This window comes from Doryrhamphus excisus, linkage group LG1, assembly GCF_037039965.1.
Source record: "Doryrhamphus excisus strain RoL-2023G ecotype Guam linkage group LG1, RoL_Dexc_Guam_v1.1, whole genome shotgun sequence".
Taxonomy (NCBI): domain Eukaryota; kingdom Metazoa; phylum Chordata; class Actinopteri; order Syngnathiformes; family Syngnathidae; genus Doryrhamphus; species Doryrhamphus excisus.
This window is the reverse complement of record NC_136357.1, coordinates 3538556-3660451: the sequence shown is the minus strand read 5'-3', so window position 1 is coordinate 3660451 and position 121896 is coordinate 3538556. Positions and strand designations below refer to the sequence as shown.

General features: G+C 38.5%; 3 protein-coding genes across 4 annotated transcripts; 2 read left to right on the top strand and 1 right to left on the bottom strand.

The window, feature by feature from the left end:
• Positions 1 to 1531: 1531 nt before the first annotated feature.
• On the bottom strand, positions 1532 to 89582 carry furinb (furin (paired basic amino acid cleaving enzyme) b). 2 transcript variants are annotated; one of them, XM_058074692.2, is made up of 16 exons: positions 88923 to 88968; positions 80098 to 80370; positions 56668 to 56766; positions 49066 to 49161; positions 47702 to 47830; positions 47526 to 47602; positions 32739 to 32827; positions 28175 to 28347; positions 22743 to 22955; positions 20339 to 20439; positions 14669 to 14772; positions 11429 to 11546; positions 11151 to 11330; positions 9315 to 9442; positions 5637 to 5765; positions 1532 to 3436 (listed from the first exon to the last, which is right to left on the bottom strand). In XM_058074692.2, the coding sequence occupies exons 2-16, from the start codon at positions 80269 to 80271 to the stop codon at positions 2736 to 2738; spliced, it is 2511 nt and encodes an 836-aa protein (XP_057930675.2). In that variant the 5' UTR covers positions 80272 to 80370; positions 88923 to 88968; the 3' UTR covers positions 1532 to 2735. The 2 variants fall into 2 exon arrangements, with proteins under 2 accessions (XP_057930675.2, XP_057930676.2); XM_058074693.2 differs by lacking the exon at positions 80098 to 80370 and having other exon boundaries at positions 88923 to 89582.
• Positions 89583 to 92585: 3003 nt separating this feature from the next.
• Positions 92586 to 104009, top strand: accs (1-aminocyclopropane-1-carboxylate synthase homolog (Arabidopsis)(non-functional)). The gene is made up of 15 exons (XM_058074690.2): positions 92586 to 93228; positions 94210 to 94949; positions 95039 to 95098; positions 95177 to 95247; positions 95902 to 95971; positions 96328 to 96394; positions 96769 to 96866; positions 97091 to 97162; positions 97309 to 97409; positions 100174 to 100263; positions 100371 to 100416; positions 100566 to 100707; positions 100999 to 101141; positions 101274 to 101427; positions 102724 to 104009. The coding sequence occupies exons 1-15, from the start codon at positions 92586 to 92588 to the stop codon at positions 103140 to 103142; spliced, it is 2916 nt and encodes a 971-aa protein (XP_057930673.2). The 3' UTR covers positions 103143 to 104009.
• A 1688-nt stretch (positions 104010 to 105697) lies between these two features.
• LOC131131168 (uncharacterized) lies at positions 105698 to 112317 on the top strand. Its single transcript, XM_078793840.1, has 3 exons — positions 105698 to 105985; positions 107369 to 107560; positions 109058 to 112317. Exons 1-3 carry the CDS (start codon positions 105799 to 105801, stop codon positions 109366 to 109368), a joined length of 690 nt encoding a protein of 229 aa, XP_078649966.1. The 5' UTR covers positions 105698 to 105798; the 3' UTR covers positions 109369 to 112317.
• The last annotated feature ends 9579 nt before the right edge of the window (positions 112318 to 121896 follow it).

Sequence of the window (121896 nt, the reverse complement as noted above, 5' to 3'; positions counted from 1 at the left end):
ACTTTATTTTGCAAAATATTTTGACTTTATTTTCATAATATAGTAACTTTTTTCCAACATAATTTTACAAAAATCCCCAAATTTGACAAAAATAATATTCCAACTTTATTCTTAAATTTATTTTTTTCCCCCATAAGACTATCACTTTTTCTGTCATGACTTAAATGTCTTAAGCTCAATTTTAAATTTTTGCTATTTTAAATTCTCAAAATTTTATTTTCCGCTCCTTTCCTCATCATCATTTTTATACATCTCATGTTCATATATTTTTTCCCCAACTATTTTGACTTTGTTCTTGTAATATTACGACTTTATTTTGCAAAATATTTTGACTTTATTCTCATCATATAGTAACTTTTTTCCAACATAATTTTCCAAAGATCCCCAAATTAAAAAAAAATTCTGACTTTATTATTAAATTAAATTATTTTTTTTCCTCATAAGATTAGAATTTTTTCTGTCATGACGTTAATGTCTTCAGCTCAATTTTAAATTTTTGCTGTTTTAAATTCTCAAAATTTTATTTTCTTCTCCTTTCCTCATCATCATTTTTATATATCTCATGTTCATATATTTTCCCCCACTATTTTGACTTTGTTCTTGTAATATTATGATTTTATTTTGCAAAATATTTTGACTTTATTCTCATAATATAGTAACTTTTTTCCCAAAATAATTTTCCAAAAATCCCCAAATTTCAAAAAATAATATTCCGACTTTATTCTTAAATTAAATAATTTTTTTCCTCATAAGGTTAGAACTTTTTCTGTCATGACTTTAATGTCTTGAGCTCGATTTTCTATTTTTACTGTTTTAAATTCTCAAAATTTAATTTTCCGCTCCTTTCCTCATCATCATTCTTATATATCTCATGTTCATATATTTTTTCCCCTACTCAATTTTCCCAAAAATTTGACAAAACACATATTTTTTCTTTAGTATTGAAACTACATGCTTCTAAAATGCTTTTAAAAATATATTTATTAAAATTACTTTTCTGTTATTATGACTGTAATTTTCCATCCATCCATTTTCTATGCCGCTTATTCTTATGAGAGTCACAAATATGCTGGAGCCTATCACAGCTGTCTTCGGGCAAATAAAATGTATTTTCCCACCATCCAAATATTTCAACCTTATTAATATTTTAGCTTAATATGTCAAAAAATATATTTTTTTACCCTGAAAATACAACAATTTTTCAATTAGACTTTTTTGTCATGCAACTTTTCTCATAATATTATGAAGTTAATTTCAATCCCGTCAAATTTCTGCACATTGTTTTCCATTTTCATATTGTACTTTTACATTCAATAATGAGTCACTGCCTCTCGCTTCACCAACGGTGCAGATGAGAGCTGCTGATTCCAACCAAACCTTCCCCATCTTGACATTCAAGGAGGAAATGTTGCGTTAGGAAAACGTGAAATCACAGCACAGTAACTCGTCAGCAGGTGACAGAAGTGCTCCCATTTTGTGATTCAACTCCACGTCTGCAGTGGAATTAGTGGTGGAACACGGCCATGGACAAGTTAAGAACCATCTGCTTACTTGGAGAGCATGCGTGTTGGAGAGGCTACATTATGAAGGCTCGTGTGTCTACACAAACAACAAAATCTTTTTATTCTGGCATGGAACTCCACAATAAAAACAAAAAATTCAAAGTTAAATAAAATGCAACATTTTGGCATATTTTTTTTTTTTTATATCAGGGCAACCTTTTCCACACCAAAAGGTTAAAAAATGTGCATTTTGCTGGATGGAGCTTCAGTTTAACAGAGATACAAGATGTCTGAGGACAAATCGATATCATCTCAGGCTGCAAGATAAAGCAAACATATTGATCATAATTAACTTCATCGACATGTGCGCCGCACCTTTGGAGTTAAAGAACATTTTTATTTGTAGAATGGATATCTTTTCACTGGAAAATAGTTCTATTGTGGCAAAAATGATTCATACTCTCTTAATACAAGTATAATGTATCAAATATGATAACCTGAACACATCCAAGGAATGGTTGGACGTTGCATTCAATCATTTTTTTTTACTTCATAAATTGTTTATAAAATATTTAGTACTATTATTAAATGTATTTTTGAAGCAGTTTAGTGCACTGGTAGTGTTGTACTACACAATATTTGTTGCCTTTTGCGCAGATGACACACATTCAATTGGGTGTCCCAGCACCCAGGCATAGGAGCTGTCCAGTGCTGATCCTTAAGCTCCATTCAAAGCCAGCCAAAATATGCTTATTCAACAATTAACTTTAACTCAAACTTTGGTGAGAATTAATTTCGGACTTGTGACTTAGTGGTTACAATGTCGGCCACACATTCAGCAGAGTCTGGGTTCGAATCCCTGTTTGAGTTTGCATGTTTTGTCGTTTAATTGCCGATTCTAAATGGTCCATAAGTGTGAATATTTGTTGTTACGATGTGGTCAAAATCAGCTGGGATAGGCTCCAGCATATCAGCAGTATAGAAAACGAATGTGGAACTTAACTGACAGCATGTTTTATTGCAGAATCCTCGTATGTGCTGTCAACATCAATAAGCTGCCGTTGTACATCCTGACTTAAATAGATGATCAGTAAGTTAAGAATAAATTACCACATTTTAATAAATATACAGTAAAAAAAAAATGATGGAACAATAAGGCCTTTTTCCATGAAATGTGTCATCTCAGTCGAGTCACGTTTATTGGACATCCCGGTACCAGACAGCAGGCGTCAGCTAGATGGCGCTCTGCGTTTTGATAAAAGCCGTCCTTTCGCCGTGACCGTCCACTTCCTCGCCGTCTGATTCAGACTCGTAGGCGGTCACGTCCTCGTCCCCCCACACGGTGGGGATCCCCTTGTAGCAAATACGAGCCTTCGGCTTCTGACCTCGACCCAAGCCGAAACTGAATCCCACTTGCACACCCCTCATGTGGGAGTACACAGACGGCAGTTTGGTCCTCCAGCGAGAAGACGAAGCGCCACCTGAGCGTAGCTGCAAGAAGAGAAAAACTCCCACAAAGGCCGCCAGAATAAAGGCACAGCTGAGCACCGCCACAACGGCAGCAAGATGAGTAGGCGAGGACGCGCTGAGGTCAGGCGGTTCCTTGCTTCCTTTTCTTTTACTGTCATCTGCTTCTGCTGCTGGAACATCTCCTCCGGGCTCACCTCCAGCTAAAGGGGATTTACGTTGGACCTGGTTCAAATGGAGGCAGGAGTTGAGGACCAGATGGCTGTGAGGTGGACAGGAAAGGCAGTCCGTTGGACCCACTCCGGAGCAGGTGAGACAGGTGGAGTGACAGGGCAGGCAAGCTTGGACGGAAGACAGGTCCACCCAGTTCTCCAGGGAGAGGTTGAGGAGCTGGGGCCCTGATGTGAAACCGGGAGGGCAAAACTTCACACAGCCTTGGAGGAAGAGGGAGAATCCACGACTGCATTCTGTACGTTGGTGCAGACAAGACCGTACTTTAGTATGCGGCATCCTCACCTCCACTGCTGCTCCAGTCTCAAAACTCAAAATCCTGCATTGCCAAAACAAACCCGAGCAGAATGAAGATTTCTCTTCTCAGGTTCTTTCTATGTTCCACCAATGTTCTTGTCTTAGGTAACTGAAATACGAATCGCTTTAATACTAGCACATTGGAATAAAGTATATTATGAGCAATGAGGGCTTGAGTCCAAAGACAATAAACATAAACATTCATTCATTCATTTTCTACTAATCACAGGGCACATATAGACAAACAACCATTCACACTCACATTCATACCTATGGACAATTTGGAGTCGACAAATTAACCTAGCATGTTTTTGGAATGTGAGAGGAAACCGAAAAAAAACCACGGGGAGAACATGCAAACTCCACACAGAGATGGCCGAAGGTGGAATTGAACCCTGGTTTCCTAGCTGTGAGGTCTGCGCGCTAACCACTCGCCCTAACATAAACATACCATAAGGAATTATAGACCGTTTCTGGACGTGTTTTTAGTCTTATATACTAGTTTGATGAAGTCAAAGCCAGCTGGGATAGGCTATGAACAGGATATGCCAGGGGTGGGCAAACTACGGCCCCGGGGGCCAAATTCGGTCCACCAAGCGTTTGAATCCGGCCCGTCAATTTCAACTTTTAACATACAAACTGGCAACATGACTTGCAAGTCGGATGTCTTATTTAGTAAAATAAATAAATAAAAAATAACAAAAGTGTAAAATTAAATGACATAGTTTGATGTGGTCTGATGTTTAAAGTGCTCCTTAGGTATAGTATAACACTCCTAGTATAACACTTTTACTGATAAAATTAGACAAATAATTCAAGAGAAATGATAAGCATAAAATAGTGTGTGTGTGTGTTAAATATACCGTATTTTCCGGACTATAAGTCACACTTTTTTCATAGGTTGGCTGTCCCTGCCACTTATACTCCAGAGCGACTTATAAATGAAAAAACTGTTTATGTTACATAAACACTGGACACCTTTTCTGTTCATGTTTATTTCATGAGAAAAAAACATTTCTCCTACTTTTTTTTTTGGGTCTTCAGTAATCAGCAGTAGAACACACCTAAGTTTCAGGAAAATATCAGCTCCCAACAAAAAAAAAGAGATATTTTTTTTCGTGTGAAAGTTCAAATATCTAAACAACACAACTATAAACAACACAAAAATGGTTGTTTCATATGAAAATAATTACAAAGATAACCCCATGAACTATTTACAATTGTCAGATTTGGAACTAAACTGGGCGTGTGCAAAATAGGTACAAATACATAATTGGTATTGATTGAACTAAGATTGGTATTTCGTATGGGAAAAAAAAATTGCTTCAGTTTCCATTTCTTTACGACCTTTTGAAAGAGATTAATGACCAAAACCGAGAAAAAAATTGTTAAGAATATTTTGTGTATATACGAATCGTACGATGGTTAGCGCAGAGACCTCACAGTTGGGAGACCCGAGTTCAATCCCACCCTCGGCCATCTCTGTGAGTTTGCATGTTCTCCCCGTGCATGCGTGGGTTTTCTCCGGGTACTCCGGTTTCCTCCCACATTCCAAAAACATGCTAGGTTAATCGGCGACTCCAAATTGTCCATAGGTATGAATGTGAGTGTGAATGGTTGTTTGTCTATATGTGCCCTGTGATTGGCTGGCCACCAGTCTAGGGTGTACCCCGCGGATAAGCGGTAGAAAATGAATGAATGAAAATGTTTTTCTTCTACTTTTTTGGTCTTTCCAAAAAGCAATCAGCAGTAGAACATACATAAGTTTCAGGAAAATATCAGCTCCCAACAAAAAAAAAAAAGGAGAATTTTTTTTTGGTTTGTTTTTGTGACAGTTCAAATATCTAATCAAAACAACTAAAAACAACACAAAAAATAGTTTCATATGAAAATAATTTACTTACAAATATAACCCCCATTAACTATTTACAACACATATTTGGCATTGAATTAACTAAAATTGGTATTTCGTATGGGAAAAAAAATATTTCCATTTCTTTCCGACCTTTTGAAAGAGACTTATGACCAAAATATTAATATATTAAGAATATTTTGCATATATATGAATTGTAGGATTTCTACAGGAAGAGCAATTACAACACAATATATCATTAGCTTATCTTAACGTAAACATCTCACCTATGCAGATTTGCTGGGCATCAAACGTCTTGCAGCTATTGTTGGAAGGCCGAGGAAAGTCAGACGAAAGGGGGCTGGTCACACTGGGTCCCGTCCCCCACAGGATGAGATTAAATTGACTCAACACACCTGAAACAGACAAGACACGCGTGATCATGAGCGAAGACAGGAAGCCGGAGACATGTCATTCATTTGCTGTTGCACCTCGCCGCTCTGAGACCGTGTGTGTGTGTGTGTTTGGGCGGTAACGGTGCCAAGCGGATGTGAGTGTAAATCAGCTCATTTTCAACGACTGACACACATCACGCACCACAACCCAGCATAATTTCACACGCTAGGATGGAGTATTGCCACTGTTGATGTTTCCTGTGTAAACAAACAAGACGGGTAGCAATGCTGATGGGCTCGCCTTTAAATCACAGCCATTTTTGGATCAGATAAACTGAGAAATGTGTGCTTAAGGAGACTCTTCGGGAGCACCTACATGTCATATACTCTTATTTCCCACCCACATGCGTCACACAAACACAATCTTTGCAATAAGAACTGAATTGCAAAGTTTGTTTTTTCACTGACACCAGTAGTAACCAGCTAGTAGTTTCTCTGGCGACCAGTCCAGGGAGCCCCTCGCTCAAGGATACCTGCAGGATGGATGGTTAGCTATAAACAGAAAAATATACAAACTTTTTCAGTGCTTTGGTTCCGATTTTCTACAATAAAAGCTCTGATAAAACATTCCACTGTTCTCAAATATCTTAATTTTTATTTTTCTGCACAAAATAAGATGAAAAATAAATAAACAAATCAAGAATAAAAAAAATCAATCAGTAATAAATAAATTTAATAATAATAATAAAACAGCAAATAATAAAAACTTAAGAAACCACATATAGTTGGTGGGTAGACAAATTATTTTTTTCACATTAAAATGAACAAAGCATTATTAGAGCCCTGTAGACATGACAAAACACGACTGTAGTCACATTTATACTCTTTTTATTTACAACATATTGCGCAACTGCAGGGTCTTGAGACACATGCTAACTCGCAAACTAGAGAGCTAGCGACCTAAACGGTAGCCTTCAAGTTATTTCCTTTCAACTTAAATAGCCAAAAACTTACCACTTCCACACAAATAGGGAGGATAACTATTAACAGTTATTTAACCTTTAACATGAACATTAATCAAATGTAATATTTTTTCTGGGTACATGATACCATACAGCATCCATATCAAACTTGCACGGGCCGCACTAACATTAAACTTTCATACGAAGGCGGGGGCCTCAAACTAGTGTCCTGCGGGCCACATTTGGCCCGCGGGCCGCGTGTTTGAGACACCTGAGATAACATGCATGAGTTAGAGTAATACATTCATTAACTAATTCATTCATTTTCTACCGCTTATCCTCACAAGGGTTATGGGGGTGCTGGAGCCTATCCCAGCTGTCTTCAGGCAAGAGGCGGGGTACACCCTGGACTGGTGGCCAGCCAATCACAGGGCACATATAGACAAACAACCATTCACACTCACATTCATACCTATGGACAATTTGGAGTCGCCAATGAACCTGTAGGGAGAACATGCAAACTCCACACAGAGATGGCCAAGGGTGGAATTGAACCCGGGTCTCCTAGCTGTGAGGTCTGCACGCTAACCACTCAAAATGTTTTTTAGAATAAAAAAAAAAATTGTATGTGCTTTATGTAAAACTGGATTTTTTTTCCATTTGTGCGGGTAATAAAGTCTGATTGTATTCTACTATAAATATTGAAAATGGCCTGCGGTATGACACCATGCAGTCCTCCACCACTGCAAACTATCATAATAATAATAATAAATGAAGCAAAATCGATTTTTGGATGCAGCTCATGTATTGCTTCATTGGTTTTCAACCAAGGTTGATTTTTACTTTTTAACATTTAATGAGTGTGAAACCTGGATTTTTATATTTATTTTGCTCTTTGTCATGAAATCAGATATTAAAAAAAGTTTTTGAGGGTAATGGAAAAGGGTTGGAAAGTCGCGGAGTCGCTAATAAGTCATATCCGGCCTTTAATAGACAATTTCCTACCTGGTAAAAATAATATGTTTTTATAATCAAAACAGTTGTTGTGGTTCAGATTGATTTGTCTCCCCACATACAAAAAAAAAAGGACAGGATGGGTCCGGGAAGGAAATGATATACCTTCCATTTTACGAGCCAGCAAAGGTCAGTCAGCGGGTGTGTTTCAATGCAATCAATAGAAGCCAAAACAGTCTTAACCCCAACAGAGACGGTCTTACTTTATCTTTCAAGTGTTTTTCCCCGCGTTGCATCTTCTTCTGTCCTCGTGCGACAACCCAATGAATTACAAAGACACTTTTTACTGCCGCCGACAAGCACAAAAGCGCAAGGTTGGGTGCTATTGTTGTTAATTGCCTCTCGTTGAGTCGCTTTTTTTTTTAGTTATAGCGACACTCAGAATCAATCAAAGCCATTGTGAATTGGAAGGTTTGTAGTTTGCAGAAACCTAACAGAGAAATAACTAAGATTAATTCGAATCTGTAATTAATCGATCTATTTAATTTGGTCATAAAAGTTAACATGGTGGGCTGCACGGCGGTCGTGTGGTTAGCGCACAGACCTCACAGCTAGGAGACCCGGGTTCAATTCCACCCTCCACGCACCATCTCTGTGTGGAGTTTGCATGTTCTCCCCGTGCATGCGTGGGTTTTCTCCGGGTACTCCGGTTTCCTTCCAACATTCCAAAAACATATTACCAAAAGAAAATTTTAAGGAAAACTGTCAGCCTTGAACACACAATCTATCTTCTGTGCATTCTAAAGATATACAAACAGATAAAAAGAGCCAGCTAAGAATCTAAGTACTCCGGTTTCCTCCCACATTCCAAAAACATGCTAGGTTAATTAGCGACTCCAAATTGTCCATAGGTATGAATGTGAGTGTGAATGGTTGTTTGTCTATATGTGTCCTGTGATTGGCTGGCGACCAGTCCAGAGTGTACCCTGGATATACCCACTAAGGAAGTTCTGGTAATGCTTAAAATGATCAAAATACTGTACCTGTTGTTAGAGGTGTTTTAATAGCTAGTTTTGTAGGCAGAATAGGCGAGTCCCATTACTTGTATAAATTAGCTGTTTTATATCTCGGTTGCACGGTGATTGAGTGGTTAGCGCGCAGGTCTCACAGCTTCCATTTTTCTCCAGAGAACATGCAAACTTGCAAATTCCACACAGGGTGGAATTGAACCCTGGTCTGCGCGCTAACCACTCAACCGCCGTGCCGCCCCCCCAACTGTTTCCAAACATGCCAAAACACAATGACTGCCCACCCTTGTTTTCCACCCTCAACAACTCAAGCACAAGAATCCCAAAGCAAAAAAAAACTCGATTTAAACTGGATTTTCAAAAACAGCACCCCTAGTTATGATGTTGCATAAAAACGAGTGCATGCTTTAATCTAAACTCATTAAATAAATGCAAATACACACTAACACAACAACAAATCGACAACCTTTTCTACCATTTTGTCCATGTAATACTGTAGTGGGATAATGAGTCAAATTTCAATGCAGCAAGCAAATTATTGTTATGTATTATTATTATGCATCAGTATGATAAGAATGTGCATAAGAATTCCCACATCACTTATGGATGAATGGAAGTTGGGTTACCATAGTCACGGCCATTTGGTGCAACATTTTCTATTTCCAAGGTCCATTCCCCTTGAGGATCCTCATCCCACGAGTGAGTGGTCATAAAGGCCCAGTCATTGAATCCCTCGGTAGAGAAGTCATTTGGTCTGCAAGAATAGGGATTGTGTCATTTTCTTTGTATTTTGGAATGCAAAACACGTTTTGGAGAGTGATAAAAAGGATGGATATATTTGAGCACCCTCACAAGAATATCACACATCATTTTGGAAAAAAGAAAGAGAAAACTTTGCTTTAGCAACCCTAATTAAACATGAATGTTTAATCTTTATTTTTTAACAAAACATCATAAAAAAAGTTAGACAACTTGAGCATCCGCTACCTAAAAAGTCGAGTAGCAACTCATTAGAAAAAAAACTGCAACCACGCAGCACTGAAGTTTGCACTTTCAACATTCATTTTAAAGAAGCACTTTGCAGTTGTGATGTGTGCTTGCTAGAAATAGTTAATTGAGACACATCACATAGAAACATATTAGATCATGCTACGTATAAATAAACCATATTTTGTTTTGGTATGGCAGCAAAAGAGAAACGCTGACATGTTTATGCAGATATTGATAGAATTGTAAAAACAAACGATTCACTCGGGTGTCTATTTGTTTCAAGCATCAGAGAGTCACATAGCATTTCAGTATGTGGAATCAAACTATGGAATGGATTGAGTAAGGACCTCAAACAATGCACAACGATGAGCCAATTCAAGAAACAATACAAGCAGTTGATGTTTGCTAAATACAAGGATGAAGAGTCTTGAACCAGTCATGATGTGCTATATATATCACTATATTGACACTTACTATGGTACCCATTATGTCATTGGATGCGCATATACCTCCTACTTCGGTACGTGAAAAAACTAAAATTAATAAAATTAATAAAATTAATAAAATTAATACAATTAATAAAATTAATAAAATTAATAAAATAAAAATTTATAAAATTAATAAAATCAATTATTTTAATTATTAATAATCTATTAATATTATTAATAATTTATTTGTAGTTTTATTAATTAATAAAAGTAATAAAATAATTTTATTAATTTACTAATAAAATTAATTAATTTTATTAAAAAATAAAAATAAAATAAAAATAAAAATAAAAATAAAAATAAAAATAAAAATAAAAATAAAAATAAAAATAAAAATAAAAATAAAAATAAAAATAAAAATAAAAATAAAAATAAAAATAAAAATAAAAATAAAAATAAAAAATTATAAAAAATAACGTAACATAAAAAAACTTAAAATATATTAGGAAAGCAGGAAGTGAACAAATGTAACAGTTACTGATTAAAAATTTGTAAAAAATAAAAAAAATGTAACTATATTAGGAAAGCAGGAAGTGAACAAATGTAACAGTTCCTGATTAAAAAATTTAAAAAAATAAAAAAAATGTAACTATATTAGGAAAGCAGGAAGTGAACAAATGTAACAAAAAAATTAAAAATGAAAAAAAAAAACTGTATTATGGAAAGCAGGAAGTGAACAAATGTAACAGTTACTGATTGTAAAAGTACCAGATGGAGGGGTAGGATTTAATAAGCTTTGCTTCTTCCTACTCCTTTTGGACATGTGGAACTGGGAACTGATTATGTGATGCATTCAATTGCAATCTGATGCATGTTCAAATGAAATAAAACCATTATCATTACAATGTCAATGTCTTATAAATGTCTTGATCATGCGACACCGTAATTTGCCAAGCACTAGTGGGTACCTCGCTTCCCTAGTGTGGGGATATTTCAGTGTATGTGTGAAAAATGGTGTGTAGAGCTGTGTGGGGGATTGTGTACCTGGCAAACAAGAGGGTGGATCGTGTGCCCAGTGGACTGATGAGATGAATGGCCAGCTTGCCTCTCTGGTTGTGAAGGAGAGTGAGCCGAGCCTGAACATGCTCCAGAGAGCTGACGTAGTCTGGCCGTCCCCAGCAGGCGTCGATGGTCTTCCTAAACACCAGCTTGCTTCCGATGTCTCTGCGGATTCCAGGAGAGAGTTTAATGTTGTGTGTCTCGGCAAATAAACACAGGGCACTCCTTCGGGGGGTGTGTGGGGGGGGGGGGGGGACACTCACCTTGGTTCTGTGAGCATGGTGTGAATACACTGGTGCTGCAACCCCACTCTGGTCCAGTTCTGTGCTAAAGCCACCATTGCACCAGCGTCCAGGAGGCCATAACCAAAGGAATGGCTCACTGTGGGAGGAGAAAAATGTGCTGTCAATCTCACATCCCATTTTTCTTCATCAGAAATGGATTGATTGATTTACAGAGACTACAACCACACTGCATTACTGGAGGAAAATATAAGCAATACTTATTTTTCTTATGCAACAGTGATGCAAAAGATTACTTTTACCTCTATTGTTTATTATCACCAACAAAGTTTCACCAATATACAAGACATGTACAACCTTGGTACAAGGTTCAATTCTCCTACCCGACAATGGCAACGGCAGCCAGAATGCCCACATTTCGTTTTGCAGGCGCATTTTCAAGCATACAAAGGACTAAAGTATCTAAAATACAAATATAAGTCATTCAAAAGACGCATTCAAAATAACAGTATATAAAGATACTGTAACATTTGGTGAGGCGAGATATTACGTATGCCTTAGAGTACATTTTGTTTATGCCAACTATATTGGGTAATACAAGTGTAAATGTGACTATAGGGGTGTTATTTCATGTCTAGAGGGCTCTCATAATGTTAAAAACTGTATTTAAAAGGTTGTAAACATGCTTTCTATTTAAATACTAAAATATTTGAGTCCAAATAGCCTAGAACTAAATGAGTGATTACTGTTGTTCATTCAAGATTCATCCAAAATATGAACAAAAAATACATTACATTAAGAATATTTTTACATACAGAAAACAATATGAAATTATTATAAACTATGAACGTATAGAACCTTTAGTGGACCCTGTTGCGATTACGTACAATAGTGTTTCTCATCGTCGTTATCAAATTGCTTTCTTTGGCCCCATGACAGGTTATTTAGCAGTTCAATCAGAAATGTGATGACAGTGAATGAGCAGCTCATAATGTTGCAAATGGACTAGTTGGTTATGGGAATTATTGTACAAAAACCCACAGGCAAAAAATCAATAAATTCTGCAAGAAATGAATCAAAACAAAATCTGGGCACACAAAAATGCTAATGGTAATGCTTTTATTTTATTTGAACATGCATCAGATTACAATTGAATGCATCACATAATCAGTTCACAGTTCCACATGTCCAAAAGGAGTAGGAAGAAGCAAAGCTTATTAAATCCTACCCCTCCATCTGGTACTTTTACAATCAGTAACGGTTACATTTGTTCACTTCCTGCTTTCCATAATACAGTTTAAGGTTTTTTTTGTTTTTTTTTAAATAATGTACCTCGTACCGAAGTAGGAGGTGATATGAGCATCCAATGACATAATGGGTACCATAGTAAGTGTCAATATAGTGATATATATAGCACATCATGACTGGTTCAAAGGGACTCCATAGGGAAATTACTCATAATCTTAATTGTAGTCTAAAATAAATATGATATTTTTATTTTTACAAGGCAGCTGAATGTGTGTAATCCATCGTGCAAAACATTGTGGGATAATTTCTTACTGCAATTTGTGTCACTTCGCTAATTCGTCATTGGAGGACAAAAACATATCCCATTAAGCTGGACACTTCAAATGTCTGATTCCATGTGTTGCTGCTCGCTGACTGAGGGTGTGAGGTATTGTCCATCCCCTGTCAGTCACAGCGCTGACATCCTGTAAAGAAATGATTCTAAACTGGTTGGTCGCGGTGGTGTTTTTAGTGGTTCGCCAATATTGCCCAAATATTGTGTACTGACCCCATGTCCCTGAATGCACCTCACGTCAGTGCTATGTGCCATGCAATTTAACATGCCGTCCTTTCGACATATTACTAGATCTGCTTTATATATGCTGGAAAAGAGCATGTTATAAAGAGAGCGTCTCACTGCTCACTTTGTGTTGGGTGGGGAATTCCGCCCACATTGAAGACTCACAGGCACAGTTTCATGCCCAGTTCCATCTATTCATATCCAGTTAGATCTATTGAACCAGGCAGAGGTGTGAACCTCAAAAGAATCATATTAATAAATTGGTCACCTCGTACTTCAGTACGGGACAAAACATTTTAAAATTAAAAATAAAAACAAAACAAAACAAAAATAAAAAATAAAAATAAAAAAATCTAAAAAATAAAATAACATAAAAAACTTAAAACATACTAGGAAAGCAGGAAGTGAACAAATGTAACAGTTACTGATTAAAAATTTAAAAAAAATTTAACTATATTAGGAAAGCAGGAAGTGAACAAATGTAACAGTTACTGATTAGAAAAATTAAAAAAATTAAAAAAATGTAACTATATTAGGAAAGCAGGAAGTGAACAAATGTAACAGTTACTGATTAAAAAATTAAAAATATATATATATATTTTTAAAACTATATTAGGAAAACAGGAAGTGAACAAATGTAACAAAAAAAATAAAAAATAAAAACAAAACACTTACTATGGTACCCATTATGTCATTGGATGCTTATATCACCTTGTACTCCGGTACGAGGTGCATTATTAAAAAACAAACAAACCCTAAACTGTATTATGGAAAGCAGGAAGTGAACAAATGTAACAGTTACTGATTGTAAAAGTACCAGATGGAGGGGTAGGATTTAATAATCTTTGCTTCTTCCTACTCCTTTTGGACATGTGGAACTGTGAACTGATTATGTGATGCATTCAATTGCAATCTGATGCATGTTCAAATTAAATAAAACCATTATCATTACTGTATATATTTAGAAGGTCATAAAAAGGTCACCATAACAAGATCACAATGTATAATTGAGTTACTTTTGAATGAAATGAAACAAATAACTTGAAAGACAGTCTTTTTTTGTCTGTTTGTGATCAAGTGTAGCATTAGCTTGTTAGCTTCAATGCTAGATGCCATTCAATGTAATGCATTGAATGCATTCAATTGTAATCTGATGCATGTTCAAATGAAATAAAACCATTACCATTACATTCGAAAGCAAGTAACCTCTGCAAACTTGTTGCAAACAGGCACTTTAAATATAAGATATACAAAATTTTAGCTGTAGTACGATTTGCATCATCGCTTGTCATTGAAAGCCGCTGAGGGTCTCGCAGCCAAACCAGTTAAGAAAAGCTCCTGTAAAAAGACAGCCACAGTCCCATTCACGGCAAGTTTTTGGACTGTGGGAGGGACCTGGAGTACCTGCAGCGAACCCATTCAACACAGATAGAACATCCTAACAGTGCTTTTACCTCTGCGTCCCACACCGTTGGTCCTCCAGTCCCCAGCGCTGAGATTTCTTGGGCGGGCCGTTCTCACCACCAAGTGCTGCATGTCCCTCCAGGTGAGGTTCATACTGGAAAAGAAGAAGAAAAAAAGAGCTAATCTGTCTTTGTGCCACCAAGCCGTAGACACTGTAACTCAGTCCACATTACACACATTATGAGAGCTGTCATGTTGCGTTGACCTCTTGACTACACAGTAAAAAAAATGTAAGAATGTGAGATATGAAAAAGGTTAAAAGTCTGTCGCCATCATTGAAATATGATCCACAAGAGCAGTACATTTCAAGAAAGGCACAGCAGAGGCCCTGAGGACTATGTCAGTTAACTATGACAAAGCTCCAGGTTCACATTAAGGTTTTAACACCAGCATTAAAGTTCAGTGACCACAGTAAAATATTTGATACCAAGAAGGAATGTGTCTAGACCTCTTTGTAATGACAGTGGTAGGATAAAGTTGGATTCCACATTGTCAAAAACTCTATTTAATGTTTGCTTTTTTAAAACAAAGTAGATTCAAAAAATAGAATTGTGCCGTACGATGCGACATCAGCGTTCACATCTTTACATCCCCAAGATTTCCCATCATTTCAATATCACCTCAGTGTGTGGTAAAAAAAGGAAAATGATAAAAGTAATGGAACAGCAGGAAGCCAAAACGCTATTGCTCTTAACCGAATCCATCTGTCATGTAGTGCAAATTTATAGATAAGATTACACAGTGATGAACTAGTGAACTGTCACAGATGACAAGTGTGAAGTCCTAGCCAAAGAGATCAGAGTTTGAAAAATGACTTTCTGGAAAAGTACTGACAAAAACAAAATCACAAACCTTTAATCAAAGCTTCTAGACATGATGTGTATCTTGGGCATTAATGGCCCTCGCTTGGACGGAAAGAAACGTGTATTCCCATCTGACTTTTCATGTTGTCATGGAAATAAAAAATCATTTACTGGTATAACTTATGTATTCTCATGCTCTTATACAGTGGTATGAAAAATTATCTGATCTTTGTCAAAATCACACAGATGAAAAAACAGTGTCTGCTTTAACTAAAACCACCCAAACATTTATAGGGTTTCATATTTTAATATTTTTTTATCTGTCACTTTTCATGTTGTCATGGAAATAAAAAGTCATTGACTGGTATAACTTATGTATGCTCATGCTCCTACACAGTGGTATGAAAAAGTATCCAAATCTTGTGGAATTTCTCACATTTCTGCATAAAACCACGATCAAATGTGATCTGATCTTTGTCAAAATCACACAGATGAAAAAAACAGTGTCTGCTTTAACTAAAACCACCCAAACATTTATAGGGTTTCATATTTTAATATTTTTTTATCTGTCACTTTTCATGTTGTCATGGAAATAAAAAGTAATTGACTGGTATAACTTATGTATGCTCATGCTCCTACACAGTGGTATGAAAAAGTATCCGAATCTTGTGGAATTTCGCACATTTCTGCATAAAATCACCATTAAATGTGATCTGATCTTTGTCAGAATCACACAGACAAAAAAATATTAAAATATGAAACCCTATAAATGTTTGGGTGGTTTTAGTTAAAGCAGACACTGTTTTTTCAGTTTTTTACATTTCTGCATAAAATCACCATCAAATGTGATTTTATCTTCGTCAAAATCACACAGATGAAAAAATATTAAAATATGAAAACCTATAAATGTTTGGGTGGTTTTAGTTAAAGCAGACACTGTTTTTTTTCAGTTTTTTACATTTCTGCATAAAATCACCATCAAATGTGATTTTATCTTTGTCAAAATCACACAGATGAAAAAATATTAAAATATGAAAACCTATAAATGTTTGGGTGGTTTTAGTTAAAGCAGACACTGTTTTTTCATCTGTGTGATTTTGACAAAGATCAGATCACATTTGATGATGATGATTTTATGCAGAAATGTGGGAAATTCCAATAGCTTTTTCCTACCACTGTAAGCTATATGCGTTATTTTTAGAACTGTTGTAGGTTTTCAACACATTGTGTTTTACATGTAACATAATTAACTTTCAAGCAGCAAGTTGTACCATAAATGTGAAAAGCACTTGGAAAGTGCCAGCAAATTATGGTGGTTTGAGCAGGCTTCCTCTTTCGATGCTACCCCCTGCCAAGAACCAGTAGGGGTCCTGAAAATAGTGTTGGAACCCGAGCATATAAGGAGGTATATTCTTTTGGTGTAACAAAGAAGTTGGCTTCTGAAGTGATGTAATTCATTTGCACATATTGAGGCATAAGAGTTTCAGTCAGAAATCCATTCTTGGTGAACTCTGTGTTATCTGATCCGTTTGCAAAGGTAATAAACTGCTCAGGTTCTATGTCTTTATGTCAGACAATATCTTAGGATAGAACGACATCAAAAACACAAGACAGCCATCATTTAAAATTAGGGCTCTCAAATGATTACAATTTGTCATAGTTAATTAATCATGATTAATCACCAATTCAACTATGTGTGAAATATGTCAATTTTAACTGTATTTTGTGAGTGTGTTCATTTTCTATCGCTTATTCTCACAAGGGCCGCGGTGGTGCTGGAGCCTATCCCAGCTGTCTTTGCCATATAGACAAACAACCATTCACACTCACATTCATACCTATGGACAATTTGGAGTCGCCAATTAACCTAGCATGTTTTTGGAATGTGGGAGGAAACCGGAGTACCCGGAGAAAACCCACGCATGCACGGGGAGAACATGGAAACTCCACACAGAGATGGCCGAGGGTGGAATTGAACTCGAGTGTCTTAGCTGTGAGGCCTGCGTGCTAACCCCCCTCCACCGTGCAGCTCACTGTATTTTGTAAACAGAAATAAAAATTGAACATTTCAATCACACATTAACAGCGTTATTGTGAGCAATGTGAAGTTGTGTTCAAAGACACTGCGTCATTTAAGTTGAATTCACATGTTTGGATGGTACGTGTATTTTCTGGGATTTTTGAGCATGCTTAAATGCAGCAAACTGTATCTCCACTTAAAGTGATAAGAATAACCACTGGACTGGAATGGTGTTGGAATTGGACTGCTGTTGATGTGTTCAGGTCAGAATAAAGTCATAAAAGAGCGTCAGACTCCTCCTCCGCCTCCTCCGTCTACCAACATGACACAAAGGTGTGCCTTCCCATTATGAGCATGTGTTAATTGCACTAAAAATGTGTATCTAATTAATTAAATTAATTAGTTACTGCCTACCGTGCTATTTTTGACACTCCTATTTAAAATCTATGTTTGTCTAACACAAAACAAAATAACATCTTTGAGTGTAAATAACATAAAAAACTGGTATTGATTATCTTTGAACTAAGCTACCCATGCCTTCTTACGTCTACATTTTCATATCAGTCATTTACTTAACACTAAAGGCATGATAATGGTAATGGTTTTATTTCATTTGAACATGCATCAGATTACAATTGAATGCATCACATAATCAGTTCACAGTTCCACATGTCCAAAAGGAGTAGGAAGAAGCAAAGCTTATTAAATCCTACCCCTCCATCTGGTACTTTTACAATCGGTAACTGTTACATTTGTTCACTTCCTGCTTTCTTCATATGGTTTAAGGTTTAAAAAAAAATCAGTAACTGTTACATTTGTTCACTTCCTGCTTTCCTAATATATTTTAAGTTTTTTATATTTTTTTATTTTTTTGTCACGTACCGAAGTACAAGGTGATATGACCATACAATGACATAATGGGTACCATAGTAAGTGTCAATATAGTGATATATATAGTACATCATGACTGGTTCAAGACTCTTCATCCTTGTATTTAGCAAACATCAACTGCTTGTATTGTTTCTTGAATTGGCTCATCGTTGTGCATCGTGAATATTGCAAAAAAGTGAATATGTGGCTTTCAGGTACGAATTAATCTAACTATCATCAGATCAATTCACACGATCCCATTTAGTCTTACTCAAGAAGATAGTAACCCTTTAAGTGATAATATCAGTTTTGTTTTTTACCTTGTTGAGTGCTGATAAGGTACCTGTGCAGCAACAAGCACCAGACACTTAACACTTTGTCCATCGCTCTGCTTGCTGAGATAAAGTGAGCCTGTATGCGTGCACTAAAACTGTGAGATTATAAGAGATTTAAGACAAAATCCTGTAAATGAATTACTGCTCTGGGAAGTAGTAGCATTATGTAGATTACGGGAACTTAATATGCATAAGATATGACAAAAGATAATCCCATAATGGAACTGCTGAGTAATGTGAATTGGTGAGATTTAATGCGAAACATTCTCTGGTTTGAGCTATCACCTTAGAGATATTCTGTGAGTGGAGGCTGAAGTTTGGTCTGCTTTGTCTGGGAAATTAACTGATTATAAGATCACTTTGCTAAGGGAAGAACGTCTTGGGCTGGGATTTAGGCCAGTGCCGTCTCTCAAGAGTTCGTAGACTTTTTCACATTTACCTCAGACCCTACAGTGCTGCATACAAAATGAGACTATAGATAAAATACTAGAAAATTTTGATGGACTTGCCACCTGCGCTGTGAATCTCGGGCCCGGTGTGCCAATGGCTACCATGCTAGCACCTAGCAAGAAAGCCTCAAGTCCAAAAAGTGTCCAGGCAGTCCGATAGTGTCCCCACATCATACCATGTGTCTATTTGCATTTAGACATGAGTAAATTAGCTTAAATGCTAACATGCTAACGGCTATCATGCTAGCACCTTGCAAGACAGCCTCAGGTCCCGAAAAGTTTGGGGCAGTCTCACAGTGTCCCCACATCATGCCATGTGTGTATTTGCCTTTAGACATGAGTAAATTAGCTAAAATGCTAACATGCTAACAATCACCATGCTAACACCTAGCAAGACAGCCTCAAGTCCAAAAAGTCTCCAGGCAGTCCGATAGTGTCCCCACATCATACCGTGTGTGTATTTGCCTTTATATATGAGTAAATTAGCTAAAATGCTAACATGCTAACAGTCATCATGCTAGCACCTAGCAAGAGGGCCTCAAGTTTAGAAAGTGCCAAGGTTGTCCTATAATCTCCCTACATCATGCCATGTGTGTATTTGCCTTTAGACATGAGTAAATTAGCTTAAATGCTAACATGCTAGCAATTAGCATTTAGCCACAGAGAGAGTTGAGAAGTCTGTAAATTCACATTTTTCCTGGATTGTGGCTGTTCGAAAAATAGAACAGGTGTACCTAATCTAGTGGCCCATTTTTGAACGTGTTGGTGAATAGCGTCGGCATGGTTACACAAAACGTTCCAAAAAATAAATACCGCTGTAGTCCTGAGCGTCAGGATTCCCGGCGGTGTAACATGTGTGGGGGGGTCCTTCTTGCGGTTTTGGCCGCATTACGCGCGCAAAAATGGGAAGATTAAGATATAATAATAGCTAAACATCACAAGGAATAACAATATGGGCTTGCTCAGTAACGCAAGCCCCAGCTGCTATGTAATGCAAGTCTATGGGGCTTGCATTACTGAGCAAGCCCATATTGTTATGGGCTTGCTCAGTAATGCAAGCCCCATAGACAGCTGCTAAGCAGCAGTCTATGGGGCTTGCATTACTGAGCAAGCCCATAATAAGACTATTAGAATGACCACAAGGCCTCATACATGGCGGTAAAAAGAGAATGATTCAACTCACTTGGCCTCCAGTGCCAGGGCAATAATCCCAGCAGCCAGTGGTGCTGAAGCTGACGTTCCCGTGTGAGTGTCTGTGCACTTTTGCCTGAGGTCTGTTGTCACCTTGGGAGATGGGATTGGAGATGGAGAGACACATTTAATTTGACACATTCAGTATTCCACTTCCCTGTGATGGGAGTTTCACAGTGAACGATGAGTGTTAGAAAGACGAGGTCCCGGGAACTTAAAGGGCATCTTTTCTTTTGTAAGCAGCAATAGTAAATAAGAGGGCAGACTGAGCAGGTACTGGAGGTGCGGGCTTGTGTTTCTATTGTGCAATACAGGACAAAGAAACCATAAAAAGGCCAAGGTAGTCAAAGCATGTTGACAGTTTTACCTAATTCACCTACTGACGACTGCATCAGGAGTACTAGGCACCATGTTTGCAATGTTCAATGTTCAATGTTCAGTTTTAGCCCAAAGGTTTCTAGGTTCCTTGGTTTTATTGCCTTAATTGCTTCCTGATTCTGAGATTTTGCGGCTTCAATTATCAAAGCTTTCAATGCTCTTCGGCTCTTATTGCTTTATGGGCTTGGAACCATTTGAACCAACCATTATTTGATCCTCCCAGCCTTGATGGCCACATTGCTATGCAGTCCAGAGGGAAATGAAAGCCTAGGAACCATAGGAACGATGAAGCAAAAGCACTGAGCAATCATGGAGAAATGGAGACATACAACCTAACAATTACGGCACAATGAAGCCATACTACCTTGGAACCATCGAGATTAGAGACCATTGAGCGTTGTAGTCATAAGACCTTGTCATTATTAACCTTCCTCTTGTGTTAGATTTATGGTATCATCTCTTATTAACGGGTCAGTTTTTACCCATGTATTAAATCAGATATAAAATACACTAAAAACAATAAGTTACCATTAAATTTGCTTCTTATGTCTTGGTTACCTTCTTAGGCTTCCTCATTTAATGAAAAAGTTGGTTTTAATACTTTTGGTGTGGGCATGTAGGCCTTTTTTGTCACTATATTCCTTGATTTCAATTTCCAAAAATGGTAAAATGAACCTCAAAAGAATCATATTAATAAATTGGTCATATCACCTCGTACTTCGGTACGGGGCAAAAAATGTAAAAATTAAAAATAAAAACAAAACAAAAAAAATACCTTAAACTGTATTATGGAAAGCAGGAAGTGTACAAATGTTACTGATTGTAAAAGTACCAGATGGAGGGGTAGGATTTAATAAGCTTTGCTTCTTCCTACTCCTTTTGGACATGTGGAACTGTGAACTGATTATGTGATGCATTCAATTGTAATCTGATGCATGTTCAATTTAAATTTCCAAAAATGGTAAAATTAACCTCAAAAGAATCATATTAATAAAATGAATTCTTTTGTTACCTGGCTATTACTGAGGGATATAGAACATATCTCTTAAATCAATTAGTTTTAGTTATTTTCTCATTTTAGTATTAATCACTAAAGAAACATCTATGGTTTTCGGGTGAATTTTGACCCATATATATTAATGTCAAGAAAAGGTAGAAAAAGTTATTGTTTTCATCAACAGAACTTTAGTATAAAGTGAAATAAAAAAGCAGAACAGGTCCAGATCTTGGTTCACTGTACTTCTTGCCATTCTTTCCATGATCCAAATTGTAAATGTGAAATCAGCCAATCAAATGAGTGAATTCTCCTAATTGTATATTTATGATTTCAGTTGTGGCTCAAAATATTGCTTTATAGTCATATTATTATAACCGGGTCAAAACCGACCCTAACAATACAGTGGTCATAATTTCAACCAGACCATTTTAAAATGTAGTAGAAAAAATTTTTTTTTTGGTTTTATTTTGTTGAAATTGAGTTTTCTGACAAAGTCAAAAAGCCTTGATGCAATAAACAAATGTTATGTGATTCTTTTTATGCATTAAAAAAACACTGAAAAATTAAGCCATTGTCCCGTAGAGTCTACTAAGTCATTCATTAAGTCCTGTAAATCAAAATATTTGACATTGGAAATAAAACATTGGTTTAGAAAGAATAAACCTCGATCCCGATGACTGCTAAAGCACCATAACAAACAACCACAGAGGTATCTGTGTTTTGGTGGCCCACAGCCTGCCTTCTCTTTGAAGGGCATGTTACATTTAATGGTTATCTGTTCCTTGTCCCTGAGGCGAGCGTTTCTTGACAAGCAGATCGAAAAAAAAAAAAAAAAAAAAAAGCACGCGGCGTTTCTCAGTACTTGTCAGCTTGGCTTCCTGAATGTTACACATCAGTTGCTCTTATTTTGACAGCAGAGATATACCATTAATATATGTTTACACTAAATTTGAAAGGTGTGTACTTACGGAGAACTATCTTGTGTCTTTTCATTCCAACACAAAACCGTTTGTGCACTTACTATTTGTTTCTCCCCCGGGTTTCCCGAGCTGAAGGTGGACGCAAGAGTGGATGCGCAGGGCTCGCTGTACCACGGCACATTACCGGACTGCGTGGCGCTGCTGATGGATAATGTGTAAATGCTGTTGGTGTAGCCATCACAGTTGCAGTTGTCCTGCTCTCTGCCACCGTTTCCCGACGCCCAAATGAAAATGGAACCGAGTCCGCCACGGCCCTGAGGTTAAAAAAAAAACAAACCAAAGCAACATTATTGCAAATGACTGCACAACTGTATTACAGAGATAGTCCTCCTCTTAAATGCTTTATGAGGTACGTAGTGTCTTTCGAGCAGCTGTACATCTATTACCGTCTAATGTCAGGCGGCATATTGCAACAAAGATAACAAAGTAATTACAAAATCTTCTCGTGCAAACTGCAAACTCTACATCACCCGTTTAATCTCATTACATTTGCGCTGCTACAAACAGGCTGACAATTTTTATGTGATTTATATCTTGTGATTAAAAATGTAACACATTCATTTGGAAGCCTAACAACAAAAACATAGCTTCTTATTATCTTATTACAGTGAACATAATCAAGATTAGTGTGAGCCTTCTTGATTGCTGCATTGGTTATCTTTACCCTTTCAAAAATTCCAATTTTGTAAACGTCTTTCCTCACATAAGATGACCTTTCCCTCCATGTTTGCTCATATAACTGCAGTTCTGCAGATAAGTTCTGTCCTTTTTTGGCCACGATGGACTAAGACAGAGGTCACAGGGCCATCTGCTGTCAGGACTGCACCTTTCTAAAAATACATTTCTACTCATCTCTGGTTTATAAAGGACATTTACTCTCAATTAAAATGAACAGTAACAACTTAGTTCATCATGATATTTGTGAAAAAAAAATTGCTATATGACCACTTATAAATACCTGTACGCAATCATCATAAGTGTGTATTAAATAACCTCCTCAGTGGTTGACACAAGAGCTTCAATCTCTGAGCTAGACTTAATTAGTGCAGACATAATTAAACAACACTGCTGTCTCAAATACAACATTTCATTCTTCCAGTCGACACATATAATTATCATATAATTATATTTTTTCACATTACTTACAAATGGTCTCCGTGCCAGAAGAGTATATAAGAGTATTCCGTAACAAAATGTGCCCAGTGTGCTCTGTAACATTCAATTAGTGCGCCTAATTGAGTCACGACAACCTCAAGCCAATGAATTACTGGTCTCAATTAATAACTAACCACTTTAATTTCAAAGGAGTACATTAGGTTTAAATTTTTTTAATTATTATTATAGCCATTAATCCGTTCCAGAAGGTTTGACTTTAACCAAAATGTTAACGGAATCATTTGTTCGCATTAGAAATAATGTACAATGATGTGAAAAAGTGTTTGCTCCACTACGATTTATTATATTTTATATGTTTTTTGCAAAACTACCCCAACAGCACAGCCACGACTCATCCAAGGGGTCACAAAAGACCCCACAACAATATCCAAAAAACCTCAGCATATGTCTCCACCATAATAAAGACACTGGGCAAAAACAGTTTCAAGACGAAAAGCACTGGAAAACAGTTTTTGTGGTGTGACAAAGACAAAGTTCTACTTTTTGGAAATGTGTGTGTCCCATTACATCTGACGTAAAAGTAACATCAGTAAAATACAGTGGTGGTAGTGTGATGGTCTGTGGCTGTTTTGCTGCTTCAGGACCTGGAAGACTTGCTGTGACAAATGGAACCATAAATTTTGCTGTCCAATTTAGTTTAGTTTTAATTTAGTTATTTATTTAGCTGCTTATTTAGTTATTTAGGGGGCAATATTTCAGCGGAAACTTTTTCCACACAGGGCCATGTCGATTCAGATTTTTTTCTCCCTTCATAAAAAATGTGTTCAATTGTGTTGTCATTGACTAATATCTAAATAATCTGAAACATAATAATTTTAAATATAAATAGAAATAATTATAATTTAATAATCTGAAACATCTAAGTGTGGAATAAAAAATAAAAAATCAGGTCCGGGGCAGACACTTTTTCACACCACTGCATATGTCAAGCAAGGAATGAAGACAAAAAAAAAATGTATTTCTTTCTCTTCACACGTTAAGACTCAGATACACAAAACCACACAAAAGGTACAAACCTTCCTCCTGTTTTCAGTCAAGATGGAGAATATAGACTGATTTTTTTTTTCTTCTTTTATTTGTTTTTTTTTGTTGGTCTGCCTGAAGTTGGAAAGTTCTAATTTTTTAGAAATGTGTGTGTCCCATTACATCTGACGTAAAAGTAAAATCACAACAGTAAAATACAGTGGTGGTAGTGTGATGGTCTGTGGCTGTTTTACTGCTTCAGGACCTGGAAGACTTGCTGTGACAAATGGAACCATAAATTTTGCTGTCTAATTTGGTTTAGTTTTAATTAAGTTTATTATTACTGCTTATTTAGTTGACAATATTTAGGCGGCAACTTTTTCCACACAGAGCCATGTAGATTCAGATTTTTTTCTCCCTTCATAAAAAATGTGTTCAATTGTGTTGTCATTGACTAATATCTAAATAATCTGAAATTTTTAATATAAATATAAATAATTATAAGTTTAATAATGTGAAACATCTAAGTGTGGAAAAACATGCAAAAAAAAAATAAAAAATCAGGTCACGGGCAGACACTTTTTCACACCAATGCATATGTCAAGCAAGGAATGAAGACAAAAAAAAAATGTGTATCTCTTTCTCTTCACACGTTAAGACTCAGATACACAAAACCACACAAAAGGTACAAACCTTCCTCCTGTTTTCAGTCAAGATGGAGAATATAGTCTGATTTTTTTTTCTTATTTTGTTTTTTTTTTGTTGGTCTGCCTGAAGTTGCAAAGCCCTGAATGTTTATTTTTTGCTTTTTGGTATATCATCTGGATGAGCTGTCGAACCGTTGACAGACCAAAAGATTTCTTTTCAGTGCCGCTAGGAACAGCTAGTGGCAAATCGACCCTGAAAATGTGATTTTCAACAACAAATGACCACATCTTGGCCCGTAAACTAAAACAACCTTGTTTATACCGGAACGCGCTTTAAAAGGAATTATTTGCCTAATTAATGGAACCCTGAAGCTTTGATCTTTTCTAACACTGTCAGAAATACGCTTTATCCGATCATTTTAAGCCGCAGGTTATGCTGCTAAAGCCCGCAGCCCAATTTATGAGTCGACAATGCCCTTTGCCGCAGGTAACGGTTGCTAGATGAGGAAAGATGAGTGCCAGAGGTTATCTCGCTGACAGCAGCACACACGCAGAACCAGACAGGTCCTGTTGTTCGGCTGTCTGGAGATTTTTCCTCCATGACACAACAAGATTCGTTGAGCGGTGCACATTCGAAGACGTGACCCCCCCCCCCCCCATTCCCAGTATAGTCTCATTTATTTATACACCAATTACTGCAGTGCTCGGTTCCATCTATTGTTCTGCATCGATGGCTGCTGCTGTGTTTTGCTTCATTTCACAAGAATTAATTTTTCCTGCATCCTTCAACTATGTTCCATGAGAAATAATTAGCACTGGACAACATTACCTTTGTAATATTTGAGGGCTAAAGGGGGACAAAGGCACAAAGGACGACTACGTTTGGTTCCTATCCTTGTTAAATCACTGGTGGGTTACACTGTGGGCCGCTGGAGAAATGTCGCAATATTTACTAAGGTCAATTCTAAATCATGGGCTGCACAGCGGTTGAGTGGTTAGCAGCGGAGAACTCACAGCTAGGAGACACAAGTTCAATCCCACCCTCGGCTATCTCTGTGTGGAGTTTGCATGTTCTCACCGTGCATGCGTGGGTTTTCTCCGGTTTCCTCCCACATTCCATAAAATCTGACGTTCTTTTATGACTTTATTCTGACCTGAACACATCAACAGCAGTCCAATTCCAACACCATTCCACCAGCATGCTCAAAAATCCCAGAAAATACACGTACCATCCAAACATGTGAATTCAACTTAAATGACGCAGTGTCTTTGAACGCAACTTCACATTGATAATGTGTGATTGAAATGTTCTGCTACTATTAAAGTTCATTTGTTATCTGTTAATACATACAAATATATAGAATCATTTTTATTTCTGTTTACAAAACACAGTGAGCTGCACTGTGGATGAGTGGTTAGGGGTCAGGCCTCACAGCTAAGACACCCAAGTTCAATTCCAGCCTGGGCTATCTCTATGTGGAGTTTGCATGTTCTCCCCGTGCATGCGTGGGTTTTCTCCGGGTACTCCGGTTTCCTCCCACATTCCATAAATTCTGACGCTCTTTTATGACTTTATTCTGACCTGAACACATCAACAGCAGTCCAATTCCAACACCATTCCAGTCCAGTGGTTATTCTTATCAAGTCGAAATATAATTTGCTGCATTTAAGCATGCTCAAAAATCCCAGAAAATACACATACCATCCAAACATGTGAATTCAACTTAAATGACGCAGTGTCTTTGAACGCAACTTCACATTGCTAATGTGTGATTGAAATGTTCTGCTACTATTAAAGTTCATCTGGAGCTGTTAATACATACAAATATGGCGGACGAGAGGTTAGCGCACAGGCCTCACAGCTAAGACACCCGAGTTCAATTCCACCCTGGGCCATCTCTGTGTGGAGTTTCCATGTTCTCCCCGTGCATGCGTGGGTTTTCTCCGGATACTCCGGTTTCCTCCCACATTCCAAAAACATGCTAGGTTAATTGGCGACTCCAAATTGTCCATAGGTATGAATGGGAGTGTGAATGGTTGTTTGTCTATTTGTGCCCTGTGATTGGCTGGCCACCAGTCCAGGATGTACCCTGCCTCTCGCCCGAAGACAACTGGGATAGGCTCCATCAAAAAAATTAAAAACTATAAAAAAAAACAGAATAAGATATAAGAAAAAATAAGTGTAAAGAATAATATTTTTTTGTCATTAGAACCATGGGTTTCTTTTTCCTTGCCTGGATGGGGGTTCAGATCAGGGGATGTCGTTGTCGATTGTTGCCAGCTTGTAAAGAAAGCCCTTCGAGGCTCTTTAGTGATTAAGGGCTGTATAAATAAATCAGACTTGACTTTACCATCTGGCAGGACTGCCATTCAAATGACTATATTTTATAGTCATGTCCGTCCTACCGTGGGAGTGTGTTTCGATATCTCACAGCGCTTCCAGTTGCAGCGCTTCCTGTTTGTTTAAACTACAGGACACAAGTAGAAATTAGTGGCCTTAAACAGAATTTGCTAATGCATTATTAACTTTGGCAGCATTATTTACATACCTAGCCAAATCAGAGTCAAAATGCAGGTCGCATTTTGACTCAAAAAACAGACGGCATCATGTCACTGACTTACTTCGAGTTATTATTTTTAGCACTGATTAAAAATGCCAAAAGTCCAAGCTCGAAGGCATGACTGACCTTGGTGATTCCCTGCTGAAAAGCCTCCTTGGCCAGCTTAGCAGGGCCGTCCAGCGATTTTCCGTCATCTTCTGGGCCCCAGCTGGCACTGTAAATGTGGATGTGCTGTGGGTTGAGGCTAAGAGAGTGGGCCTCTACGACATCGGTCACCTCCCCATCCAACATACGGACTCCTGTTAAACACAACGTAAAAGCAGCGCAAATTCGGTGAGTGGTCTAATGATAATGAGAGCAGCATAAATAGTCAGGGATGTCCGAAAATATTGTCTGACTCATAATGGCATAAAAGTACAGAGAACCATGATTGCTACCTCAGTATGTCCGAGATCGGGAATTATTTCCAAGTATTGCCTTTGATTATAACTGCTATTTTGGAATGACTGTAACTTGAAACACTTGAATAGCAGCACTGATTACCATGAAACAAGTAGCGCTGCACACACAAAATACCGTAAAAGGCGTGAAAACGACAGAAAACAAAAACAAGAGTCAAGTGAAACAGAACACTAAAGGCTGGTTTTATATGGAGGGAAAATGGTGTCTTCCTTTAATACTTCTAATATCACAGAATCACTTTCTATAACTTGCTTTTCATTTTATATTGTATTATATTTTGACTTATTGGTAATGGTAATGTTTTTATTTCATTTGAACATGCATCAGATTACAATTGAATGCATCACATAATCAGTTCACAGTTCCACATGTCCAAATGGAGTAGGAAGAAGCAAAGCTTATTAAATCCTACCCCTCAATCTGGTACTTTTACAATCAGTAACTGTTACATTTGTTCACTTCCTGCTTTCCATAATACAGTTTTTTTTTTAAATTTTTTTTATTTTTATATTTTGTAATTTTTTGTCCCGTACTGAAGTACGAGGTAATATGACCATACAATTACATTCTTTTATATTACATTACTACATATTATATAGTTATTATAGTAACTGTTGGAGTAGTAAATCCTACCCCTCGATCTGGTACTTTTACAATCAGTAACTGTTACATTTGTTCACTTCCTGCTTTCCATAATACAGTTTAAGGTTTTTTTATTTTTATTTTTTTAATAATGCACCCCGTATCGAAGTAGGAGGTGATATGAGCATCCAATGACATAATGGGTACCATAGTAAGTGTCAATATAGTGATATATATAGCACATCATGACTGGTTCAAGACTCTTCATCCTTGTATTTAGCAAACATCAACTGCTTGTATTGTTTCTTGAATTGGCTCATCGTTGTGCATTGTTTGAGGTCCTTACTCAATCCATTCAATAGTTTGATTCCACATACTGAATCAATCATACTGATGGCTTTTTAACGTAGTCCTAGCATAGAAGTGTTTCAAATTTAGTTCTTTAGTTCTTATTGGATGGTTATTTTTAGCCTTATGCATTACTTTAGCTGTTTGAAAATTAACTATATCAGCAAGTTGAAGTATTTGTGATTTTAGAAATAAAGAGTTAGTATGTTCTCTGTAGGCGGTATTATGAATTATCCTTACTGACCTTTTTTTGCAGTACATTTAGCGAGTGAAGATTGCTTTTATAGTTATTACCCCATATTTCCACACAATAAGTAAGATATTGTAGAACCAGAGAGCAATATTGTGCACAAAAAGTGTTAATTTTTTTAAATAAACCCAAAAGAAACACCATAATCCATTACACAAGTGTTGGCATGGTACTGGTAAGAAAGCCAATCAAGAGCATCTCTAAGAACTGTATATGTAAGACGAGGAAGTGGGGGAAAAAGCCTCTGTGAGGTGACAAGCAGGGGAAGCTTCTCATCAGTTGAATTCCAAACACCAATTTTACTGCCTGGAGCAAAAAGAAAAAAAACATTTTAGCTGCAAACATAAAAAATGTCTAGCTTTAACGAGGACAAAACTTTGCTCTTACATTCTACTTCGATGGACATCCAATGAGTTAATAAAAAAAAATAAAAATACACACACGCAGGAAGGACTAGCAAAAAAAAAGGGGGCTGAGAGGTTACCGAGCCTGCAACAGACGGATATGTCCACAGGGTAGAAGCAAAATGACACCTTTAATCATTCCTAAACACGCCGCTGCCTGGCCGTTTGATGTGAGCAGCCTTAGATCAGCCCTGCGAACATTAATGGCGGTCGAAAGGTGTGAAATGAACCACCATCAAATGAGGTCTATTACCGGGACCAGATCCCCGGACCTTTTCCGGCAAGACCCGACGTCCGCATTAAGACTTCAATAATCTATTCCAGACAAGCTGCCAGACCCTGCGGGCATTCACACACCTGCCAACAGGGTGGATGCACACAAAGCTGTAGTCTCGCTGCGGGCGGCGTTTTGCCTTGATTATCCAGTACCCTAAAATGTGACACACAGCAAAAAAGTTTACTTGGTGCTTATTTTGCACAGGCTCTACTGCAGTTGTAATTATCATTACTGTTGTTACAGTTGTCTTTATTGTCTTGCAGCTCGGTGACACAAAGCTGTGATTGCCCAGGAGCATCAGAGGATGCTGCGGATGAGTGTGTGTGTGTGTGTGTGTGTGTCAACATAGTGAAAACACAACAACATTAATTGAGCCGCGTAAGGTCAACTGCTGTGTTTAAACAATAATTACTTATCATTACGCAATAAGGGTACGCCCAATTTTAAAAGTCCCCCTCTTGTACTCGTGAACATGCTTTTAGAATACAGAAGCGTTCGACAGATGCTCATTAGCAATCTCCTATGACGTGAAAAGATTCACCGAGGATTCATTCTTGACAAGCGGGGCCAATATGCTGCTCCATTGGGAGACGAATGGTAATGAAGACAAAGAAGGAGAGCTGTGAGGAACATCTGGATGGGGCTGACTAAAGTTCCTCAGGGGTTGCAAGCTGTCTCGTGACAGCTTCCATCATCACGCTATTAACAGATCATTTGATGTCAAAACGTGGTACAAATTTTGAAATGAAGTAAAGGACTTTTCAGGAGACTATGATAATAATTAGCCATTTGATTTGTTCTAGTACTAAATGTTTATGGGTTTATGAGTTATTTGAATAGCAGCGAATCGTTACACTCGTAGTACTTATATTTGTGAAACAAGGGTGGCATAGCGTTCTTTTTTGTCCCAGTGTGACAAGATATTGCTCAAACTCATTGTTTCCCCGAAGATTGGGAAACAAACTTGCATGTACTATAGAGTTAGGACTTGCCACTTTGGAGCCTAGCATTGAAGCTAACAAGCTTCCAGCATGTCCGCCTATGCGGTAATGCTGCACTTGATCACAAACAAACAAAAAAAGACTGTCTTTCAAGTTATTTGTTTCATTTAATTCAAAAGTAATTCAATTATATATGGTGATCTTGTTATGGTGACCTTTTTATGACCTTCTAAATGTATATGGTTTTATTTCATTTCAACATGCATCAGATTACAATTGAATGCATCACATAATCAGTTCACAGTTCCACATGTCCGAAAGGAGTAGGAAGAAGCAAAGCTTATTAAATCCTACCCCTCCATCTGGTACTTTTACAATCGGTAACTGTTACATTTGTTCACTTCCTGCTTTCTTAATATGGTTTAAGGTTTAAAAAAAAATCAGTAACTGTTACATTTGTTCACTTCCTGCTTTCCTAATATAGTTTAGTTTAGTTTTTTAATTTAATTTAATTTAATTTAATTTAATTTAATTTAATTTAATTTAATTTAATTTAATTTAATTTAATTTAATTTAATTTAATTTAATTTAATTTAATTTAATTTAATTTAGGGGCTGCACGTTTGTTTGTCTATATGTGTCCTGTGATTGGCTGGCAACCAGTCCAGGGTGTACCCCGCCTCTTGCCCAAAGACAGCTGGGATAGGCTCCAGCACCCGGAAAAGCAGTATAAAATGAATGAATGAATGAATGAATAATTTAATTTAATTTAATTTAATTTAATTTAATTTAATTTAATTTAATTTAATTTAATTTAATTTAATTTAATTTAATTTAATTTAATTTAATTTAATTTAATTTAATTTAATTTAATTTAATTTAATTTAAGCCCTGTGATTGGCTGGCGACCAGTCCAGCTGGGATAGGCTCCAGCACCCCCGCGACCCTCGGGAGGAAAAGCGGTAGAAAATGAATGAATGAATTAATAATTTAATTTAATTTAATTTAATTTAATTTAATTTAATTTAATTTAATTTAATTTAATTTAATTTAATTTAATTTAATTTAATTTAATTTTTTAAAAATTATATCATTATTAGAGCCCTATTTAATAACACCCTGATAATCACCTTTATACCAGTATTACCCAATAAAGTACACATAATAACAGAAAATAAGCCATCGTAGACATAAATAATATAATATTCACACTCAGGGTGACTGACACCTAGAAACCAGTGTAAAATATTACCGTATTACCGCTGTGGAGAGACTCACAACGCACTTCAATCACTTTATTAACAAGCAGAGAACACATGCAGTGAGCATTCATACTGGAACTTTTTCTACACTGCAAACCTGCTGCTAACACTCCCAGACACTATATATATATATATAAAAATGATATGTATGAATATGCACTCACCTCCAATTTTAGCATTATAGGCCACACCCACTCCACAAACACCATTGTTAACTGCAGCTGCAACCTCCCCAGCACATCGAGTCCCGTGTCTGAGAAGAGAGCAAAAATGAAGCTTTATGAATGCAATTCCAGAGAAACCATTTGCGATTCAATACGGAGCAATCCCAATGAATCCTTTTTGTTACCCATATGTTTTCTTGAAGGTTAACTAACTTCCCAGAAGGCCTGAAATAAATCCAATTTATAGTTTTTTTTTTTATGTCAGTACTTACAAGGGAAGACGTCTCATCCTGAGTATACAGCATCCTTTGCATTAAAGCGTTTCCAATTAGAGGACACGTTCAAGAGGTTCTTAATGAGCAAATTGAGGCAGAAAACCTTCAGCACTATGTTGTATGCTCCATCACACTGTAATGGCTTTTAGAGGGCAAGCCACATTCAAGTGAAAATGGAACACAGTCATTCAGTACTTACTCAGGTATTTTTCAATGTGCTGCAAACTACATCAATGAGGAATTTCTGTATGAATCTGAAAGTCAAATGAGAAATGAAATAATAATTTTCCTTTCCTTGTGGAGCCTTGGCTGGTAGCATTACTCCGTTCCAGAAGGTTTGATTCCAACCTAAATGGACTCTAACCACTTAATTGTGTCACATAGGAATGTAAATCCGGTTGCATGGCGCCCGAGTGGTTAGCGCACAGGCCTCACAGCTAGGAGACCCGAGTTCAATTCCATCTCTGTGTGGAATTTGCATGTTTTCTCCGGGTACTCCGGTTTCCTCCCACATTCCAAAAACATGCTAGGTTAATTAGCGACTAAATTGTCCATAGGTATGAATGCGAGTGTGAATGGTTGTTTGTCTATATGTGCCCTGTGATTAACTGGCGACCAGTCCAGGGTGTAGTAAATACAATCATAGACAGATAGAACAGAACACCTTTAGATTGCTCTAATACACCACAAGGAGGAAGAACACAATGATACGTCCTTACACTGTTAAAAAACAAAACAAAACGGTGAATCCGCGAAAGGTCAACCGTGATATAGCGAGGAAACACAGTACAGCATAAACAATGACTCAACAGCTAAACAGTACACAGCTAAACTCGACATGCTAGTTACAACTACAATCAGTGCGCTAGTTGCAATGGAAAAAAACTGACCTGAAAACCAAGATGTCACGCGGAACGTGACACATAGCCTCACATCTTCATTTTTTACGTGGTTAGCATACAGGCCTCACAGCTAGGATACCCGAGTTCAATTCCACCCTCGGGCCATTTCGTGTAGAGTTTGCATGTTGCATGCGTGGGTTTTCTTTGGGTACTCCGGTTTTCCTCCCACATTCCAAAAACATGCTAGGTTAATTAGCGACTCCAAATTGTCCATAGGTATGAATGTGAGTGTGAATGGTTGTTTGTCTATATGTGCCCTGTGATTGGCTGGCTGCCGACCAGTCCAGGGTGTACCCTGCCTCTCGCCTGAAGAGAGCTGCGATAGGCTGCGGCATACCCTCATGACCCTAATAAGCGGCATAGAAAATTGATAGATGGATTTGTAAAGAAGTTTGAAAGCCAGGAAGGAGTGTAGTTCAGACCCAAGGGCACGTCTGTATGATTATTTGACATGCGTCTTAAATTACAGGCTCCCAAGGTGTCCCCATTGTGTCTTACAAACCGGATCTGCAACATGTTTGTATGTATTTGACATTACATATAATATTCGGAAGGGAGCTCGTCCTCAAAGGTTCAACGCCATGTATTCATGAGAGATTTAGTGAATAATTCATCTCCATCGATCTGATGTCAGTGAATTCACTGTCAAGCGGCTGCCAAGGTTAAGTTTGATTTAGACAAGTGTGTGTACAGTGCCTTCGTCTTTTTTTTTACCTCAGACATGTTTGATTGGGAAACCTCTTATTCTGTGACCTTGTTTCATCAACCCGTTTTCTGTACCGCTTGTCCTCATCAGGGAGTCTATCCCACTTGACTGTGGGCGAGAGGTCTAGACTGGTCGCCAGGCAACCACATGACACACACAGTATTGACAACCATTCATACCCACATTCACACCGATGGGGCTCCAATATGCCGAACATGTGTGTTTTCAGAATGTGGGAAAAACACGCGAGCACAGAAAAAACATGCAAAGTTCACACTAGGGCTGTCTTTGACGAAAGATTTTTATACTCTAATCGGATTTGTTAGATTTTATCCATGGTTGATTCATATTTAATTCATATTAAATATGTGGTGATAACTATAAAAGCAATCTTCACTCGCTAAATGTACTGCAAAAAAGGTCAGTAAGGATAATTCATAATGCCGCCTACAGAGAACATACTAACTCCTTATTTATAAAAAAAATCACAAATACTTCAACTTGCTGATATAGTTCATCTTCAAACAGCTAAAATAATGCATAAGGCTAAAAATAACCAATTAGCTAAAAATGTCATCCAATACTTCTCTACAAGAGAGGAGAAATATGATCTCAGGGAAGAACTACATTTGAAACACTTATATGCTAGGACTACGTTAAAAAGCCATAGCATTTCAGTATGTGGAATCAAACTATGGAATGGATTGAGTAAGACCCTCAAACAATGCACAACGATGAGCCAATTCAAGAAACAATACAAGCAGTTGATGTTTGCTAAATACAAGGATGAAGAGTCTTGAAAAAAAAAACTTAAACTGTATTATAGAAAGCAGGAAGTGAACAAATGTAACAGTTACTGATTGTAAAAGTACCAGATGTAGGGGTAGGATTTAATAAGCTTTGCTTCTTCCTACTCCTTTTGGACATGTGGAACTGTGAACTGATTATGTGATGCATTCAATTGTAATCTGATGCATGTTCAAATGAAATAAAACCATTACCATATTTACATTTCTTGAGAGCAGAGCTTATGGCGACCCCCCACAAATAAAGAAATCTCATTTGTGACTTTTTCCCTCCTCAAAGAAACAGTATAAGACGAATAAATACAAACAAAACAGCAACACGGTTGCTGTCGGCACACATCGGAAAAAGTCCACCGTTGTGCTACTCAGCTCCAGGCAGAAGTCACGTTTGCTCAGATGATGTTTATTGTATCAGTCCAAAGTCGAAACAACTATTCACGAGAAATATCCAAAATACTTTCACATTGAAATAAAGAAAATAAAGGAGTCAGCCTCGGAGTTCTACCTTAAAAGAGCCACAGACCATGATATCGTCACTGAAACTGGTAGACTGCCTATCTGCCTGAAAAGGCTCTCCTTATAAATACTAAACCATTCCCAGTGGCCTTCAGTATTCCTCTTAATAGTCATTCAACCGAGAAAATAGGTATTCCTTCACATCAGACATAATGATATCATTATATCTGACATAAATTTAAGCCAAATCCACATTTTCTTTTAGTGCATAAGTTACATTACATAATGCATAGGTCACATGACCAACATGAGCATGCAAACAGGATGATATGTGCACCTTTGGGTGTATTTATAACAGTGGAAAAGAGGGATAAAGGTGTTGCTAGTGTTTTACTGAAACGAATGAGAGAGCGAGCAGTGCAAAAAAAAATAAGCGGGGGAGTGAGCATTGTGTGTACATACATATGTATGTAAGTAACAGCGCTGGCGGTAAACCGTGACAGACGCCATGGAACGTCATGGCTTGAAAAACAACTTACTTGCCAAAAACGCTCAGTTTGCATTTTAATGTTTGTCATTAAAATTCACTGACGGGATATAAAATGAAGTTGGCGTAACCATATCCGTTTGAAATTATACTCAGTGATGATACAATGTTTTTGGTGATTGGTATGAATTTTTTTTTTAGTACCTGTTATGAGTCATTAATTCATGGTGATGTTGACAAACTTTGTAGTGTTTAGTGTTCAATGCCAGCGGTCCCATCAGCTCCTTTGGATTGTGCTGTTGTCGAATCAGACTCTTCCAAATAGAATCATCATATAGTAGACTATTGTAAGCGACCCCTATTCACATATATATATATATATATATATATATATATATATATATATATACCCACATCAACCTGATTGTCCTGACTGAAAGGCACATAGGCTAAACCAGGGGTGGGCAAACTATTTGACTCGCGGGCCGCATTGATATGACAAAATTTACGGGGGGGGGGGGGGGGCGCAGACTATATATTTGTACACGTAACAGTCCACCTGGTATTATTGTATCTGTAAAATTGTCATGCAATCTGCTATTATTATTTATTATTTTATATTTATATTTAAATATTTAAAAAATAATAAAATATTATAATAATTACAATAAAATTAAAATAATAATTATTATATTATTATTATGTAAAATATGCAAATATAACAATATTATATATAATTAATATAATAATTAGCATTAATATAATAATTAGAATAATCATAATAGTTCTAATAATAATTACAATAATCTAATAATCTAATAATGATAATAATAATAATAATAATAATAATAATAATAATAATAATAATAATAATAATAATAATAATAATAATAATAATAATAATAATAATAATAATAATAATAATAATAATAATAATAATAATAATTATTATTATTATTATTATTATTATGTGCTTGTGTCCCTTTTTTCAGGAGCATTTTGTAAACAACAGACCATGTCAAAAAACGAAATTGATAAAACCATCAAAAGGTTGGCTCAGGCCATGATGTCAGGTTGTATGTTGAGTTTAAATGAAATACTTTGGAAAGATTGGGCGGGCCGTATTCAAACACTTGGTGGGCCGGATGTGGCCCCCGGGCCGTAGTTTGCCCACCCCTGGGCTAAACACTATACCACTGGCCTAACCTCTTTCCTATGGGGTAGAATTTTATTATTTTTCTAGTACATGATTTTCACCCGTGTCTTTTGGCCTCATTTTGTCCACCCATGGTTATAAGATGTTAGTTGAAGTGGCTGACAAAAATCAATACTAAAGTAGTCGGATTTCCCAACTTAGTTGTAAAACTAGTGACAGTCTTACATTTTGGGCAAAAAGGGGGAAAAAGCGTCTTTCTGATCTTTTCAGAGTTGCAAGTTATAATCTTTAAAATTTCCTCCCTGCTTGGTTTGATCAGTGGTGATAACTGCGGGTACGGTTTGAGGACACAGGAGTCACAATTCATGGAGCGGTTAAATGTCAGCCAATAATTGGACTATTTTATTCCCGAATGTCTTTGAACGACTGATGTGATTTAATGCTGCACATGACATGAGTGCACATCAGCAGAGCGCAGTGAAAGGGCTTTGTAGTGCAGCCTGTCACCCACGGTTGTTGGTCTGACAGCTTTTTCTGTTCCATTACTCCATGCAAGAGTTCGAACTGATCGGCACTTAAAAGGCACCCCAAAAAAAAAACTCGTACCAACCCTAAATAGCAAAACATTTTTTTCCCGCAAATCTCGCTGAGATTTGTCAAAAGTTTGAACATGCAGTAATCTCTCTTTTGTTGACTTTCATTCATTCATTTTCTACCGCTTATCCTCACAAGGGTTGCAGGGGTGCTGGAGCCTATCCCAGCTGTCTTCGGGTGAGAGGCGGGGTACACCCTGGACTGGTGGCCAGCCAATCACAGGGCACATATAGACAAACAACCATTCACACTCACATTCATACCTATGGACAATTTGGAGTCGCTAATTAACCTAGCATGTTTTTGGAATGTGGGAGGAAACCGGAATACCCGGAGAAAACCCGGGGAGAACATGCAAACTCCACACAGAGATGGCCGAAGGTGAGAATTGAACTCGGGTCTCTTAGCTGTAAGGCCTCCATGCTAACCACTCTTCACCGTGCAGCCCATTTACTGTCACAAAAAAAAAAATCTCCCTTTTTTGTTGGGAGCTGATATTTTCCTGAAACTTAGGTATGTTCTACTGCTGATTACTTTTTGGAAAGACCAAAAAAACATTTTAATTCATTCATTTTCTACCAATTATCCTCACGAAGGTCGCGGGGGTGCTGGAGCCTATCCCAGCTGTCTTTGGGCAAGAAACGGAGTACACCCTGGACTGGTGGCCAGCCAATCACAGGGCACATATAGACAAACAACCATTCACACTCACATTCATACCTATGGACAATTTGGAGTCGCTAATTAACCTAGCATGTTTTTGGAATGTGGAATGTGGGAGGAAATACATGGGAGTTAAATACATAAATGTTCAATTCTGAATAAATCTAACAATTTAACAGAAAAGAACGAATATATATTACAATTCATCGAGACGTAACTGAGTAAAGGCAGCTTTACATCTACCAGAGACGTTCTGTTTGAACATCATCAGGATCACGTAAAAAAAACAACAAAACTATTTTTTGCCAGATGACGAGTAAGAGGACAAAGTCACTTCACAGGGTCAAAGCACAGCCACGCCTCCAGCTGGGCTCCTGATTAAGCTCCGTGGCGTTATGATGCATCACCCACTTGCCAATTCTCCCGTTTTCAACATTTCCAACACGTAAAGGATTTACAATGTCAAATAACAAAACAAAAAGATTAGACGGAAAAACAATGTTGCTTCCTGATAAATCATTCATCACATTTATTACACATCAGCCTGCCACCAGATAGGAACTCAGAAGTGATCATTAAACTCGCAATCCGATGGTGACGGAGCTTATTTGTCACGGTGAGACTGATATGCCTTGCTTACACACCAGCGTCATGGCGCAACATATGGCAGGATGTAATACATCACTTGTGCAATTAAATGCTGCTACTGCTGTCCAGAGGTTTTACTGCTAACTGGTTTGTAGCAGTTAACGGTGACTTGACGGCCCCCTCATGAATGATATACATAATTGAGGATTAAATTGGGACTCATTATACAAGAAGGCATTTTTTTTCCATGAGCAATGTGAGACAATTATGCTATTTTAGCGTCAAACACCGTATCAGCCCATTAAGCATTAGAGAATTAGCTTAACTCATGTACACGAATCAATTCAATCGGAATTATTACAGCACTCGAGCTGTTGTCTTGTTTTGTTGTATCTCTCGCTCTCTTCCCAGGTGATCAACAGCTCATCCAACATGTTGAATGATGACAATTTGATATTATACGGCGCCTTGAATGTAATTTCAGGTCCACAATCAGAAACTGTGCTATCCTGGGAGTTGAATGATGACGATTTGACATGATATGGCGCCTCGAAGAATGGAAAAAAAAAATGGCTTCGCATTTAAATGCAGAGATACAGGAAGTTGGGGTGTTATTGTGTGTCCTGAAGGAGGACATAAAAGAGCGACAGCAGGAAACTACAGCACAAAAACGACAAGACTTAAGAAGCCTGAAAACACAAAACAAAAGCTTCAAAAAGAGCTTCTCGAAGATCTATGAAGAGGTCATAAACCTTAAGGCAGAAAATAGAGCATGCACAAGGATATGAAGGCACTATAGGAAGATATCAGTGTTATTTTGCGAATTGACAACAAAGTAAAAACAATGCCATTCAATGTATTTTGTTAAATTGCCGATGTGAGCGACAGCTTAAAAAGAGCTTCTCGAAGATCTATGAAGAGGTCATAAACCTTAAGGCATAAAATAGAGCATGCACAAGAATATGAAGGCACTATAGGAACATATCAGTGTTATTTTGCAAATTGACAACAAAGTAAAAACAATGCCATTCAATGTATTTTGTTAAATTGCCAATGTGAGCGACAGCTTAAAAAGAGCTTCTCGAAGATCTATGAAGAGGTCATAAACCTTAAGGCAGAAAATAGAGCATGCACAAGGATATGAAGGCACTACAGGAAGATATCAGTGTTATTTTGCAAATTGACAACAAAGTAAAAACAATGCCATTCAATGTATTTTGTTAAATTGCCGATGTGAGCGACAGCTTAAAAAGAGCTTCTCGAAGATCTATGAAGAGGTCATAAATCTTAAGGCAGAAAATAGAGCATGCACAAGGATATGAAGGCACTATAGGAAGATATCAGTGTTATTTTGCGAATTGACAACAAAGTAAAAACAATGCCATTCAATGTATTTTGTTAAATTGCCGATGTGAGCGACAGCTTAAAAAGAGCTTCTCGAAGATCTATGAAGAGGTCATAAACCTTAAGGAAGAAAATAGCGCATGCACAAGGATATAAAGGCACTATAGGAAGATATCAAGGTTATTTTGCGAATTGACAACAAAGTAAAAACAATGCCATTCAATGTATTTTATTAAATTGCCGATGTGAGCGACAGCTTAAAAAGAGCTTCTCGAAGATCTATGAAGAGGTCATAAACCTTAAGGAAGAAAATAGCGCATGCACAAGGATATAAAGGCACTATAGGAAGATATCAGTGTTATTTTGCAAATTGACAACAAAGTAAAAACAATGCCATTCAATGTATTTTATTAAATTGCCGATGTGAGCGACAGCTTAAAAAGAGCTTCTCGAAGATCTATGAAGAGGTCATAAACCTTAAGGAAGAAAATAGCGCATGCACAAGGATATAAAGGCACTATAGGAAGATATCAAGGTTATTTTGCGAATTGACAACAAAGTAAAAACAATGCCATTCAATGTATTTTATTAAATTGCCGATGTGAGCGACAGCTTAAAAAAGAGCTTCTCGAAGATCTATGAAGAGGTCATAAACCTTAAGGAAGAAAATAGCGCATGCACAAGGATATAAAGGCACTATAGGAAGATATCAGTGTTATTTTGCAAATTGACAACAAAGTAAAAACAATGCCATTCAATGTATTTTGTTAAATTGTCAATGTGAGGGTGCCATATAAGATCTCGCCTAGGGAAGCATATTGTATAGGGCTGACTATTATCAGGTATTCCACGGGGGACCCATTTTTTGTTTATATGTGTTATTTTTGGGGCAAATCCTATGTGGAGAATCAATTCTCCGCTGGGGGTAGGCTTGTTTAGCTTCTGTGTTTGATGCCTTTCAAGTCGCCCCAAGCCCAGCAAGCTCCAGAAGATAGACGGGCTCAAGTCAATGTTAGTCACACTTTTCTCCTAGACCAGCCAGTGGCAGATAACAGGACTGATGAATTGATCACAGAAATATAATACTTTGAGTGACAGTCCAATACGGAAACACTGAACTCTACAGTTGAACAGGACATTTTTTAATATCAATTGACTTTCATTTTAAATGACTCCTTAGTATGCTTATGATAACTTTATTCTGATACCACAGGACTCACCCGTTTTCCATATCATCCACCCGTCATATGCCGTCTGCCAGCAATAGATGCAGAATTGTTATTTGCTGATTTTCACTGATACTTGTACTCAAGTCTACAGCTTATTGCCTTATCGCTGTCCATGGTACTGACCATAGGCAAGACTAGGTTTGGTTTGGAATACGGAACAAATGCTTTGCAGCTGATGTAAAATTAAATAAGCTTTCTTCCTGTTCCTTTTTGGACATGTGGAAATGTGAATTTTGTTATGTGATCCAGTGTAATTTAATTTGTGTGCATGTTCAAGATGAATTAAACCATTACTTGTATGAGTTCTTCCTCTTTGTTCTGTTGGTGGTTTTCACTTTTAGTGATTTTATCCATTTATTTATTTTGTCACCTTGACTAATGCAACCTTTTTGTGATCCGCACCACTGTGTTGTCGGCTGTTATTGAACTATTTTCTGCGTCCACATTTGTGTATGTCGCTGCATCTAGCTGGATGGATACAGCTTATTAAAACGCGGCAGTTAGCATTCTTTCATCACCGTGGTGGAGAGCAGGGGAGGTATGCAGCAGATGCTTTGAGGTGAATCTTGCTTAATGTGTATCTGAAAAACACTTACTGAAGCTATTGTCACGCTATATTTGTTGACTTCAAGCAACCTTAATCACACAGTAAAGAAAGAAAAACCCAATGGGGCCTAAAATGATAAAATGTGGTGCTTATAGTCGCCATTAAGGATACCGTATAGGAATAATCTAGAGACACAAAAAGTTCGACAGGACCCTACAGTATTTGAGTATTGCTTTTCCGACATAAAGCTATGAAGGATTTAAACAGGAACAATTAAATAATGGAATATAACTCAATTATTTTCAGCCCCCCCCAACATTTATTTCGCAGTTTTAACAACTACAAATTTTAATGGTTTGCACATGAAACCCAACATAGAAAATATATTTTTTTTTTTGTTCAAAGGAGTTGTAATGTACATTTTCCCTACTACTATTACTATATAGAAAGTCTTTCAGTGAGTGATACTCCAAATGCAGAATTTACATCAGGGGTCTCAAACTCAATTTACTTGGGGGCCACTGGAGCTCGGGTCTGGGTGAGACTGGGTTTTCCAAAAAAAAAAAATGCATTTATTAAAAACACGAAAATTTAAAAAACTTCGCTTTGGTTCCAATTTTCTACAAGAAAAGCTCTGATAAAACATTCCACTGTTCTCAAATATCTTTTTATTTTTCTACACAAAATAAGATGAAAAATAAATTTAAAAAATCAAGAATAAAGATAATCAATCAATCAGTCATAAATAAATAAATATAATAATAATAATAATAAAACGGCAAATAATAAAAACTTAAGAAACCACATATACGTAGTTGGTGGTCGACAATTTTTTTTTTCAGATGAAAATGAACAAAGCATTATTAGAGCCCTGTAGACATGACAAAACCCGACTATAGTCACATTTATACTCTTTTTATTTACAACATATTGCGCAACTGCAGGGTCTTGAGACACATGCTAAACTGGAGAGCTAGCGACCTAAACAGTAGCCTTCAAGTTATTTCCTTTAAACTTAAATAGCCAAAAACTTACCACTTCCACACGGATAGGGAGGATAACTATTAACAGTTATTTAACCTTTAACATGAACATTAATCAAACGTAATAATTTTTTCTGGGTAGCAGAAAAAATCCATATCAAACTTGCGCGGGCCACACTAACATTAAACTTTCATATCAAGGCGGGGGCCTCAAACTAGTGTCCTGCGGGCCACATTTGGCCCACGAGCCGCGTGTTTGAGACCCCTGATTTACATGTAAGTAAATACACATTCAAAGATGGGTGGATGAGCACAACCACACGCATCCCCTCGTTTGTTTTGGTTTTCATAGCGTGCAAGTAGGAAGCATGAAAGCATGACCGAGTGTGGCTGGTAGCTTAGCCATGCTTGGCTTCATTGTAGGGATCTGTCTCTTGGCATTGCTCCTGATTTCTATCTTTTTCTACGAGGCCTGAATAGTGTCTATTCAACTGTGCAGCCCAATGGTTTAGGCTGTTTTCGGCTTAGCTGCGGGTCTGTTCAAAAGATTATATTGGAGCTCCAATATGTGTGGCCAACCACAAAGTTGCTGTCTCCCCTACGGTTAAGAAACAATCTAATTTGTTTCAAATTTCAAAGCTTTATTTTTTAAGTTTGAGGAAAATAATAAAGCATTAATTGCATTAAGAAAAAGAAAACAAAGAAAAAAAGTTCTCCTCCCATTCTGTGTGGAAGTGGAACATTTTTGGTTTGTTACTTTGTCCTTCTTTCCAGCTTGATTTCAAACCCTTTTTTGAGTTTAGAATAAACACAATGGAGGCTAACTAGTTAGCTTGCTAGCATGCTATACTTAAAAGCTGTGGCTGTCTCTTGTGTGTCTGCAGTGATTCTGCAGCCTCCGAAATCGCACTGTGGTGCAAACTAAGAATGATAGGAGTGTAAAGATGACTATAGGGGTGTTATTTCATGTCTACAAGGCTCTAATAATGGCAAAAAAGCACATTCCTAAAAGTTGTGATGATTATAAAAGTTCTAAAAGTTCTGTAAGTTCTATGATGATATTCCATTGATCGATATTGAACCATACTTCTCAGAAATGTTATTGCTGTCGAGTCCGCAACCAATTAATCGCAATAAACGAGGGCCGATGGTACTATTCTTTACTTACTAACCCTGTCATCATTTTATTGTATATTCAAGGACCGCTGCAAGCAGAAAAACTAGCAAGTCACCTGCTTACCATCAGCCACAACACAGACTAATAGTCAAAAGTATTCAGTTGAGGACCAAAGAACCTCAGGTTTGCTTTCAGAATATGGACATAAGTGAAACAGATGTCTGTGATAAAACAATGACAAATGATATATTCTTGGAACAAAATGGTTTATCACTAAGTCATAAGCAGCACTGGGATAGGAGACAAAACAAACCATTTAGATGGCGCCTGTACTTAAAGTGACTGATGTCTGACAGTTGTGCTTAGAGCATAAATATGAAAAGAATGGAGATGCTTGCATATCAGATTTTGTATAGTGTAAGAAAACAAACTAATCTTTTAAAAATGCATATAATTCCCTCACAAATGATATGCATGCTTCAATTGTATCTAATTTGAATAATGTTGTTTGTCTGCTAGTTTTAACCAATGTAGTCCACCAAAAACACTTACAAATTAATGGCTTTCATCACCATTGCTCTGGTAAATAAATTAGGAATAAAAAAGGAATCATGGCTTAACCAAGCAGCTTTATCTCCCCAAGTCTGCCTGGTTGTCTGAAAATAAATAAGCCACTACTGGTGCAGCAAACATGATTAGTGTGGCGGGATTCCACGATTCAGGCTTTGTAGTTTTGTAAACAATAATCAATAAACTGTATATTGTCTTCTTGCAGGTTTCCTACTTTTTCCGCATAGAAATCAGGGTAAACATTTGTCAAACTGTCAAGAAGCAGGTTTCAACTTAAGGCGTAAATCTCAATTTAGAGTATCTAATTAACCTACCATGCATGATTCTCCGATTTCGGAGTACTCAGAGAAAATCCACACACAAACATGCAAACTCGACACAGAAAATGCCCAAGCAGAGATTTCAACCAAGATCTTCCAGTCGTAGTAACAGTAGTAAATACAATCATAGACAGATAGAACAGAACACCTATAGATTGCTCTAATACACCACAAGGACGAAGAACACAATGATACGTCCATACAGTGAAAAAAGCAAAAAAGCGAATCCGCGAAAGGTAAACTGTGATATAGCGAGGGAACACAGTATAGCATAAACAATGACTCAGCAGTACACAGCTAAACTTGACATGCTAGTTTCAACTACAATCAGTGCGCTAGTTGCAATGGAAAAAACTGACCCAAAAACGAAAATGTCACGCGCCTCACTTCATTTTTTAAGTGGTTAGCACACAGGCCTCACAGCTAGGATACCCGAGTTCAATTCCACTCTCGGCCATCTCTGTGTGGAGTTTGCATGTTCTCCCCGTGCATGCGTGGGTTTTCTCCGGGTACTCCGGTTTCCTCCCACATTCCAAAAACATGCTAGGTTAATTGGCGACTCCAAATTGTCCATAGGTATGAATGTGAGTGTGAATGGTTGTTTGTCTGTATGTGCCCTGTGATTGGCTGGCGACCAGTCCTGGGTGTACCCCGCCTCTCGCCCCCAAGACAGCTGGGATAGGCTCCAGCAACCCCCGCGACCCTCGTGAGGAAAAAGCGATAGAAAATGAATGAATGAATAATTTAATTTAATTTAATTTAATTTAATTTAATTTAATTTAATTTAATTTAATTTAATTTAATTTAATTTAATTTAATTTAATTTAATTTAATTTAATTTAATTTAATTTAATAGGCTCCAGCACCCGTCATGAGGATAAGCAGTAGAAAATGAATGAATGAATGATTTATTTGAATCTGATTATAAGAGTTGTTGCTATTTCTCAAATGCCTTCAGTATCAATTTAAACCACTTGATACTTTGTCCACAGGTCTCTCAAACACCCACACAAAACTACTACATAACTCCCAACATAACAAAACAGACTGGTCTAATAGACTGTATGCAAATTAAAATTTCAGCCCTCTGTGATTTAAAATAGTGTCTTGCGTGGCTTTTCAAGGTGAATATTAGACTCCTTCGGGAAGCTAAATCAGAGACAGTGAGTAATCCCCTCCGGGTGTACTTTGTTCTGTTAGTGGGACAATGTGAGCTCTATGTACTCTATACTGACACAATAGGATGGGTTTTCTCTGCATGACTTCTCTCTGCCTGACTACTCAACCTCAGGGCATCGACAAGAAACAAGACTTCTGATAAAAATTGCAGACGCTTTTATGACCCAAAAAAAAAAATAATAATAAAAAGCACTTATCATATTTCAAAAGGCCAAACGCAACAATGCAACATGTACCACACAATTGCCTCACAGACTAAAACTGCAACAAGAAGTGCTGAGCAGAGACAATTACATTTTTTATCTCACAGTGTCTGCAATTGTGCAAAGATTGATACTCTTTACTCCCCACCCGCACCATGTAGATTTGCTCCCTGAAACTGACATTAGGAAAAATACGGACAATAACAAAAGTGGCAGTCTTTTAAGAGAAGAGACAAGACGACAATTCTTGCTGTGCATTTATGAAGAGCCTTGCTGCTTCTCATTTACTCCAGGCTGTTTGGAGTAAGGTGCCTTTATGGGGCTTTATGCTTATTTAATTGAAGTGCAGCAAACATGTTGTAGGGCAAGTGAAAACGACCGGTGTGCATAACAAATCTGTGCCAAAATGGCTATAAGGCTGTATGGGCTGGACCTTGAGGATGATGTAGAAGCGACACATTTTTAAATTTTCCTTAACTTTCAGTGTTGGTCAACCAGTGCAAACAACGCAAAGTTAGGAATAATGTTAACCAAAACCGATGGACGGAATACTTTATAAGCATGGTGCACTCTGATCAGTGCATCAAGACTCATGAATGTAATCAAACACCCAGCACTTAAAACCGATTCATTTACAAAATGTTGTGTTAAGTGAGTAATACCTGTTCTCATTACGTTGGGTGTATCTCGGTTGAGGGTCAGCATCTCCGTCATTAACATCATAACTGGCCTCGGGGTCCTAAGAAACAAAAAGCAAAGGTTTAGAACACTCATGATGTTAATATTATTAGTGAAAAGTTTCTTAATGATGCTCCTATTTAACTTTTTAAAAACTTACATAATTGTTGATGAGATCCGGGTGGTCTTTTTCGATGCCATCATCCAGGATAGTCACCACAATACCTTTTCCAGTGTAACCCTGAGCCCAGGCTACTTTGGTATTCAAGTCCTGATGAGTTGGAGTGGACTGGAGGAGACATAAGACTAGTTATAAAGATGGTTCAGTGGTGCCTTGGTTATCGTCATTAATCCATTCCAGAAAGTGTGACTCAAACCAAAACGGACTCTAACCAAAGCAGATGTTCCCATAGAAAATAATGTAAAAATGATTTTGTTGTCGATTTATCATACTGGCCTCTAAGTGTCGTTATTATCAGACTTGGGTGTATACTTCCAGTCCACTGATGTTTTTTGTCAAGCAACGTCACAAAGCCATGGTTCTCCCACATCTCAGCAGTGAACACATGATTTCATTGGCTCATTTTGAGTGACGTCATCATGTAACCGTAATAACTGAAATAATTCTGCTCGTAAACGGCCGCTGCGATCGGTCCACCGGGATAGTTATATGTCATTACATTTCACATTCACTTTAATTGGTCGCGGGGTCCGTAAAGGGGCATCAGTGGGTTCATATCCAGAATGAGCTCGGCCATTTCGTGATGACTCTTATAGAGGGTTTACTTTATAGAATTAAAAAAAAGATCATAGGTGGCTTGTAAACATGAAAATTCCCCATTTTATGTCATTGTCCTTATTATTACTTGTATGTCAGCTCCTATGTATGAACTAAAATGGTTAAGTGTCCTACTATATTACATATAAAATGGTATTATCACCTGGTGAAAGTGTGGTATTTATAATTAACAGTCATGAACAGAAACATATCAAGGGGGTTCTTCAAGGAATAGAAATAGATGGACAAAGATTAAGATGAGAAATGTGGGCTCCAGCCAAACATCTATTAAACCACAATAGAAAATACAGCCAAGAGAAAGCATTAGCACACAGATGTAATTGCACTACCCTCTACTTGCTCAATTTAGCGTCAAGTCAAAGCAGAGTTGTAGACGTGTTGTTTCATCTCCTATTCATGGCTGCTCTGAATTAGCCCGTAACCATGTTATTTATCATGTGCAGTAGAAAAAGTGTGCGAGCAGAAAGAAGAGACGGGGGCAAACTGAAGTGTCAAAAAAATAATAATAATAATGACAACAAAAATAAACCTTGGAAAAAAAACACACATTGCTGTTTATGTGTAGTGGTCCATCTGAACAGTATTCTTTCAGATTAAAATTGTTGATAAACTGATTAAATAGATTAGTCGGAGTACAGCCATCATGGACAAATGGATAAAAAACGTTCACCAAACTATGAATCAGTATAAAATAGAAAGTAAAAGTACTTGATCAATACACATACCAGGTACCATTGCTTGGAGAAATCCGGGTCTGTTGGGTCTTCAAAGACGTCCCTCTTTTTCCTCCTTTTTACCACTTGCTGCTCAGCCCATAGAACCTGAGGCATAACACACACACACACACACACAATTGTCATTGAGACGTTATTCGTTTTTAATTTGGGATGTTACTGCAATATTCAACTGATTGTAAATATGCAAATACACAATTCCAGCTGTGTCCCAAAGGTAATATGTAAAGATACACAGACAGGCATGGTGGTGAAGTCCTATTAATTACTCTTCTGGGGTGTGTCAGGAAAGTGGGCTCCATGCAGTTTTACAGAACAGGGGCCTTTGAAGTCCTGAAGACTATGGGATAGGTGTCCGTTGGTAGACTGGGTGGCATTTTAATCAAGTTTTTGTTATATAAGCACACAATTTTGCTATTATTTTAAAAGCCTATATAGCAGGGGTCTTAAACACGCAGCCCGCGGGCCAAATGTGGCCCGCAGGACACTAGTTTGAGGCCCCCGCCTTGATATGAAAGTTTAATGAAAAAAATATTACGTTTGATTAATGTTCATGTTAAAGGTTAAATAACTGTTAATAGTTATCCTCCCTATCCGTGTGGAAGTGGTAAGTTTTTGGCTATTTAAGTTTAAAGGAAATGACTTGAAGGCTACTGTTTAGGTCGCTTGCTCTCTAGTTTGCGAGTTAGCATGTGTCTCAAGACCCTGCAGTTGCGCAATATGTTGTAAATAAAAAAAGAGTATAAATGTGACTATAGTCGTGTTTTGTCATGTCTACAGGGCTCTAATAATGCTTTGTTCATTTTAATCTGAAAAAAATAATTTGTCTACCCACCAACTATATGTGGTTTCTTAAGTTTTTATTATTTGCCCTTTTATTATTATTATTATTATATTTATTTATTACTGATTGAGTTTCTTTATTCTTGATTTGTTTATTTATTTTTCATCTTATTTTGTGCAGAAAAATAAAAATTAAGATATTTGAGAACAGTGGAATGTTTTATCAGAGCTTTTATTGTAGAAAATCGGAACCAAAGCACTGAAAAAGTTTGTATATTTTTGTGTTTTTAATAAATGCGTTTTTTTGGGGGGGGAAAACCTGATGTGGCCCAGTCTCACCCAGACCCTAGGTCCAGTGGCCCCCAAGTAAATTGAGTTTGAGACCCCTGTTATATAGAATGCGATGTCTGTGTAAATGTTCTTTAAATGTTCTGAAAGTCATAGACAGTTTTCTTCAAAAGCCTTCTCTATCGATTTATTTCATGCCACTGTGTAATGACTCCAGAGCTCCGTGTTTCATGGTAATGTTGTCTTGTCGAGTGTGCGGTTTGAATAAAAATATATTTGATGCAACTTCCAGTGGCGATAAACCTCAAAGGAAACATTGCCTACTTTAACAGAATGAGGCCATCAACCTTGTTCTAGTAACCAATGAACGTTTTAATTTCATTGTATTTACACAGTTCTGGCCTCACTGAATCCACACAGCACGTACTGTGCAAGCAATCCAATGCTGTTCTTAGGGCATGACCTTTACACACACATTGGAATACAAATTCTGGAATGTAATTTCTGGGTGTAAAAACACTTTGTAACCTTCTTCACACACTTTAACATTGTAAAGTAAAAGTAAATTTGATATAAAATAATAGTATTCAAAATATAACCAGAACAGACAAATTGGGGCACAGAGATGTCAACATCTTTTTATTTTATTTTAACAATTTGTTAACTTGTTACTATCTTCAGTTGCAAATAGTACTACTCTCACTTTTGTTGCAATTAAAGACACAGCCCAATTACAATCAATGATGTGACCTGACCATGTCTTTTCTCTCTCTTTCTTCTTCATCTGTTGTCCCAACCATGTTGTGTTTGGTGGTTTTAAGAATAAATTTGCAAAGCAATTGAAACAGGAGGAGTATACCAGACTCAATTGTTTAGTTTAGGTTGCTTAGGCTTACTTTAAATAGTGGTTACTGTCATAGTTTTTTCCACAATGACAATAAAATGTGTGTGAAAATCTGCCTGTGAGGTTTGGTCTCGTGTCTACACTGTGTGCCTGTCAGCCAGTTTACCACTATGCAGGCTGCGCTTCACCTGCGCCAAGAATAGACCAGGTCTGAGGTGGCGAGCTTTCAGCGGATCTTTGTCGCGCTGTTTTGTAATGAAATTGTCACTGCAGCAAGCTGAAAATGTGCGTGAAGATCTGCCTGTGAGGTTTGGTGTTGTGTCTACACTGTGCAGGCTGCGCTTCACCTGCGCCAAGAATAGATCAGGTCTGAGATGGCGAACTTTCAGCGGACCTTTGACACGCTGTTTTGTCACGAAATTGTCACTGCGGCAAGCTGAAAATGTGCGTGAAAATCTGCCTGTGAGGTTTGGTGTCGTGTCTACACTGTGCGCCTGTCAGCCAATTTACCACTGTGCAGGCTGCGCTTCACCTGCGCCAAGAATAGATCAGGTCTGAGATGGCGAACTTTCAGCGGACCTTTGACACGCTGTTTTGTCACGAAATTGTCACTGCGGCAAGCTGAAAATGTGTGTGAAAATCTGCCTGTGAGGTTTGGTCTCGTGTCTACACTGTGCGCCTGTCAGCCAATTTACCACTATGCAGGCTGCGCTTCACCTGCGCCAAGAATAGACCAGGTCTGAGGTGGCGAGCTTTCAGCGGATCTTTGTCGCGCTGTTTTGTAACGAAATTGTCACTGCAGCAAGCTGAAAATGTGCGTGAAGATCTGCCTGTGAGGTTTGGTGTTGTGTCTACACTGTGCAGGCTGCGCTTCACCTGCGCCAAGAATAGATCAGGTCTGAGATGGCGAACTTTCAGCGGACCTTTGACACGCTGTTTTGTCACGAAATTGTCACTGCGGCAAGCTGAAAATGTGCGTGAAAATCTGCCTGTGAGGTTTGGTCTCATGTCTACACTGTGCGCCTGTCAGCCAATTTACCACTATGCAGGCTGCGCTTCACCTGCGCCAAGAATAGACCAGGTCTGAGATGGCGAGCTTTCAGCGGATCTTTGTCGTGCTGTTTTGTCACGAAATTGTCACTGCGGCAAGCTGAAAATGTGGACACCTCCTGTGCTGCGCCGCCACGGCTATCTCGGCGCAGTCCACCTTGCGCTGCGCCGCAAAATTAGAGGCCATAGTGTTACCACTGATGCAAAGGCATTGTGTATCTTATGAAGAGGCCAATGCTCCAAGAGCCTACAATGAATTGTTAGCACAAACAAAAACCCTGCAGTGGTACAAACTTTTTCCGCCTACCGAAAATAAAGCAAAAACACCCCAGACCTTGTTGAATAGGTCACCATGATATTGATTCTGATATATGAAGCACACACTGCTTGATATCACAGCTATATTCATAGTCAATGGAGACAGGCCAGGTCTGTATTAGCTCCTACAATAACAATGCCGCTCTTGCTCAGTTTATATTCAGGTCACAGCAACAAAATGAACCTTTCTTGGAGGTTTTTTTGATGTTTTTTCACAGAGCGTTATAAGCGGAACAAGTGAATCCCAATTACGTGCATTCTTAGTGAAAAACTGCCAGCACGAAGTGGATATCATGAGGCAGTATGCATTTGGCCAAATAACGAGAGAAAAAAAGACAACACTCTAATTCACATTGTGTGAAAAAAAAAAAAAACTTCGATTTGCCCCAAATAGAATTCCCAATACAATTACGTTTTCAAAAATATGTCAAAGCTAAGCAAAACTTATGGTTAAAGCTGAAGCAATTATCAGTGTCTTTTTACCACTGTCTGACAGTAGGCTCGGAGGAAAGCTACATGTCGGCATCACACAGCGGAAAAACAAACACAATGGAGCTAATCTAAAAGAGAGCTGATTGACAACAATAAGAAGAAATACACCAAACAAACTCAAAGCTTAGCCCTTTCTAATCCAAGTCAATCAATCTTTTACAGTATAACATTTACGTTCGGACCAGGTTAACACAAAAGTGCACACCAACAGCAATCCATGCAATAAAATGCTTTTTTTTTCTTTATACTGACTCTGAGCAATTTTATTGCAAATGTTGATCCGAAATAGTAGAAGATGGTGTTCGAAGAGTTGGCCTGTATGGCCCTTTAAACGAGTCATAAACACACCAGACACCATGACATCCAGTATCAAAAAACAGTACAATAATGCTAATAAATATGTGCCATATAAGGGTTTCAAACTACAGACCGTTGTGGTGTACATTTGTATACAATGAGGGGAACTCCAATACATAATACCACTGTAAGATTGCCACGATACCAACACTTTAGACACTCAGTCACTAAATAAGCCTAACTTACATTAGTGCTAGGAACTTTAAGTCAGTAGCCACGTTTACATGGACCTAAATATTCCAATTCCAATCAGGTTATTTCCTCAAATGGTATACACCTCATTCCGGAAAAAAAAGTGCCAATCCGAATGAATATATATAATCGGATTCACAGGGGTGGAATATTTCTTTCCCCAATCCGATTGAGGTATCTTGTACCCGCTCAATCGGAAAGTTGTCAGACTGCGTTCTTCTACGTGGTGTTTTTCTTCTTCTGTTGTTTATTGGCGGTTGGCAAGCAGCTTTCGTGTGCATTAGTGCCATCTGTGGAACAGAATCTAAACCCTTCTATACGCCATTCACAAGTCCAGTTTAATTAAAAAAGAAAATATATATCTATATAAAACATTTGTTGAGCTTAATTATAAAATATTAGCAAGATTGAACTTTATCTTTTCCTGTTCCCGGGTGCGTTCTTTCAGCGAATGCTGAGATATGACGTAACACGCAGCTCGAGACGTTCTTCGATTTAAAAAAAATGGAGGCCAGCAATCGGCACTGGACTGCTGCGGAAAGTTTATTTTGATTCAAACTAAATGTCAAGACTGGATGAAGGAAAAACTGGCAATACGGAGTTATTCCAACAAGTGAAAGAAAAACTCAAGGAAGTCGGTATCACGTGATGTTGGTGTTTACTTTACTGGGCATGCCCCATTGACTATTCTGGTTGATTATAGCGGCGCTTGTAGACACGCGATTGGAATATTCCTTTCCATGTATACCATTGCTTTCGGAAAGGTCATTCGGAAAGATTCCATTCGGAAAGAGAAAAACTCCTCATGTAAACGTGGCTAGTGACTAATTTCCACAGGTGATCCGTGCTTCTTAAATTCCCAAACTGAAGGTCCTGCAAAAATTATATTAATATGGCAATCTTCACTACTGGAAGCACTGCAGCCAAAAAATATGCAACAAAACGAAGAAACCAGGCTATCGGTAATAAATTAATACAATTTAATGGAACAAATACTTTAAAAAAGTTTGAAATGTAGGTCAGTGCCGCAGGCCGTGGTTCGACCAGCAGAGACTGCACATTACATCACATAGGACAGCAAAGACTCCAAACCAGACTGGTGCATCAGCATCAACATCATAAAAGTAATTACGGCTGAGCAGGGGCTGCTTACTGCATTCTAACGGTCTGTATATCTACACGGAGCCCATGAAGTATTGTCGAATTAGGAAATTTGTGTTGTGTTGTGTTCCCTTTTTGTTATTCTTCCTGTTCATTTTCCTCAAGGCCATCTTTAGAGCCACCGAAAGTGCTTTTGTGTTTGCTCAGCCTCTCAGGGTACCTCGTTATCAGTTTGTTCTTAGAGACTTGTTAACATCCAAGCTCTTTTTTGGAATCTATCATTTAAACTAATTATGTTTGTGGCCTGTTCGATTTGTGCTCAATGTCACAACTAAATGTCATTGTCCTTCGTAATGGCAGTAAGCTTCTTCTACGTTAAAACCTACAGGATTGGGAATGTGGTATCTTGTTGACACAGGAGGCATCGAGTGTAGCTACAATTTAGTAATTCAAGTTCGTGTGGGCTTAGTTGTTAGATAAAATACATACAAAATTTGAAGGTGTGATGGTCTTGACAGTCAAAAACAAAAACAATGTTGCATAAGAATTTTTGGAAACAAGTTGTGTTGCATTCTGTCTTTATCTCAAATGATTTGGATTATTGTCCTTGATCTTACAGAAATCTTCCTTACAAGAGAGTTACAAAATATTCATGAAACATGGCTTTTGTGAAATGTTCTCCTCCTTCATTAAATTTTTAAAAAACATCCCCCACCCCCCCAAAAAAAGTGATCCTGTTTTGATTTATACAAAAAATATACAGTCCCACTGAGATGTCTCAAATATCTTATTGTGTGGAAATATGGGCTAATAACTATAAAAGCAATCTTCACTCGCTAAATGTACTGCAAAAAAGGTCAGTAAGGATAATTCATAATGCCGCCTACAGAGAACATACTAACTCCTTATTTCTAAAATCACAAATACTTCAACTTGCTGATATAGTTCATCTTCAAACAGCTAAAATAATGCATAAGGCTAAAAATAACCAATTAGCTAAAAATGTCATCCAATACTTCTCTACAAGAGAGGAGAAATATGATCTCAGGGAAGAACTACATTTGAAACACTTCTATGCTAGGACTACGTTAAAAAGCCATAGCATTTCAGTATGTGGAATCAAACTATGGAATGGATTGAGTAAGACCCTCAAACAATGCACAACGATGAGCCAATTCAAGAAACAATACAAGCAGTTGATGTTTGCTAAATACAAGGATGAAGAGTCTTGAACCAGTCATGATGTGCTATATATATCACTATATTGACACTTACTATGGTACCCATTATGGCATTGGATGCTCATATCACCTTGTACTTCGGAACGAGGTGCATTATTAAAAAACAAACAAAAAAACCCTAAACTGAATTATGGAAAGCAGGAAGTGAACAAATGTAACAGTTACTGATTGTAAAAGTACCAGATGGAGGGGTAGGATTTAATAAGCTTTGCTTCTTCCTACTCCTTTTGGACATGTGGAACTGTGAACTGATTATGTGATGCATTCAATTGTAATCTGATGCATGTTCAAATGAAATTAAACCATTACCATTACCATATCTAACTTTTATGCTACCTTGTTTCCAATTCCTTGACCAAGACATTTTCCTTCAGTGTGCTGCTTCTTTGGGAATATTTAACTGGAAAATTGTTTCCACAAACATATAAAAAAAAAAATTAAAATAAGTGAAAGCATAAACTTTGGCCCAAGAAATGTAAATCCGGTACATGAAATAACTTGAGATTGTCTCTGTGTGGCTGGTTGCTCTTCACACTCTCCTCAGGCTTCCACTGCACCTTTCACTAAACTTTTGAGAAAATAAACTTTATAATTTAGTTCTCTTCTATTCGGTGCAACACAATGGTGGTAGAGAGCACCGTCAGACCTTTTTTGTTGTTGTTTTCAAGCAACTGCCAAGCATGCTATAGTCGTGATGCCTAATGGGAATATGCCAGGAATTAATTGGTGGAGTCAAACTAAATGGCTTGAAGAATCGGAATTAAAATTCTACCTTGTACGTTTGATAATTGAAAATGATAAATTAACATTTAAGGTTAGCTTTTACTGTCTATCTATGCAGGTACATTTTTTTTACACTTTTGGCTGAATTTGTTTTCAAGTATGGCTGTTTTTGCAGTGAGTTGCAAGAGTCCCAACATGTCTTACTTGTGCTTCTTGGTGTAGTCTGAGGTGCATCCCCTCGTGCCCGGAAAATGCTCTCTTCTCCACCGCATGATGTCTGAAGTGATAATAATCTCCAACAACCTACACAAATGCAGAAAGAGAGGTAATAAGTTCCCCTGCCGCACTCGGGTACAAGATAACGTGGATGTGCAGAATGAGGTAATTCTGCCTTGCACACTGGGACCAAACTCAACTCCCACTACATATAGTATATTGTATTTTACTATATCAACTAAATTCAATAAACATTGCTGAGGGGGGAAAAACAGACAGAAACTCAAAGCAAAAATTGAAATATCCCAATATTTATAGGCATTACTATACTTCTCAGGAGTGGCCGCCTGTTATGGCTTGTAGTGTGTTATTTTTCTTACCCTAGATACCTTTGGGATGTAACACCGGCCAACCAAAATTACCCCAAGAGCACAGTGACGACTAAGAAGAATCCAAAAAGTCATAAAAGACCTAATAAACAACATCCAAAGAAATGCCGGCCTCACTTGCTTTTCAGTTCAGGTCAGTGTTCATGACCCCACCATGAGAACGACACTGGGCAAACATCAGCGAGAAAAGAACATTAGGTCTTGTCTAGATTTTGCCAGAAAACATCTTGATCCCTAGTACTCTGTGGTCAAAAGTTTACTTTTTGGAAGCTGTGCGTACCATTACATCTGGCTTTAAAGTAATGCCACATTTCAGAAAAAGAACATCATACCAACAGTAAAATACGGTGGTGGTAGTGTGATGGTCTTGCTGTAATAAATGGAACTATGAATATTGCTGTCTACAAAAAATCCTGAAGGAGAACGACTCTAAGAAGAATCCAAAAAAGTCATAAAAGACCCAATAAACAACATCCAAAGAAATGCCGGCCTCACTTGCTTTTCAGTTCAGGTCAGTGTTCATGACCCCAGCATGAGAACGACACGGGGCAAACATCAGGGAGAAAAGAACATTAGGTCGATTTTGCTAGAAAACATCTTGATCCCTTGTACTCTGTGGTCAAAAGTTGACTTTTTGGAAGCTGTGCATGCCATTACATCTGACATGAAAGTAGCAAAAGAACATCATACCAACAGTAAAATACGGTGGTGGTAGTATGATGGTCTTGCTGTAATAAATGGAACTATGAATACTGCTGTCTACAAAAAAAAAACAGAAGGAGAACCACTGGTCATCTGTGCATGACCTCAAACAGAAACAAACTTCAACCTAGGCAGTAAAGTAATTTTGCTGACCAAATAAGACAAACAATGGAAATAAAGTAAACAAATACTCACAATTAATAATGCATATATTTACAGATGAAATGGCATAACATATTTTTCAATCTAGCTATCTTTTCCTTTCATGTGCTGCTCCTAATAGAGCTTCAAACATGGCGTTGGATAACAGCTGTCACCAAGGTGCCCAAACACCTCAGAGATTATTGTATTTGTTCAATATGTCTCCTGGTGCGTTCATGCTCCTGGTCATGTTCAGGGACAGATCATTTTAAAGCAAAAAAAAAAAAAAGAGGATAAACACCTACATTACATGACAAATGTTTGTTGCAATCATAACATTGAGGAAAAACTAAAGCGTACAGGAAGCAGCCGTTACAAGGAGATTCATAAGAGACCAGACTCCATTATATGAGGAAACATTGCAATCTGTACAGTGGTGCCACGGGGGACTGACTCACCTTCACCTGCCCAGTGGAGCGGAAGAAGAGAGGCAGAGGGGAATGACGAAGGGAGGGAAGAGGGGAGTGAAATGCAAGGTTTGACAAGCACACCAGGCAGGATGGATGTGTTTGAGGGGGAAGAAGAGTAGACACAGCAGGATGGGAGGTTCTCCGAGGGCTGCGGGGTGATTCTGCAGGCTGGCTGACCAGACTGCGGGCAAGGAAGCGCTTAGAGAAAGTTGCCAGCTGTCCGCTTTGACTTGAATTATAATTATGACTAGACTTGATCACATACTATTAGATTAGGGTTCATTCATTCATTCATTTTCTACCGCTTTGCCCAATCACAGGGCACATATAGACAAACAACCATTCACACTCACATTCATACCTATGGACAATTTGGAGTCGCCAATTAACCTAGCATGTTTTTGGAATGTGGGAGGAAACCGGAGTACCCGGAGAAAACCCACGCATGCACGGGGAGAACATGCAAACTCCACACAGAGATGGCCGAGGGTGGAATTGAACCCCTGGTCTCCTAGCTGTGAGGTCTGCGTGCTAACCACTCGCCGCTGTACAGCCCCTAAATTAAATTAAATTAAATTAAATTAAATTAAATTAAATTAAATTAAATTAAATTAAATTAAATTAAATTAAATTAAATTAAATTAAATTAAATTAAATTAAATTAAATTAAATTATTCATTCATTCATTCATTTTCTACCGCTTTTTCCTCACGAGGGTCGCGGGGGTTGCTGGAGCCTATCCCAGCTGTCTTGGGGGCGAGAGGCGGGGTACACCTTGGACTGGTTGCCAGCCAATCACAGGGCACATACAGACAAACAACCATTCACACTCACATTCATACCTATGGACAATTTGGAGTCACCAATTAACCTAGCATGTTTTTGGAATGTGGGAGGAAACCGGAGTACCCGGAGAAAACCCACGCATGCACGGGGAGAACATGCAAACTCCACACAGAGATGGCCGAGAGTGGAATTGAATCCTGGTCTCCTAGCCGTGAGGTCTGCGCGCTAACCACTCGACCGCCGTGCAGCCCCTAAATTAAACTAAACTAAACTAAACTAAACTAAACTAAACTAAACTAAACTAAACTAAACTAAACTAAACTAAAAACTAAACTATATTAGGAAAGCAGGAAGTGAACAAATGTAACAGTTACTGATTGTAAAAGTACCAGATGGAGGGGTAGGATTTAATAAGCTTTGCTTCTTCCTACTCCTTTTGGACATGTGGAACTGTGAACTGATTATGTGATGCATTCAATTGTAATCTGATGCATGTTCACATGTGCACATGTCTGCACGCTAACCACTCGTCCACCGTGCAGCGGTTAGTCAACCATTTTGGCGATTGAGTCAATCAACTCAATAACAATAATAGTAATAATACCGCGTATAGACGAAGCACCCAACCATGACAGATAATGCAATCACATAAATGTGAAAAACTGCAAAAACTGCAAAAATCCAACTTTGTGTGCATGCACGCACATGAATATCCAAGCTGGTGAAAAGCACCTCCCTCCAAGCGATGTCCCATTTCCTACATTGTACATATTTCAAGTGAGGAACAGGCTAGCTAAAAGTGGATATATAGAGTATAGGCAACAAAAGCGGTGTTGCCCTGCCCATTTGTTTCAGCAAGACGCGCACACGGTCCCGGCGGATCTCCTCAACTACACACCTGAGGTGTGATGCACTATTTTTAAACACATCACCTCCGTAAACGGATAAAGACAAGTGCCTAAGATGAATGCAGTGTGCTGACAACATTGTTCGGTAGAGATTAGATGTACTTTGGATAAGGAAATGTATTCAAAATAATTACCACGCTGTTCAAACTCTTGGACTTGCAACTTCCTGAAAGGAAACACTGTAAACCAGGGGTGTCCAAAATGTGGATCAGGAAACTTGTTCTTTTATATATAACACAAAGCTTATATAACTTATTGTACAAGATAATATTGTATGCAGGGGCTGCACGGCGGTCGAGACCTCACAGCTAGGGAACCTGAGTTTGATCCCACCTTCGGCCATCTCTGTATGCAGTTTGCATGTTCTCCCCGTGCATGCGTGGGTTTTCTACAGGTACTCTGTTTTCCTCCCAAATTCCAAAACCATGCTAGGTTAATTAGCGACTCCAAATTGTCCATAGGTATGAATGTGAGTGTGAATGGTTGTTTGTCTATATGTGCCCTGTGATTGGCTGGCGACCAGTCCAGGGTGTAGTAAATACAATCATAGACAGATAGAACAGAACACCTATAGATTGCTCTAATACACCACAATGAGGAAGAACACACTGATACGTCGATAAAATGTAAAAAAAAAAAGCAAAACAGTGAATCCGCGAAACGTGAACCGTGATATAACGAAGGAACACAGTACAGCATAAACAATGACCCAACAGCTAAACAGTACAGTGGAGGAGGTCACTTAGATAAGGCGTAGCCAGATTATGGAATGCTTTGAAAGTGAGTAGCAGGATTTCACCAAAACCGTAGCCAAAATACCAAGGTATGGACCTGTACCGATATTGCAGTCCTGATAAATACCATATATGAGACACCATAAACCTTACTAATTGCTTCAAAACCAACTACAATCTTCTCAATGTGCTGTAATATGATGACATTATTTTGTACAAGATGTTCATGCAAAGCATACATACATTGAATTCTACTTCATTTAGTCAGAAATGGATTATCCCTTTCATGCTTCCAGTTCATATACACAAACATGTAACATGCTGCAATCTACTGGGCAACCAGGCTGCCATCAGGAGACAAAGTATAGCTGAAACTCCCGCGTTGCACTTTTGTATAAGGACTTCATTATAATTCAAGGAAATCAAGGCTAACTGGGTGTTTTCAAATAAAGGATAATTATTTGTTTACATCAGCTCTAACTGCAGACTTCCCACCTCAGCTTCATTTATCAGGGGACTTGTCTTGGGAAAGCTGAGCCATGAAAAAACTTATATCGCACAAATTATGTGGGCGGATTGCCAAGATTTGAAAAAAAAAAACGTATCACACGGATAGCAAAGATATAGAGCTTCTAGATTAGCTGGGCCATTGTGTCCCTGGTCCATTTTTATTCCATCACCAAGTAAGATTTAAAGGCTGTAGAGTATTTTATTGGCTGTCAAAACAGGCACAATCTCTTGGCAAAGGCCTACTTTTAACAAATTAATGAATGTATGTATGGTTCTTCATCATTAGTCTAAATGTGCAGTATCTCATGATAGTAATTAAACTCCTCACATTTCAGAAACTATTTTTAGTACAGTATCCAGTAGTACAATGGTTTTTGTTATGATTTTGGTTCAAAAGGTCAGACAAAAAAACTAATCTATACAAACCAAAGACTTTTTTCTCTCTGGAAATCAAATGAATCCATTCCAGACACCCAAAATAGTAACGAAAATAAATATTATTGAGAATAATTATAGTTTTACATGTAGAATAATGCAAAAAAATTAATAAAATAATTTGAATTTAAATAATTTGACAAAAATAATTGTCAAAATTAAATAAAAGCAAAGTAAAAATAAAAGGGAGATAGAAGCGGGGATCCCTCCTGCCCCAAACTGTTCACCTCAGCAAACACTGCACTCCCAGACTAAAACTGCTTTGATGAAAAAGCTGAAGGTGACCCAACTGAGCAACTGTGTTGCACGCTTAAGCGAAAGATGGAGTAGTGTTCAATGTGTTCAATATTCACCAGAAGATTCCAGTAACTTGTGCAGTTCTGGTGAATTTCATGTCCAAGCAGATTAAGCCACATTTAGATAATGATTGTGCTGAGATATAGTCAGGGTTAAAGTTAACAAAAATGAATAAAAGTGACCATTTTCATCAGTCTAGCGATGCTCGATTATGTGTTATTCCACCTATATCTTCTTCCACAGCATGCACATAAGTTATCTTTTTCTTATTGTGAAGCATTAATAATTTATTGCAGTGTGGCGTAACCAGGCAATGTTGTAAGAAGCAACATTGCAAAACGAGAAGCACCTTTATTTAGATAGAAATAACAACACACAGCCAGGCAAAAAAGTGTCAATTTATAATAATTTCAAAACTGTACACTGACACAAGTTATAAGATGGAGCCTATTCCGGCTGTCTTCGGACGAGAGGCGGGGTACACCTTGGACTGGTCACATATAGACAAACAACCATTCACACTCACATTCATACCTATGGACAATTTGGAGTCGCTAATTAACCTAGCATGTTTTTGGAATGTGGGAGGAAACCGGAGTACCCGGAGAAAACCCATGCATGTACAGGGAGAACATGCAAACTCCACACAGAGATGGCCGAGGGTGGAATCGAACACAGGTTTCAATGGAAATTTTATTTCCAAGTATTTACATCTGGATCGGGTGCACAACTTTTGTTTGAACGCACCCATTTTGCAGGTGAGCAGGTTCCTGATCATGCTAACCACTCGCTCAGAAAAATATGGCATTCCACCCAATATAGAAGCAAAAAGGCAGACAAGAGGGAGCAATGGCCAACCATCAAAAACTAAAATCACATAAAGAAAGTAACATCAATCCAAATCTTGGTACACCCGAAAAAGCACAGATTTTGAGCTGAGGAGACAGAGCCAGAATAAAAGACATAGTGTGTAAGGATAAGTGGAAGAGAGAAATAGTAAATATTTCACATCACTTCATGCTTTTTTAATTTGTGATCTATCCCGCTGCACCCGGTCCTTTTCTTGTTTGGAGAAATATGCTTCTCTAATTAGTTAACACACACGATGCTTCAACACTCTTCATTATTAATTTAGCCAAAAAGTTGATTTAGCAGTTTGCAGCACATTTGACAAAACAGAATCAGTACTGTTAACCTACAGTGGATTTAATGGAATAAAATGGAACAACATGAAATTGAGTAACCTTAAGATCAGCTGAAGGCAACAAAGTAATGGTAATGGTAATGGTTTTATTTCATTTGAACATGCATCAGATTGCAATTGAATGCATCACATAATCAGTTCACAGTTCCACATGTCCAAAAGGAGTAGGAAGAAGCAAAGCTTATTAAATCCTACCCCTCCATCTGGTACTTTTACAATCAGTAACTGTTACATTTGTTCACTTCCTGCTTTCCATAATACAGTTTAAGGTTGTTTTTTTTTTGTAATTTTTTGTTCCGTACTGAAGTACGAGGTGATATGACCATACAATTACATTCTATTATATTACATTACTATATATTATATAGTTATTATAGTAACTGTTGAAGTAGGAAGAAGCAAAGCTAAATCCTACCCCCCCCATCTGGTACTTTTACTGTACATTTGTTCACTTCCTGCTTTCCATAATACAGTTTAAGGTTTTTTAATTTTTTTTTATTTTTTAAATACATAATACATAATGGGTACCATAGTAAGTGTCAATATAGTGATATATATAGCACATCATGACTGGTTCAAGACTCTTCATCCTTGTATTTAGCAAACATCAACTGCTTGTATCGTTTCTTGAATTGGCTCATCGTTGTGCATTGTTCGAGTTCCTTACTCAATCCATTCCATAGTTTGATTCCACATAGTACGAGAAACAAAGATGAAAAGAAGCAAAGGAAAAAACATAGCCTAACTATTCTTTGCAACAAGAACCACTTCTATCTCCAATATCTATTCTTTCTTACATGTTTGTTGACAGATATACATATATGAAGGCTATTTCTCAGAATGTTGTCTAATAAACATCAGTTAATCTTTCAACGGGTGTCTTCATCTTTCAGTGGATGCAACATGCAGACAGAAAGACTAACAAAAAGTAGCTGTGCTAGTGATTCAACACAAAGGAAATATGTGAAACATTCTCACCTCCGTTTTTCTGACCTTCACTTCAAGGGCTCAACTCAGAATCACCAAAGCTGTCAGCACTTTTAAACACACAACAACAACAAAAAAGAAAAGAAACCCCACTAGGAAAGAAAAGAAAAGCAGCAGTAAATGCAATATAATGACCATGCCATACACTTCTGCACTTTTCTCAGATGATGTTTTTTTTTTAACTATGTCTGGATCTTTTGACACCAGGATATTATTAGTGCAATGAATTATACTGCTCTTTCCAAATCACCTGTGCTAAATTAAGTATGCGACAAAGGTCTCCGTGAAGGTTGGGCAAGCTGACCATTTTCAAAACTGAAAAAGTGAATTGCATTCCTATGTACAATGAGCTCCTTTAATGGGGATTCTTCTTTCCTGTCTGTAATCCATACACCTGAGTGCTGTTAGTAAGCCCACTTCATGGCTAAGACTTTATTAAGTCATTCCATATGCAGTAGGTTCTGTGTCATTGGCTGGCTATAAGGACAAATATATAATGTCATGTATTGCTGTCTGCCAGTACACATCATCAGTTTCGTAGTTGCTTTGTCATTAGCCACGTATACATGGACCCAAATATTCCAATTCCATTCGGGTTATTTGCTCAAACGGAAAGAATGTAACCTTTGTATACACCTCATTCCGAAAGAAAAGTGTCAATCCGAATGAATATATAATCGGATTCACAGGGGTGGAATATTCCTTTCCCCAATCCGATTGAGGTATCCGCTCAAACGGAAAGTTGTCAGACTGCGTTCTTCTTCGTGGTGTTTTTCTTCTTCTGTTGTTTATTGGCGGTTGGCAAGCAGCTTTCGTGTGCATTAGCGCCATCTGTGGAACAGAATCTAAACCCTTCTATACGCCATTCACAAGTCCAGTTTTATTAAAAAAGAAAATACATATCTATATAAAACATGTGCCGAGCTTAATTATAAAATCTTTTCCTGTTCCTGGGTGTGTTCTTTCAGCGAATGCTGAGATATGACGAACACGCAGCTCGAGACGTTCTTCGATTTAAAAAATGTAGGCGAACAATCGGCACTGGACTGAAAGTTTGTTTTTGATTCAAACTAAATTTCAAGACTGGACGAACAAAAAACTGGAAATACGGAGTTATTCCAACAAGGAAACAAAAACTCAAAGTCGGTATCACGTGATGTTGGTGTTTACGCTTTACTGCGCATGCCCCATTGACTATTCTGGTTGATTATAGCGGCGCATGTAGACACGCGATTGGAATATTCCTTTCGATGTATACCATTGATTTCGGAAAGATTCCATTCGGAAAGAGAAAAACTCCTCATGTAAACGTAGTGTGTACTGTTTCACTAATTGTAAGAAGTATTATACAGTATATCAATGTGTGTCCGGAAAAAAATCATTTGGGCCTGCTGGTTTACATGAATAAATCTCTAGACCTCGAATAGAAGATGTCTTTTTCACCATTTTCACCACCATACATTTGGTTCAACACAGTATCTAAATAAGGGATTGGGATATAATTGACCCCTTTTCCAGTGTCGCTGTTACACGCTGGTTCGGAGTAGATATTCAGAGCTTTTGTTTTCGATTGTCAAAAGCACCACAGGGGTGCTGAAATGGGAGTTGGGTTTTGTGGGTTCAACGCTGGCTCCAAAAGCAGTATGGGCTGCGTGGTGAACCTGAACGGCATAATGATGTGGGGGAAGAGCTACCTCGAAAAAGTACCTGCTTGTTACATCCATTTCAACATGATTTGTTTATTGTTGTCAATGAGAGAGTCACAGCAGACTTCACGTTAGTCTGCAAATGCTGAATTTTTACCTTCCAATTATGCAAATATAAACATTTGCATAATTTTTTGGACCGTCAAGGAGGATTATGAAAAATGAAATTTGGATATTTCTTTATATAAAATCGCCATCTGTTACAAAGGAGAGTGTTTCCACCACATGCACACTTACCAAATACTATTCTCCAAAATAAAAGCTTGAGTATAAACTAATTACTTTGCATATTTCAGAAAATAAACATGAATTCATTCTGTGGCTCACACTGATGTCGATTTAGTTATTTCCAGATCAGAGCCGTAACCTCGTGATGTAATGACATGGCTACCCACGATAACGGAAAGCCAAACCTGTATCAAGTATAATTATGATGCAAATCCCTATTTTGAACCATGCACACTGCAAATATAACTGACAATCATTTGTCATATGTCATATGACAACGAATGTCTCTGCACTTAAAGCCCACAACCCAAACTTGATGTCAATTATTAGTATTTTATCAAATGAGTAAAAGGTTCATACTAGAACAGGGGGTGCCATATTGGTTAAATATCAACTCGTATTGCTTATGCCTCACCCAGCAAAATAACTGAAAAATCCAGCAATGAAAAAAAAAATGCTTATCAAATACTAACAATAGACTCACATAGAAACCACCAGAGCCTTGGTTTCCTTGCACAGAGGGCTTAGTGTAAGCCTGCACCAAATAGGAACTGGGAATAACAGTATTGAGTTCTGATAACAAGAAGGACTGTTTTAGAAAGTCAGGTGCCTCAAGAAAATACAAATAGAAAAACATCTTTACCAGCACTAAACTGTCATCTTTAAATCAGAGCTTCTAAACTTATAAAGTAAATAGATTTACATAATGCTGTATACCAGGGGCAGGGAATAGTGTGGGCGATATGGACCTTAGCATATATCACAATATTTTGGGGGGTTATCACAATATGACAATATAATAAAACGATATCAAATTTAAATTCAGCTTGTAGAGTCTTGTAGTCTAGCTCATTTTTACTATTTTTCCATGTCAAGTCACAGACCGCAAATATGACCTGGCGGGCAGCAAATGGCCCGTGGACCTTGAGTTTGAGACCACTGTTGTAGACATGTGCCATTTGCTATTCTTCGTACATACTTCTCTGTGACAAAACTGAAAACAAAAGAGACCACTGCACTTATGAAGGACCTATTTGCAAGGTCCCATGATAGCCTTCATAACAATGATAAATTGCTGAGCACTCAGCCATGCTGTACGATATGAGAAGGGCTCCGAGGACCTTTGTCATAATCCAAATGGGAGTATACTGTTAAATATTTTCTGCAAAACATAACAATATTAATATTATAAATCTATTACATATATTTCTTCATCTCATAGATAAAGAATATTACATAAATCATCCTACATCTTATGTCCGGGTTGCCATCTAGCTAGATGTATACTTGATTAATCCCCAGCAGGGGAAATTCATGTGTTCGGCAGTACATGAAAATCATAAACGATACAATAATAAACAACAGACACAATATACAGCAAAATACACAGTACCACAATATCAGTAATGCAGCTTTTTGTTTGTCAGAATATTTTCATATGTTCCAGTAACATACACAATAAAAATCAAAAGTACCATATTTCATTTGTAATCTGGCATTTGTCCAACAACATATGCAAAGTGGGCACCCCAGTTTACCTCCATAACTAACCCCCACCCACACAATGATAAGTCTTGCCAAAACACAGTACATACTCGTGTAGAACATGCCATGCCAAATGCTATCTGAATCTTCGAGAAGTTTGATAGCTGCTGATTCAAATGTTGGCCAATACCAACTTTTTAAAAATAACTGACAGCGTACACTATCAATGTTCTAATCGTATTTTGTTGAAAAACGGTGAAACAACAGTTTTAAATGCACGAAGTAGTTCTCCCAAATAGAAATGAACAGGTTTCCGCCATAGACATGATGTAAGCCTCTTACCAAAAATAAAGTGCATTGCAGAATTATTATTTTATTTTATTTTATTTTATTTTATTTTATTTTATTTTATTTTATTTTATTTTATTTTATTTAACTATTTTATTTTTTTTAACTTTTATTTTATTTAGCTTTACTGTTTACTTTACTGCTGTTTACTTTAGTTTTCACTGCACAAAACTCATTGTTTTGCTTCTGTTGCCTTTGTTTTTTGTACTGGACTGCTCATGGGTTCATTCATACATTAAATAGTAGATACGATTGGTGGATAACATTTGTTCGATACGTAAGGATCAGATGATCTTCACAAAAATCTACATGGATAGGAAACTAATTTGGATGCCATGTGTGCTTTCCAATTTAATCTTTTCGTTCAACCAGTCAGTGTTCATCAAGAATCAACTCAGTTTTGTCAAAAGGGAAGACTTCAGAGCAGTAGACCTTGCTACCGTTCTCTTTAGTCTTTTTGTTCCGTCATGCAATTTCAAAGAACGCAATTCAAAGAAACCCTTATTCATTTCAATTTTCGAAAAAAGCTGTTCATACAGCACCTGTGCACAAAAGTATCCAGCATTCATCCCTGACTTTGAGCAATATTCTTTCCACAAGGCAGTCATATATACTGTATGTAACTGGTTTTAAAATAAGGAGTATGATGACACAGGATTTGCTCAAACTTGTGAGATGTATTTGTAGAATGTGCAATCTTGCAAATGGGGGCAGCCATTGTTGACTATACTGTATGTCACATAGTGGGGCAGCAATGTGTATTTTTCTTGAAAGCTGCATATGTATTTTAATGATGATGGAAAACGTGTAGTGTATTGGCGAGGGCTGGGGATCAATACAAAATTGCTCGTTCGGAAAAAGACTGACTTACGGACACTAGGCTTGGGAATACATTCATGACATTCATTTTCTACCGCTTTTCCTCACAAGGGTCGCGGGGGGTGCTGGAGCCTATCCCAGCTGTCTTTGGGCGAGAGGCGGGGTACACCCTGGACTGGTCGCCAGCCAATCACAGGGCACATATAGACAAACAACCATTCACACTCACATTCATACCTATGGACAATTTGGAGTCGCCAATTAACCTAGCATGGTTTTGGAAAGCCCACACGGTGTGAACATGCAAACTCCACACAGAGATGTCCGAGGGTGGAATTGAACTCTGGTCTCCTAGCTGTGAGGTCTGTGCTCTAACCACTCATCCACCATGCCACCACATTCATGGCATGATAAATTCAAATGATATAAATTTGGACAAAGTTGGAGTTTAAGTTTGTGAGTTTGGATCTGGGCGGCAACAAGAATTGCCAACCCTGCCCGTTGCCCCCGTCCCTGCTGATAATGCCAGAATGGAATAGAGTCCAGCCTCCCAAGAGGACTGGTTCCAGAGCCCTTGCTGTACGTCAAGGAAAGTCCTGAACTGAACCACCTCAGGCTCCTTCTCCATCGGCCAAATTTGATTGTAGCCAACAATCAAATTTCCAAGGTCCTCGTTTCCGGCAGCCACCCAGCTGCTCATGGGAGGGGGGACCCATGTTGCCTCTACAGGCGGTGTCCGGTCATGACCCATGGGTACAGGCCCGGCCACCAGACGCTCGCCATCGAGCCCCACATCACCAGGGCAAGCGAAAACCAAATAGGTAGATAGACATAAAATATAAAATATACATATTAGATTATAAAGAGGACAGATTTTTACATTTTTTGATTTTATATTATTAAATATACTATGATGACAATAAAAAAAACGAATAGGCCTGCAACAAGTCACATTCCTTACAAATTACACTGAGGAGAGCTTTAACCAGAATACTGCGTATCTTTCCTATTCCCATTTTTATTATACTCACTGTTCTACTTTCTCTCTCTCCTTGGAAATAACTGCACAACACAGTTCCAGTGACATTTCCATGAAACCAGCAGCTAGCACCATCTGCCACTTGACAGCAAAAAGGGCTGTTGAAACGACTGGATGTCAGGTGTTCCTGGAGCGCCATAGTCAACAACATTCTAACAGATTCAAGTTTGGTTAAAGGGGACTTATTATCCTCATTTTGTATTGAGTTGGGGACTCCTCTCGAGCAGCTATACACATGATAACCAGCACAGAAAGCAGCACCAGCACCTATTTAAATGTATTTGTTAGGATTTCCGCAAAAACGGCCTGTATAATGTATTGCACCCACGGCCCGCCTCCAGGCACGACCACTCCGCTGTGGTTGGAGTTGATAATAAACGGCGATTTATCTTTTTAAAACGTCCGTTTTTAACATACATCCCGAATCGGATCCAGAAGTAGAGACTGGACAGTCTGAAGTTTCTCAAGAAAACAGGTTACTTCGAGATGTCTCTCAAAGGTAAGTAGTTTTAGCATTATAGCGGTTTTCTACAGCATCTGTAAAGTGTTTTGTGGGACTTCCAGTGTGTAAAAAAAATCAGGCTATGTGAGGCTATGTGTCACGTTCCGTGTGGCATCTTGGTCTTCGGGTCAGTTTTTTTTTGCAACTAGCGCACTGATTGTACAGTAAAGTCTCGTTATATCGATATTGTCGGGAGTTGGAAAAAATATCGATATAACCGGACTGTCGATATATCCGATCTTGCGCCGAACTGCATTAAAAGTGGGCAATAATGCACTTCACATTGTTCTATAGTATAGAACAATGTCGAGCAGCTTAAATCAATCTTTGCTTAAGGATTTCAATACCAAAAAATAACATGGCGAACGGCTGCTTCCAGTCAACTTTATTTTTCACACTTCCACCACCAGAGCACAGCACACACACCGATTCCCGCACTTCCTGGTTCACAGGTCATGCTCAGCCCGCCCCACATAGCTGGCCAAACACATGCCTGCAACAGAAGAACCAACTGCATGTACATATGAAAAACAGTGATTATTGCAAGCGATAAAAAGATATCTGAATACAACACAATTCAATACATGTATTTGTACGCTTGTGTCTTCGTTGGAATAGGTGTGTATGCTATGTCAGTTGGTTCTTCTGTTGCAGGCATGCAGACCTCAAGTGCGGGAATCGGTGTGTGTGCTGTGCTCTGGTGGTGGAAGTGTGAAAAATAAAGTTGACTGGAAGCAGCCGTTCGCCGTGTTCTTTTTTGGTATTGAAATCCTTAAGCAAAGATTGATTTAAGCTGCTTTTGTATCGATATAAGCAGACCAAATTGGCTGGCGGGAGATGAAAAGGGCATCGCAGTAACCGGATTATCATAATAACCGGGTATCGTACTAACGGAACTAATTATGTCATAAAAGACTAGAAATTTGCCAGGAAATGAAAATAGTATCGTAATAAGCAGTAATTCGTTATAACCGATATCGATATAACGAGACTTTACTGTAGTTGTAACTAGCATGTCAAGTTTAGCTGTGTACTCTTTAGCTGTTGGGTCATTGTTTATGCTGTACTGTGTTCCCTCGCTATATCACAGTTCACCTTTTGCGGATTCACTGTTTTGCTTTTTTTTTTACAGTGTACCCACGTATCAATGTGTTCTTCTTCCTTGTGGTGTATTAGAGCAATTTATAGGTGTTCTGTTCTATCTGTCTATGATTGTATTTACTACACCCTGGACTGGTGGCCAGTCAATCACAGGGCACATATAGACAAACAACCATTCACACTCACATTCATACCTATGGACAATTTGGAGTCGCCAATTAACCTAGCATGTTTTTGGAATGTGGGAGGAAACCGGAGTACCGGGAGAAAACCCACGCATGCACATGCAAACTCCACACAGAGATGATTGAGGATGGAATTGAAGTCGGGTCTCCTAGGTGTGAGGCCTTGGTGAAAACCACTCGTGCAGCCAATTTATTATATCATTTTTATTATAAAGGTCCATGACCATAGTGAGTGGCAGAGGTCCCCAATGTTTATCTGCCAAATGTATTTTAGATATTTATCGTTTGGTTGTTTTGTACAACCGAGTTGGTCAATTTTTATTCAAAGCTTTTGGAACTAAAGAATCGGCATAGAAAATAGATGGAGATTCAGAATATCTTCAATGCCAACCCATTTGGTTGGTCTCACAACTCACGGTAAAAGGTCATAATTCTAATTAAGATTTGTGCTTGTTACGTTGTCTTTGAATGTGACACAATATAAAAAAGTAATTACAACTCAGCACCAATTTCAAGGCGATAAACGACAATTTGACATTGGATTCTTCATAGAGTATAGCGTGAGTGAAATAACAGAGGCAGAGGTACCTCGTGACTAGACTTTAAAAATGCCCTTGAAGAGGAGACACATGAACAAAAGCAGACGATGTGAAGGCAAGAGTGACGACATACAGTCTCAGAGGACCACAGATCAGTTTGATTAACTTCTATTGTTTCTACACACACTCTATCCCGTCTGCTCCTTGACTCATTCAGTCAGCCTTTCACCTTTAGCAAACACTCAATTTCTTTTTTTACAAACACATTTTGGCTGTAATGTGCTTGGAAAATTGGATCTCAAATGTTTATTCATATAAAACAGAGCGATGTCTAAATAATGTTTTTAGCGGGTCTAAAGAGGTCTGTGCCTGAAGGCTACATATAAAACAATAATGCATTTCAACAAGATGCACCTGTGGGATGAGCAAGGGTACGTTCCTAAAAAATGATAACGCACAATACTAGAGACAAAACAGATAAAACAAGTTTTAACCCTCCTCTTGTGTTAGGGTCGGCACCGACCCGTTTTACATTTTAATGCATAAAAAGAATCACATAACATTTATTTATTGCATCAAGGCTTTTTGACTTTGTCAGAAAACTCTATTTCAACAGAATAAAACCAAAAAAATAATTTTTACTGGTTGAAATTATGACCACTGTATTGATAGGGTCGGTTTCGCCCGGTTATAATAATATGACTATAAAGCAATATTTTGAGCCATAACTGAAATCACAAGTGTACAATTAGGAGAATTCACTCATTTGACTGGCTGATTTCACATTTACAATTTGGATCATGGAAAGAATGGCAAGAAGTACAGTGAACCAAGATCTGGACCTGTTCTGTTGCTGAAAACAAGAACATTTTCTACCTTTTTTTTACATTAACATTATTAAAATATTCATTCATTCATTTTCTACCGCTTTTCCTCACGAGGGTCGTGGGGGGGTGCTGGAGCCTATCGCAGCTGTCTTTGGGCGAGAGGCGGGGTACACCCTGGACTGGTCGCCAGCCAGCCAATCACAGGGCACATATAGACAAACAACCATTCACACTCACATTCATACCTATGGACAACTTGGAGTCGCCAATTAACCTAGCATGTTTTTGAAAACCCACGCATGCACGAGAAGAACATGCAAACTCCACACAGAGATGGCCGAGGGTGGAATTGAACCCTGGTCTCCTAGCTGTGAGGTCTGTGCACTAACCACTCAACCACTGTGCCACCCACATTAATAATATGTGGGTCAAAATTCATTTTAGTTCAGTATTAATTTAGTGATTAATACTAAAATGAGATGAATAATTAAAACTAATTGATTTAAGAGATATGTTCTATAGCTCTCAGTAATAGCCAGGTAACAAAATAATTCAATTTATTAATATGATTCTTTTGAGGTTCATTTTACCATGTTTGGAAATTGAAATTGATAGTGACTTAAAAAGGCCTACATGCCCACACCAAAACCATTAAAACCAACATTTCAATGGATGAGGAAGCCTAAGAAGGTAACCAAGACATAAGCAGCAAATTTAATGGTAACTTATTGTTTTTAGTGTATTTTATATCTGATTTAATACATGGATCAAAACCGACCCGTTAACATAAGAGATGATACCAGAAATCTAACACAAGAGGAAGGTTAAACATTTCTTGCAGCTTGATGAAATTGCTGATAAAATGATGCTGGTAGCAAAAGAGCAAAAAAAAAACTGCAAAATAAATCTATTTACTGTACCTTATTTGTCGCCGACTGATAGCAAATGAAAAAATCTTTTGTGACAATTTCTTTTACTCGTTGATGAACCTGTGAAACACTTTCCACACAATTGATCACAGGAACGGCGGCTATTACACGAACCTCCAGTCGTATGAGTAGGACATTGGACACTGTGGCGTTGATTTAGACATGAACTACTTTGTGACAACCTCTACTGAGATTTGTGTGCCATGTACAAGACTTCACAGCTTAAAGTATTGTGGAACTAGAAGACAGCAACACTCACACTTTTCAGCTGCACAATACCGCAGAGTATTATTTATGCGTAAAACTAGGAACATTTCTGAACAGGAACACACAGGAGAGAAAACAAGATTCAGGGACACATATGAGGTACCAGAGGAGGAAGAGATACTTTGATGTTCTTTTTAATAAATCATTAGGTAGCTGGGCAAATAGATAACAATATACAAGCACACAAAAAGCTTCCCGGTTGCTTAAAGGGGGCTCTACATCAGGGACTGAAAAAGTACTCATGACACCAAACATTTTTTTAAAAATTACATTGAAAGGTCTATTCCTAGGTGAGATGTGTGCTGGAAAGGTTTCGCAAAAACAGTCTCTTTTTGGAGTCTCGAGCAGAATGTGGCAGTGATGCGTGGCAGGCTTTTACTCAAAAAGTCGAGCAGAAGGAGTATGCTTGTTCACCTTTCCAAAAGTCCCAATTCGCCGTGATAAATACAAGTGCAACCAATGCAAGCAAAACGGACACCGTCAAGATTCGTCGGTATCGAGGACTATTGTTTTGATACTATTCCCAAGTTAAAAAGTTTTGGAGTGACTGTATTGCGGGAAGGTGCTTCTAACTGTGAAAAGACAAACATAGACAAACCCCAGAAGACGTTTAACTGTGGAAAACCATGACAAGGTGACAGTAAGGAAATTCATACAAAATAAAACAGTCATGAGTTTCCCTCAATCACGGCTCACTTTTCTTGGAACATAGTCTGTAAATATCTCTGTGTCAATCACTGCCTGCAGCAAAACATCATTCCTCTTTGTTATTATTATTTATGGGGTTTTTTTGTGTGTGTTATATCAGATGACAGTCTTCCACTGTCAGCTGGTGTTCATATCGCCTTGACGATCGTCATTGGCTGCCTGGTCATCAGATTCATCAAATGTTGTTGTTCTGTTGCTGATCAAGATATGGCTGAAATGTGTATGGTCTCATGCCCAACGCTCCCTAAAACACTCCTTAATTTTCTTCTACTTACAAAAAAATCTTCAGTCAAAAATGTCTTTTCCCACTCCGCTGTGCCTCCATGACTGGAGTGGCAGCCCAAAGGGTTCTGTGTGTGACGTCCCAGCACAGATGGCGGCGGGTCAGGAACTCGGATGGGGGGGCATGTCAAAATAATTTTACTCCTATTCTCGTATTTCGTTTATTTATCTCTGACAATAGTATGACAAAAACATTTTATTAAGTGAGTACTTTCATTTTGTTATTGTTTTTTTGGTGTCATGAGCACTATAGCGGGCGGCACGGTGGTCGAGTGGTTAGCGCGCAGACCTCACAGCTAGGAGACCAGGGTTCAATTCCACCCTCGGCCATCTCTGTGTGGAGTTTGCATATTCTCCCTGTGCATGCGTGGGTTTTCTCCGGGTACTTGTCCATAGGTATGAATGTGAGTGTGAATGGTTGTTTGTCTATATGTGCCCTGTGATTGGCTGTCGACCAGTCCAGGGTGTACCCCGCCTCTCGCCCAAAGACAGCTGGGATAGGCTCCAGCACCCCCCGCGACCCTTGTGAAAACTATAAAACTATACTACATGCTATAAAACTATAGCATGTTGCTTTAATAGAATACTCCATACACCTCAAGTTGTTTACAGGGCAAATCTGCATTCTTCTCGTCTTGGCCAAAACACTCAGATTCCGCAGCATGGTCACCCAAACACATCTACTATGTTGCAATGGGTCAAGGGTCAAGGGGTGGCTCCAGCTAGCTACCTGACCCCCACCTTAAGATAACTTAAAACACGATATCTTCATATTATGGCACTTCCACATCATGTAGAACAAGTGTAGTGCAATATTTCAAACATATAAATTAAGCTTGAAATGTTGGAAAAGTAGGAAAAGTGCCCATTTAAAGAAGCTACAGGAAATTACACTTTATACTGATTTTTTTTCCAGGCTGAAAGTTTGAAATATACTGAAATCAAACTGTCAAAATCAGTCCAAGCAAACTGCCCTGAAGACCCTTGGAAGCATCAGTTATTTCTGCACAAGAACATACCAACTCAAACCGCACGGGCAAAAAACGATTATCTGACACATCTGAAGACCACACAGTGATTTGTGGTTTTTGGTTTTTTTTTTTAGTTCATGTAGTTCATTTGAAGTGAATTGGAAAGGAGACGGGAGATTGACCAGCAGGGCAGTGGATCAAACTGTTGGCAGAGGACCACATCGAGAAAAGTAGGCAATGGTCTTGAAACCTTGCCAAAATGACTAAACCGCATGGAACAACGAGTTTGCTCGATTTTTACAGCGGTGATGAAATTAGAACTGCAGAGTTTTGATTCTGAGATAGCAAATTTTAGATCTCTATAACCGGGTTTCTATCAGTGTAATGCAATCATGGCAGGTGGTGCAGTTGCAGCTTTATTGCAATGGCTGTATGAAAGCACAGATGTAATGTATTTACTACTGTATAGCTAGCCCGTTAAAGATTGGTTTTCTGTCGAGTCATTGTCATCGTAAACTATATGTACAGTCACCACCTATAACGTTCTAAAGACCGCAAATTTCTCCTACTATACAACTCTGATCTGCTGTAATTCCGTATAAATTCAAAGGCACTAGTTTCTTGTCTTGACACTATTTCAAGCCCACCACACCCACTAATATAGACTCATATGGACCAATCTCCTTTTTGTTGCTCCCTCAGGTTATCTTTCACTTCAAAATGATATTCACCAGCAACTTCCTCCTTCCTCCAACCACAGTGCATCCTTGCAGCCCCTTTGCCCATGAATTCCTTTTCTCAAAGGGACCTTCTGCCTGCACAAGACGGTCACAATGTAAATAAACAAACAGCAATTAGTTACTGTTAGGGCTGAGCGATATGGACCAAAACTCATATCCCGATATATTGAGGTTGAATATTAATAATATATGATATATATCCCAATATTTTTTCCACAAACTGAATTAAAATAAAAGTCAAAGCCAAATAGCAGCTGAAATAAAATACAATATTCTCTTTTTTAAGATAAATATATAGGGGTTCATCCGTCTTTACATAGCAACCTTTATACCGTCTTTTTTGCTGTTCACTCCCGCTATGCAGCCTCTCCTCCTCCGTGCTTAAAAGAAATATACTGTATATGGATATTTTAATAATCTCAATATATCGCCCAGCCCTAGTTACTGTTTATTAACAGTTTTCCATGCCTATAGGCATGGAAAACTGTTATTGCTAAGCTGTATACAGCTTAGCAATAACAGTGTTACCTTCATTACTCCTGTGTCAGTACGACCTCACAAAAAATGATTAGATTCATGGAAACGTTAATTTCACACATACACAGCCGTTTAATTATTGGCTTTTTTGTCAGCTGGCAAAAACAAGGTGCATAAAACAAAGAGCAGCATACACTTTTTTTTATGTTGTGTTTGACCATTCATTTTCATGTTCTTGCCTGCCTTCTTGCATGGACAGCTCATCTGAACTCATCTGCCAATCCAAGCCATCAGCGTGCCATTTAGACCCCCTCCCTGCTGGCTAAACCTGCCTCCAACTCTCACTGGTGCACCTCATCACGACTGTAATTCACTCAGCTCTCACCATAGCATTTTTTTTAGAGCTGTTCTCAACTATAAACACTCTTTTCAAGCTCACATAAACAACATTAACCGGTCTGCCTACTTCCATCTATATCACTTTCGTCCAATCCATCGTCCAATTCCACTAGTTAGCATCCCAATGAAAGCGGACAAGTATTGTAAGTGTTTTTGTTTGTGTGTAGTGGAAATTGTCAGTAACAGTTTTTATGTGTGTTTTTTTCCTATAGCCTGATCTGCCAAGCACACAGCAACATTATTCTCTACCTGGGGAAAGGGAGCATCTTACCTTGTTGACAGAGTAGAGTTCCGGGGCTCTGTGAAATCAATGCGCCAAGTAAACAAGTTCCGGTCATGTTTGAAATCATCAAAGTATGGCAAGATACTGTAAGTATTACGTGGCATCATGATGCCAGTTAGGATATATTGTGGGCAATTGGACAATATCAAAAAGTAACTAAATCTCCTGGTTCTGAAAATATGCACAATTAAACACAAGACACAGTCATAGTTTGACCAGTCGAACAAAATTTAACTGAACTATAATAAGCAAATCTACAAATACACAAAGACCCCATTTGGGCATTTTTGGGCAAAGCAGTGAACAAATAATCAGCTCTGTGATGATCCCGTAATCACATTAGTGATAAAAATCCCATTACCTTCTATTATACATCAGCTCCCTCCAGCTTCCCTCTGGAAGTACCACCAAGGATGACAGTGAAATGACTAAGACCTTTGCAGTCTAATCCTCTGGCTTCACAAAGCCTTGCATTCCCTCACATAACCCCTCACTGTACCATGACTGCACTGTCAGATATCCTGTACATCATCCTCACGAGCACCTACTCAGAAGCCACAGACTAAAATAATAATGCTTATTTGTGTGCCTCGCTGAGACAATGACTGAAGAGGCCCTCTCCAAAAATATCATGCGAGACATTTTGCCCAGTAATATAATGCAGCGTCATTATCTTTATTCCGTTTTTATCCAAGAACTCTACACAACATATCGACTATTTAACTATTACTGCATCTCATTACAACTCTATTCACATTTTTGGGAAAATGTTAATTCGCTTTTTGTCTCTGCACTCACATCTGTTCTTTTGCATGATCATCTCAATAGGAATTTCTGCGTCTAATAGCCTTCCAAATCACAATTAAATGCAAATTCTTCATCAAGATGGCCCTCCTTCTCATACTTCAGCTTCCACATCAAAGTTCCTGATAGTGATGAAGGTCAAATAATGCAGGACTGGCCAGCCATCAGACATTAACACTATTGAGCATATTTGGGGTTAGATGAAGGACAAGGATTAGAAGATTAGAAGAATGGGAACATATGTCAATATGACCATGACTATAGCATTCAACATATCAGCGAAACATATGCACAGTATAGCAATCTAATTTAAGTTAGATGTGATTAATTGTGATTAAATATGCCATTAAATAGAAGTTAACTATGGGCAAAATTAGATTAAATATTTTAACTGATTAACAGCTCTATCTAGTCATGCAATGTTTGATTTTTCTGTAATATTCACTGTATCTATTTATATTTGTTTATGCCATTTGTACTCTTGAATTTCTGTATTCTTATTTGTTTGTTATTTAATTAAGTTATTGTTCAGCATGACCTTTAACTTTACTATTACATTTTGATCATTCATTTTCTTTCACCATTATAATAATTGGTAACCCGGTAAATGTTAAACATTCCTCACAAGAGGTGAGATTAAATAAGCTCTGATTTTTCCTTCTCCTTTTTGGACATATTGAACTGTGCAAGTGATTACATACCATTAAACACAGTGTGAATATGATACCTTAGTGGGGAACAGATAATAAACTCAGGAAAACGATTCTTACTGACCAACTTAACAATATGCAACATTTAACATTTGATTTATTCATGATGATTTTCTTCAGTGTTGTCACTGACATGACACAAAGTGTAAATGTTTATTTTGGGAGTGCGCATATGGGAAGTATTTCAAGTAAATGTTTGGATACATTCTTAGTAACAAAAACAAAAACAGCTGAAAATTATACGTATGTAATGACAAAGTGGCCATTGGACGAAACTTGAAAAGTTCACGTCACTCGTCCAAGTTAGTACTTTCTGAAGTACTCTAAACATCAAAGGAAATGCAGTTCTTGGCCATAAATTAGCCACTCAAATGTAGCATGCAGGAGGTTAGATTGTTGTGAAAATCGTATTGTAAAAAAAAGGGATGTCTTTTGCAAAATGTCTGAGATTGAATGAGTATGAATGAAACTCAAGCACATGCAGATACACTGTAAGATCAACTTACATTGCCATGGTTGATGAAACCGTGTTCCTTTGCAATGCGGTCAGCTTCCTCAGGGCCCCCGTTAATATGGACAGCCCAATCGTTTGTGTAGATCTCTGCAGTACCAATCCAATTTAGTTCTGCTGTCAGGACAAGGACTGTCCATAAGTGCAGCAGAGCCACCTGGGCATCCATGAAAAGTAGAACACAGGGGCAGTGCGTCCGTCCGTCTATCACAGTGTCCCGGGCAAATTGGAGCTTCACTCCCTTGTGGCAGAAAAGTGGAACAGTGGCCTAGAGTTGACAGAACACAGAGCAAGCTATGAAGACAAACAGTCTTGTGTGCCTTTTCGGTCTGAATTACCCACAAATGCACAAAACCCACCTAGACAGCATAGCCTCAATATTTATGAGGCCATGGTTCCTAATTCCTAGAAAAATGTCTCCAAAACAGCAGGGTAGAAATAGGGAGATTTTAATGGTCACCTAAAGGGACCTTCTGCCTGCACATGACGGTCACAATGTAAATAAACAAACAGCAATTAGTTACTGTTAGAGCTGAGCGATATGGATCCTGATATATTGAGGTTGAATATCAATAATATACAATATATATATCCCAATATTTTTTCCACAAACTGAATTTAAACAAAAGTCAAAGCCAAATAGCAGCTGAAATAAAATACAATATTATCTTTTTTAAGATAAATATATAGAAAAAGTTTAATATAATTCAATATTCAGTGCAATAATGCGGCACTCTCTCAGTCTCTCTGCAGCCAGGTTAACGCTTCCATCTCATGTTCCCGATGACGACTAACCATAAACATGGTTCATCCGTCTTTATACAGCAACCTTTATACCGTCTTTTTTGCTGTTCACTCCCGCTATGCAGCCTCTCCTCCTCTGTGCTTAAAAGAAATATACTGTATATGGATATTTAAAAAAATCTCAATATATCGCCCAGCCCTAGTTACTGTTTATTAACAGTTTTCCATGCCTAAAGCTTAGCAATAACAGTGTCACCTTCATTACTCCTGTGTCAGTACGACCTCACAAAAAATGATTACATTCATGGAAACATTAATTTCACACATACAGCGCCATTTAATTATTGGCTTTTTTTGGCAGTCGGCAAAAACATGGTGCATAAAACGAAGAGCAGCATACAATTTTTTTAATGTTGTGTTTATTGCTGCGTTAAAAAAAGAAAAAAGACACAACACAAAAAACATTTGTGCAATTATTAAAAAGGGGAATGTTATTAGAATGAACATGTTAGGCAGCCAAATAAAGGAACAGACAAATGAACAATTCTGAGGTCACTGTACCAGCCATTACGAGCCTTAAAACAACAAAAACAGAAGTGGGTCACAGGCAGGGTTGCGGGAGTAATGCATGACAAAGAGCCTTAACAAAAAAGTGGAGGTATCAATGCAGTGTTTTGGAAAATGAATACATACAAGCGTGTATACTGCAACACATTCTCACCCAAAATGAAAAAAAAAAATACTTCATGTGGACAAATGCAGGGACTCTCCACTCTTGCGATATACAAAGCCCTCAAACTAAAGTAACACTTCAAAATTCAAGCAATGGTCGGTGATGAAAATTCAGCATTCAAGATTAATGCAGTGTGTAAGTTTGAGAGCCTGTGAAAATGCAGGGCGTAATAAACAATCTAGCTATGATAATGCAGGCCTGACTGCGTCCGGCTATTGAAGGGCTGAATGTCTAAGCGATTCCGTTGCCAAAGAAATCATGCGGCCCTAGCGTTATTTCCATAAAGAATCCATGGGGTTGTTGAAAACAGATTGAACAGTAAGTATACATCATTTACAAATGATACAAATTAACTTGCATGGCACACAATGAGAATTTTAATCATTTGTGATACCTGACCTTACAGTAACAGCTCAGCTGAAGTTCACCAAAATGATGAAAACTACATATACTATATATTTTATTAGTATATTACTATTATATTATTGATATAACAGATCGAAGATGATCAGAATTGAACACATTATGTTGACTCATGTTATCAATAAAACCTCTCACTAGTCTAACACTTAAAAAAGAAAACAATTTTAAGCATGAGTGAATATCCAATTTTCATCTCCAGAAGGGAACACAACTAGGATTTGCCTCTGGTCTCACATACTTTCCCGTCAGTGCACCTAAAAGCAACCCCAAGTATGTATCATGCCCTGCATATATAGCACACTACATGAACCTGACGCCAACGGTGATAAAGATGAAGAATTTAAGAGCTGATAGTTGACTCCCACACGCCCCATCTGTAAAATGTAAATGCCCTGAAAACCACTTGATCCACAGCTGCTCCTGTGCAACTGATTTTATCGACATACCTTGTGCAGTAATAAAAATGTTAATTTGAAATGTATGTCAATACTATTACCATGTACAGTATGGTTGCCGTCAATGATGGAGAAATGGAAAACATGAAGCTGATATTTGTTATCAGTGTTGCAAACTTGGAGACTTTGTCTCTACATCTGGTGACATTCCAAACCGTCTTAGTGACTGACATTTGAACATTTTCTCAAAATCAACTAGCGAGAAATCTTGTGACTTTTTCGGTCTGCAGGTATTTGTAGAAAGCATGTATTGTTCTGCAGTAGGGGGGCTCATTACGTCCATCGTGAGCTACTGGTCGATCGCCAAGGTAGTTTGGGTAGATGGCGTAACTGAGCCCGCCACATGACTGGACCCGCCACTCGACTAGAATGGATGAACCCACCTGCTTTTTTTTTTAATATTTACATTTTTTAACAAGAGTTCTCTCTTTTGCTAATGCAGCTTGTGTCCCCATCTCTCCTTTGTCTCTCTCATCGTTCTCCACCTGCCATCTGCCGCCCATACACACTTTCATTTTACACCATCGCTTCTCTCATTTCACGAGCCTGTGAGTTATACATTGCTTGGAAATAAATATGCACTGTGGTGGCTCTGGCGCTGAGATCAGAACGCGCATGGAAGTGTTCATGCAAAAGGAAAATGATTGTTAACCACTGGTATAAAACATTATTAGCCTAATAAAATAATAATTATACATCAAAACATTAATCAACTTAATTGTCAGTCTGTCAGTCACTGCGCATGTGTAAACACTAATAAATAATTATAAGAAACTTATGATACAGAATGGGAGGAGTACTTTTTGAAGTGCTTTTGCCTTGGGAGGAGATGACATTTTTCAGTCTTTCAAAAACTTTTTTTTATTGCAAAAACCCAGCTCCCAGTGTACAGATCAGTGTCATTGCCTGCGAATGTAGGCCGTGTGAATGGCTTTATTGCCAAGTGCAAATGAGACCATGCTTTCTTGAATTACCACAACATAATCCATCAACAAGCGTTATGCACAAAAATGCTCAACATGAATGAGATTATGGCTATGACAAACAAAACCAGATCTCTTCAAAACTGACTGTTCACATCTGGAGTAGGCTGACTGCGACCACTCTTGGTGTAGTTGTTGCTACACACTGGCGTGAGATGGTTCTATAGATCTCTGTCCAGAGATTAAGGATTTTTCCATGTGCATGGACATGCAGTGACTGCTAGAATTTGATTTATAACTGATCTGACCAACATGCTGAACAACCTTAACCTTGAAATGCAATCAAAATACAAAACAGTGATCAATATGATCAGCACAGTAAATGTTTTCAACAGAAATATGCTCGATCCTCAAACCTGCAGCACCAAACTTGACAAACTTCCAGAACCTGGCATCAGAATCTGGAGACAGTGACACTTGACAGTGCACGCTACACAGAAAGATTGACAACTATCTGAGATTGACAATCGCTTTCAAGACTTTTCTCTGCTCGGGCATGTTGCTACATTCATGAGCTATCCCTTTCATGAAGATGCTGCTAAATCTGATCCATAAGCATAAAAAATTGCAACAATGTTTCACCTGAACTCTTCTGAATTATAAAATGAGATTTTGACACAACAAACTGATATTCAACTGAAGTCCAGAGTTTATGCCCAGTTCTGGAATTTATTCACAGAGTATCCCGACATTAGGAAATGTTCTACCTTCTTGATTGCATTATTCGGCATTATTCCACATATTTATGTGAGTCAGCCTTTTTCCCACATGAAGCTCATAACGTCCAAGCACCGTTCCTGCATGACTGATCATTATTTGGAAGTGTGCTTGAGGCTGGCTGTCAGCAGCTACTGTCTGAACGATGCATTCCTGGCTGACTCAATGCAAGTCATCAGAGTAAACCCAGGAAATGACAAAAATTTAACATAGTTAATTGTGTTGTGCAATGGCTCAAAACGTGTGAGCACCCCTGTTCTGCAGTTTCTGTTCTCACTGTGCAGCAGCTGCCCCACCCCGCAGCAGTCACATGCTCTCAGTGTACAGTCAGCTACGGCTGCACACAGAAAAACAACCAATGCTTGGCTAGGGGGCTGAGCTCCTCAGCCAGGAGCCAGAAAGAATGACTCATAATAAAACTATGTATGTGTGTGAATGAGATGAATTAAAAAAAGAAAGGTATGACGTCATACCGATATATCTGATAACACTAAAACATAGCTCCGATACCTGATACAACCAAACCACCAATGAGTTGGAATTACACGTCTAATGCTGTCGATGCTGAGGCTGAGCAAATGGCGTAACTGAATGACCAGCCCTTTAACATCATTGAAGATACTGGCTTGTAAACCCCTCGTAGACATGGTTTATACTTCTGATCTATGCTATGAATATTATGTTTCATTAATAGCAAATATGTCATGATATTTAGTAATACCAAATCTACATGTGAAGTTTGTCAAATCTAACTTTGTTTGAGACCAGGTGTCTGCAAACTAAAGTTCAATTTCAGTTTTAAAAATAATAGATTAATTAATCTGTATTGATATTTAGAAGCAGCAAATTATTGGGATCGGCTTGAAAAAAAAATAAATAAAAGTATATACATCCGCGAAGTTCAGTGATATTACTGCATATGCCTTATGATTCTTTTTTTTAATAATCCTACCAGCAGACTTGCAAAGAATACGTATGAAAATATGACTTCCTGGCTGAGGTAGAGTCAAACGCAACATTACCAGCACTCTAGTGCTATTTCAGTCTGCCCCAAAGTCAAATCAACACCCACCATGTGCTTTGGGCTGCCCTCTAAAAGAAGGCACAGCGGTGTATTGCAGCTATTGTGCAGTCCCCCTGACAGGTGAGCATCCTCTCATGAGGGAGAATGGAGCTAAGTGTGAAAAAAACAGGTCTTGCATTTGTGCTCAGTCAGGACACTGGCACACAGTAAAAGACCTTTTATCTGAGATACACTGGAAATTGTACAAGAAAACTGCAAATGAATAGCTCTACAGTAAGTTCAATCTTTGCTCTTCCTGTCTATGAGCTTTGAAGAAACTCTGATAAAAAAGACTGTCTAGGGAAGAAGCAATGGTTCCATGAGCACATAATAGCCCACAGCAAGATTCAGCCAAATGTTAAACACCGTTTTAAACGTTTGCATTGTATTCTGTGTCAAACAAACTCCCCACTTTTGCCCTGAGTGATTTATGACTTACCCTGACATCATCTTCATCTTCCCACATTGTTCTCGACAACCCTTCTGGTTTGTGTTTGCTATAATATACATTGCCAAAGACATTATTGATTCTAATTGACCTGCCGTGGTAAACATTTTCCATGAATGAATCAACACGTAGGTTATCAGAGGCTTGGTCAAGAGTGAATGAACCTTATAGACAAAAAAAATGTCCACATTAGTCACATGCATATAAATCTACATACATATACATCACCTTACAAGGACACAAACAGTCCAGAATTTGTTTGGTATGTTTATTTTAACAAACAGAAATTAACATATCAAACAAGAAATCAAGAATAAGAACATTAATAAATAAAGATTCTAAATTAATTTGCCTTTGATTACAAAGGGCATTCAACGAATCAAAAAAAAAAAATTCTGATTGGTTCACGTGACAAAAGAGATCCGCAGCATCCAACGGCGCACCATCATTCTGGCAACAATATGTTGGCGTGAGCCACCTCACAAGAGATCAACAAGAAATTGTGACCAAGATGTTGTATGAGTCGTCATCTGCTTTTGCAAGAAGTGAGAACGATATTGGCTGTATTGCAAGTTTGCAAATGTCAAGCAAAGCAGCGTTGGCCAGAACTCAGAGGCAAGATCAAGCAGTAGGCGAGACTTTAAAACTGAAAGAGACAAATGCAAATCTAATATACTTTCGAAAAGAAAACTCCTCCATCAATGGAACAAACCGAACATCAGTGGTGGACTTGTGTACAGACAATCCAGCACATAGTCCTACCGACAAAGTACTGGCCCATAGTGCTGAAACACCTCCATGAGCGAACGAACGGTACATCTGGCAAGGGAGCAAATTTATTGGCATGAGAAAGTGCCCATGTGTAAAGCAGAATAAACCTGTTGCACATGTCCTTCCATCACTTCAAGCTCACCGTTATACCTTGTGAGCATCAACGTTCTGCACCTTGAAACAAATCGAGTGCATATGACTACATCCTGGTCCCGGTGGATCATTTCACAATGTTTGCTGAAGTGTGCCCGCCTAAGAATAAATCTGGAAGACCAGCAGCTGAGCGCATTTTTGAATTTTTCATCCCGGGCTTTGGCTACCCAGGTATAGAACCACGACTGCAGTCTTGAGTTTGAGAATTCTGCAGTACCCTCAGTGAAAAAGCAATGGTTGGACTGCTGCTCCGGTGACCCGACCTCAGATAAGCAGAAGATGGATGGACATTCATACCGCCAAAGATGAGTTTTGCAGAAAGTTTTGCACCTTGCTCTTACTAGTTAATAACCTTCCCATAGAAGTCAAATGCACTGGTACCAAAAAGACCACCAGTCGAACCAAGTCCGCACTGAACAAGTGACAAATATGTGAGACAACTCAAAGTGACACACGTAGATCAGATTCTAAGAACATAGCTGGAAGATATTGTCTGGAAGTTCCTGTGAAACAAAAAGAAGCAGACAAAAAAGCCACTTACCTGCACCTACCTTCTGCTCCCCAAACACTAACAGTACAGAGACATGTCAGAGTACCCGAACCTACCATTGCAGACAGGTACTTTACCCGAGAGACTCTTTAATCCAGAGAGAGGAGAGAATGCTGTCCACGTAAACGGGGCACAGCGCTGACAGGGTCAGGAGGTCAGGCAGGGAAAGAAAGTCTTAGCAATTGTTCACATACGCTAAGGGAACCCTCATTGCAGCCTTATTCTATTCACAGTAATACAGTTGACACATTTACAGCACTTTAGATACCAACACAGGATTCTTCTCATCTTCCATCATACACACCTTACACACAGAATGTGTTTATTATTGTATTAAAGGTTTAATAATATTTATTATTTTTGTATTGTTAAGACTACAAAAACATTTTGATGTTGTAAATGTCAGTGGCCATTCCTTTTTTGCAGGGGATTGTGAAGCGATGTACTGTATTTATTATTTTACATGTATAATTGAAGATTCAAGAGCCTTTATATGTGAGCATTCATGTTGGGAGTGGTATCTCCGTTCGTTTAATCACTAGGAGGCATTTCCGCCTCAGTGAGCCCTTGGTAAGGCAGGCATTCTCCTTCCGGCTTCTGTCAGACAGAAGCCAGAGAAGACAACACATCTTGCTGCTCGCCTTATCATTTCTGTGTCCTTTTTGCAGGTCAGTATTGTGTCCAATATACACATCATTGATATAATGTGTTTGCATAATATCTAAGTGAGAATTAGTGTATTGTTTATTGAGGTTGACGTTTTGTCTTGTGTACTTTAAAGGTCCTTAAATGTGCTGTGATTCACATGACAGGAGGTAGCCTAAGTGCCATAATGTGTATTGTGAGCTTGGTATAAAAAAAAGTAATGCATTTCATTTGTGAGGCTCAAACTTAACTGCAGTGTTGGCTCTTACTATGTTTCTTTAATATATTTGAAAATTATGTGTTTAGGATATTTGAGTATGTGTGAAACACTGGCCAACTGTCAATTTTGTTTGGAATTCCCTTGCGCTACATTTCATTAATATATTGATAAAACTAATTATATTTTCAAGTACAACTGCAAGCTTTGAAGTTTGAAGCATGGACATTTTAATACAGTGATAACTAAGTGATAACTCCTTTACTGTTTGTGTGGTACATTTAATGTAAATGACTAAAGTAAATGAAAATAATTGACTAAGGGGCATAGGGGCAAATTTTTTAAATTCTGTCCCTCCCTGTTAAAACCCGAAGAAGCTCACGTGACTTTCATCCACTATGTTTGCAATGTAATAATACTGTAATATACTGTATTACTGTAATACTGTAATATAGTCCAGTGGAATGAATCTAAAATATGACACAAACGGCACTTGCTTGGATCTTTTCTATTTTCCTGTGTTTGGTGACCTTGAACCCATGATAACACCCCCCCACCCACAGAGAAATCATAGTGGTTGTTACAGAAGAGCTGTAAAATTGCAGTGACAGATCTCAAGTTTAATCAGTAACATTTATTTATTTATTTGTTCATCCAACCCCCCCTTTTTATATGAGACTTTTACTAACGTGATTGTGTATAAACACAAGTCTGCTTTTCCATAAATCAGACCCACCCTCAATTTACTACTTTCCACTGACACATGTGATGAGCGAGATGGTTTGATTACGGCTTGGATAACGATGACAAATACATGCGTGCATTACGTGAACGATCTGATGGAAAGGAATTGCAAAGCAAATCATAAATATAACCAGATTAAAATTACCATCGTAAAAACCAGCAAACGAGTCTTACCTTGCACAAAGTTCAGCGAGGAGGCGAGGCGGATCGGAGCCGGTTCATTATGGGGATCACTCAAGTCCCCTGGAAGAAAGAGGTCCACCTGCAGTGAGTGGATCACATCGCCTGGGAGGCACACTGGGAACCGTTTCACCTGACCGGATAGACTAGTGAGAGCCTTGTCGGCACCGTAGACTGGGACTTGGGGCTAAAATAGAATTGAGCTTTCTGCTAACGCTTCAGCTGCTACCGCCACCCACTTCTCCATAGCTGCCATCCCCGCTGGGCACACTGTTTACTAGTAGTTTGTAGAAAGGAGAGAAAAAAACAAGACCTCATGCCTCTTTATCCCCTTCTCTCTTTTTTTTCATTCACTTGCCTTTTAACTTTACATCCATTTTAGCGATTTAAAAACACGACATATAAATGCTAGCTTGTCATCCACCGCCAACTTCACTACCCCCGGTATGATTCCATTTGCCTGTTAACTTCACCCTTCCAAAGCAATTATTTCTTAGCGTTAAACGACGTTCTTCTAATGTAAAGAGTCACGACTGCTTGAAAACGAGAAAAAAGCTCTTGGAGCGTGCACGGCGTGTATAAAGAGCGACAATAAGGGGAAGAAGAAGCAGTGTGAGAGGATGCCTGTGCGTGCAGTGACGACTGGATGAATGACAACAAAACAGCTCCTTTGTCCAGGAAATACGTCACACTCGGAGCGTACTAGACTGTAGTGCGTGCTTGATTGATGTCGCCTTAATTGCTTTTTTTTGCTACTAGAACGGCTTTTATCCTTTGAAATTTCAACATGTATATATTTTCATTGTTGGAATTTTAACTTTTGAATTAAAGCTAATGTATAACTACATTTATCTTCAGGGATTTTAATTAGTATACTAAAGAAAATACACCAAATAAATGATAAGCAACATAATCTATTCATTTTCTATGGCTTATCCTCACTAGGGTCACCAGGGTATGCTGGAGCCTATCACAGCTGACTTTGGGTGGTAGGCGGGGTACACCCTGGACTGATCGCTAGCCAATCACAGGGCACATATAGACAACAGAAAATTGAGGAATATTAATAATATATAATATATAATATATAATATATAATATATAATATATAATATATAATATATAATATATAATATATAATATATAATATATAATATATAATATATAATATATAATATATAATATATAATATATAATATATAATATATAATATATTAATTCATTTTCTACCGCTTTTCCTCACGAGGGTTGCGGGGGTGCTGGAGCCTATCCCAGCTGTCTTCGGGCGAGAAGCGGGGTACTCCCTGGACTGGTCGCCAGCCAATCACAGGGCACATATAGACAAACAACCATTCACACTCACATTCATACCTATGGACAATTTGGAGTCGCCAATTAACCTAGCATGTTTTTGGAATGTGGGAGGAAACCGGAGTACCCGGAGAAAACCCACGCATGCACGGGGAAAAAAATGCAAACTCCACACAGAGATGGCCGAGGGTGGAATTGAACCCTAGTCTCCTAGCTGTGAGGTCTGCGTGCTAACCACTCCCCCACCGTGCAGCCCGGATTTAAATTTGTATACTAAAAAAATACACCAAATAAATGCTAAGCAATATCAACCATCCATCTTCTATGCTGTGCTGGAGCCTATCCCAGCTTGACTTTGGGCGGTAGGCTGGGTACACCCTGGACTGATCGCCAGCCAATCACAGGTCACATATAGTACACAATAGAAAATGGATGTATGGAGGAATATTATTATTACATCCATCCATTTTCTAACACTTATCCTGTTCATGGCTATCCCAGCTGACTAGCATGGAAGACAGGTGAACTACACTATGAACAATTACAAGGCCTATTTGCGATTCATCATTCACGGCCCGCGTATTCTCGGATTTCTAATTAATTTCTGTGAAAACACCCTACCATGCTTTTCAAAACTTGCAGCGAAATTAACACATTACAGCCGGCAAGCAATATGGATTTTGCTGCCATGGCTCTAGAGGAATGCTTGCATCATCTCGGACTGCTCGCCAGGAAGGTGACGCCACTCTGAGTCTGTTTGTTCTCTATCAATCATCTTTCATTATCGTTCATTAGTGGCGAGTGTCTATATATTTAATCATTTAAAATGTGCTTAAATGTGTGCGGCGTATAAAAGGGTGTCAAAAAGAGGCATTAATGCTGGCATGGTTTGGCGAACACTAAGGGGTATCTTAGTCTCTTGCTTGCTGTTTCATCCTGTTGTCTGCAGTTCGATGAATAAGATCAAGTTTCTAAACCATCCGTAGCATCGACTACTCGTGTTTTTTTTGCTATTCACCCAGCAGTGTTGGAACGTAACCCCTGCAGATAGGGTGTGCCCATGGTAAAGACGATGCTTCACATATTTTGTTTATATTTGTTGTTGTTATTGTTGTATGTGCTACTATAGTCACTCATTCAAATAGATAGATAGACTTCCTTTATTGTCATTGCACAATAACACAGCAGTGAAATTGCCAACAAAATGTTGTTGCCTGGCTCCCGTATAATAATAAATAATAATATAATAATGTGGAGAATAAATAGATTACATCAAATATGAACAACAATATACAGTGGAAACAGTAAATTGCACATATAATTTAAATTTAAATAATTTTGAATAAATAATGTATTTATTTGAATAAATAAAATAATAAACAAGCCATTTACAAACATAAACAAACATATGGATGCCATAATAGAACATTCAATGTGACAAGGTTTGTGCAAACAAAAATAATAATAATTCAAATAGCAATTGTCTTTCTGTTGCACGGTGGAATTTGTGGTTGAAATCCCTGTTAGTGCATCTCTGAATGGAATTTTCCGATTTCATATTCTCCCAGTGCTTGCATTTGTTTTCTCCAGGTACTTCCTCCCACACACCCCTCCATACATGCCCTGTGAGTGATTGGTGACGAGACCAGGCTTATAGTCAGCTGGGATAGGCCCCAGCTTACTAGTGACCCAAATGAGGTCAAAAGGAATGACGAGATAGATTATTTGTGTTCATGTGCATGTATTTTTATTTAAAATATGTATAATAAGAGAGTAATTGTATCAAATAGGGCGCTCCTATTAAAATAAATAAACGAGAAATACATTAACATAAAGCATGCATATAGGCGTGGGTCTACTGCAGTGTGACAGTGCCATCATCTGGATTAAAGGTGTAAGTGCATGTGAATTAAATCACTGACACACCACAGGGGGCGCTATAACGCTGCCTCACTTTGACTCGCATGCATGCGCGTCGACCCTGTTCCCTTTTAACACGGGCCAAAGTTATCCCGGAATAAGGCAGCACGCATGTGCAGCCAACCCGGATGTAGTTTATTTTTTTTCTGAGCGTATCTACTAAATACAGACAGTAAACACGGAATACGAGATTTAAGCCGTTCCAAAGGCTATTTTAGATGCCGCGTCATGTTGGTCACCTCAAGGAGAAGAGGAAGTGCATCTATTTCGTAGAGCTGCACTTTTGGTTTACGGTGGGAAGAAGCACAAAACGAACATAAATCACCACCCCGTCACTTGCCTATTAATGCAACACAACCAAGTGTCCAAGTTGTTGTTACAACGTTTAGATTGTGTCCTCACGTCGTTACAGATATCAACTCGAGGATGGACCCTCGTGGCCGGAGACACGAGCGAGGCAGCAACTGGACCGACCCGGAGATCGTGGAGCTTCTCCAGCTGTGGTCCGACGAATCCGTCCAAATAGAACTGGAGAGCTCGTTGCGCAACCAGCGTGTATTTGACCGCATAGCGCTCGTCCTGCGCGAAAAGGGCATCTACCGCACAGGTGACCAGTGCAGAGAGAAGATTAAAAAGATGAAACTGGAGTACCGTCGCATTAAAGATAACCATAAACTGAGATCGTGGAAATTTTACGATGTGATGGACCGGGTTTTGTCTAATCGACCCGCTATCACGTACTCCACTCTGGGTGGAACAGTGGTTGCTCAGCAGGTGTTTCAGAGCCCGTGTGGAAGTGACTCTTACTTGCAAGGGAACTCTTCAGCAGGCTCCTTCGGTCCAGCATCTTCAGGAGGGTTTCTGTTTGGTCAGCCCCCCAAAGTTGGAGACCCCCTGGATGTAAAATGTGAAGATGTTGAAGAAAGTCTGTTGAACGCAGATGTTGCACCCCCGGAAATGTACTACCGGTCAGGAGATGAACAGGAAACAGATGAACAATCTTTACTGGAAACGGAGGACACGTTGGGTCAAGGAGAACATTCTACTCACGCCAGGATTTCACCTTCAGGTGAGGACCACACAATTGCAAACTCATTAATTCATTCATTCATTTTCTACCGCTTTTTCCTCACGAGGGTCACAGGGGTTGCTGGAGCCTATCCCATATAGACCGTTTTGGCAGCAGAAATCAAAGTAAATACAGCTGGAATAGGCGCAGATTCTGGAAAATCTAAACTGTTTTCGGGTTATTGTGTGTAGCTGCTCTATAGGAGTCTGCAACTCAATACAAAAAGCGTCGAAAAATCAAGTGTTTCATTTAAAAACTGCATTTTGTGTTTGATAATCTGAAACATTCATTCATTCATTTATCGCTTATTCTCACAAGAGTCGCGGGGGGTGCTGGAGCCTATCCCAGATGTCTTCGGGCGAGAGGCGGGGTACAACCAATCACAGGACACATATAGACAAACAACCATTCACACTCACATTCATACCTATGGACAATTTGGAGTCGCCAATTAACCTAGCATGTTTTTGGAATGTGGGAGGACGGGGAGAACATGCAAACTCCACACAGAGATGGCCGAGGGTGGAATTGAACCCTGGTCTCTTAGCTGTGAGGTCTGTGTGCTAACCACTCGACCGCCGTGCAGCCCTGCAAACTCATTGTAAATGATATTTGTGGCGTTATCCAGGGTGTACCAGGGTGTACCCGGCCTCTCGCCCAAAGACAGCTGGGATAGGCTCCAGCACCCCCCACAACCATCGTGAGGAAAAGCGGTAGAACATGAATGAATGAATGATAAACATAATTCACAAAAACTGCCTTAATGTAAAATAAATTGGCCAAGATATCTCACCTTTTGTTTTCCCACAGCTGTGGCTAAGAACAAGATGGCTCTCTTAGATCCTCACTCAGACGATGTATTTTTCACGGATGTACCGATAATCCGACCATATCACGTTTTGTCCATGCAATAGCAAAATGCTTGTAATTTTTTAAATGTGACAATAACTATCTGCAAATTTTGTCCCATGTCCACAACAGGTTTAACTGACCTTAACCTTGCTGGGTCTGCCTCCCAGTCTGGCAGTGTACCTGTGCCACATGACACATTTAAAGAAGGGGTCCGCCCCTTGGCTACTGGGAGACAGCGAAGACGTCGGCGTGCAGGAAAAACCACATGTCGCCACGGTAGCGGTAAATGTAGCAGCCAGGGGCCCCTCGACAAAGCTCTAGCCAGCTTCCTCATCTGGCAAAGGTGCGCTGAAGATCGCCTCCTCTCCCTGGAGGAGGCGCGGCTGGAGAAGGAGCAGCAAGCTGATGAGAGGAGACAACAACAGGAAGAGAAGCGAGCAGAGCAAGAGCGCCAGCATGAGCTCCGCCTGTTCAGCATGCTTACTGGGGCTTTGGTTGCGGTCAGACAGGGTGCCACGACGACAACAACGGCATCCACCAACACCTCTGTCTCCCTGCTTGAGCATCAGTCAGCTTTACTGATGACACCGACGGCCTCCACTGCGCCATCTACATCTCCGACACATTCTCAAGCTCCTACTTCACATGCTGTTTGCACTAAGGGGACACTAAAGTCAGGTCAGCCCACCTCTGTCAAGTTCTGCACCAAGTCCGTGGGTGGATTGGCAACTGAGAGAGGTGTGAAGTCTCCTGAGCTCAGTGTGTACCTGTCCAATCGCGGTAACAGTATCCAACAGCATCAAGCCATCCTCCAGGAGGGTTTCGCTCAGTATGGAACGAACCGCTATCACTACATCGACAACCCTAACGTGAGTCTGTTTTTCAAGTAGTAAATAGACGTGATGACATACTTGGTTCATAAAGTCCTACTTTCTTGTGCCACATCCTTACCCTTTAGGGTGTCATCAACATGGGGACAAGTGAGAACAAGCTCTGCTATGATCTCCTTCATAAAAGGGTGAGATATGTTCCATCCAAAGAATCATGAATAATGGTGTATATATCTTAAATATTTTCAATTTCCTTCCATCTCCAGTTGACCCAACCCGACATGCTACATGTTGACCCAGCGCTGTTGCAGTATGGTGACTGGAGAGGACATGCATTGTAAGAGATTTACACTCTTTATTGCTCTCTGGTTCTACCATATATAACGTATTGTGTGGAAATATGGGGTAATAACTATAAAAGCAATCTTTACTCGCTAAATGTACTGCAAAAAAAGGTCAGTAAGGATAATTCATAATGCCGCCTACAGAGAACATACTAACTCCTTATTTCTAAATTCATAAATATTTAAACTTGCTGATATAGTTAATCTTCAAACAGCTAAGGCTAAAAATAACCAATTAGCTAAAAATGTCATCCAATACTTCTCTACAAGAGAGGAGAAATATGATCTCCGGAAAGAACTAAATTTGAAACACTTCTATGCTAGGACTACGTTAAAAAGCCATAGCATTTCAGTATGTGGAATCAAACTATATTGACAGTTACTATGGTACCCATTATGTTATTGTATGGTCATATCACCTCGTACTTCGGTATGTGACAAAAAAAAAAAATTAAATTGTATTAGGAAAGCAGGAAGTGAACAAATGTAAAAGTTACTGATTGTAAAAGGGGTAGGATTTAATAAGCTTTGCTTCTTCCTACTCCTTTTGGGCATGTGGAACTGTGAACTGATTATGGGATGCATTCAATTGTAATCTGATGCATGTTCAAATTAATACCAGATATTTTTCCATCTTGTTCTTTCAGCCTGAGAGAAGAGGTTGCAAAGTTCCTGACTTACTATTGCCGTTCTCCAAAGCCACTGAAAGCTGACAATGTGAGTAAAGGGCCGTTTTATCGATATTGAATGAATTAAAAAGTTGTGTATGGCTGTTGGCTTGGAAATTGATCACAGATCTTTTGCTTTGATGGACATGTTTTATTCATTCTTTATCAGTATTCAGTGTTTAAATAATTTTATTGTCATTTTAGTTAACTGTACACCTCATCTGCAGCCAGTATCAATTCAGTTGTTTTATTTTGGGGTCAGCAGCTGGTCTTCAATCTGGATGTAGTACTATGTTGTTTGAGCAACTAATTCTTATTGATGGATTTGTCCCTTTGCGTCCCTTTATTGCCTCTACCAATGAGTCTTCTTTAAGCTCTGAAATATCTATGTGTGTATTTATTCAGGTTGTGGTGATAAATGGATGTAGTTCCATTTACTCCTGCATCGCAGCAGTTATTTGTGACCCAAAGGGTGAGTACACAAATATACATCATTGTTTGTTTTATAATAGAGTGCAGCGAAAGCGTGACTTACGAGTTAATTTGGATAATTTAGGACATGATTAGTCATACTATATGGTTTTGTAGTTCATTGTTTGTCCCTTTTTTAAATAACAATTGTAGTCATTTACCATATAAATAACAAATATATTTACTACAGTGGCTTATGTTTAGAGTAAATAAAAAGTCCATTATTTCCAATGTAGACATGAATACAAAATTAGATATTAACATTGTGTTGCATCATTTATTTTTAAATTATCAGTGAAAGTTGGTTGTCTGGTTATTATTGAGTCTATGTTGCATTATTTACCTAATCACTGTGTGTTTTTATCATTTTTGTAGATGCGATTCTCATTCCTAGTCCCTTTTATGGTGTTATTACTGAGGACCTCCAGTTGTATAGTGATGTCAAGTTGTTTCATGTTCCTCTGGGCTGTGAGGTAGGAACTGACATATTGTATGCATTGTTGTAGATTATATTGATTAATGTAACACTTACTTGATTGCACTTGCAGTTAGAAGTTCTATGTTCAATTAGGACTTTAAAGAGTTTATTTTAAGCATTGCTTTTCTGTGTTTGCGATGATAAAAAACAGAGATTTGGATACTGTTTTGTTCATGATGTTGATGCCAACCCTTTTTTTTCTTCCCAAAACACTGATAGAATGAAGGCAGTCAAATTTTCCACCTCACAGTAAGCAAACTTGAAGAAGGTCTACAAAGAGCTAAGCAAGAGGTAACCCATCAATGTGTCCTTAGTTGATATTTAAAGAGAAACCCTTCTAAATGATGGAAACATGTTTAGAAAAGTACACAAATTGATGTTTTATTGTCACACTGTGTTCCAAAGTTACTAAAGAATTACTTTTGCTATCCATATAGGGGGTAAACATCCGGGCTCTAATACTGATGAACCCCCATAACCCTCTTGCTGAGATCTACACCCCAAAGGAAATGCTGGCCTTCTTAGAGTTTGCCAAAAGGTGTGTTTTATTCATCCGTTAACTCAGGTTGGGTAACGAGTCTCTATCACCGATGGGAACTGGGACTAACATTGAGATTCCATTTTGAATTTGTACTCCTGAAGAAGAAACTTCATAACATTTATATTGAATGTTGAATAGTATGATATTTATATACTGATTGCAAATAGTACTGTGAGAAATTCATAGTAAAGTTGATGAAAAGTCCATGTAATTTAAAATAAATCACAGGGGGTTGCTGGAGCCTATCGCAGCTGTCTTTGGGCGAGAGGCGGGGTACACCCTGGACTGGTCGCCAGCCAATCACAGGGCACATATAGACAAACAACCATTCACACTCACATTCATACCTATGGACAATTTTGGGTCGCCAATTAACCTAGCATGTTTTTGGAATGTGGGAGTTAAACCGGAGTACCCGGAGAAAACCCACGCATGCACGGGGAGAACATGCAAACTCCACACAGAGATGGCCGAGGGTGGAATTGAACCCTGGTCTCCTCGCTGTGAGGTCTAACGACTCGACCACCATGCAGCCTGAATTTTAGACATTTCATCCAAAAAGAGCTCTGGTTAGCACCTTCATGTAAACCATGCAAATATTTATGGTCCTGCGTCTTAAAAGCATTGGAATCAAGAATCGTTAGAAACCAGGATTTAAACAAAGGATTGGAGCAGAATTTAAAAGATGACCATCCCTACTGACCACTAGACCACCGTGCAGCCCGAATTTCAGACATTTGATCCAAAAAGAGCTCTGGTTAGCACCTTCATGTAAACCATGCAAATCTTTATGGTCCTACGTCTTGAAAGCACTGGAATCGTTAGAAACCAGGATTTAAACAAAGGATCGGAGCGGAATTTAAAGGGTGACCATCCCTACTGACCACTCGACCGCCGCGCAGCCCGAATTTCAGACATTTGATTCAAAAAGAGCTCTGGTTAGCACCTTCATGTAAACCATGCAAATATTTATGGTCCTGCGTCTTAACAGCATTGGAATCCAGAATCGTTAGAAACCAGGATTTAAACAAAGTATCGGAGCGGAATTTAAAGGGTGACCATCCCTACTGACCACTCGACCGCCGCGCAGCCCGAATTTCAGACATTTGATTCAAAAAGAGCTCTGGTTAGCACCTTCATGTAAACCATGCAAATCTTTATGGTCCTGCGTCTTGAAAGCACTGGAATCGTTAGAAACCAGGATTTAAACAAAGTATCGGAGCGGAATTTAAAGGGTGACCATCCCTACTGACCACTCGACCGCCGTGCAGCCCGAATTTCAGACATTTGATTCAAAAAGAGCTCTGGTTAGCACCTTCATGTAAACCTTGCAAATATTTATGGTCCTGTGTCTTAAAAGCATTGGAATCGAGAATTGTTATAAACCAGGATTTAAACAAAGTATCGGAGCGGAATTTAAAGGATGACTATCCCTACTGACCACTTGACCGCCGTGCAGCCCGAATTTCAGACATTTGATTCAAAAAGAGCTCTGGTTAGCACCTTCATGTAAACCTTGCAAATATTTATGGTCCTGTGTCTTAAAAGCATTGGAATCGAGAATTGTTATAAACCAGGATTTAAACAAAGTATCGGAGCGGAATTTAAAGGATGACCATCCCTACTGACCACTCGCCCGCCGTGCAGCCCGAATTTCAGACATTTGATCCATGAAGAGCTCTGGTTAGCACCTTCATGTAAACCTTGCAAATATTTAAGGTCCTGTGTCTTAAAAGCATTGGAATCGAGAATCATGAGAAACCAGGATTTAAACAAAGTATCGGAGCGGAATTTAAAGGATAACCATCCCTACTGACCACTCGACCACCGTGCAGCCCGAATTTCAGACATTTGATCCAAAAAGAGCTCTGGTTAGCACCTTCATGTAAACCATGCAAATCTTTATGGTCCTGCGTCTTAAAAGCATTGGAATCAAGAATCATGAGAAACCAGGATTTAAACAAAGTATCGGAGCGGAATTTAAAGGATAACCATCCCTACTGACCACTCGACTGTCGTGCAGCCCGAATTTCAGACATTTGATCCAAAAAGAGTTCTGGTTAGCACCTTCATGTAAACCTTGCAAATATTTATGGTCCTGCGTCTTGAAAGCATTGGAATTTAGAATTGTTAGAAACCAGGATTTAAACAAAGGATCGGAGCGGAATGTAAAAGATGACCATCCCTACTGACCACTCAACCACCGTGCAGCCCGAATTTCAGACATTTGATCCAAAAAGAGCTCTGGTTTTCACCTTCATGTAAACCATGCAAATCTTTATGGTCCTGTGTCTTAAAGGATGACCATCCCTACTGATAACGCATGCTTTGGTCTACCATAACGTGTAATCCTGCAGTTCTGAGGTTGGCTTAAACATCAACATCTTGCTGGGACAGCGCTTACAACTTTGTCATGTTATGTCAAGGCCTCTGTCCCTTACGGGGAATATCAAATGTTCTTGATGGAGTTTTATCACTGTCCCTAAGCATCAACATATTCCCAAGTGCAGCCACGTATTCAAGCGCCCCATGCGTTGTCAGTTGTTTTCTAAATGATCTTGCCATCTTTATAGTCATTGTAGACCTTCACAGGCACTGAGCTGCCATAAACATAAACCAAATTTCTTTTTCATAGACGCACGGTACCTCACTGAAGTAGCTATTACACATTTATCTCATATTTTCTTTGACTTGAACAATTCTCATACATGATTTACTATATACTGTACATTGTAATAAATGTAATCGTCTCCTGCTTCAGAAACGAGCTCCACGCCATCGTAGATGAGGTGTACATGCTGACGGTGTTTGATGAATCAGTTACATTTCACAGTGTCCTCGGTCTGGAAAGGTACAGCGTTAACCTATCCTCTGCATGATTACTCTTGTAGGCCCTTCATCATGACAATTATGGCTGAAGATCGCCTCTTAACTGCTAATGATGTGCCCTTATTTCAGTTTGCCCGACCCACAGAGGACACACATAATGTGGGGGCTGAGCAAGGTACGTGTCGTGCTGCACTGCACTATGTAGACGACTTTTTTTTTTTTTTTTTTTTTTATTACTGCTGACAGTACTGTTAATGCTCTGCTTTTCCTCACTGAAGGTTTGCTGTCACTGCTTACTTGTTGACTTCAACTTGTCCTTTCCAGGACTTTGCAATGGCTGGAACCAGAGTAGGCACTCTGTATACTGAGAACCAAGACCTTGTTCAGGCTTTGGCCAAACTGGGCTCATTCCATGGTGTCTCTGGGACCACACAGCACCAGGTTACACAACTTCTTCAAGACAGAGGTACCAGGAACTTTATGTAGTTTATACAAACATTACACTTGCAAAATGAAACAAAATAATGACTATTTCATCAGACCGAATTTAGATTTTAAAAAAGTGTACTGTATTCTAAATCCTGCTTTTTTATTTTTATTTGAAATGCTTTAATTTTGCAAATAATATGTATTTTTTTCTAAAGAAAGACAGCTAAGGTACCTGACTTGAGGCTTAAGTTTATACACGCCACCTTGTAACTTTAGCTTATCGCCATCCCTGTCCATCTAATTGACAATTGACACTGTCATGCTGTAGAATGGGTCAACAAGGAGTTTCTACCCGAGAACAGATGCAGACTGAAAGCTGCTCACCGCTACGTGACAGATGAGCTGCAGACAATGGACATCCACTACCTGGACAGGCCCACCTCTTTGTATATCTGGGCTGACTTCAGAAAGGTAACCTTGCCAAGGTCGCATTGTGACGCCGGATGCTGGAGTTGATAATCAAATGCTAATTTGTGCAGCGGTAATTGAATTGAGGGTGGAAAAGTCACTGTCATTAAAACCCTTCCTTGTCCGTTTTGTCAGTTCCTCAGGGCCCCAACATTTGAGGAAGAGTTGTTTATGTGGCGCTGCTTCCTCAAACACAAAGTGGTATTGAGCTGCGGCCAGGCCTTCCATTGCTCCACACCCGGGTGGTTTCGCATCGTCTTTGCAGACAAGCAGCACCACCTTCAACTTGGTCAGTCATTACCAATGCGGTAACATTTTGCGCTTTGAATTTCATTGCTTCACTTAATGATGGTTTAGAAGACACAGTGATAATACTGTATGTACTGTAGTAATATAGTACTCTACACCGGCCATTATTATTATGCACCATTAGTGTTACTGTAATATTGGTTGACACACAAGCACCAGATTTTTATTCATTCATTCATTTTCTAACGCTTATCCTCACGAGGGTGTCTTTGGTCGCCAGCCAATCACAGGGCACATATAGACAAACAACCATTCACACTCACATTCATACCTATGGACAATTTGGAGTCGCCAATTAACCTAGCATGTTTTTGGAATGTGGGAGGAAACCGGAGTACCCGGAGAAAACACACGGGGAGACCATGCAAACTCTACACAGACATGTCCAAGCGGGTAATCGAACCTGAGTCTCTGAGCTATGTGGCCTGTGCGCAAACCACTCCTACACCGTGCTGTTATTTTTAATGTTATTATTATTTTGGAGACATTCATTCATTCATTCATTTTCTACCGCTTATCCTCACGAGGGTCGCAGGGGTGCTGGAGCCTATCCCAGCTGTCTTCGGGCGAGAGTCGGGGTACACCCTGGACTGGTGGCCAGCCAATCACAGGGCACATATAGACAAACAACCATTCACACTCACATACATACCTATGGACAATTTGGAGTCGCCAATTAACCTAGCATGTTTTTGGAATGTGGGAGGAAACCGGAGTACCCGGAGAAATCCCACGCATACACCGCCGGGAGAACATGCAAACTCCACACAGAGATGGCCGAGGGTGGAATTGAACCCTGGTCTCCTAGCTGTGAGGTGTGTGCACTAACCACACGACCGCCGTGCAGCCCCAGCACCAGACTTGATCGCCAAAATAACAGGCTTTTATTACAGATTTAAATGATCTCACAAGAGACACCTAAATCCTAAAAAGACACAGCTTCACTTCCTGTCCGCCATTCATTCTGCTCCTCTTGCCCTGGAACACATTAGCAACATGTCTATAACGTTATTTCATGCCTCAAGGGCTCTAATCGTGTCAATTATATAGAATGTCGTAAACAGGTTTTCTATGCTCTAACTATAAAGAAATATTAAATTTATGAATAAGGAATTATACTCAGTGGGATTACTGTCGAAGCTTTTTTCTGTAAGGACGTTGCTCCAAAACTCACACTCAAGCATTCCTCAACTGCAAGATGAATGAGTGAATAGTGATGCTCTTACTGGATAAATTACTGGATAAACAGCCTTGTTTTGTGTTTATTTTGTGTTAGGCCTGAAGAGAATCAGAGAAGTCTTAAAAGAAATGGAAGAAAGAAGCGCCAACAGGCAGTCATTCGTCACCAAAGAAGCCAGAGAGGAGAGCAAGAGATCAGTGAAAGAGGACAGTGCACATTCAGACAATGCCGTGATTGAAAATTCCACATCTTCCCCCCAGAGCAAGTCATCAGACCAGCTGAAGGAGAACGCGTGCCCTGTTCCTGTCACAGGCTTCTTTGGCCCTGATGATTTTGTGTTGCAGGACTGCCAAGCCTCCAAGCCTGCAGAGAGCCTGGACTCTCTGATTGGTACTCTCAAGCAACAAATCCGTACCTCTGATTGGCTGGAAAAAAATTGTCCTCAGGGGTCTGCAGGAGAAGACCCACAGATTTTTGATGTGTTTAAGGTGCTGTTGGAACGTGCCCGAAAATAAGTTTTGGATTAACAAGTGGAGTTGTGGATGCGATTACTTTCTATCTTCAATGATGCCTTAAATTTTTGGTGTTGGAGATAATCAAGCGATCTCCTTACACGCATAATTAAATGCCAAATGTATCTGCATAAATATATATTCATTATTTTAATCTTTATATCCAGCCCAGGTGGTGTAACGCTGCAGACTGCCGCCATTTGTGCAGATATTACAGGTTTGATTCCCTAACACAGAGCCATGAGGGATGTCCATTGCCTGAATTAAGCCTGAATTAATGGGAGGGTTGCAACAGGAGAGGCATTTGGCATAAAAACAAAAAATCAAATCATGCGATCGACTTGCTGTGGTGACGGGAAAAAGCTGAAAAAAATTTACTTAAATGCACTTTATCATATGTGTTTTACATTTAAAATGTATTCATTTTAACATGTACTGTATTGAGACATAGCATTTCAGCAGTTTTTGTTTAATGTGTGGTTTTTTTTTTTACATGTTGGAAGAGCCTTGCACACACTCTGTTCTAGCGAGACCTTAGTGGGCTTGTAATCAAGGCTCTCAAGTTCTTGCAGCAAACTCATCCATCCATTCATTCCTTCCAAGACCTTGCTTTTCACACTGAGGCAAAGTAATGCTGCAGTTGAAAAGCACCTTTGCTTAAACGTTCCCACAAATTTTTGAAGCATAGAATTGTCCAAAATGATTTGTTAGAATGAAACCTTGTTGTAAGGTTCTCTAATCTATAGTGGTTCTCAATTATTGTATGTCGGCAACCCTGCAGTAACATTGAAAATTCTCATTTATGTCATTTCAAAATTTAGTTTAAACATGATTGTGGACTTGAATTTGAATAAATAAATGTTTTTTTTCCTGAAATGATGCTTCTGTGTCTTTTCTTTTCACTGCAGAAAGGGAAAGCAAAGGGGGGTGGAAGTTGGGTGACAATGTAAGTGTGATGTCAAAAGGCATTGTCATTGTTGTTTGGGGTGGGCTATAACATGGAATGGTCTATTGCCACCACCCAATACCTGCAGTTTCCATCAACTCCCACAAATATGAGCAGAACTGCAACAGTTTTAAAGTTGTTTTTTTTAAAAAACAACAACTTTTCCCTGTTGCTTTAAAAAAAAAATAAATTTATTTATTTGGGCAAATATATGAAACATTACAGTGCATTTCTTACATCAATGAAAATATAACTTTCATTTATTTACATTTGTATTCAGCTATCTGATCATAAGCCCAAAAGAAGTAGGCTGAAGCAAAAGCTTATAAATGCCTACCCCTTTCACGGTGCAAGATATAATCATGTTCATGTCTTGTTTTCCCCTGTTATTATTATCATTGTAATATTATTATTGTTATTATCATTATTGTTACAGTAAAGTCTTGTTATATCGATATTGGTTAAAACGAATTACTACTTATTACGATACTATTTTCATTTCCCGGCAAATTTCTAGTCTTTTATGATATAATTAGCTCCGTTAGTACGATACACGGTTATTATGATAATCCGGTTACTACGATGCCCTTTTCATCTCCCGCCAGCCAATTTGGTCTGCTTATATCGATACAAAAGCAGCTTAAATCAATCTTTGGATTTCAATACCAAAAAAGAACACGGCAAACGGCTGCTTCCAGTCAACTTTATTTTTCACACTTCCACCACCAGAGCACAGCACACATAGCGGAAAACACCCGTCCCTCGCGCCTACCCCTCCGGATGGCAACACCTTCCCTATCGATAGTTCCGGGGTGAATTATGTCCCGGTAACCGGTAATCACTACAGCGTAAGTTTATTTTTATTTACTGTAGTACAAAATTTATTGTAGTACAAAAGCATGCTAGATACGCAATCCATGAACTCAAGGAGAAAATTACATGCCATATCAAAGATCCGCCCACTTTTAATGCAGTTCGGCGCAGGATCGGATATATGGATAGTCCGGTTATATCGGTATTTTTTCCGACTCCCGAGAATATCGATATAACGAGACTTTACTGTATAATCTTTAGCATTATTACCATCATTATAATCATCATTAATATTACCATTTTCATTATTATAGTTAACAATGTTTTGATTTTTTTTTAATTATTTAATTTTACAGACTTCATTGCTTCTTGTAGTGTGCTGTATCATTCCCTTTTCTGAAATCTGCAGTATTTGTGCTTTTATTGTCAATTTATTAGCACACTTTTTTGTAACATTTACATATCATTTTCTGGATTGCATGTGTCTAATCTTGTGCATTAAAAAACAAGAACTTGAGACTGTGTCTGAACAGGTGACCAACACAAACATCAGTTTCTTCTTGTTAAGCCATACCTCAGGTATTTTAGTTTTTTAGTTTTTTGTGCATTAAAAAGCAAGGTTTTAGGTCTGTGCTCAAGCCGATGACCAGCTTACACAACTTTCACTTTCCTACAACATAACATGGTGGGCCACAGAGATGTCACGGGACTCTCAACAGCTGTGGGAGTTTCCATTACAGTGAAGGAGGAGTAACGCAGGAGTGGGTGGTGTGGGGGAATAGTGCTACAAAGTGTGTGAGTGAACCAAGAAATGTTTGATGCTTTCATTTTTGGCTTGGACTCTGACTTTAATGTGTAATATTTTGATCCACGGTAAGGCATAGTATTGTCTTGGAAAACATGTACTTGCCAGAGTTAAAAGACAAAATAAGTCGATTCAGATTTACACAGTCTTGTGTGGGTCTCTGTGGTTGCCTGTGCATCTCCTACGCAGTTTGGACACCATTCTGGTTAAATGATAGGGGACTCTGGGCTGAGTGGAACAACACAAAGGATGACCAGAACAGTGACGGTGTGACCTTCAGTGGTGAGTAACCATTCACAAATATCATTTAATGGCTTCCACTCATGTAACTGTCTATAAAATACCCATTTTGCCACAAGTAAGACTGAGTGAGTTTTACTGGTTGATTCCAGTGTTCCTGTGTTTTGGTAAACATGTTTGAGCTTGCTGCTGTGCCGTGAGGTGCATTCTTTTACCTGCTGAAATGAGACATGCACTTAGCCAGCTGTTGTTACTTTATGGAGCACACATATAAAACTTTCAAAACAGGCTGCATGGTGGTGGAGTGGTTTGCATGTATGTCACACAGTCAGGAGATCAGAAAGACCAAGGTTCTATTCTCCGCTTGGACATCTGTGGGTGGAGTCGTCTCCGCATATTTTAAAAACATACTTTTGAGATGAAAAAAACAACAGAAAAATTGAAAAATCTGCAGTAAATGTACAATAAAGTCAAAATTTCAAAACAAGAAAAAGTTGTAATTTTATGAGAATAATGTTTTAATATTATAAGGAAAATTTTAATTTCAATAGCAAAGTTGAAATATTGAACAAAAAATGTTGTAATACTATGAAAAAACAAATTAAATTAATGCTTTTTCTACTTTTCTGACCTATAAATGTTGTATTCTCATGTTAAACGATGCCATAATTTCAGATAATGCGGTTTGTGCATTTAGAAGTGAGCCCCAAAACGCTTGATTTCAAAAGGCGTGGTAAATCTATTACTTTGTGATGTCACAGAGGGGCAGACTTCCTTATATGGTCTCATATTTAGGCTGTGGGTGGAATAAAACAAATTAAAATTGTAAATTTTGAAAAATTTGGTGAGGGAAAAAGTTATAATTTGATGGAAATGATGTCTAAATTTTATGTTAATAAAATGATATAATGACAAGAACATTTACAAAGATCATTTAAGAAAAAGAATGAAATTTTGGGGTGGAAAACAACAGCAAAAGTGGGGGACAAAAAGCACAGACTAAAGCTCATACTAATAACGCCGATATCACTATAATTTCCACCTATATCATAAAGCAGTTGTTGCTAGAAATATATGTGACTTCTTAGCAAATAAGTGTTAGCATACAAAATATTACATTTTCCCTTGCATTTTCGTTTTTTCAGTTGAAAAAGTTTGGACGCCCCTGGTCTAAATGCATGTTGTAAGACAACTGAACACAATGAAAATGCTTTTTATGGAGTATTAAACATTCAAAAAATGAACTTGAACAAGAAACACTGTTTTATAATATCACTAGTTTATACAGACAATGTCCTCGAGTTCATTAAAAAAAACCCTGAAAAAAATGCAACTACAAAACCAAACAGCGTATTCCCTATTTGAGCATCTTGATATTTTACCAGTCTTGTTCATGTCTGTGGGGACGCCATCATTGTGATGCAGCCCTGGAAGCAGAGAGAGTATTTGGGGTTCTGTCCTTCCTGTTGGCCTTGAGCACCGGGGCTTTCTCGCTGGTCTTCGCCCTCTGTTGGACATCTAAGACAGTGCACTCCTACTCCAACACTCGCTCTCTCCTCATGGCAGGCCAGGCACTCTACCCCACCACCTTGCTCCTCCTCACCATGTTCTCTACAGGTAACAGCACCTTATAGTAATTACTGAACTGTAGGATGTAATTATCCTATATAGAATATACACTGTAAACCCGAATGTTCAAAGTACTTAAATAAATGAAGTTATGCATACTCTTTAAAAAGTTCTAATAACTTAATTATGTCAAGTTTATTTAACATGTTGTTCCATTTTGAGTACTTTTAACTAATATGTTTTGATTAAATGAACTATGGCTATATTAACTTAACTTAAAAACATAGTTTACATACAACTTAAAACACTGTAAATCCGAATGCTCACAATAATTAATTGGTATAAGTATAGTTAAAATTTTCTTAAAAGTTCCACTTATAAATGTTGATTGCCAGTTGCATTTTCTGTCTTTTCAGTTTATTTAACTAGTAATTTTTGATTAATATGAACTTTTTGCAGATTTGTGTAACCTACTTAAAAGAATTGGTAGTTACTTATAAAAAAAAGTATCTATTAAACATGAATAAATCAAACCAAGAATCAAATAAGAATAAATCCATTGAATCATATAGATTTGTACTGTGTAGGTTACACATGCACACCTTCTTTCTTCTTGAAATGAGAACGAAAATGAAAGAATGGAGAATGCGAAAAAGAAAGCTATTAAAAAAACTCCAAATATTAAAGCTCTGATATACTCAAATGTTTGAGTTTATGAACTAAAAAAAAATGTGGCAAATGATTGCCTCACTTTTTTATTCTGGTTTACAGTGTATATAATTTACTTAATCTAATTTAGGATCACGACTGTACAGAGTTGGAACAACATGCTACATTCAATGACAGCCCCACTGTAATGTGTTTATGAGCAAGTGTGAACAGGTAGTACCAAATTCACAAATAAATGAATGTATAGGAAACATTGGTATCGTATGCATTTACAAAATGTGCAGCACACAACATCAATATATTCCCATGCTGGAAAATATCAAATGAATTGACTTGTGAGACAGCGTCCTTTGCTGAATTTATAACGGTGGCACTTTTTTTTCCCCCTCCCCTGCAGATACAGCCATCAAAGAACTTTCCAAGTTGCCATACCAAAAATATTTGCTATTTAGCACAGAAAATAAATCAGTAAATATGTGAGAATGTATTGTGATGTAAGGACAGACTGAAGGAAAGGTTTATCCATCTGCTGCTGGATCTGTCACACGGCGTTGTGCTATTGTTTTGTTACTTTCAAATATAGCACCCGAGTCCTAAAAATAGCAGTGTTTTCTGTTAACCTCCAGACGGCCTTTGTTGTGTTGGCTTTGGTTAAATTCAAACAACTTTTACAAATACAAGTAGTCTTTAATGTGCTGCTCATTTACATACCCTCAAGGGCGGCATGTTTTTAAATAGACTTTTTTTTACTTTCCTTGTTCATTATCATAAAAACCCTTTTGTAACGCTCTAAGCATCCAATAATAGGTCTTCATGACCTTTTTCTTTTTTTTTTGACTCTTTGTCTTTAACACCTTTTTTCCTTCCCTTCTACAGGTTTCTTTTTCCTTCTCAGCTGGTCACTTTTCAACTATGAGCACTCCGAAGAAATCAACCAGGACTTTTCCAGCTTAGGTTCCTCCTATTGGCTCGGGGCTTTAGGCTGGACCTTGCTGTTAGTCGTGGAAATGATCATATTTCTAGCTGAGCAAGTTATTGTACCTGACGTTCTCGAAGACCTGGAAAAAGCAGTGGACTCATGGCGGGTCACCTCTCCGCCGAGCCGCAGTTTCAGTGATGGGTGTTGTCGCCCTGCTGACAGTAACAGTCAGGTTGCTTCAAAGCGTTACATGTCAGCACCGGAATAAGACAATGAGAGGATGAAAACATGACATGAACAAACACAGACTCAAAGGAAAAGAAGTGTTTATGGTTGGATTTGGTCTCCGTCCTGCAACATTCTGCACCAACCTCATAGTTTTTGAGTATGCAAAGGTATATAAACGACCTCATCTGTGTAGCAATCCTCCCCCTGAGGACTCCAAGTTGGTTTTGAATAGAAGATAAGGGAATCTTAAAGAACCAAATCATAGAATGAGAACCAGATTGTTTATTCCTGACAATACCTAATATGCACATCCGGGCTTATCTGCAGTCCCTGTATGACTACAAGTAAGCGGGTCTTATTAGAGCGCAGCTGCAAAAAAGCACCCTTTCTCTGCCCGGCCTTTTAGACACTCAAGATTGTGTAAGAGGCTGGAGTCCTGGACCAATCAGCTTTCGCCACTGCTCTTGCTTGAACTGCTTTCATGGTGTAACATTCTGCAGCAACCTCAGTTTTTGAGTATGCAAAGGTATATAAACGACCACATCTGTGTAGAACTCCTCCCCTTGAGCACTCTAAGTGGGTTTTGAATAGAGGATAAGGGAATCTTAAAGAACCAAATCATAGAATGAGAACCAGATTGTTTATTCCTGACAATACCTAATATGCACGTCCGGGCTTATCTGCAGTCCCTGTATGACTACAAGTAAGCGGGTCTTATTAGAGTGCAGCTGCAAAAAAGCACCCTTCCTTTCCCTGCCCGGCCTTTTAGACACTCAAGATTGTGTAAGAGGCTGGAGTCCTGGACCAATCAGCTTTCGCCACTGCCCTTGCTTGAACCGCTTTCATGGTTAACATTCTGCACCAACCTCATAGTTTTTGAGTATGGAAAGGTATATAAACGACCACATCTGTGTAGAACTCCTCCCCCTGAGAACTCTAAGTGGGTTTCAAATAGAGGATAAGGGAATCTTAAAGAACCAAATCATAGAATGAGAACCAGATTGTTTATTTCTGACAAAAATATCTAATTCAGACATCCGGGCTTATCTGCAGTTCCTGTATGCCTACAAGTAAGCGGGTCTTATTACAGCGCAGCTGCAAAAAACCACCCTTCCTTTCCTTGCCCGGCCTTTTATACACTCAAGATTGTGTAAGAGGCTGGAGTCCTGGACCAATCAGCTTTCGTCACTGCCCTTGCTTGAACTGCTTTAATGGTATAACATTCTGCACCAACCTCATAGTTTTTGAATATGGAAAGGTATATAAACGACCACATCTGCGTAGAAATCCTCCGTCTGAGGACTCTAAGTGGGTTAATAAGGCAATCTTAAAGAACCAAATCATAGAATGAGAACCAGATTGTTTATTTCTGACAAAAATACCTAATTCAGACATCCGGGCTTATCTGCAGTTCCTGTATGCCTACAAGTAAGCGGGTCTTATTACAGCACAGCTGCAAAAAAGCACCCTTCCTTTCCCTGCCTGCCTTTTATACACTCAAGATTGTGTAAGAGGCTGGAGTCCTGGACCAATCAGCTTTCGCCACTGCCCTTGCTTGAACCGCTTTCATGGTGTTTCTGCTTTCGTTTGTTCGCTGGGGCATCAAGGCATCTTTTCCTTTGTTGCAAAGCAAGCTGCCATATGCGTACTCGATGTTTCCAATATTTAGCTAGCAAAATTCATTTGTCAGCTCGCAGCATGTACCGTACTGTATTTTAACCCAAAGTACTACAAATGTTAAAAAGGCATCCTTCTCCGCTAAATAAGCAGCATATTTTGTTTCAGGTTTTCATCCATCTGCTTGTTGTAGCTGGCATAACAATATCTCATGACATCATCCCATCATGAGTTGTAAATGTGTTGCCAGCATAAAGTTGCAGCTGCCAAGCATTAGGACCACCAGACAACAGACTGACTCCAAAGATATTATTTAACGTCGTCTCACACATTCCCACAAGGAGACCAAGCAGGGGTTCTCAGCTACTTATGCTGGCATTCTCATTGTGCCAAAGTGAGGGAAATTAAGTGGCTCTAGCTTTGTTAATTGTGTGTTAATCAGGTGATGCGCTGATTAAAAGGCAGTTTCACCCTGTTGGACCCTGCTAATGAGTTTGTTATTAAATCCACAGAGGATTTTTGGCTCTTTTTTTTCAATTTAGCACCAGGGTAGTGTTTAATTGTTGTGTAAATCGACCTCCATGAGCACACAAACCACAAATGGACTCTCACCTGAACTGAGGGCGTACTCAAACCACTCTAATCATACCATACCTGGGGCCGCTTAACACCTAAAGGATGGATGCGTTTCTTTTGGCATCGTCGGGTTCAGCATTGTCAACTATCACGTTTCTGAAACTGTGCTCCGGTTTAATATATTTGTATATTTCTGTCAGAAAACAATAGTGATGAAATGGCTGATCACTTCCACCTCGTACGGAAAAAGGTGGATTCCCATCTCCTGGCCAGGGATGATGTCCTGCCCCAAGTGGAGGAGTTGAACTACCTCTGTGTCTTCTTCACAAGTGAGGGAAGGATGGAACATGAGTACGGAGCGGCATCTGCGGTAATGCAAACTCCGCATATAGGTCTGTTTTGGTGAAAAAGGAAGGCAAAGCTCTCAATTTACCGACTGATCTATATTCCTACCCCTTCCGATGGTCCTGATCTTCGGGTAGTGACTGAAGAACGGCATTGTAAGCAGCTGAGAAGGGGGAAGTCTGGAATTCCCTGCTTGATGGATGGATGGATGTTACTTTAAAAGTGCACACAACTACTGTACATTTATGTGATATGGTAATGGTAATGGTTTTATTTCATTTGAACATGCATCAGATTACAATTGAATGCATCACATAATCAGTTCACAGTTCCACATGTCCAAAAGGAGTAGGAAGAAGCAAAGCTTATTGTATCCTACCCCTCCATCTGGTACTTTTACAATCAGTAACTGTTACATTTGTTCACTTCCTGCTTTCCTAATAAAGTTTTTTTTTTTAATGTATTTTTATAAATAATATTTTTATATTATATTAATGCAATGAATGTAACTCAATGCATGTTCAAATAAAATTAAACCTGTAACCTAATTGTTACATTTGTTCACTTCCTGCTTTCCTAATATAGTTTAAGGGTTTTTTTTTTGTCTTTTTTGTCACATACCAAAGTAGGAGGTGATATGAGCATCCAATGCCATAATGGGTACCATAGTAAGTGTCAATATAGTGATATATATAGCACATCATGACTGGTTCAAGACTCTTCATCCTTGTATTTAGCAAACATCAACTGCTTGTATTGTTTCTTGAATTGGCTCATCGTTGTGCATTGTTTGAGGGTCTTACTCAATCCATTCCATAGTTTGATTCCACATACTGAAATGCTATGGCTTTTTAACGTAGTCCTAGCATAGAAGTGTTTCAAATGTACTTCTTCCCTGAGATCATATTTCTCCTCTCTTGTAGAGAAGTATTGGATGACATTTTTAGCTAATTGGTTATTTTTAGCCTAATGCATTATTTTAGCTGTTTGAATTTTAGTTCTTTGCAGGCGGCATTATGAATTATCCTTACTGACCTTTTTTTGCAGTACATTTAGTGAGTGAAGATTGCTTTTATAGTTATTAGCCCATATTTCCACACAATAAGTAAGATATGGTAGAACCAGAGAGCAATAAAGAGTGATGGAGAACAAATTTTGCTTTGTTCAATATTTAAATATTTCTGTCCACTTTATGTTGTATATTTATAATATGAGATTTCATGTGCGTAATTAAGTATATGTTAATTACAATTGCGACCTACTAAGACTGTATTTTCCCTCGAAGACTTAGAAACTGCAGTAATACGGCTGCAACCTTGAAATAAATAATTAGAAAGACTCCAAATAATTGTCCACAAATCAGAGAACATGGAGTAAAACCGCAGAATAGAAGTGATGGTACAAGCAAATGGGGCCATGGCACGATGGCACTGTGAGGGCAGGCCGGCCGGCCACCAGTAGAGGAATGACACCCAATTCCGGCACAGTACAAATGGCCTTCTTAAAACCATCCAATTCATAGGGGTGTGAAGTCCCGTATCCAGCTGTGCCTACTCAGAAGTTACTGTTGTTTCACAACTGACCACTTACCTTGAAAATAAACCTCTTCAAATCTAATTTGATGACTTTCCTTCATATACTAGCACTTTTGAAATTGATTCCTTTTTATTTGGAGCTCCTATTCTTTTTGATATGTGCCGTCTGACCCCTTGAAGGTACGCTGTTTTAAAAAAAAAATCCAATGATAAACCTTTTAACTTCCGAGGCATTGTTGTGGCATTGTTTAAAATGCCTTTTAAAAAGTCTGAATCAACCTAAAATAAAAGAAAAAAAAAAAAGACAGTCAGACTTTTAAGCACAAAGAAAGCAATGACGGTTGAATGCTGGGAGATGTTACACAAAGATATGAGATTGTGGATGTTGATTGTTGAAGGGCATTTGCTACAGAGACATCAATCAGAGGACGGCTCTGAGCTTAAAGGCCACCGGCACATGCTATAAGCAGCTGGTAGCACGCGTACAACACAACCTGGGCTCATCCACTGCTCTTCATATCAATTAGAGACCCATTATCCAGCCATGTTCCGCTAATTATGGTACACCACCCCTTCGCCATCCACGGTAGTATCAAGGCTAAGTGTGTGCTCGCCAGTCTGCAGCTGCACTCAGTGAGTAAAAAAAAAAAAAAAAATAACCTATAAACAGAATTATGATTTTAAACATGCAGTATGTTTGTGTTTTGCAGGAAAGGAAAATGAAGCAACATAGAGAAGAACACTTTTCCTTGTCACCTGTTGGTGGTGCTAGTGTAGCATGCACTGGTATCTTGCACAGCCATCTGGTTAGGCAGATGAGCTCTTAGCTGATGAGAAATATAGTCTAAAAAAAAAATCCTTGCAGGTAAATATGCATTTATTTTTGGTTTGTGGGGTGGACAAAATGTGATACATATTTAGAAGTATATTTTAAATTGGCAAGCAACTCCACTTTTTTTTTTTTTTTTTTTTTTTTTTTAGAAAAGAGAGGTGAGATGCCCATTTGGGAAGCATAATAAATTATAAAATAAAGCAAGAATTCCATGTTTTTTGCAGTTTGTAGTTGATATAATTCAGTTTGAACATTTGCAACTTTTTTTTTTTACTACCCTGACAGATTAATACTGGTGGGTTCAAAGTGAAAAACACTGTGGAAAAACTGCAGAATGATAAGACAGCAGGGGAGTAGCAGACAAAAGACGAGGGGAGGAGAGAGCAGAGAACAAAGGGATGGAGAGAGCATTTTAGACATCATAGAAGACTTTCGTACTGTCCCTGATATCTGCACCATCATTATAAGGTGTCACATTTTCATGAACCTTCTACCTCTCTCTTTCCATCTCCCTTGTCACTGTCGCTCTTTAGCCCCGAAACATCAGATGTAGTCAAAATAAGAACATGGCCGTAGCAATCGTGTGTCCTTCACTGCATGAAGTGGACACTCTTGGGGAAGTATGGAATTTTGATGTGAGCGGATCTACAATCTTTTGAAAAAGCAGACAGATAGAGAGAGGCAAGCGGGAAGAAAATACCGTGTCCTTCAGTCATGCTTCTTGTAGGGACTTCACTTCATCTCGCCTGTATAGAATTCTCAATGAGCTATTGCTCTTTGTGATGGACACGCCACCCAGACCACCCGGCTGATTACATTTGTTCACTTGAACTGACTTTCAAAACTGACAGAAATAAGGAAAAGGCTTTTTTTTTTATTTTATTTTGCACCATGTCTGTGCATTACTCAACTCTTTGAGTGTTAACGTTGCTTTTGTGTCCTTGACTTAATACAGACTCATCACATACAGCATCGTATCCCATGCCGCGGATCTGTTGCTTGCATAAGTGGTGTCGTCTCTGACATCTCAGCACAGACAATGAAGCTGTAAGTCCCATTCCAGCCTCGCTCTATTCATCCTCGGCTAAATGTAGCCATTCCATTTTCTTATCTCTGTGTGACCAAGGAAATTAAATTACAAATATAATCACTTGCCTCCAGTTTCTTTTAACAACGTGCCTCTGCTTTGCATATAGAGTGTGCTTGCTTTGGAGACACGTGCGGTGAGGTTACTTATTGGCTTATTTACAATAATAGTCTTAGGCTCCATAAGAATACGTATAGTCACACGTAACATTTCATAATGACAGCAAATGGCATGAGGAGGTGGAATGAATAGAAGAAAGCCCAGGGAAACATGCTGCAGCCATCATGGGGAATTAAGAAGACTTTACAGCGTATTTTAACAGGTGATTTTCAAGCACAGTGAGTTCCCGGGCCAAAACTTGATGCCAAAAACCATCAAGTCGCAGAACTTCAATGGTAATGGTTTTATTTCATTTGAACATGCATCAGATTACAATTGAATGCATCACATAATCAGTTCACAGTTCCACATGTCAAAAAGGAGTAGGAAGAAGCAAAGCTTATTAAATCCTACCCCTCCATCTGGTACTTTTACAATCAGTAACTGTTACATTTGTTCACTTCCTGCTTTCCTAATATAGTTATTTTTAATTTTTTAATTTTTAAAAATTTATTTTTATATTTATTTTTTGATATTGTCAATAAATTGACGTGCGTCTGTGACTTATCATTTCATCCAGGTACATTTCCAAACAAAAATACTTACGTTTCGTAACTGTTACATTTGTTCACTTCCTGCTTTCTTAATATAGTTTACGTTTTTTTGTTATTTATTTAATTTTTTTTATTTTTTTGTCACGTACCGAAGTACGAGGTGATATGACAATACAATGACATAATGGGTACCATAGTAAGTGTCAATATAGTGATGCATACAGCACATCATGACTGGTTCAAGACTCAGATCAGTTCCCAGTTCCACATGTCCAAAAGGAGTAGGAAGAAGCAAAGCTTATTAAATCCTACCCCTCCATCTGGTACTTTTACAATCAGTAACTGTTACATTTGTTCACTTCCTGCTTTCCTAATATAGTTTAAGTTTTTTTTGGTTATTTATTTATTTAATTTAAAATTTTTTTGTCACAATGACATAACGGGTACCATTATTTAAGTTTATTGTTTTTTTTTTCAAGGGAGGCATGTTAATTATCTGTTTTAAAGGGAATACACAAGTGTTTTTAAAAGTGTTTTTAGTGTTTCATAATTCCCATTCATTTTGCATAAGACGGCTAGGGAGTGAATTTGGACAAAGCATCCTTTATTTCCTGTCCATGCCAAGTACTCTTTGTATATGAGGTTTTCTCTTCAGCTCAAATCAATTCTGCACACGATAGACCATCTGACTGAATAAACAATCCCCATCTCTCATCCCTTTCCTTGCTCTATTGCTCCTGCAGGTCTTTTGCTAAAAGGGAAAGGAGGAAAATCGGTGCATATCAGAATCATGCGGGAGCAAGCTGGTAAAGCTAGAGCGAGTGTGAATGGAAGAATAGCAGTTTTTATGACACACCCTACCTGGCTCCTTCCCTTATTTCCTATTCAGCTTAGACTGTATTTACTTATGCAGACCCTGTTATAGTTGCCTGCATAAACAGATCTACCTCTGAAGGCGAGGCCCCAAAGTAGACAAGCGTATACGGTGGTTTATTTGTGGTCGTTATAAATTCAGAGAAACTTTGTCCCCGTCAAACTTCGGCTTCCTCGTGTTTGCTTATGTCGGTTTCCCCTACACAGTACGGTTCTGTTCATTTTGATAGGGTGCAGCTTACTGGTACGGGGTGGAGCTAAACACACTGCTGTCTCTTGATTGGTCAGTAGATAATTGTCACTTCAAGAATGGAAATTTAAAACATATATATTCCTTATAAAATGTCTGTATACAGCATGTGTGCAAACACAACATGGCCCCTTTCAGTTTAACCGCAACCTCTGTCAAATTACCCTTCTCACACATCCATACCTCTATTTTCTTCTCCTTCATCCTGCTCAGGCTGATAGGGTAGGCGGCAATAAACCTGTAGCACTGGTCAATTGCAGGGTTTGAGGAAACAAACAGGCCAAACAATCACCCGAGCCCACCCGCAAATAACGGTGAGTGCTTGAGACACTCATATGTATGTAATACAATGTATACATTATAATAAAACCTGGACTATGATGCTGCATTGATGCGCCACCTTATGCAAAATCAGCTCAGCTTTTATTTCGGATCAACAATAGCATTAAAAGTATCTCTCCTCTATTGTTATCGCTCTAAAGCACATAACCTAAATGCATAGAATCACAATCCAAATATTAAAATATGCATAAAACCATTATTAAACACATAAAATGTCCAGGTACTCACTTCTAATGAATGATAACGACAGGTGATCGATACAACAAAATGGAATTGAACCCACGGTCTTGCCTTTAGCACCTTTGGTGTCGCTTAATTCCAGTAAGACCCCCCGATCATATATTAACTTGTGTTCACAAGATTGACTGCATTAGCTAGTGCTGCCATAGCCACACAGAGCACCGCCATCTTTGTTATGTTGTCTGTTTTATTATCACGTATTAAGGCTGAATGAGGTGTGTTCTATTTAAATTTCATTAATTTATTGCAGTTGTACAACTTTTAACCACTACAAAAAAAAAAAAAATATCACTCCAGTTTTAGCTTCACTCCAGTGGCTGCCTGTACATTTTTAGAGTCCATTTTAAAATTATTTGCTGCTCCTCGAGGTTCCAAAATCAAAGCACAAGCTCAGAGTGGACAGAGCCTTTTTCCACTGCTGCTTCTAAAATCTCCCATTTCACCTGAGATCACTATCAATTTTTAAGGCCCATCTCAAAAAAACTACTTTTATTATTTGGCTTTGAACCCAGCATGAGACCTGAACACTTATTAAGTCCCGTTCACTGGACTTTATTATATTTTATATATCTTACCAGCGTGCCACACCATGTGCCTTTACTTCTTAGTTTATTTATTTAATAAATACATTTATTTTAATTTAAATTGAAATTTATTTTAATTTTTAAATTTAATTTATTTATTTTATCTAAATTAATTTATTAATTTCATTATTATACAATATGTTTTTTTTCTCTCTATGGTTTTGGTGTATTTTACATCATTTGTTTTAAACTGACGAGTGGTTAGCGTGCAGGCCTCACAGCTAGGAGACCTGAGTTCAATTTCACCCTCAGCCATCCCTATGTGGAGTTTGCATGTTCTCCCCGTGCATGCGTGGGTTTTCTCCGGGTACTCCGGTTTCCTCCCACATTCCAAAAACATGCTAGGTTAATTGGCCATTCCAAATTGTCCATAGGTATGAATTTGAGTGTGAATGGTTGTTTGTCTATATCTGCTCTGTGATAGGTTGTACCCCGCCTCTCGCCCAAAGACAGCTGGGATAGGCCCCAGCACCCCCTGCAACTCTTGTGAGGATAAGCAATAAATGAATGAATGTTTCAGATCATCAAACACAAAATGCAGTTTTTAAATGAAACACTTGATTTTTTCGACCCTTTGTATTGAGTTGTGGACTCCTATAGAGCAGCTACACACAATAACCCGAAAACCATTTAGATTTTCCAGAATCTGTGCCTATTCCAGCTGTATTTCCTTTGATTTTTGCTTCCTGACAAAACGGTCTATTCCGGTTTCCGAAGACAGCTGGGATAGGCTTCAGCACCCCCGCGACTCTTGTGAGGATAAGCGATAAATGAATCAATGAATGTTTCAGATCATCAAACACAAAATGCAGTTTTTAAATCCAACACCTGATTTTTTCGACCCTTTGTATTGAGTTGTGGACTCCTATAGAGCAGCTACACACAATAACCCGAACACTGTTTAGATTTTCCAGAATCTGCGCCTATTCCAGCTGTATATCCTTTGATTTTTGCTTTCTGACAAAACGGTCTATTCCGGTTTCCGAAGACAGCTGGGATAGGCTCAAGCACCCCCGCGACTCTTGTGAGGATAAGCGATAAATGAATGAATGAATGTTTCAGATTATCAAACACAAAATGCAGTTTTTAAATCAAACACTTGATTTTTTCGATCCTTTGTATTCAGTTGTGGACTCCTATAGAGTAGCTACACACAATAACCCGAAACTGTTTAGATTTTCCAGAATCTGTGCCTATTCCAGCTGTATTTCCTTTGATTTTTGCTTTCTGACAAAACGGTCTATTCCGGTTTCCGAAGACAGCTGGGATAGGCTCCAGCACCCCCGCGACTCTTGTGAGGATAAGCGATAAATGAATGAATGAATGTTTCAGATCATCAAACACAAAATGCAGTTTTTAAATCAAACACTTGATTTTTTTGATCCTTTGTATTGAGTTGTGGACTCCTATAGAGTAGCTACACACAATAACCCGAACACTGTTTAGATTTTCCAGAATCTGCGCCTATTCCAGCTGTATATCCTTTGATTTTTGCTTTCTGACAAAACGGTCTATTCCGGTTTCCGAAGACAGCTGGGATAGGCTCAAGCACCCCCGCGACTCTTGTGAGGATAAGCGATGAATGAATGAATGAATGTTTCCGATCATCAAACACAAAATGCAGTTTTTAAATCAAACACTTGATTTTTTCGATCCTTTGTATTCAGTTGTGGACTCCTATAGAGTAGCTACACACAATAACCCGAAACTGTTTAGATTTTCCAGAATCTGTGCCTATTCCAGCTGTATATCCTTTGATTTTTGCTTCCTGACAAAACGGTCTATTCCGGTTCCCGAAGACAGCTGGGATAGGCTCCAGCACCCCCACGACTCTTGTGAGGATAAGCGATAAATTGAATGTTTCAGATTATCAAACACAAAATGCAGTTTTTAAATCAAACACTTGATTTTTCGACCCTTTGTATTGAGTTGTGGACTCCTATAGAGCAGCTACACACAATAACCCAAACACTGTTTAGATTTTCCAGAATCTGTGCCTATTCCAGCTGTATATCCTTTGATTTTTGCTTCCTGACAAAACGGTCTATTCCGGTTTCCGAAGACAGCTGGGATAGGCTCAAGCACCCCCGCGACTTTTGTGAGGATAAGCGATAAATGAATGAATGAATGTTTCAGATTATCAAACACAAAATGCAGTTTTTAAATGAAACACTTGATTTTTCGACGCTTTTTGTATTGAGTTGCAGACTCCTATAGAGTAGCTACACACAATAACACGAACACTGTTTAGATTTTCCAGAATCTGTGCCTATTCCAGCTGTATATCCTTTGATTTTTGCTTCCTGCCAAAACGGTCTATTCCGGTTTCCGAAGACAGCTGGTATAGACTCCAGTAACTGTGACCCTCTTGAGGATAAGCAGTAAAGCAGTAAAAAAATGAATGAATGAATGTGAGGAGCGTATCCCAGCACAAGGTTGCTACCCATGCCATAAACGTCCAAGAGTCTGCCCGTCTCGTTTTGGACTAGTGAGTCATCGCAGAGCTCAGGACCGCCAGGGAGATTGAACAACATCTATTTTATGCTTCAAAACTCGGACCTGTCGCTTACGACAGCCAAACCAATCCACTGCAGATTACCGCCTCGAGTGTCATCTTGGCCATCGGCAGGTCGCTCTTGGAGGCTGGTCTATTGTACAAATATATATTACATTGTCATTGGAATGGCATTGATAAATACTGTAGCACCTAAGCTCTGGCTCCGGTTCTCATATCTCTCTCAAAAGCTGGACTGCCTGCCAAATAAAAACAACCCTTCATCCTCTAACGAACCAAAGGGTTCCTTCACTTCCTCTGACTTCACCCGCAATAATTACCTTAGTCTGTAAGTTGGGTTTTAGAGCAGTCACTCTCAATCAGCAAGGCATTGGAGTGACTTACTGTGTCCATTGTTCTTTTGTCTGAGCTCTGGCAGCAACCAGCGCAGAAAAGGGCACCGCTGTCCTGGCATTTCTTATAATGAGTTTTTATTTCAAAGACAAGGAAATAATAATCAGATCTACATGCAAAGATTAACTCATTGTCTGAGGTGGAACTTTAAATCCAGGGGAATTTCACTCTCCTTGACACATAATAGGACACTGTTTTTTTTTAACATTGTGTGTACGATTTACTCAGTACACACAGGATGCAACACTGACCGGTCGAGACACACAAAACTGTTTAGCATTCTATTTAATGTCAGAATTGTACAGATAAAAGCCACATATTTAAGTGTAAGCTCATCCTCCCATCAAGGATATTGAACATTTGAAATAGTAAGTGGTTGTTTGCAAGCTACTATTCCTCAGCTGACAGACCTGGCTATGTAAACCTGCACCAGACTGTTTGCAGTAGAGGAGGAATTCTTAGTTAAACACAAGCCGAATCCGCTTTAGTGGTTTCTTTCTCTTCTGGAAGTCCCCTGGCAACATGAGGACTGTTCTCCAATCAGTGGTATCTCCATTTAATTAACATAGAATTAAAGTGCATTGCTATTTTGATTAAAGACACTGGTTTGATTCCACACTTTTCTCTAGTGATCTTGAATCTGGCTTAGGGTTTTAATTTCATTTGGTTGACTAAAAGTAGATCACGGTCCATCTGTATTGCCTCCCCTGATGCAGACCTTGCTTA

Excerpts from the sequence above, each read along its gene's own strand:
- furinb (XM_058074692.2), bottom strand. The coding sequence starts at position 80,271 with ATGGATGCCCAGGTGGCTCTGCTGCACTTATGGACAGTCCTTGTCCTG. Across the intron at positions 49,162-56,667 it reads GACTACACCAAGAAGCACAA|GTTCTATGGGCTGAGCAGCA; the intron begins GTAAGACATGTT and ends GTTATGCCTCAG. Across the intron at positions 9,443-11,150 it reads TCCACCCTCTTGTTTGCCAG|ACCAAATGACTTCTCTACCG; the intron begins GTACACAATCCC and ends CTATTCTTGCAG.
- accs (XM_058074690.2), top strand. The coding sequence starts at position 92,586 with ATGGACCCTCGTGGCCGGAGACACGAGCGAGGCAGCAACTGGACCGAC. Across the intron at positions 95,099-95,176 it reads ATGATCTCCTTCATAAAAGG|TTGACCCAACCCGACATGCT; the intron begins GTGAGATATGTT and ends TTCCATCTCCAG. Across the intron at positions 97,163-97,308 it reads TACAAAGAGCTAAGCAAGAG|GGGGTAAACATCCGGGCTCT; the intron begins GTAACCCATCAA and ends CTATCCATATAG.
- LOC131131168 (XM_078793840.1), top strand. The coding sequence starts at position 105,799 with ATGTACTTGCCAGAGTTAAAAGACAAAATAAGTCGATTCAGATTTACA. Across the intron at positions 105,986-107,368 it reads TGACGGTGTGACCTTCAGTG|CCCTGGAAGCAGAGAGAGTA; the intron begins GTGAGTAACCAT and ends ATTGTGATGCAG. Across the intron at positions 107,561-109,057 it reads CCTCACCATGTTCTCTACAG|GTTTCTTTTTCCTTCTCAGC; the intron begins GTAACAGCACCT and ends TCCCTTCTACAG.